The sequence below is a fragment of the Protopterus annectens genome, chromosome 8.part0, assembly GCF_019279795.1.
Source record: "Protopterus annectens isolate FY-2018-M chromosome 8.part0, PAN1.0, whole genome shotgun sequence".
Lineage (NCBI taxonomy): Eukaryota > Metazoa > Chordata > Ceratodontiformes > Protopteridae > Protopterus > Protopterus annectens.
This window is the reverse complement of record NC_056741.1, coordinates 1,948,263,677-1,948,407,855: the sequence shown is the minus strand read 5'-3', so window position 1 is coordinate 1,948,407,855 and position 144,179 is coordinate 1,948,263,677.

The following is a 144,179-nucleotide window of genomic DNA, read 5'->3' as shown; positions in this document are numbered from 1 at the left end:
GTTAAAATACATAACAGTTCACTAAAAAGCCTTTACATAATATCTTACATATCAATGTTTGTATATAAAACAATTTTTTTCATATATATATATATATATATATATATATATATATATGTGTGTGTGTATATATATATATATATATATATATATATATATATATATATATATATATATATATATATATATAAAACACTTCCATTTAGTGTTTATTTCATGGACTCCACTTTTTTATACAGCAAGGGCTTGATTGATATTAATTCATTTAACCCTGGGGTTTGGCTTGCTTGTAGCTTAATTTGTCACCTTATTTCTCTTTCTTCTATGTGGCTTCTATAATTCCCACCCCTAGGATTTTGTAACACTCTTTCCAAAATACCAAATCTAAATTCAGTACCATTCGGGCAGATTGTAGAATGCCTTTACAGGGCATTATTCATATTCTTAGATATTTGATATGTGTGTTTATATATCCTGTCCCTCAATCATCTCTCTGTTTTACCTACATAAAAACTGGGACAGGATTTACACATATCCAAATACACCACTCCTATAGTCTGGCAGTTTCCCTACTCAAATCCAACCGTAGTTCTTAATGAGTTAGTAATAGTAATGTTCTCTTCTGTACATATATACTTACATTGGGAGCAATTCTCACATCTTGTAATACCATACCTTCCCTTATTTTTTGGAACAATTTCAAAGGCCTTTTTTAAGTTGGGACCTATCTTATACACAAAATTTGGTTTTGGTCCCCCAATAGCCCATAACTTTGGGTTGTTTCTTAATATAGCCCAGTTTTTGTTAACTATTTTTTCCACCTCATATGTTTTACATCCATACAGGACAACCATAGCTTTTTCAAATCTTTTATTTTCTTCCTCACTTATATTTTTACTTTTTAAGTCCCTTGGCATAGGGAAGAAAGCACTCAATCCTATAGTGTGTGTTGAAATTGTTCAATAAAGACGCACTTTTTAATTGTTTCCTCTTGGGAACATGATGATGTTTAGTTATTTGGTATGCCAGAGTGTACACTGCCATACCGATCTGGACATCCTGTGCTGATCTATACTGTGAAGGGATGTGCCGGTCTCTTTCCTACCTTTCAGTGTCCGTGGACACTGTTATTATTATTTCCATTTGTATCCGCAGGCACTGTTTCTGGTTTTCAAAGTGCCATAATAGCACTTTCTGAGTGCAGGCGGCATGTTAACTGTGTGAATACTGCTGGGACATGCTCCCTGCACTCATTCATGTCTCATGTCCGTGTAGTAGTACAGCAGCGTGCCTTCATGAATATGCAAGGCACGCTGCTCTGCTATATGGATATGAACCTCTCCGTGTAATAATTGTGCTACTCTTGCACAGAGTTTGAATCCCAGGGTATATCTTTCCAGAGGCAAAACAGAATAAACAGTCTGTACAAAATACAAGTAAACAGACCATTAAGAAATGGCAGGGGGTTCCAAAAAGTCTCAAACCTCCCAAAACCAAGGATAGTGTCTCTTAAAAGAGATCTTGTAACCCTGTCTCAGCCTGGCCCAGTTTGTCTTCCAGAAACACTGAGTCCCCATTTTTTTTCATTGGCAACAGATTGTTTCAGACAAATGGGATCCAAATCATTTAAGGTTACAGCCATGAGGAGGAAATTCTTTCCAGGAAGGGGTCATTAATTATCCTCCAGATCAGACTTTTGTTTCCACTAGTTCTTCACCACATGCTGTTCCAAGGAGTGATGGAACAAGTTCCTCCATCCCAGGTGGAGAAGGGTTTTTATTAGTGCCAAAGAAAGAAAATGCTTGGAGACCCATTCTGGATCTTTCCTAAAACTGAGTGTCACTTCATAACCTATTAACTCTTCCTCTTTCAAGTTTCTGAGCAACACTTGACTTAAAGATGCTCATCACATTCTTATTCCTCCAGACGTTTCTTAAGGTTTTGTGCCTGAATCACATTTAGTTGTTGCCTTACCCTCTGAACACTCTTCATGCAGTGGCATCCTCCTCTCCATTTGACTGCATGGATGATAGTGCCTTAATTCCTTTTAGGTGCCTGTTTACTGAGGACTTGCAACAGGTGGTAATGGAGGGCAAGCCTGCTACTGTTAAATCATATATTAACAAATAGAAAACGTTCTCGTTGGTGCCAACAAAACCACCACTCATTCAGGGTGGTTCTGGCTCTACAATATTACTGTCCTATGGCCTTTCCTTCACCTGTATAAAGACTCGTATATTGGCCATTTCAGCATGTCTTCCCATCGAACTTCCTCTTTCAAAGCATCCTCATTTCAAAAGTCTCTTCAAATGGCTTTTGCATAAGAGGCCTCCAAGAAAACCAGTAGCCCATCTTTGGGATCGCTTTTGTTAGAGAAGCTAACACTTGCACCATTTGAAGCAACTAAGCTGGGAGAAAGAGTTTTATTGATTGCTCCAACATCTGCAAGAAGGATAAGTGAGTTGCAAGCTCTTATGGTGAGTCATCCCCATCTCATTTTCCATAGGAACAGGATTGTTTTGAGAACTAATCCTTTTATGCCTAAAGTGGTATGCATTTACTTTAAACCAAACTATTCATTTTCCTCTTTTCTTTCCTTTCCTGAACCTAAAAATGAGTGAGGATACTCCATACCTTGGATGTCCACAGACAACTCTATCTTGACAGAATTAAATCTTTCAAATCCGTTCATTTCTTGAAATCAAGAAGGGACAACCTGTGTCAAAATACCATATTTATTTCAAAATGGTTCTCTAAGGCTATTACCTTTTTGTTATACTTGCCATAACTATCCCAGGCCAGGTCAAGACCTTTGCTTCATCTACTTTTTTTTGGAAAGAGTTGGATTCTAAAAGCTGCCACTTGGTCATTTGTACCTTTACAAAACTAAGTTTGATTTCTTCTCTGTCTAGATCAAGTTTTCCTAGCCCCATTCTCAAGGGGCTTCTGAACTGTTCTTCCATCCCCCAAATGTAGTTAAGTAAATCTAGCCTTATTGCAAAGGCTACTGCAGTTGTGATTACTATGATTATGCTATAGTTGTGTAACTTAACCATGGATGTTTGATCACTGCTGCAGTAGCTGCTCCCTCCATCCTCCTCATATAGTGTTTTTATGCCAGAATCTGGACAATTTTTTGCTCCTACCATTGACTTTTCAGGGCTCAGGCTTTTCCCAAACTTGTCTTTTAATCAGCTCCCCTCAAGCTGCATGACAGTTTTGGTTGCATTTTGTAATCTTTGACAACAGCAAGTTTTATCCCAGCACCCTTGAATCATGTTTACATTTAATGGTCATGAAGTAGACCCCTGTATCTGCATTACCACATTATTCCTTAAAGGTTTTATAGCTATGGATGTTGTCCCAAACATTAATGGTGTGGTTTCAGTGCAGCCTTTACTATTTATGAACACATAAACTTAAAACGGGACTCAAATTATGAATTCTGAGCTCCAGTTGATATTGTAACACTCAGTTCTAAAATAAATTTGAGGTGGGTAGTACATGTTACATGTGTGATGTACAATTATAAATGTATGTTCTCCAAAGCTTCTTCAGAGCTGATTACAACCTCCTGAGGGTGGTATAAACAGCTTCACAGCCCCCTCCCCCACTGTAGGAACTAAAACCAATGTTCAAATCTACACCAAAGTACTATTGGAGCATTTATATAGATGCATGGAATCAGGAATACCTGACAGGACAAAATCATCCTCCACAAGGAAGAGTAAACCTGTGTGGTGGACATCTGCAATAAACTATATAACAAAAAGAAAAAAATTGCTGTCCAGGACCAAGAAGGAGCAGGTACCCAATTGGAAACGAGCCTGAGCAAGCAAATAAGAGCACTAGTGAAATCCTCTAAAGCCAACTTCAAGTCCAAATTGGCCACATCTATTAGAGGCAATCATAAGGCTTTCTTCACGTATGTCCGCAATTTCAAGGGAAGCACACAGATCTGTTTAGAACTGGTGGTCAAGGACACCACATACACAAATGCTGTAGATATAGCCAATCTACCAGCTGACAGATTCAGTGAAAACTTCTCCCCTCTGCCCCCCATCAGTAAATCAGGATATCCCCAGTACCTGCCCCCCACCCCTTATCTCTAGGGAACAGGTCATCACTGCCCTCTCAAAGGCAAAAATACAGCCTCCATGGGACCCGATAACATGCATCCTACATGAACTCAGGCATGAACTTGCAGCACCATTAGGCACCCTATTCAACCAAAGCCTGAGTACCGGCTTTGTCCCAGCCTAGTGGAGGACAGCCACTGTCATCCCTTTACACAAAGGTAGAGTGTCCACTGATCCAGGAAATTATTGACCCATCAGCCTAACTAGCCTGATCTGCAAAACCATGGAACAGATATGGACTTCATTAACAGGGACATTGGCAACCTCCAAACACTCGACCCCACACAGTTTGGCTTTGTCAGTGGGAGGTCATGTCTGTTAAATCTGGTCGACTTCTTTGAGACAGTCACCAAAGCATTGGACGAGGGGAAGACAGTGCACACCACCTACCTTGACCTGGCCAAAGCCTTCGACACTATTCCCCACTCTGGCATAGTAGACAAACTCTCTCAACTAGGCATCAATCCATATGTTACGAGATGGGTAGCAAACTGGCTCACTGATAGAGCCCACCTAATCAAAATAGGGGAAGCCACCACAAGCAGTAGACCCGTAACAGGTGGCGTACCCCAGGGATTGGCCTTGGGGCCTCTGTTATTCAGGATATACTTCTCTGAGGTGCAGGCCAACACCAGTTGGCTATGGCTGACCAAGTCTGCAGATGACTGCAAGCTAGGTGCAGTCATCAATTCCCCAAGTGATATGGACGTCCTCCAAGAGGGTCTCACCCAAACAAATGACTGGTGCTAGAAACATGGCCTCAATCTGAATGCCATAAAATGCATCATCATCCCCTTTGGGGAGAGTGACGTCCCCACATATCACATTAATAATAATGTCCTAAGTAAACAATCAGTAGTGGGGGATTTGGGCACCCAGGTTGATAGCAACCTGACTTTTGACTACCATGTTGCTTCAATTGTACAGAAAGCTTTCTACATTGCCCACCTTATAAGTAAGGATATCTCATCCATGGACAAAGAGGTCATAAGAGCCCTGTATTCTTCCCTTATAAGGTCAATGATTGAGTACAATGGCCTCTTTGGCATGTACTCGCAAAGCACATGCAGCAGCTGGAGAGACCACAGAGGTTCCTCACCAGGAGAATCCAGGGCCTCAAACACCTACCCTCCACAGGCTAAAAGCCCTGTCCCTCTACTCAGTTTTATACAGACTCCTCAGAGGTGATCTCTGTCTGGCATACAAAGCAATCTCAGACCCTGCCTTGATGGGACTGCTGCATATTCGCAAGTCAAGTTCCACTCAAGCAACCCGTACTCGCGACCTCACCCTGGTCTGTGATATCAATAGGACTTGTTGGCAGGACAGATTTGTTCCCAGAGACTCCCCCATCTGTGGAATAGACTCCCTCTCCACATCAAGCAGAGTACCTCATTATCCCTTTTTAAGCACAACTTGGGTAACTGGATGGAAAACAGAAAATACACTCCTGGGATTCCACCTGTGTCCCAGCTGGACAGGGGCTCTGGGTGCTGACTTGTCTAAACATGGTCTAAACTCTTGGCTAGGCTTATAAGGGCCTCAGGGCCAATAGCCTAGTAACCTCCTATGATTCTATGTATCTGTACAGTAGATGCACAGCAAAAAATTCACTATATACATGCAAAGTTTTGTAGTGCTGTGTGTACATTTAAAGCTGTATGGTGAAACCTTGTGTACTACTTATGCAAAAGTAGCAGTAGTCTAGACAGTCAATTTGGAATTACTCATGTACCTCCATGCTGCACTGTCTATGGCCTCTAAAAACAGGAAAGTTTTGACCAAGGTCTTCGGGAGCCTTTCAAAAGAGGAAAACCCTTGATTGTGTTCAGTCATCATCTGCATTAGCAGACACCTCCACCCTATCATATTCTGCCCTGATCTGCCATGGTGGTGGTCCTGCTCTATCTGGCTGTAAAGTTGACAGTTTATAGAAGGCATGTAACTTACAATAAATGCATTTTTCAAGTGGATACTTTGTATAGTCTGTTCATACTGTATTCTGATTTTATTGTAATGTCCTGCTACAAGGTAGGTCCAGGATCACTATACAATGGCAGATGGCATAAGGGGAAACATGACAGGATTCATCAGTGTAGATAATTGTCGCTCACCCAGTCAGGATAAAACAAATGAACAGTTGTGGGTTCAGTTCATGCAGCTTTATTACACACAAACACATCTGGATTGAGGCTTGGTAACTTAAACGTATTAACAGACTGACTACTACACTCATAAATGTTAACACTCTCGCTATTCTCTCAAAATGGCACTGCTGCCTGCAGGTGCTCACTATTTATATGCGCATGCCTACACTTGGAAATGCTTCTTAAAGTTACACAAACATGCTTTGTTCTATAATAATGAAATACTTAATGAATGCAGTTTGTAAAATAAGGAGCCACGACTTTGAAATTCGGTGTGCAGCCATGACATTACATGCGGTGGATTGACTTAATCCTGCTATTTAGATGTCAAGTGAATTTTGAAAATATACCAGGACAGAATAAATATGAGCGTGGTGTAAGTCTCACTCCACACACACATGCTGCTAACTTGTGCATGAGAGCCTGGTCACACTGAACTGTGTAATGGCCATGAACATAAAAGGACCCCTTTTAGATCTGAGACAATTGAGAAACTAGCAGACATTGGGTTATATTGAATGCCACACTGTGTTCATCCCATAAACTGCTAATGTTTGAGATTGAGTAAGGATTAAAAATAATGCACCATTGGATTTCATACAAACTGGATACATCAGTCCCCATGAACTGCTGTACTTTTTCACTGAACTCCTGCTTTTGCTGTGGTCAGCCATACCTACAATCATTGCAGTAATAGATGTCAAAGGGCATAAAAGCTGTGATAGCACGTGAACTGAAATGTTACATCATCTTGTAGGTCATAGCCATGAACAATGCAATGAACAGTAAAATGTGCACAGGTTAAATCTGGTTACAACTGTTAAGAGAACGGTTTTCTTACAAATGGGCAATATTTGTCTTGCCAAAATTCACATTGTGCATTTACTCTGCTCTCCACTATAATGCTCCTGTCAGGGCAGGCTGAGAAGTGGAGAGAAGCAGTCTCAACATTATTGGTCAGGAAAGACTGATACAGCAGCAGGTGGTAACACTGCAGAAACACACTTGTCTGGATGCTCACTAGTTTAGTCTTAGGCCAGACTTACAGAAACATCAAGATGCACTTCAACTTGATACAGTGAGGTAAGGAAGGATGGAAAGGTGATATGGCGCCACTAATTGCATTACAGTAGGATAAGCTATGCATACCTTACGCATCCCCCCTCACACACACACACATCAAATCACACTGCAGCTCCACTACTGTGGACCATAATTGTCAGCAGCTTTAACTGGATCCTAATGCTCCTCTCATCCTGAAAGATTTATTTCCCTACTACTATGAAATCCTACTTCAGGAAGAGGGTTGTGTAATGATGCTGTACTTGTGATGCATGCTCAGCTCTAGGATTTGTGCTTGCAGGGTTGCCATGGTCATCGATTCAGACTTTAGGTACAGAGCACCTCTCACATGAACTTATGACCTTATATATCAAAAGGCATTTCAACTCTCAAGGCATAAAGGTAATCTTACACTTACAAAAGTGATATGCTCAGTAGTTTACCTTCATAATCTAAATGTTTAAGTATATGAAACCAGGATTATTTCTTCTAGGAAGACTAAATTCTGAAGTTCATGATTGATGGTTTCTTTACCTTTTCTCTAAAGTAAACTCCTGAAGTGTGATACAGGTACTTGGGTGTATATCACAGGCAATCAGTGGAATAGCAGGCAAGGCACGTGAGCATTGCTGTTGTGACCTTTGTGACACCTGCCTCCTACATTACATTTCCCCCACCCTTTAAGCTACAAATATGGTTTACATGATAAAATATTCAAAGAAGGGTTAAATTATACATAGATATTTGGAAGGCTAGGCTACAGAACTTTTTGAAAAATGGGATAGCAGTCTGAAAATGATGTAGCAGATCTAGGAAAGAATGATGGAACAGTGATTTAACTGTTACGAATAACATAACTCACCCTTGCTATCAGGTTACTCATCCTTCAGTGAATGGGTAAACTGTAACAATTCAGTCTAGCCTGTTGAGGGCACTTGTACATCTGACCTCTTTAGTCATCGCATCCTTGAATGAAAGAGCAGCAGTGGTCAGCCAATGCAGCCTCCCAAGTATGATAGGAGGATCTCTTCCCTCCCAACCCCCACTGCAGGGATAATGGTAACTTACTGAACTTTGTCAAGCATTTACTTTTTCACTTCACTATAAATGGTATACGCCCACCCCAAAAAAAATGAAACAAGGCAGCTGGTCAGCATTAAGAGAGAGATCATGATTTAAAAAGAACTCAGTCTTAATACTAGTTCAGTTAGTAAATGCTTTTTTTTCCTGTACATCATAACTAGTCTAAACCACTTATATGTCTTCATCCATTTTGCATTTGTATGCAGAGACCAAAACCACCATAACATCGTGTATTCATTTACTGAAAAGTAACATAGCTATTTTAACAGCTAACAATGGAGTCATCTTGCTTTTGTCTAATTTTTGCCATGTAAGCTAATCATGTAGGTACAACATACAGAGCTTATACCTTAACACATCCTAGTGAATAAAGTAACCTGAAAATTCTCAATGTGCAAATACATTTTTTTATGTTAAATAGTTTCAAACTTCACTTTTTTCCCTTACAAATGTAACCTCTGACTTCATTGCTTTTACATTAAAGATGGAAGCTGTCCTTCTCAAGCACGCAAGATGATATTCATTCTGGATTTCCTGTAAATGGGGATACTGATCTGCTGCAATCTTATGGCAATCAGCTGCTTGAAGATATTAATGCTTCTGAAATTAAGATGGCAATTGCTGGGTACAGAAACCACCAGAGTAAATTGAAATTTTGACTGTTAAATAGTTTTGTGATTGCTGTAAAGTCTTTCCTGTTTACATACATGACTGCATTTTGTTGGTTCAATAGTGTCATTTTTAAGGGGGGTTTAAGAGACTTTAAAGCGTAAGTGACTGAATTCAAATAATTGAAAGACCTTTTTGAATTCCAATTAGAAACCTCATAGATACCATTGCCAAACTAAACATTTTTGAAAATATTTTGCAAGGGGCAAACCCCCCTGCATCCTCATGTGAGGAGCTTTAGTCCCACCCCTTAAATATGCCATAGTCACAACTATGTCCAAGTGAAAATGCCATACTAAGAATCTGTCAACACCTCAAGCAACACCAGCAGTTATGCATGGGTTACATCAGTCACCAGATAGACCTTATTCATATATCTATACATATTGGTTCATAGGTGATTACTAGACTATTGGTTTGAGACCTGTTAAATCTAGCCAAGTTTATCACAAGTTTACCAAAATATTGTTCCTGTTAATACTGCAAGGAATTTTATGGTTACACTATAGGCTTGTAAACATCAAGTGATCACCAGCTGCCCCTGTCCTTTATGGAAATATGTGCTAATCCAGGGGTAAATTTGTGATTTTCTTTCCATTGGTCCAAGTTATATTTGAACAGGATTAGGGTTGAGCTTGGCTTCCACATGGATAGGAATCCTGTTCCAGAGAGAGGGTAATGCTTGAAGAAAGACATAACTGTTCCTGAGTGTTTCTGTTCACAGACAAGCTGTAGGTCCTTAGAATTGTTAGTTCTGATGCTATTTGTTTTGTGGATTTGCAACAAATCCATCAGTATGTGATAAGAGGTTGCCCTGTAGACAAGGCATAGATCACGATGTAGCAGTCTTGAGACAGGGCTTTCAGACGGTCTAGATAGGACTTGTTTACCCCCCATTTTTTGTGAGTAACAACCTGGTCTTTCAAGCTGTTTAAAGTACCTGGTTAAGTACATGCCAAAGGATGGCCTCTGCTCTGAGAGCAGTGTACAGTAGAACAATGACCATGGACCTGGATGCCATGCCCTTACAAACTGTGCAACATATAATAATTTTATCACCACTGTAGATATATGGTGGTCAAAGGTCAAGTTTCTGTCAACATGCATTCCCAGATCCCTTAACTGCAATGTAGCAACTCCAGAAATAAAGCAGGTTGTGCAAAACAAACTCCAAACAGAAACGGCAGCCAAAAAACAACCCACTAACTGCCTGCTCACAGTAAAAATCAGCTGGACAAGACGAGCAATGGTAAAATCCAAAACAGCTTTAATAAACAAGCCAAGTGTTGAGCGCTTTCACTCGCATACAGAACCCGTTCTGATGAAGCTCGCTGTTTGCGAGTGAAAGCGCTCAACACTTGGCTTGTTTATTAAAGCTGTTTTGGATTTTACCATTGCTCGTCTTGTCCAGCTGATTTTTACTGTGAGCAGGCAGTTAGCGGGTTGTTTTTTGGCTGCCGTTTCTGTTTGGAGTTAACTGCAATGTAGTAATTTCCATGGATGGCAGCCTTTCCAAAGGGTACTCTTTTTTTTTTTCACCTCAGATTTCTCCGTGCCTCTGACACCAGTTGTAAAGCTCTCTTGAAGGGTGCCTGTCTTTAGGGGAATCATTGACCATGCCTAGTTTCCAGTTGTCAGCAGACATGATCAGCACCAGGCTCTTGATGTTTGCCTTGACTTTAGAGACGTGGATGCCAAAAAGGAGAGTCTGCTAGTGGCTGGCCTCTTTGTGGAGGTGGATCCCCCTATCCTAAGCTTTTGTGCTCTGTCAGTGAGCCATCTGGCTATCCTTCAGGTGACATGTGTTTATGCCTAATTTTGTAACTTTATAATTCCCAAGTGAGGAATTAGTGTTGATTACCATGGTCAGATCAAGGTAGGCAGTGTGCACCATTTTGCCCTCATCCACAGATTTAGTGACCTTCTCAAAGAAACCAACCAAGTTAAGTAGGCATGATCTGCCTTTGACAATGTCATTTATCATATCCACGATTCTTTCTGTTGCCTTGCATATGAGACTAGACTTGTGGGTCTGTGGAACACCCCCCCCACACACACACACACACACACACACACACACACACACACACACCCCTTGTGTAGAAGGATAACTGTTGCAATTCTCAGTTTGATTGGCATGAAGCCTGTCTGGAGGCTATGCTTTACAGAACAAGGTGTAGCTGTGCCACATTCAGTGATATGAATTTTCAGTCAAATGGACATTCAATAAAATTGTAATTTAACCAATGATATGACACTCCTAGATATAGTTTGAATGATTAAGGCTTTGCTAAAAATTAAACTAAATTCTGGAACTGAAATAGTGGTGGAAAGACTTGTAGTAAGGTCTAAGTATCAATCCACCACACTGACTAGTGAGGAAATGTGTGGAAGCACACATTTCAGAGCATGTTGAGATGTGTTTCAAATATCTCAACTTTTCAGGACCTTGTATCTGTGTAATGTTTTGAATCCTACGACTGCATTTTCCATTTGTAAGTTAAAATTTTACAGTTTAATGAATTTTAGCCTGTCAGGTATATTGTTTATTGAAGTTTGACTTAATGCCTAGTTCAACATTTTTTGCAAAGTTGAAAATATTGTACCTCCTTGTTTGTTTAACTACCACACTTTTCTTGCAGAGATATTCAGAAAAAAACTATAGTTGAACTGACAAGTTATTAATGACATGTTTTCTGCTTCCATTTCTTACAAGCTGATACAAGATACTTTTTCTAGGTTCCTATCACGTAGTCAAACTTTTAAAAGTTCGAACCTCATATGGTTGAGACCATAATTTCGAATTTGTAAAAGTTTGAGTGTTTGAATGGAAATCTCCATAAGCAGAGGTTTCCATTTTGTTCAATGGGGTACGATCTCGGAGTTGGTATATTTAAGTAGCGGTGGGTGTGGGGGGTGCAGGGGTGCTTGCCCCCCTGCTTAAAACAGTTTATTTTGTTTTCCGTTTTTTTTATCCATAGTCTAAGTTTTGTAACTTAGAACATAATGGTTCAAACATTGTGTTCAAAGTTATAAGACATTGGCTATGTGATATAGACCCACTTTTTCTTGTTGTGACCAGACATCCTGAGCATAGACAGACTTATCAGATGATGCATTCTTGATGGCAGCAAAAGGGATATTTCTTTGGCTAGGTTGATTAGATCTATTTGACACAGCAGTGCTTTCATGCTGTGGTAGAGATAAATTGGAGTTGCTAGGGAGGCTGTGAATTCATTCAAGAATTTTCAGATATGCCACTGTTTCTCAGGTGTAGCTTTTGCTTGAGGAATGAGAAAAACACAGGTTGATATCCTAGAACATTCTAAAACTGTTGTGGCCTGTCAAGAACTTTAAGTATCTGTCCTGTCCTGGGCTAGGATTGCCTTCATACTCTGACCTTAGTCACTGATGTTGAAAGGATTAGAATTATTTTTGTAATTATTTGTATGTCAGTGTCATCAGCTGTCCAAATAACATCCTGAGCAAATGGTTCACTTAAGACTTTAAACTTTACATTTTCAATATATTTCTCAGTTCTGAGGCTTGCAGGCCTTCTCATAATTACCCTTGACAAAGCAAGTCTTTAAGCACCATTTTCTTCATTGTAAACATACTTTAGAGCATGATGCCCAGTTTCTGTAACTGTAGCAATAAGCATTTCCAGTTTAGTCATGGAGTCTGAGCTTGGCCAGAAATGTAACACTTCCTGCTCCTGATCTAAAATAAAACATTGATTTGAAACTGTGGACTAAAATTCATATCTCTGAAAGTCAAAGTGCTAGAGGTGTATATATACATTGTTACTGTATTGCTTTAACTGTCTTGACTTTATCAAAGACATGTTTGAGTGGTTTTCTATGTATTGTACTGTATTATTGACAGGGACATGATAGGAGATGGTGTTTTATTCTGACATTTCACAGTTACTTTGTACATTCTCTGCTTTTATGGTGATGGGTAGTTGTGCATTAAGGCACAGACTTCTAGTCTTAATGACCTCTGTAAATTCTCGGCAAGGTCAATTTTATTTCTGGAACCCCATCACTTTCTTGTATCTCTTATATGAAGGGGAGGTATTCCCTGTAGGTCATTAAAAATGCCCCTAATTTGTAGTATCTACAAATATCTGTCCACGAGGAGGTGAACCTAGAGATTTTGAGAAATTGTCTTCGATTTCAGTATCTGTAAATGAAGTATTTGGTTTAAGTGAAATCATTTATGAAAATGGACTGCTTTTCCTTCTGTGTGCTCCTTCAATGACATTCACAGTGAAGAAGCAATAATTCTAAGTATAGGTTGCTGTCTGGAGAAGGGACACATGCAGCTCCTTGTTTTTCTTTGCAGTTTCCTGGATTATGCTAATGTATTCCCTGCTAAATGTCTTAGAATCAAAAACTGATGGGTAGATGTGTGGAGGGGAAAAGCCTGATTTAACACCCAGCAAAGAGTTACCAGTCAAAAGAAACTCTGGATCCAACATAAAATCCCAGGTGCTGTCAATGTACAATGATGGTGTTTTACAACTTGTCTAATATGTTGGTCATTGAAGAGACTTTTAATACATTGACTGGGTGGATTGCCTTGAACAGGACCCTTTTCAACCCCTGCTCAGGTCATAAAGCATATTTACAATGACAAAGTAGGATGAATTAATATCATAACTTTACAATAAAAAGATACAGGGTGTGATTAATAGGAATATACTGTCCATAACTGTGTATTTAACGATAAGCTGAGCTTGAGAAGGACAAACATAATGTAGAGAAATGCACAAAGGTTCAGGACTCATGAAGTATAAAAATCTTTGGTATGACAAATGGCAGAATCCCTAAATGTAGTACAGTACCCATTGCATAGAATCACATGTCGTAATGAACCACTAGGGTGCCATTGTTTTAGGGAGCTGTCAGTAGAAATGCCCTCATATTTAACACAAAAAGTCTTATCCTTTTTTATTTTACTGTCTTCAGAGGCTTTCTTTTGTCAAACCTAACGTAAACATTAATATGGTAAAATACAATACTTGGCAACAAAAGACAGAAGATCTTTTATTAAATCCATTTGGGAACTCGGAATGGGTGGCCACGGTAGTGCAGCAGTTAGCATTGTTGCCTCACAACAAGAGGTTCTCTGGTTCGATCCTCAGCTGGGGTGCCTTCTGTGTGGAGTCTGAATGTCCTCCCTGTGTTCGTGTGGGTTTCCTCCCACATCCCAAAGACATGCTGTAGGTGGATTGAACACTCTAAATTGGCCCTAGGTGTGAGTGAGTGTGTGTGTGCCTTCCATGGAAGGCTGGGCACCGGGCTGGTAACTCAACACCGTAAAACCCTACTGCCAATCATGAGCGGACAGGTGATCCACTGTGGCGACCCCTAACCGGGAAAAGCCAAAAGAAGAAGAATAACTTAGGAACTCGGAATACATTTATACATTTTTGAGTAGTGTTAGCCACTATCCAGATGATTTATACTAACAATCACCAAGAACCTGCAGTGCTGAGAAGAGTTCAAATGGCCAGAGATTAACAGTGCTACATGTATACAAATAGCTGGTACTTCCACATTGGCAATTTTCCAAGGTAGTTGCATAACCAGCCCTATTAGGAAGAATGGCACAGATGAAAATCTGTCGGGTTAAAAAGGGAATAGATGATGGGTAAACCTACCCAATTACTGTTTCCAAATAAGGTACATTTGCACAAAAAAAATGCTTTGTTATTCGATGAAAACTACACTTGCTGTATTTTCTAAACTGGCTTACTCCCAGGTAATTTGACGGATAAAATCAAAATCACTTTTCCATTTTTAAAGGTAAAGGTGAATAACTTTAAAGTAAAATAAGATATTAAGGTACATTTTGATTGCAAAAGTTGTTCAGCATGAGAATCTCTATGTTGCGTTTCATGTGTACAAGTTTATGACTAAAAAGACAATGACAAATTATGTCCTTATGACAAAATCCAAACTGCCAGAGTGAAAAGTGGAATACCTGAGATCAGGGGTTAAATACGTATAGTATCCTGTACTGTAGGAATGCCTTGTGATCCGTGCCTTTACCACTTGTCTACTTCTATAACACAAGAGTTTCTTTTATATCTATCACATATTCCATATATCTTTGCAGGCTAGAAACCATGTAGAATAGAAGTGACTTTTGTTTAAACACTCATGCATTTTTATTTTTTCGGGGGTACAAAAATATGCCTTTAAATATTTGAAAAAAAAATTATAAAGAAGGAATGAGTATCCATAAAATTTACATCATATGTGTACTGATAATGAAATTGACATAGAATACCACAAACATAGGATTTCTCTTGTGTATACATTTCCATGTAATTTCTAGACTAAGTCTACAAAATAAAGGCATAGCAAAAATGTATCCAAACTTGAAAGAAAAAGAATGGAGTGAATTACTTGCACTCTATGCCTGCAGATGAATACCTCAGGATAATTCTAAAAGCAGACCATTTGTAATAGTATGTAGATAAATGTGTACATAGTTACAGTATTTCTTCAAAGAAGTTAAATTGAATTGGCTTTCCTATAATCACTGGGTACCTTTATCTCACAGAATAAGAGTATCTAAAACATTCATATGTTATACAATATGCACAAGTCTATCAAACTATGAAACAATTGTAAAGAATATTACCAAAGAAACAAATGCTAAATTAGCAAACAAGTTGCATTAAAAGAAGGTGTGGCAGAGTAATGGATGAGACTGGGCCGGATCCATATTTCATCTTTATTAAAAAGAAACCCTAGCAATATGCAATTTAAAATGTAAACCTAAAGTGATATTCTAAGGATTGTTTTGGAAATATATAAGATAATGGAACTAATGTAGATGGCCAGCTGTAGTTTCTCATTTAATTCTGTAATGATCTATTTTGAAAAAGTACACTTTGGAACTATGTCTAACACAAATATCCAGGTATTTTTAAGCAAATGAGAAGTTCTAAAATTATACCTCTGAAAGAAGAGTAGCAAACAAAGAAATTTACAGGATCCCATGTAGTATGCACAGTGGTGCAGCTGTTAGCATTGTCGCTTCACAGCAGGAGGTTCCCCCAGTTCGATTCTCAACTGGGGTACCTTATGTGTGGAGTCTGCCTGTCCTCCCTGCATGGGTTTCCTTCAAGGGTTCCAGTTTCCTCCTACAGTCTAAAGACATGCAACAGGTGGACCAAACAATCTAAATTGTCCCTAGGTGTGAGTGGTATGGATGAACTACAGCAGCAGGGCCAGCCACCCAGTGGTGTAAACCTTGGCTCTAGATTGTCACTGTTGAAGTGACATCCCAACCCCATGCGCAAAAATGGGAAAAGGGGTTGAGGATGGATGGATGGATGTAGTATGAAACAAATTATTGTACCAGATTTAAAGAGAATGCTTGAAGATAACTAAATCACAGGTTCCCCCAAATCTATCAGAAATATAAAATAATTACATTTTTTGGATTTTCATGACTTTAATGCATTTTCTAAATTTGATTCTTGCCCCAAGCTATGCGTATTATTATATCAGTGTTTATATCAATGCTGTCAGATGTCATTTTTGCCTTTGTTTTTGTTAAATGGGTTGGTAGGCTGATCCCACTGAACATTTCTCAGCCTTAGTTTGGTCTGGTAGCAAATGTACATGCAAATGTCATAACTGAAAGTTACAAAGCAAGATTCAGATCAAGTGAATTTGTAAATTAAGATAGCTATAATCAAACATGAAGAACTATGTCAAGTAGAGGATAAATTACTAAGTGTAAGTAACCGTTAAGAAGATTTCAGTGTTATTCATTACATCAGCCTGCCTTTGTTGGCCTTCTGAGGCATGGCGCGGAGTCAGATGTATGATGCAAGTGCAAACTAAAGGCCTATAAACATAAATTGATATATTTTCTTAGGTAAACAAAGAAGCAGGAGTGAAGAGGATGACACTCATCTATGTCAAAAAATGGATTAATTAAAGTAGCAAAATGATTAGTTATCAGGGTGTCTAAACCGATATGGAAGGGGTTTCCAAACACTGGGCCTTTTGTTTTCCAGATTAGCTGAGAATTTAGGGAAAATCTTAGTTCCATGGTGTTGGAAGAACAGTTTAGACAACTGGTTAAGGAAGAAACCAGCTAGCAGAGTTTGAGCAATAATGGCCTAATAAGAAATTAAAGTTTGAGGAGAAAAAGCCACTAAGCAATTTACAAAGTAAAGTGATGTTAACTTTTAGGGCACGACAATATAAACCTGAAGAGCCTGTTTTGAAGAGCTTTTAGTATAAGATGTTGAAAAGGAACATTTAGATGGAGAACTTGTTCAATGTGGAAACAATATTGAAATTAGTGGCCCTTGTCTGACAAGTCTGATGCCTATAGAGTCTTTAGCAGATGCTTATCTGTATGTTAATATTGCATGCAGATCAGTAATGTAACCAGTGACAGTACAGTTTGATCTAGGTGGCTTACCATGTATTTGAAGATTTGCAGGTTCCCCACCAAAAGTCTCTATGCACAGTTACTCTGTGGAGTGTTGTAACCAAAGTATCCAACAATATGAATTTCATACTGTGAGAGGTTAACATATTTTTCTAATACCAAACAATTTCTAAACCTTCAGTAATTGATTTGTAATGTTCCCTGCTTACTCCATGTGATTTGATGACTTCTTAAACATATTTATATTTGGGACATCTGAAGGGACAGAGGTAAGGTACAGCAGAAAAAAGTATTTCACCTAAAATGCCATTTAGCTGAAACACCTGATATCCTTAAAGGGCAATTTGCATATATCCCATGTTGCCTCTGATACAAGAGGTTTAAGGTATCACACAGTGGAAAGTCTAGCTTTGCTAGATTTTTCTTCTTGTGTTTAACCAGTCGGCTTTCCTGTGTGACCTTTTAACTTATTGCTTTAGTTTGTTAGTTGGGATATTTTGTAGACACCCTTATGATTATGGATATCAGCTGGGTATGACAACCCTGTGTTTCCAAGAAGTCAAACATTCCTCTTATGCTGTGCTGAGGATGCTATAAGAAGGCAGAAGCATTCATGTCTATAGCTAGGGAGGTTTGGGTTTATTGGCTTGACTATCCATAAATTGACTTTGAAGAAAAAGTCATAGGCATTCAAAGTTGCTATTTAGCAGAAACACCTGATATCCTTAAAAAGTCATTTGTATATATCCTGTGTTGCCTCTGATACAAGAGGTTTAAAACATCACTTCCTTACTGAAAATGGCTGTTAATAGTCAGGAGCTTTTTATAAATCAGCAAAGGTGGCTATTGGTTTGATATTTTCCATTTCTCTTTATACAGTATGGTTATAGTTTACATCTGTGATCATACCATAACTAAATCCACACAGTGATCAGCTGGCTTCTAATCATTATCAATCCCATTTTTTTTAGGTTTATTGCAAACGTTGCAGAAAGTTTAAGATAACGGCTCATAATCTGACCTCAACACATGTAGTAGTTGTATATGAAAATCAAAATAAAAATTTTTTGAAAAAAAAATATGTTGCAGCTCTATCAGTAAACTGAATTAATTGAACATGCTGAGGAAAAACAGCACTGACACCACCACATCAAGCAATGCACCATGCTTCTCAGATGCGTAATGCGAAAGTGAAGACTGCTACAAAGGTCACGCCCATTTCTACAAGGTGTTATTCACTCCCAGGTCTTTTCCAAAACCACTGTCTCTATGAAATATGTGATATATGAATTATATAATATTTAGACTGATTTACAATTTTCACAGGATAAAAAATTAAAAGAAAATCCTAGCCAAGCTAGACTTTTCACTGTGTGACTCCTTAAACTTCTTGTAAAAGAGGATAATGGGATATATGCAAATGACCCCTTAAGGACATCACGTTTCAGATCTATGGCAGTTCTGAATGCCCATGAGTTTTTTCTTTTTAAGTCTTTCAATGGAAGAGGTTTAAGGAATCACACAGTGAAAACTCTAGCTTGGCTAGGATTTTCTTGTAATTTTTTTAATAATTTGTTTGGCTGTGTGTTCTGTTTACTCTTTTATTTCATTTTCACAGGCTGGTAGAATTGCTGTAGTTAAAAGGAAGGCACAGTAAGCCCTTTTCAGACCCACACAATAACTTCAATTTGGTTTGGAAAGAATGATGTCTGACAGATATCATTGAGAGAAGGATCATCAAGAATGTTGATGTCTTTTCTGAGACTTACAGACATACCTATTCTTAATGTCAAAATTACTTACTTCTAATTTACTTGCCTTTACTCTGTACCAGAGAAAACCAAGCAACAAATTCTGGGTGATCCAGTAGGATCATAGGAAGGTACTAGGCTATTGGCCCTGAGGCTCTTATAAGCTTAGCCCATGCATAGACAAATCAGCACCCAATGCCCCTGTCCAGCATGGACACAGGTGGAATCCCAGGGATGTATTTTCTATTTCCCATCCAGTTATCCAGATTGCACTAAAAAAGGGGTAAAGAGGTACTCTGCTTGACATGAAGAGAGAGTCTATTTCATAGATGGGTAGTCTCTGGGACACAAATCTGTCCTGCCAGCAAGTCCTATTGATGTCGCAGACCAGGTTGAGTCCACATGTGTGGATTATTCGAGTGGAGCTTGACTTGCGGATATGCAGCAGTCCCATCAAGGCGGGTTCTGAGATTGCCTTGTATGCCAGGCAGAGATCACCTCTGAGGAGTCTGTATGAAACAGATTAGAGGGATAGGGCTTTTAGCCTATCAGTGTATGGTAGAATTTTGAGGCCCTGGATTCTCCTGGTGAGGAACATCTGTGGTCTCTCCAGCTGCTGCATGTGCTTTGCGAGGTACATGCTGAATGGGGCATTGTAGTCAATAATAGGCCATATAGGAGAAGAATGCAGGGATGTTATGACCTCCTTGTCCCTGGATGAGATACCCTTACTTATGAGGTGGGCCATGTAGAAAGCTTTTGGTACAACGAAAGCAATATGGTGGTCAAAAGTCAGGCTATCAAGCTGGGTGCCCAAATCCCTCACGACTGACTGTGTGCTTAGAACGTTATTAATGTGATAATTTGTAGGGACATCTCTCTCCCCAAAGGGGATGATGATGCATTTTTTGTATTCAGTTTGAGGCCATGTTACTGGCACCAGTTTGTGAGACCCTCTTGAAGGATGTCCACGTCTCTAGGGGAATAGATGACAGCTCCCATCTTGCAGTCATCTGCAAACTTGGTCATTCATAGCCCACTGTTTTTGGCCTGTACCTTATGAAAGTATATCCCAAATAACAGAGGCCTCAAGACCGAACCCTGGGGTATGCCACTCAATACGGGTCTACTGCTTGAGGTGGCTTCCCCAAGTTTGACTAGGTGGGTTCTATCAGTGAACCAGTTGGCTACCCATTTAGTAACATACGGATTGATGCCTAGTTGAGAGACTTTATCTATTTGAAATGAAGTAGTATAAATGCATTTCAAAGCTGCCCTGGCCGTGGTTACTGTTCCCTTAAAAATCAAAATATATAAAGTACAAAATAAATAGGTCTTATGCTCATTCAAAAACTTGCTTATCAGGTGCAAGAGGTATAGTTTGCCTCATATATTACAAAATAATTATGCAGAATGTGACAGTTCACAATTTCTATCTGTGCAGTGGGTACATTTTATCCAATATGTAGGAAAATACATTTAGCTGATTAAAAACTGGTTATCCAAAAAATAATCCATCTGCTTAACACTTGTGCAGTTTTGGGAAAACAGTCAGGCTGAGAGTATCGCACCAGGAAAATATATAAGTGTAGGTTTTGTATACCTGTAGTTAGCTAGTTATAAATAACTATTAATACAAAGCATTCGCTTAGTGAAATCTAACGTCTGAGAGTGTGACCTAGTAAAGCAATATGGAACTCTAGTTTGTAAATCTAATTTACAAAGAGTCTGGCAAACTGTCTTAACACTACCTTTGCTGTGATAGTAATGTTAATGCAGTATTTTGATCCATGTGTTTTCTTCTTGTAATAATGATTGCTAAATTATATTAAATTAGGATTCCAATATGAGCTAAGACTAAAGTGATTATTTTGCCCCCAAATGACAATTTAAAATTTTTCCACACTATTTTTGCAACATGAAAGAAAAGATTTCATATAATACTACACAAAGTTTTGTTCTACTATAACTGACTTCTCATTGTATTAACTGTTAAATGAACTGCATGTAGACAAAGTGTATTCTCTAAGTTTGTATATTATGATAAGCATTTCATGGGGTACATATTACGATTTCAAACTTTTAGAAGTTTGAATGTCATTTGGTTGACACTATATGATCGAACTTTTAAAAGTTTGAACATTTCAACGGAGATCTCCGTACAGTGCTGAATGAGAAGATTGTAGTGCTATCTCTGAGTTTGTACATTTAAAGAGCAGGGGGATGCAGGGGGGCTTTCCCCCCTGCTTAAAATGGTCAGGTAGGTTTTTTCTGTTTATTTTTTTTTTCGCTTTTCAAACTTTTAAAAGTTCTATCATATAGCTTCGGCCATATGACATTCGAAATTTTAAAATTTCGATAACGTAATATACACCCACATTTCATGTACTGGACCATTTCTGTCTGTCTTGAAACAAATAACTGCTTTATAATCCCAACTCATTCTTTATTAAGAATATATATATATATATATATATATATATATATATATATATATATATATATGTATGTATGTGTATTTGTTTTTTTGCCTTCAATATACTTATTTAAGGATTCATCCCATGATGCACTTAAACACCATTTCGCCAAGCAATCATCTGTCAATGCTGAATATTGATTTGCAACTGGAACCACACTGCAGCATTACTGTTTAAAGATTTTGTGCTCCTATATAATTAATGGGGAGCAACACACACAATTTTGATACTGAAAAAACATCACACGACTTTTACAAGCATTGTCAGAAGAGCTAAGAAACAACTGAATATAAGTTTACAAGTTCAAAAAAATATCATGGGGAAGCAAAATACAGGCTGAGCTGGCAACACTGGCTCACGCATCCTAGGGAGAGAGGTGGTGAAGCAGATTTACTCTCATGTGCAGTAGTGGGCATGCACTTCCAAAGAATGCCTAGAGCAAGCTGCTGAGGGGGTGGACCTAGGAGAGTCTGTAGATTGGTCCACTGCCTGACACTTGACTTTTACCTATTAGATAGTTTGGTAGCCTCTAGCACTGATGGAGGATTCAGTGGCTCAAGTGAGTGCAGGAAGAGGAATCATTAGGCTGATCCTGCAAATTTGAAAAATAAATAACTTCATTATGGGCAGTAGTGCTTTTATTAGAAAACATCAACTCATCCACAGCTAGGCTACCAACCTCAAATTTCACAGGTGAGGACAATAACCAGAGATATGTTGAACAGAACCACTACAGAAATTTTAACCCATTAAACCCCACTGCACTACAAGGTAAAAAAATGAACTTTTATACTTTGACTAACCTGCATTCAGATGTTAGTTATATTCAGATTTACTCATGATTTCTGCAGATTTACTCTTCAGATTTTACTAGTGAGTAAACATCACCATGAGAAAATTTTAGTGCTTCTTACTCCTGGATGTGAAGTAGTTTACTTCATTTGGTCTTAAACCTGTGAGTTACAGATTCGTATTGCATCCGAACCGGCAACTTTTACTAGCCTTTGGTCCGAGCATCAAACTCCTCCCCTTACCCATAATACACCTCCACTGCCTTCCATCCCCAGATCTCATTTGATGCGAATAGCTTCTGTATAGTGTCTCTTGAGCTCCAACTTAGTCAAGTGGGTAAAACTTTTCTGAATATCTTTTTATAGTGTTAGTATAGGTTCCCCTTTCTCCTCCCCTCAGTTGGTGCATCGAGTTTTAGAGTATTAGGGTAGTTAGAGTAGTTTCTATCATTCTGTGAACTTTTTTTGCTTCCCCTTCCTCCTCAGTGTTTCTGTGTATGAGTGTGGTTAGTGGGTGTGTGTGTGTATCAGTAGAAAGAAACTACTCCTTTTTTCTTAAGGTGTCTTTCTCTGTTAGTATGGCTGACAAGCTTATCTTCAAATGTTGCACTGAGTGTGGCTATAAATTATCCCCTGCGGATGGCCACACTCTGTGTGTTATGTGCTTGGGTGTGACCCATCTGAGTGCGGACTGCAGTATATGTGCGGGCTTCAACCCCTGCGCCATTAAGGATAGGAAGGCCAAGTTCCCCCTTCAGAGTCTGCTTCCTTGTCTCCGGCTTGTGGCCACCTCTCCTTCCTGTCTTCCCCTGGCTTCTCCTACCTCCCAGGCTGGGACTCAACCTCCTGTTCAAAAGCCTGTGGAAGGGGAGAGAAGAAGGGGCAGAGAGAAGGAGAGAGAGTTGAAGGCAAGAGAAAAGCGAAAGAGGTCTCTGGACCTCCCTTCACCCGTAAAAACGTTACGGATCCATGACTCCCCTCGGCTCTGATCTCCAAGGTTCTCCCCGCTGCCAGAGGAGTCACGTTCAGCTTCTAGGGCCTCGGTGCCCCTACCTGCCATATCGGACTCCATTGCATCATCAAGGTCTACCCGGTCTTTGTCAGAGGTTGATCTGGGTAAAATGATGAGGAGGTTTATCCGTACTCAGATCCAGATAGGGGTCTTGCCAGCCCCCCTCCCTCTGGAGGAGGGAGTTTGCTTCCTTTTTTCCAGCCGATATCTCCTTCTCCGATCCAACCTTTGGGTTTGGAGTATTCGGATCCATGGGTGGCTTTGGTCAGGGGATCGGCGCCGAAGGTACCTGCTTCCTCTATGCCTACAGCTGCCTGGAGCGTTTCGATCTGACCAGTTCAGATCAGAGCTGCTCTCGGAACCAAGCTTGGGTGTCAGATCCGAGGGAGTGGAACTTTTTTCATCAGCTCTGCCTTTGTCGAGCCAAGTTCCCTCCCTCTGAGCTCCGCCCACTTCAGTCCTGGCTCCGATTTTCTTATCAGACCCAGGGAGACCAGCCTCCTTATTGGTTTCTTAGGAGGTTTGCACTCCCTTGGCATTCGATGTGGTAGAAAGGGTACTCTCCACTGGATCGAGACCCCTGACTGCCCCCTCTGACTCCACCCAGACCCCCTCGGCTCTGTCTATGGTTGCCATCATTTTACCACAGGGACAGCCCATGCTCGAGGAGCCCCAGACAGTTCCCCCTGAGGAAGAAGTGGCTTGCAAGGTCCCCCCAGAGAGCCCCACAGGAGAGGTACCTCACAAGCATACATGCAAGAGGAGGCACTTGGACTCCCCTGAGTCCCTCACTGAGGACACGGACTTGGATGATGGAGAAGGTTCCCCAAGGTCACCTCACAAGGATGTCTCCTTTGGAGACATCATGGACATCCTGCACTAACGGGGAGGTTGGTCTGCCCCCAAACCTTCTTCTGATGAGTCCGTGTTCCTGGAGGCTTTCAGCACGGGCCCATCTACTTCCTGAGCATCCCCTCCTGTGGATCCTTTGGTGGATCTGGTTACCTGGCAGGCATGGAAGGAACCGGACACCATGGAACCTATCCCAAAAAGACCTGATAAGATTTTAAGCTCCCCCATAGACAGACCAGCATGGAACAAGGGCTCCCCCATAGATGCTATGGTGGTAGCAGCAGCCATGAAGAAGGAACTTGCTCAGGAGAGTTCCTCGGTTCATCCTCCTGACTGAGAGTCACGGATGATGTACCGCCTAGGGAAGCGGGTTTATGCTTCAGCTACCTTTTTGATTAGGGTGCTGAACTGCCTGGCCCATGTCACCAGACTCCAAAGTGACCTGGTAAAGGAGCTGGAGGAGTCTTCCCCCAAGTCCATGTTACAGGAGGACAAGGCTTCATTCTCCGGGAGGATGGCCACTTCAAAAGCAGTCTCCAACATGTCCATGTAACTCCTTTTGCATGCTACATAAGGAATGGCTAGGGTAGCTGGGTCCGGCATGTCCATGAGGTGCAACGCCTGACTCAGGATATGTGATTTTTCGGAACTCTTCAAGGTGTCCTTTGCCAATGCCCCTTATGATGGCTCTACTCTCTTTGGTAAGACCATCAGAGACACTAGTCCAGAGTGAGAAGGATGGGAAGACACTGTCTGCAGCCGGCATCTGTTTTTTGAACCCTCAAAGGTCCTTTTCCCAGAATCAGAAAAGGCAAAAGAAGATGTGGTTGCGGAAGTCTCAGTATTCCTGGGACACTCAGGGCTCTTCTTCCCCTAGAGGCAGAGGGGGACAGAATGGACGCCGGCCCAGAGACAGAGGGGGTCTGAAGAATTTTGGGTCTCAAGAACCTTTCTCGGACAGACCCGGGCAGCAACCCTGAGGGGTTGCCTGACAGCTCTACTCTAGAGGCAGTCGGGGGACGATTGTTCTTGCACCTAGCATTATGGGAGTCCATAACATCAGACCGCTGAGTACTTCAGATCATATCCAGAGGGTACTCTATCCCCTTCATGAGTTCCCCAAATCTCCCAGACACCTCCTGGATGTACCACCCACACAAAGGGAGGCAGCAGCACAGGAAATTTCCAAGCTGCTAGAAAAACGAGCCATTGAAACTGCCCCTCCAGATCAGTCCGGATCAGGCTTCTATTCCAGACTCTTTTTGGTACCAAAGAAAATGGGGGACTTAAGGCCCATTCTGGACCTCTCTTCCGTGAACCTGTCAGTTGCCAAAGAGAAGTTCCGGATGGTCACATTACAGTCCATCATGCCGTATGTGCAAGTGACCGACTGGATGTGCTCGTTAGATCTCCAGGATGCTTACTATCATATAAAAATGCACAGAAGCTCCAGGAGGTTCCTCTGTTTCTGGCTAGGAGTCAATCATTACCAATTTTGAGCCCTACCCTTTGGGCTCAACACAGCCCCCAGAGTGTTTACCAAAGTGATGGTGGTGGTAGCAGCTCACCTGAGGCTTCAGGGGATTCAGGTCTATCCATACCAGGACGAATGGCTCCTCACTGCTCCCACCAGGTGTCTACTCTCCCAAATCAGGGATTATTTCCTGTCTCTTACCCTGCGTTTGGACATCACAATCAATGCATCCAAATCTCTCCTAGATCCTGTACAGGTGATAGACTACATTGGTTCCAGGATTGATACTCTTCAGTGCAAAATCTTCCTGACCTCAGAGAGAGAGCTCAAACCCTGGGGATGCATGTCTTCCTGATCTACCATTTTCATCTCCCAATGGGGGAATCGGTGTTGAGGGCCTTAGGCTTGATGGCAGTGACTATAACTCTTCTCCCGTGTGTCTGGTTACACATGAGAATTCTACAGTGGACTCTAGAAGTACAATGGTCCCTGTTGGAACTGCCTTTGGTACATCCAATTCAACTCAGTCGAGTCTGTCGGTCACCCCTCATATGGTGTATATGCTCTCCGGACATTTTGGAGGGATGACCCTTTGTTCCAGCCCCGGCCCAAGCCACAGATGCCTCCCAACTCGGGTGAGGGGGCATTGTTCGGGTAGGACAGTCCAACGTCTGTGGTCCCCCATAGAGACTAGCTTGCACATAAATTTCCTAGAGATGAGGGCAGTCCTTCTAGCGTTGCAGGCCCTTCATGCCTTTCTTCCTCTGGGAACAATTGCAATTCAGTCAGACAACATGTCAGTAGTCTGTTATATCAACAAACAGGGAGGGACTAGATCTTACCCCCTTTGTCACAAGGCCATGAGAGTGTGGGAATGGGCGAACTCCACCAGTCGCTTTCTCATCGCAACGCACATTCCGGGATGGTCCAACATCCTAGCGGACAGGCTAAGTCAGACCATTCTGATGCCTTACGAGTGGTCTCTGGCAGTAGCGGAATGGATCTTCAGCGAATGGGGTCAGCCTTGCTGCGATCTCGTCGCATCTCCTTCCAATGCAAAGTGCAGTGAGTTTTTCACTCTGAACCCCCTGCCGGGAGAGTACCCCAGAGATGCTGTAGTTCATGCTTGGCCTCCTGGTCTTCTGTATGCTTATCCACCAGTACCTCTTATTCTGAGGTTTCTACAGAAAGCTCGTTGACTGGGGAGCAAAGTGATTCTCATTGCCCCGTTCTGGCCTCGCCAGGTATGGTTTCCCTTCCTATGGTCTCTCACCTTCTGGCTCTGCCTTGGATCCTAGATCCCATTCAGGATCTGATTTCACACCCTTCTGGGGTGCCACATCCAAATCTGGACAGTCTGAAGTCACAGCTTGGCTGCTCCAGTTCCTGTTATTGCTAGGACTCCTGGACTATCCTTCTCTGTTAGATCTATTCTGGTGGCTGCTCATAAGTCTTTGACCAGGAAGGTTTATCACAGCAAGTGGAAATGTTTTTCCTTTTGGGCCTCTCAAAGGAGTTTAGACCCATTTCACAGCTCCTATTTCTGCCATTCTTGATTTTCTAGCTGATATTTTTCAACACGGAGCTAGTTCTTCTACTGTCAAGGTTCAGTTGGCTGCCATCTTTCATTTTCATGTGGGCGATAATTCTGCATCCTTAGCCTCTTCCAAACTGTGTGAAGCCTTTATTAAAGGCACCTTTTTGTTATGCCCCCCCGGTCAAAGATCCTGTTCCCCCATGGGACCTTACTATGGTTCTTCAAGTTTTGGTCGCTCCACCTTTCGAGCCTGCCGCAACTGCAGAGCTGAAATTTTTATCTTGGAAAACAGCTTTTCTGGTGGCTATTAACTCTGCCAAAAGGGTTTCAGAATTACAGGCCTTGTCCATCAAAGTTCCTTATATGACTTTTCACAAAGATAGGGATTCCGTTCAAACCAGTCCATCCTTTTTTCTTAAGGTCCCATCACCAGTCAATATCAATCACACCATCAATTTGCCTGTCTTTTTTCCCAATTTTACTGACAAGATGGAATACAAACTCCACCTGCTGGATGTTCATAGACAGTTACAATTCTATTTACACAGTGCAAAAAATTTCCATAAATCTGATCAATTGTTTGTATTCTTCATCTGATCAATTGTTTGTATCCTCCTATAAACCCTTTTTGGGGAAAACCTATCTCCAAGGTCACTATTGCTAGATGGATCTCTTCATGCATCCTTCAGGTCTATAAAGACAGAGGCATGTCTCCTCCAGGTCAGGTGAAAGCTCATTCCACTAGGTCCATGGCTACTTCTGCGGCTTTTTGGTCTAGAGTGCCTTTGGATGATATTTGTTCTTCAGCTACTTGGTCCTCATCTTATACGTTTATTTCTCATTACAAATTGGACTTGATTTTCAGAAGGAGAGCATCCTTTGGTTCCGCAGTGCTCCGGAATATCCTTCCATGACAGCCTCCCAGGAGTTTTGTAGCTGACCAGATGAAATAAACTACTTCAGATAAAGAAGTTATGCACTCACCATCTGAGTAGTTGTGCTTTATTTGTCTTCAACTGTCCCTCCCTCCTTCCCCCGGACCTTGGCATATGATCAGCCTACGGGCTGCAGTATAGGTCAAGTAATTTTTCAGGTCGGGTTATCAGTATAAGGTTCAGCAAACACGATCTGGGGATGGAAGGCAGTGTAGGTGTATTATGGGTAAGGGGAGGAGTTTGGAGCTCGGAGCAGATGCTAGTAAAAGTTGTCGGCTCGGATCTGATACGGATCCATAACTCACAGGTTGAAGACAAATGAAGTACAGCTACTAAGATGGAACGTTATGGTGAGTACATAACTTTGTTTTATGTGTTATGTATCACTTGGGATTCCATTCACAGTGCTGGACAGAATTAAATAAGGGAATATTATTTTAGCAGGGCATCTTGAATAGGTCAACAAAATTATCTTTGTAAACTCCTATTAAATATTTGAAATAAAATGTCTAAGGAAAAGAAGAAAATTGAGTAATTTTTAGTATTTCCTTGAGCTTGATGAAAATCAAATATAGTATCATTTTATGCAGATTACATTTAGAAGAGCATATGTATGGTAGGCTGATGTTGTGAATATTTAACAAAGCAAGACCTTTTTAAAGAAAAAGGTAGATTTTTACTTATTTGGAGTTCTCTGTTTTATTATATGACAATGCCTTTTATTCACTATAATTAACCTGCTGCCAGTTTATTTGAGGCATATAGAAATAAAACAACATTCACCTTATAAAATGTGGAAGAGAAGCTTTCCTGGTACTTATCAGCTTGTCTTAAACCATTACAGTACAAGCATTGGAACAGCATACCCAAGACATGTTTGGTTTTGGAAGTTGAAAAAAATGCATAGTTAATTTAATGTAATTAAAATTAATGATACTGTGAAATGGAAAACTATTATTCAAAAATAGAAATGCTGACTGAACATACCAGATACCAAAATCGTAATAAAGCCATTACCTCGAGTTTACTAGCCATGTTCGGTTCAGCTATTAAGATAGACAAATTTCAGACACAATTTTTGTTCATGTCACTAAAACTGTAAATCCAAGTGAACCAGGCTACATGGTGCTCTAAGTGGCAAGACATCTTGTGATACAGTAACATACCACAAATAACTTTAACAAGGAAATGTACTTCCTTTAATAAACAGTTACAAGACTTGTTACTGTCACAATGCTGGAGACTCACAAATGCCAAATAAATGATGCTGTAAATAATTTAAAATTAAGAAAAATGCTAACAGGAAACTCAGCAATTAAAATCCATTCATTTTATAACAATAACACAAAATAAAATACTTTCTATATAATTATAAAACAGAATCCAAAGTTCACAAACGCCAAATAACTGCAGAAGTAAAAGCTTACCCAGAGATAGCGCTGTACCTAACTTACATACTGTGCAAGAGTTGTTGTATACAGAGCTATACACACACACAGTACTTTAGCAAGGAGGGATGAATATGAAGGAAGGAGGTTCCAGCATACAATGGCATTATTAAAAAAGCAAAGTGTAAATTATTTTCATTTGTGCAATGCCATTGCCTAAGAACAACATATCATGTTGTACTTGTGGGTAGTTCAGTTTACCTTTTATGGGGCAGCTGTGCTTTGATTACTTGGGCTTATGAATTACCCACTGTCTGAAAAGACATAGTTATCTATCCAGTGTAAGTCACATCCCACTACTATAGTGAACCCATAAACAGCTTCCAGCATCCACAGAGTTTACTAGACAAGCAAGGGATGGAAGTAGAATACTAGGCCTTTCTTTTGTAACACACACACACACACACACACACACACACACACACACACAGACACACACATTCATATAGGCACCCAGGGCAATTTAGAGTCATTAATTCACCAATTGCATGTTTTGGGTGTGAGAGGAAAGTAGAGCACCTCTAGAAAACCTACGCAAATACAGGGTATTGCAATTCTGCAGATAAGGCATATCAGCTGACAACTAAACCAGAGAATCTATTGCTGTCAGATTACAGTGCTACTGATTGCAAATGTGAATTCAAAGGAGCGATCTGTGTTTTAATATGTTATATAGTGTGCTATTCCTAGAATGTGTGGTTTAACTCTGATTTGAAGACTATATGATGGTCTAAATAATACTCTGCAAACCTTTACAATTCTGGTAGGCATTGTCATACTTTCTTTGTAGATTAAACAACCATAGTCTGCCAGAAAAATAACATTAACAAAGTTTCTGTGTTTGTGTTAATGAACTATAAAATGTGTATATGTATGTATGTGCGTGTATGGTTTACTATCACATTGTCGATCGCACTATGTGATTACTGCATTGTCAAACCTGACAATAGCGAACATTCGCTATAGCAAGGTTTGACAATGTAGTGCAGATCGCACTATAGTGGGGATTGGGAAATGTAACCTTTCCTCTGTGTATTGTGATCTCGGAGTTTGTATATATAAGTAGGGGGTGCAGCCCCCAACATGCAAAAAGAACTTCAAGAAAATGTATATAGTGATTATGAGCTACTAACAGTTACTAAAATAATCAGTATTATTCAAAAAGATTTCACTCTGATATGAATAATTTTCTCTATATATCTCAGTATATTATTTTCAAACAATTACATTAAAATCCTTAGCTTCATGGCAGCTGGCATTTCCTCATCTGAAAATCCAGTAATTACTTGTAAGTAACTGCTTCAGTCCCTTGCATTTCAACATAGTTTGCAGAACTGCTTAGTTGTCAAACACTGATGTCAGCAAGTGACAAAATAATTTCCAGAATGTAAATGTTCCTTCAGCTACTCTCAGTTCCTATGGCTCACAAATGATGTTCCTGTTTTAGTGGATAAAATAAGCATACAACTTACTGTTCTGTGTAAAAGATTCCTGAAACCCAGCTTAGGAGAAGAGAAAACAAAAGCAGCCAACAGAAAACAATGACACAGCAGCGCCTACACTGAGTCACAGGTAGAAAGCCTGAGTTTAGCATATTCTAATGTTTCAGTACAATTCTCAGTGTCCAAGTCAATGAAGAAATTTCAAAACCATACAACCACAACCGTTGGTGCTCGGAGTCAAAACACCTTCATCAAAGACTCTGGATATGTTTTTAGGCAAAAATAAAAAAATACATGGATTTCACTTCAGAATCTTACAAAACGTACACAAATTTTAACATTTTTTTTCTTTGACATGGCAGGCGATTCATAGTAGCATTAGCCAAAGTAATGCTCCAGAGAATGGTAATGTTATATTCCAATGGATCAGCTCATCAGAAAATGATCATTTACTTAATTGATCTCATTCAGTCACACTAATTATTTGTATACTGTCTTGCCTGCCATGTTTGCACTGCTACTAAATCTTAATGTTCCCATACTGTTGCAGTGGACTCTTTAGGCAGCCACTTTTGCTATTTCTATTTGTTTTTTGAGGCAGCTACTTTGCTGTGATTAATACCTTGACTATGAGCTCATTCCAATGACTGCTTCAGCCCCTGCATTGGAGACATCCATCCAAACAACGTGTGGCCCATTCACGTCTAGAATGCTGCGTGGTACCTTCTGTACATGGTTGTAGTCACCTTCATGGATTGACCTTCACTGTACCTTTTGTGCTTTACTTTAAAAGGATATCTTCTACAGTCTCAGTAGGAAAGAAAATATCCTGCAAATACCAAGATGCAGTTCTGTTGCTCATAAGCTTTCTCTGCAGATTCAAGCACCTTACTTTAATAAAACCCTTTTGGTAACATGGCCGCTTTTCAAAAAGCAATATCTGAATCTGTGGTGGTGTTTTCATGCTTGTATCACAAATGGAAACTTTTTTTTAAATAATGTTGAATTTTAAAAAGCTGCCATCAATCACCCCAGTGATTTTGCTTAAATCAATATGTGTGTGTGTGTGTGTGTGTGTGTGTGTGTGTGTGTATATATATATATATATATATATATATATATATATATATATATATATATATATATATATATATGCCGGCTACAGCACACACTACATCAAACAAGGAAATACATTTCTTTACCTGATGTACTACTCAAAACTATACCACACATTCAACTCAGATTTGTCTGAATCCTGATTGTGTAATGAGAAGGGCATTTTTAAGGAAAGCTGCATGTTCGGGTTAGGGGCTAGGTTAGGGTGAACATGCATTATTAAGGTGCTCCCTGCTCCACCTTCATAATATATGTTAACTCTAACTGTAACATGCAGCTTACCTTAAAAAAGCCCTTCTCATAACACTATCACTACACAAAGCCGCTTGGATGCTTTCTTCTCACACACAAATACACACACTCTCCCTCACACTCTAAATCTACTCTTTACCTAACCCTAAAACACTCACACACATACACACACTAAATACATTGCCTTACCCTAACCCTAAAACACAGAGTCATGCAGAAGCTATGCCTAAACACTTACCTTTGTCGACCAATAGGAATTCTCCCATATCAGTATTCACGGAAATGACCCAGCACTCAGTAAAACCACCATGATAGCTTCGCACATGTGTTTCACCCAACTCGAATACATCCATATGCATGCGTCTGTGTTTGTATGGTTGTATGACAATCCATTAAAATGCATCAGCATTGAAAATCAACTGATTGATGCTAGCATTTCAAAAACCCACCTAATTGAAACCCAAAAAAACCTCAATTGCAAAAGGAAAATAAGTGCATACCTTTAGTGATCCTTAAACCCAAACACTACCACAACATATAAAACATACTAATGCATGCTGACCTTGGTCCTAACTATGCCCCTGGCCATAACTACAACCCTATACCTAATCTTAGAAAAAACTTTTCTGTAATACTAGCATTACACAAGGTACTCACGCACATAACATATACCTCAGGACATATGAACAATATTAAATACATCTCCTTCCTTAGCCCTGACTCTAACCTGGTAACACTTGCGCACACTTCCAGCCCATCACAATCACCATCAGATATATAGAACACTAAATGTATTTATCTCCTTCCCTTGCTCTTATTCTAATCTTAGCCTGCTAGTACTCACACACGCACTCTCAGCCCTAATGCAGAAAGCCTGGATATATCTGAATCCTTCAGAATTAGAGAATAAAATTACCTTTACTGCACCTTCCACATTCTGACACTGATTCCACTCAAACACAACTCCAGTCACTCAGAATAATATCTGGCAAAATGTACACACACTACACTAGAACATATACACACTCCATATTTGATCATATTCCCACTAACACCAACTAACTGTCGTTATTTTATGGTTACCTTTTGATCAGTTATTCAAAACACTAGGAATCCATAGTAACACACCATGTTGGTACCATGTATGCCTAAATTTCTTATGCTGACTCACTAAATATTTTTTATTCATGCCTATTGATGCTATATTCAGCCAATAAATAACAAAAATTGGCATGAGTATGGATGTTTAGTGAGCCAGCACTAGAAATTTAGGCATACTTGGTATCAGGTAGATGGAGAATAAAACCTCCTTATATACTTAACAGAAGTCAACTGTATACCTGTGCCTTTTCAAGACCAGGATAGATTCATGTGGCAGAAGTAAATAAAAATGAGAGTCCATAGAAGTCTGAAGCACTTAAGCACATTGCTGAAAGGAGAGGCAAACAGTGGCTAGAGTAGTCTCTTTTATTAATCATATCAGCCATTGAAACTTGTGGGAACTGAAATCTATGACTGCCTAACCACAAAACCTCTGGTAAAAGACTATCTGACAACACTATAAATTGCCTAACCAGAAAGGTGTTGGTAAAAGAATCTGTTTCCATTAGTAAAAAAGCAGACAAATTGAATATTTAATGATATTTCTGATATATGACATTTCTTGTACTGTAAAGTCAAGAAATGAGTTTTATGATGACAGGCAAAGCCATGAGTGATAAAATGTAGTCCCTAATCTCTCAGTAAAAGATATTTCCTGCATCATATTCTGGATACACACGTACTCCATATTTATCACAACTCTGTACATGTCACCAACTGTATATCACCACTCTGCACACATCGTTAGTTACTGTAACTCAAAGAACAAAAAACTGAGGGGTAATACCAAATATATGAGTAAATTAATGTAAATTATGTATGGGTAGAGAGTATATTTAAAGAAAGAACTGAAATAGTAAGTTAGTATATTAAGTTTTTAGTTGTGTGCTTGTTAACTGGTGTAATTTGTCACATGACGTAGGGAGCGTGTATAAAATGTGCTTGAAGTCTTTTTGAATAGATAAAGAAGAAAGTGCTTACTGTTTAAATCAATTTTGAATGATGATTTATTTAGGTCTTATACGGTAGCATTGTCACCTCACAGTAAGACGTTGTCCCGTTGGATTCTCAGCTAGAGTGTCTTCTGTGTGGAGACGTGCGTGAATGGGCGTACCTTCGAGGTAGGTTGTGCATCAGGGCTGGTAACTCGGCACGTAAAAATCTACTGCCAATCATTAGCAGACCGGAGTTCCGCTGTGGCGACCCCTAACCGGGAAAAGCCGAAAGACAACAACATCCGTGTTTTTGTGACCATATTTAATTTTACATAGCTAGAGATATATATATATATATATATATATATATATATATATATATATATATATATAGAAAGATATATAAATAGAGATGGATATGGATGTGATGACAATTTTGTCAATGCACATAAGCATCAGCACTTCCATAATCTCAACAACATATATCTATCTATATATATATATATATATATATATATATATATATATATATATATATATATACCAAAATTAAACAAAGTACCGAAAATGTTTATAAAGTCAACCACAAAATGGCAACTTCATAAATGTCAACATGCAACTACTCATGCCAAACAACAACTTAAAAAAATAAAATAAAACCTGCAACCCCCCCCCCACAGCCCCCCGCTAATTATATATACTAACTCTGAGATAGCACAGTCTCTGGGAGACAACATATTTCATTACTGCGAGAAATGTGCGCTTTCACACATCTGTCAGCTGTCTGTGTAGTCAACCATATTTTGTCCACTAAACCGATGTCAACCAATGATGGATTCAGCGTATTTAATGGACCCCATATATCTATGCATATATATATATATATATATATATATATATATATATATGGTTTACTATGGCAACATTGAAACTGCCTTGGTCCACTGGCACATGGTCGAAAGGCAGTTTCCCAGCTAGTCAGAATGTCGACTCAAAATTGATCGAGTTACACTACAGCGAATGGGTAGTGTAGGTCGATCATTTTGGTTCAACATTGTGCAGGGAGGTCACGCTTCAGTGAGGAACAGTGAATTAGCCCATTTCCTCACTGTAGTGTGATCTCAGAGTTGGTATATTTAATGTACAGGGAGAGTGGGGTGCAGGGGGGCATAGCCCCCTTGCAAAATACTGGAAGTAACGTACCATTGACTGTAGAGCTCAACAGTACATTAATGTGCATAGCAGGAAGTGAGTGACATCACCTCCTGCTATGTTGAATACATCGAACCATAGTGGTCAATATATTCAGTTTCGCTTTGAGTTTACATTCAAAATTTCGTATTCAGCATTTTGAGTCGACCTTTGTTATTGGTTGACCGAAGCTTATTCGAACTTTCAATAGTAAACTGTATGTATGTATGTATGTATATATATATATATATATATATATATATATATATATATATATATATATATATATATATACATACATATATATATATATATATTTATGTCAACTTCTAAATTTTGAACTTTCACAACTTCGAATTTCTTATGGTCGAGACTATAAGATCAAAGTTTTGAAACTTTGAAATTTAAATTAAAAAATAATTTTTTTTTTTACATTTTTGCAGGGGGCAAACCCCCCTGCACCCCCCACACCCCCTGCTAATTAAATAATTAAGTATACCAACTCTGAGATTACACTACAGCGAGGAAAACAGTAAACATACCGTTCTGCACTGTATGGTGTTCTCAATTTAAACAGTTCGAAGTTTCAAAACTTTTAAATTATGGTCTCGACCATAAGAGATTCAAAATTGTAAAAGTTTGAAATTTAGAAGTAGACCTGCATGTACATACATACATACATACATACAGACACACACACACACACATTATATATATATATATATATATATATATATATATATATATATATATATATATATATATATATATATATAAAATTTATATAAAATTTATAAATTTGTCACTTCTATGAAAGAAACTTTCATCAGAACTGATAGTGACATAACTGAAAACCATTTGTCAAATGTATTTTCTGACAATTACAGAAAGAATTTTGCATCCCCATATCCCTGCAAGTTAATAAATATTAATCTGAAGACCACTCATCAGTGGAGAAATAGCCTCACTGTTCCACTGTTCATTAATGTTACTCTAACATGCACACACATTCCTTCACTGACTTCAAATTAACAAAAGCACAAGTCCATTAATCTAACACACACACACACACACACTTTTGATAAAACCTCTTGCACAAAAACACACAAATGCTACCTTCATCCAGTTTCATACTGCATAAAAACAGATATTTACTAATATACTACTCATGTATACACATGGTTTCAGCCAGCAATATCACAAATGCACCCTTATAACCACCATTTGTACACTAATACACTCAGACTGAGAGCAACCTCTTCAATAGACCTCATTTTGAATAAATGCCTATAAGCCATGTAGGATATGAATACTGGAATGGTGTGCTATATGCGATGTGGATATTTTTCTGTTAGAGAATGTAAGGGAAAAAAGACTGCAAACAAAAAACTTGTAGGGTAAAACTATAATAAGGAACTTAGGAAGCAAAAGTTGTTCTGGAGTGACAGTGTTGTATAAAAAGCAGTGAAAATATTAGCCATAATATTGGTAATGATGGGAAGTTTAACTGTTTTGAATGCGAGGTGGAGAGAACGTGATTGTAAAATGGTAGCATTATAGGCATATATAACTAAGGAAAGAGAGACAGGGAAATTTAATAAAGCTTACATGAAAGCACACTGGTGTGAACAATTTTAGATTCAATAAACTCTGTGTAGTGGCATGCAATCACACTCACGCACACAAAATTACAGAACATTTTGTGCAATACAAATTTTGGCTCAAGTAGCTGAATTTTATGCAAATTAACCAGGTGGAGCAATCCAACAACCCAGAATGCATCTCTGTAGACTCCATGTCTGTGTTAGTAGTGTACGTGGAAATTTTCCACGCAGAAGAGTCTACAGGGAAAGAAGGGGATGTAAAAGTCCATAAATATGGACAAAATTCCCCAGAAAAGGTAAGCTGCCATACATAAATGTTCAATTCATACACTGTGGATGTCTGAAAACAGCAGGGATTATGTCATATTAATCTTTTTTTAAATTCTCATGTTTGTGCTGTGCACCACAGTGCACAAACATGTTTAACATAAAAATCTATGTAAATGAGCAGTATAATGTACTTTAGACAAAAGTACTGTAAGACCTTGCCTCGGGTCTGCACAATTGTGCTGTCATGCTGTTAACCAACTTACACGGCTATGAACCATGTAGTTTCTAGGCTGTCAGCATGAATATTATGCAAATGAGGGGTAAATGCTGTAGATATGTTGAATCACTAAAGTGAGCAACCGTTTAGGGATATCCACTTTGTGTAGGCTCTTACACACTTTTTATATTCACAGTCAATGTGGATGACATCCGGGGGTATGTCATGTCAGGTTTAGGAGTTTTTTGTGCTTAGTGCACATTAGCTCAGCTTGCCACTGTGGCAAATGATTAGGCTGTAGCTTAGCTTGCTTGTGTCATCAGACCACTCACATTCCAGTCATGAGCTAGACAGCTCTAAATGGAAACAGAGTTTATGCAATTAATATACAGTTATGCATTGGTATACTGCATGACGTTGTGCACAGCGCAGCATGCACACTAACGTAAGGCCTTTAAATCATGTCAGTTATATTCTCAGCAGGTGAACTGCATAATAATTAGCCAATCCCGCATGGTGGACCTACTCCAGAACTGTATAATGTATGCATACACCCTACATAGTGATTCTCCCTCAATACTTCTGAACCATTGGAGTAGAGACTGAGATAATGCTAGGGGCTGCTGCAGCTATTCTACTTCTATATGTGCCAGGCTGAAGTCATTGCTGCTGGTGCTGCTGACAATAAGCCTAGTCCACAAAGGAGAAGAGTGTTTAAGCCCAGGCTAACCTTCCAGAAGCTACATGAGCTGGAGATTGTAGAGCAATACAAGGTGGATAGGGACATGTTACAAGAACACAGTGAGCTCTGCTGCCCTCGACTCAAAGCCAGAGCTAACAGAGGGGAACCCATCCCAGCTGAAACTAATGTGTTTGTAGCCTTTAGGGTACTAGCTACAGGTACTTTTCAATGATCAACTGGGGACATGATGGGGGTGTCACAGGCATACTCCACCAATTCCTGGATGCTATGCTCCCACATGCCAGTGAGCAGATATGTTTTCCCCTTTCCCCTGAGGTGAGGGCCAGCAATATGCAACAGTTCTACCATGTAGCACACTACCCTAAAGTACTGGATGCCATAGATTGCACTCATGTACACATCAAGGCACCACCTGGTGAGAATGATAGAATCTATGTTAACCACAAGGGATTCCACTCCAACTGCCAAGTCATGTGCAATGCCCAGAGGATTATCAGGAATGTGTGTGCTGGCAACCCTGCCAGTTATCATGACTCCCATATCTGGCACACATCACAGCTTTACCAGATGTTTGCTAGGGGGGATATCCTATGGGACCATTTACTGCTGGATGCTGGCTATGCCCTGGAACCGTGGATGATAACACCCATCAAAAATGCACACAAACCCAAAGAAAAACACCATAATGAGGCACATGCATAAACTAGGAACACCATAGAGTGTGTGTTTGGGCTTCTGAAGTCACAGTTCCGGTGCTTAGACACATCTGTGAAGCCTTGCAGTATACTCCATGGACATGTGCACAAATTTTCACAGTATGTGGTATGCTGCACAATCTGATCCTGTGGAAACAGCTGCAGCAAGATCAGCAAAGGGAAGGGATACACAGCCCCCATTAGTGCCTAGGTCAGCACAGTCACAGGAAGACTCAGAGGAGGAATCCCCTACTGATGTCCCTGTAGGCAAATAGGCATGCTCTGAATGGCCTAGTTTTGGCTAAGAGGCAATGCATAGTACATTCACTGGCAATCTAGGGACTAATACCTTTTTCCTACTCACATACGTATATTAAAACTGATGCTAGGCAACTCACACATCCTGTACCTATCCAGGTATTGGTTGTGTAATTCTTGCATCAGACAGTCAGCCCTGAACTAAACTTGTGTCAACTGCTGCAAATACCCCTCTGGAGCACCAGATGTACTGCCACTATGGGAGCGTGATTGGGCATGGCCATGTTGACCCTCAACAGATGTAGTTGCTGACCTATGCCCACAAGGCTGACGCTCAACTCTAATCAGACATTCCATCACAGAAAATGTGCATTCCATGACAGTCATCTGTTTCCACTGTCAGTCAACTGATCCAGGGTATCAGCAACACGATGGAGGCAGTCATGGATGTCAGACTGTGCTGCATCCATAACCCTGAGCATTCATCATGAGTTCCTTTCCAAATGTGCCTGTGCCTCCATGATGGCCCTAAACATACGCCAAGTGACATGTGATGAGACACCTGCAACAGGTAGTGGAATAACAGCAGACCTTGTATGAGCACCCCTCTCAATCCACCTGTGTTGAACCTCACCAAACGTTTGGCTATGGCCAGTGTCGACAGTAACTGAAGCCACAGTAGCCACACTTCCCTGTTTAATGCCCCCACACTCTGACTGTCCAATATCTGTGGCCTCAGAGGACTGGGTATGCATAGACATACTGTCTATGTATGGTGATAATGAGGGTGGACAACGGCTGTAGACCTTTGTGTCAGATTCAGCCTCTACAACCCCCAGCTGTGCCTCAATTTGGCCACCATCATCATCAGATTCTGAAGAGACACTGACTTCAGGTGGTGTAGGGGACACAGACCAACCTCCATGGTCACCTGTGATAAAAAGGAAAAAGCAACACATTGCCAGAGATGGCCTGCATCGGTCTCCCTTGGGCTTCAGGCTCCTGGAAAAGGTTCTTGCCTCCCCCATAGTGCCTTTTTTAGGCAATGCCATGAGGCCAAAACTTCCAACATGAAACTTTCATTAAAATGAAATTAAAGGTCGTGCTGCTAAACGCTAGGATTCTAAACATGAAACTCCACTCATTGTAAGCATTCTTAAGCTGACATTTGTGCAGTCACAGAAACCTGGTTCAAAGCTGTGGAAAGCACCCCAGCCATACCAAGTTACTCATCTTATCATTCATTCAGACCCCAGACCATGGTCAGTAAAACAAAAGGAGGTGGAATTGCAATATATATAAAAGACATACACACCTCTAGGTTGGTCAAACAGTATAATGCACAGGAAATACTCCAAATGCAGTTAACAATTGACAAGACCCCTATTCAAATCATAGCTAGCTAAAGGCCTCCAACTCTTACTAAAGATGCCCACTCCACCTATCTGGACCTCTTCAAACCTATCAAGATTCAGCCCTTTACCCTGATCCTGGGCAACTTTAAGTATCCAACCATAGACTGGAAGAAAACACAAATGCCCAGAGATTCCTTGATTTTGTCAATGCAAATGCCTTGGACTAGTTGGCTGACACCCTCACAAGATGTGAAAATATCTTGGACTTGGTACTAATCGACATGAGTAACCACTGCAGCATCCCTACAATGTCATCAGTCCTGGTAAGATCCGACCACAAAGCAGTCATTTTTGAAGTCACTGTCTCCCCCAACTTTCCCCACCACCAGCTAGGGTCAAACAAAAAAATTCTCCAAAGCTGATTACAGCCTCCTGAGGGAATGTATAAACAGCTTCACAGCCCGCTCCTCCTCCATAGGAACTGGCACATATGTCCAAACCTACACCAAAGTACTATGTGAGCATTTATATAGCTGCATGGAATCAGGAATACCAGACAGGACAAAATCCTCCTCCTCAAGGAAGAGTAAACCTGTGTGGTGGACATCTACAATAACTAAACTATAAAAGGAAAAAAAATGCTGTCCAGGACCAAGAAGGAGCAGATGTCTAACTGGAAGTAATCTCTCCTTAGCCTGAACAAGCACTCCTCCAAAGCAATCTTTGAGTTCAAACTGGCCACATCTACTAATGACAGTCATAATGCTTTCTTCACATATGTCCGCAATCTCAAGGGAAACACCGAGATCTTTTCAGAAATGGTGGTTAAGGACACCACATACACAAACCCTGTAGATATAGCCAACCTGCTGGCAGACAGGTTCAGTGAAAACTTCACTCCTCTGTCCCCCCATCAGTAAAACAGGACATCGTCAGTACCTCCCCCCTCCCCTTATCTCTAGGGAGCAAGTCATCACTGCCCTCCCAAAGGAAAAAATACAGCCTCTATGAGACATAACATCCCAGGCTGCATCCTACATGAACTCGGGCAGGAACTTGCAGCACCATTAGGCACCCTATTCAATCAAAGCCTGAGTACAGACTTTGTCCCAGCCGAGTGGAGGACAGCTACTGTCATCCCTTTGAACAAAGGTGGAGCGTTCACTGATCCAGGAAATTATAGACCCATCAGCCTAACTAGCCTGATCTGCAAAGCCATGGAGTGGATTATCATGGACCTCATTAACAAGGACATTGGCAACCTCCAGACACTTGATCCCACATAGTTTGGTTTTGTCAAGGGGAGGTCATGCCTGTTATTTGGTCGACTTCTTTGAGACAGTCACCAAGGCCACAGACGAGGGGAAGACAGTGCACACCACCTGCCTTGACCTCGCCAAGGGTTTGATACTATTCCCCACTCAGGTATAATAGATAAACTCTCTCAACTAGGCATCAATCCATATGTTACCAGATTGGTAGCAAACTGGCTCACTGATAGAACCCACGTAGTCAAAATAGGGGAAGCCACCTCAAGTAGTAGACCCCTAACAAGTGGTGTAGCCCAGGGATCAGTCTTCGGGCCCCTGCTGTTTGAGATATACTTCTCAGAAGTGGAGGCCAAATCTAGTGGGCTATGGCTGACTTAGTTTGTAGATGACCGCAAGCTGGGTGCTGTCATTAGTTCCCCTAGTGATGTGGACATCCTCCAAGATGGTCTCACCCAAACAATGCCAGAAACATGGCCTCAAACTGAATGCCAAAAAATGCATCATCATCCCTTTTGGGAAGAATGATGTCCCCACAAATTATTTCATTGATAATAAGGCACTAAACATGCAATCAGTTGTGAGGAACTTGGGCACCCAGGTTGATAGCAAACTGACTTTTGACCATCATATTGCTTCCATTGTATGGAAAGCTTCCTACTTGGCTCACCTCATTAGTAAGGGTATCTCATCCATGGATAAGGTGGTCATAACATTGCTGTATTCTTCCTTTATAAGACCCAGTATTGAGTACAATGCCCCTTTTGGCATGTACCTCACAAAGCACATGCAGCAGCTGGAGAGACCACAGAGGTTCCTCACCCAGAGAATCCAGGGCGTCAAACATCTACCCTACATGGATAGGCTAAAAGCTCTTTCCCTCTACTCAGTCTCCTACAGACTCCTCAGAGGTGACCTCTGTCTAGCATACAAAGCTTTCTCAGTCCCCGCCCTGATGGGACTGCTGCATATCTGCAAGTCAAGCTCCACTCGAGTAACCTGCATGCGTGACCACAACCTGGTCTGTGACATCAATAGGACTTGTTGGTGAGACAGATTTGTGTCCCAGAGACTCCCTTTTTTGTAGAATAGACTCCCTCTCCACATAAACCAGAGTCCCTCATTAAACCTTTTTAAGTGCAACCTGGATAACTAGATAGGGAACAGAAAATACACTCCTGGGATTCCACCTGTGTCCCTGCTTGACAGTGGCATAGGGTGCTGACTTGTTGGAACATGGGCTAAATTCTTGACTAGGTTTGTAAGGGCCTCAGGGCCAATAGCCTAGTAACTGCCTATGATCTTATGATCCTATAATACCTGCACAACTATGTTCTGCACTACTATGATACAATATATGTTAAGCTGTATACACTGCTGTCACTATTACAGACTTTTATACCTCTCAACCTCAGAGAGTAGGACATGTGGCCATTGTTTTATAACCGCAATTTGTAATGATTTGGAAATAGTCAGAAAACAACAGTCTTATGAAAAAAATATATATGATGTAAACTGAGCATTCTGCAGAAATCTGTACAGATGACATTTATGGCAATCATTAATGTCCTGACAATAGATTGCAAGTCAATCACCATGATGATACTTATGAGGCAGAGGTATGTCTAAACTGTGGAATTCAGAAAATATCTGTACAGTTGACAAGTATGCAGACAGTACATCAATCCAGCCAGCAGGTCTGGGATGACAATTTAGCTAATACATTGAAATATATCTACGTTTCTGACATAATAGTATTCTGCTTACCAGTAACAGGAGTATAGCCTTTTCCAATTCCTGATGGTCCTGAAAAAGTTGAGGGAGGGGTAATAGCAACAGCACCGCATGTTAAAGTATAGCAGGGGTAATATGCCCAATAATCTCATATCTACAGTAACTGCAATGTTAAAAGGTATGTGGGTGACAATCTCCAGATGAGCTTAAAACTGCAGCTAACTTACTCACCCCCCCCCCCAAAAAAAAAACTCATACCTATGTAAAACTATATACATCATGACAGGATGAATGCAACACTATTCTACTGCTGATCTAACTAAGCATACCTGTTACATTAATTGTATCAGGAATGGTTTTAGTTATATATTAAAGTAGAGAATATTAATTAGTACTTTTAACAAACTATTTAGTACGTCATCAGTTTAGTACATTATTTTAAAAGCAAAGTAGTTTAGTGAATGAAATGAAATGTTATGAGTTAATTGACATTGAAGTAATTTATTATGCAAATGATATTACCACATGACATTTTGAATGTATTTAAACTTTGTATTTATTATTTTTTGTTATCTGAAGAAGTTGAGTCAGTGAACCTGATGAAAAGCGCTTCATAAACTTTTCACTTGTTTTATCCTTTTTGAGTCGTTTTTTGGCTGCTACGTTGAGTAGTTTTCAGTATTTGTTATTTCCAGAGTTAGTTTTGTTATGGCATCCGAAGAAACTGAGATTCTAGAGGATATATTAATGCAGTCAACTCAAACTGAAGCAGGAAACTTTACCCTGCTTCTGGGACTAATGACCAAATGACTAGACGACCTTGCAGCACAAGTGGAAATATCACAACCACAGCCAGTTACGGTGAACAAAGAACCAAACGGGACTGTGAAAGTAAATGGAACTAGTGTTACTAGTCCATGAACACCAGCTCTTACTACTATTGTTAATGAACAGACAACAAGCCATTCAAATCAACTTAATCCATTATTACCAACAGAAGGGTGTGGACTAAATGTGGTAAATAATGGTCCTATTGCAAAATTTCTTAATACAAATTCATCCTTGGGGCTTATTGGTACACCAGCGATTTCTGTCTGGTTAAAAGACACATCGGTTCTGTTTAAACCAGGTACAGAAATCCAAACAGTTTTATCGGCTGGAGGAAGTGAGAATTTATTGGTGAACAGGTTAAAACTACTTGACATTTATACTTTTTTAAAACATAAGAAACTTCAATTAGATATCAGTTATTTTAATGAATGTTGTAATACTAACATAGTCCCAAAGGGACTTAGATCTTGGCAATTTCCTACAGGCCTTGAGTCTGGGTACACTTTTCATAAAGAATTACTACAAATATTTAATAGGCAAGGCATTGAATTGATGGAGCTCATGAGTAAACATAAATGTAACCTTGAAACACTAGCTAAGGAGATCGAGCAATTAAATGTGGACATAAAAAACATCCTGATTACCCACGCTATTACTACGATCACAACAGGATTTTCACGAGCATAAGTCAACAAACAGAAAAACTGAAAAATTTCAAAATAAAGAAATTGGAAAGAGATCGCACAGATTATGCCAGAGGTACTGCTTATCCTAACCCACCCCCATCGCAGACGTGGAATGCAGTAAGTAATTTGCATACAACGTCATCTAATCACAATAACAGAAGTCAAGCTTTGAACAAGGAGGATTCTACTTCTACGCCATCCACCAGCAGTAACGACACTGAAATTAGTGCCAACAAACAAGGAAAAGTAACAGAGATAAAGAATTTTCATACATCAATCAAGACACTAATACGTATGCTTCGGTAGTACAATCAAACCGACAAAAGTTTCACTCTGTGAAGAACAAGAAGTACAGTTCGGCAACAAACAGCCAACTCAACCCTTACAATACATGAGGGAAAGCGAAGCAGAAAAGGTAGAAGTTCTTGATGCCAGATTATCCTGTTCCTTTTGCAAAGTTGTATTTAACAAATCAGGTGACTTTAAACTTTATAATTATTCAAACATTGAGATTAATGAAGACGTTGAACTATTCTCAAAAGGTTACACATTTGTACCAACACCACGCCTTGACATAGCGAGACTGTTATTAGATTTTAAAAGTTTTGTGAGAAAACTGAATCTGGTGGTTGTATGTGGAAGTGATAAAACTACTATCAGTGAATTATACATTCCCAGCATGTTCAACCCATCACTACATCCATCTATTTTTGTATTTGATAAGATATGTGAACTAGATATCAGAACAATACTGAAGGATAGGAATTACAACAATAAGAATTTAACTAAAGAATATTCATTGTTAAATGAAATAAGAAACCAACCTGTTAGATGTATTAAACCAGACAAAGGAGGTGGTTTGGTTATGATGAATAGTACCAATTATGTAATTAAGATGAATAAAGTTTTAAGTACCAAAGCATATACAAAAGGCAGTAGAAATGAATTAAATACAGCATATCGAAATATCAATACATACTTTAATGACTTGTTTATAGAAGGAATAATAAACATACATACTTTGAATTATTTAACTATATCCTTTCCAAAGATCCCATGTATCTTTGGAGTGCCAAATGTTCACAAAAATATAGCTGATCCACCTATGGGAGCACTAGTAGATGCTAGGCAGTCTGTCACCTATGCTAGTGCTAAAGTAGTGGAAAAAACTTTGAAAAAATATGTCAACTATGAAAAACAGATTAGCCGTGACTCTTGGTCATTTTTATCAGACATTGACAATTTGTTTTTTAATAGAGAATATAATTTTTTAACAATTGATGTTTGTGATCTATACAGTTCTATACCCCACGAGGAAGAGATTCAAGCAGTTTTAGTAATGATGAGGAAATATAAAGCTCCCCAGACAGATATTAGATTATTAGAAGAACTTATTTCTATAATACTGTACAATAATTACATTATATTTGAACAGGAGATTTATTTACAGCAAATAGGTGTGGCAATAGGCTCACAGATGGGAGCCAGTTATGCAAACTTAGTGTTAGCCCATTGGGAACATGAAACTATCTTCTCAAACGTTAATATATTGAATTATATTCATTATTACACACACTTTTTGGACGACATTTTCATTGTCCTAAAGGGCAATAAAACTATAGCTAAAAACCTAGTAGAACAACTTAACAGCAGTAGTACCTTTTTGAGGTTTACGAACAATTTTAACACTGATGAAATAGCATACTTAGATGTTCTCCTTAGGAAGGATAGAGATGGTTATAGAACATCTATCTTCAGCAAAGAAACGTATTCTAACTCGTTTCTTCACTTTACCAGTTCACATCCCTACTGCCAAAAAAGATCGGTAGTTAAAGGCCAATTAGTGAGGGCAGCTAAGATGGTGACTGTTGATGTGGAATTTCATAAAGAATGTGAACAATTAACACAGATGTTTACACAAAGGGGGTACCCAGTAACACTTCTTTTCGATCTAGTATCTGAAGTTACTGATAAAAGATCAAAGGGAATATATAAACCAATTTTGAAACAAAAATGTATAAAACCTCAATTAACACCTATAGTACAAGAAAACATAGAGCAAATAGACTATGTCCACCTAGAAGGAGAATGAGTTTTGTGTTTACTTACAGTCCAGAAATAGTGGAAATAAAAAAGTTATTTTGAAAAAATTGAATATTTTATTAAATAAGTATATAGCTAGTAAAATAGGAATAAAACCAGAATTTGTGTACAGAAGAGGATATAACTTAAAAAATTTGATTGAAACATCAAACACAAACTTCACACGGACACTAGGGATGTTAAAATGTGAATCATGTAATTACTGTGGCTCTATAGCAACGGGAGAAAAATTTACTATTAGGAACAAAGAATACAGAATTAAGAAGAGATTCACATGCAATACAAAAATGGTGGTCTGTTTAGCTCAATGTGACTCCTGTCCAGCTTTCTACATCAGAAAAACCGATAGAAAACTAAAGGAAAGAATATATGAACATCTTTATAGTATAAGAAAAAATAAGATTGAGAACGCTCTAGCTAAACACATAAAATATAACTTTACCCATAGCTTTAAATTTAGGGCAATAGACCAGATTATATCAGATTATAGAGGAGGACCTACCATCTTTTTATTAGAACAACTAGAGCTGTTATGGCAATTAAGGTTAGATGCCCATCATTCCCCTGGACTTAATGAAACTTGTTCAATTTTGCCGTACTTGAAACTTAGAAGTTTGATTAGATAGTTGTAAAAATTGTTTTATCTGTGTGTGTGTGTGTGTGTGTGTGTGTGTGTGTGTGTGTGTGTGTGTGTGTGTGTGTGTGTGTATATATATATATATATATATATATATATATATATAACATTACTTTTTTTAAGGAATTCTTTAAAAAAGTATAAGATATGTTGACATAAAGTAAACTGTTTTCTGAAATTAATTGTATCAGGAATGGTTTTAGTTATATATTAAAGCAGAGAATATTAATTAGTACTTACTGTTTAGTATGTCTTATCAGTTTAGTACATTATTTTAAAAGCAAGGTAGTTTAGTGAATGAAATGAAATGTTATGAGTTAATTGGCATTGAAGTAATTTATTATGCAAATGATATTACCACATGACATTTTCAGTGTATTTAAACTTTTTATTTATTATTTTTTGTTATCTGAGGAAGTTGGGTCAGTGAACCTGACGAAAACGCTTCATAAACTTTTTACTTGTTTTATCCTTTTTGAGTCGCTCTTTGGCTGCTATATTGTGATTTTCAGTAGTTTTCAGTATTTATTTCCAAACATGGAAAAACAGTTACCCATGTTTAAGCGATACTTAGCATCATGCAGCTTTTTTAAATATATCAGTAATTGAATTTAAAGTATATGGATGTTTCAGTGACCTAACATAGTTTCTCAGCAGTATATATAAAAGGTATCGCTACCCAGGACCTGCTACTTTATAGGTTATCACTCAACCTATCTTGTCACAAGAGGAGCGAAGGGAACTCATGTATTTTCATATATAATGCGAAGGTACTAGTATAAGCATATCACGGCTTTACTTCACTGGTTTCTTCGGTGCCCAGCATCACGCAGCTAAATCAATAAGCATCCATTTTTCATTTTTAGATGTTTGGTGCAGTCTGATGCATGGGTGCACAGAGCTAGGCATAACTAAATAAAGCACCACCGTGTGCAAACATGCACATAAAAAGAAAAAAAAAACATTCAAGCTAGTGAAATAATTGAACACACAGCTCCAGAATTTTTTTTATACTCCTTTTGGTCAGGTTAATGGGTTCACAGGTATGTGAGTGTGCCATTGGTGTTACATGGATTCATCATCTGTGGTGTTCTGCAAGGTTTCACACTGTGAAACCTCCCTTAGGCTCTCTACACCATTAAAATGCATGGCGCACTGCAGAGGGCAGATCAAGGCGAATGTACACAGATATATTCCAGGTTAATGGGTTCACAGGTATGTGAGTGTGCCATTGGTGTTACATGGATTCATCATCTGTGGTGGTCTGCAAGGTTTCACACTGTGAAACCTCCCTTAGGCTCTCTACACCATTAAAATGCATGGCGCACTGCAGAGGGCAGATCATGGCGAATGTACACAGATATATTCCATGTAGGCTTTACACAGAATCTACACAGATTTTATTGAATGCTTCAGAGAGTCTATTTCATCATACATTGGACTATGCGGTGGTTAATATGAAAATTATAATTGCAGGAGACTTTAATTGTGATTTAAGGGGAAGACAAAGGGCCAGATTCGTTAACACCTACACTAAGTGTACACAATCTGTATTCAAGTAAATTCCTACCACTTTTTTGTGCTTTTATTCACTCAGAAAGATTAGGTTACATTAAGTATACATGTAGTCTGCACTGTGAGGTAACCTTTTGTGAAATCTCCTCAGTATTTAAGACTACAAGAAAATCAGTGGGAAAACTAAAATTATGAGGAAGAAGAGGTGAGTTATACTTGTGTTGTCTTTTCACTCAGAACGGTGTACACTTAGTGTATACATAGTGTAGAGATAAATGGATCCCAGGGATAGAAAGGGAAAGATATAAAATATAGAGGAAATGATAACATGTGGTATATTAGTTGTGTGGAACAGAAGAATAAATGAGAAATTACGGGATGAAATTGGAGAGTGATAAAGTATTGCAGCTATGAAAGGATCATATAACCATGAAAGTCTTCTATAAAAAATGGTCTGAATGCTGGATTAAAATTAAAAAGAGCATAATTTTTGTCCCAGTGGTAGGATGATGTAAAAAAGGGAAGAGAAATTGTAGTATGGGAACATTCTTAGAACAATAGAAGAAAGTATTCTTATATGGAAAAATAAATATATTCAAAAAAATTAAAGAAAAAATAAGGCAGTACTGTTTAAGCAGAGATATTACTTACAAGAGAGAAGAGTGGAAGTATCTGCATATTTGGATAAAATAGTAAAGGAGGATATTAGTATAGTGAGAAAAATGAAAATGTAAAAAAAAACCAAAAAGCAAATTATGAGTATTGTTACAGCATGTGGGAATATATATATATATATATATATATATATATATATATATATATATATATATATATATATATAAAAGTATAAGGATGAAAAATAAGAGAATGGAAATTAATTTCCAGGGCAAAGTAAGGAAAACTTTGAAAAATAAATTACTGGTAGAGAATTGGATGAATACTTAGGAGGGTAAATGTTGATTCAATATTAGGCCAACATAGTATAGGCTATGGAATGTACAAGACATTAATGGATTGGCAAACGCAATATTTTGTAAACGTACTGAATGAAATAGCTGGGTAACTACAGCAGAGCTAGTAAGGGAGATGGCTAGAAAGGTGCTTGGTATCACATCTAGACAGAGGAAGGACGACAAGGAGACATGGTGGTGGAATGAGGAAGTACAGAAGAGTATACAGAGAAAGAGGTTGGCAAAGAAGAAGTGGGATTGTCAGAGAGATGAAGAAAGTAGACAGGAGTATAAGGAGATGAGGTGCATGGCAAAGAGAGGTGGCGAAGGCTAAGGATAAGGCATATGAAGAGTTGTATGAAAGGTTGGACACTATGGAGGGAGAAAAGGACCTGTTGGCTAGACAGAGGGACCGAGCTAGGAAAGATGTGCAGCAGGTAAAGGTGATAAAGGATAATGAGGGAAACATACTCACAAGCGAGGAGAGTGTGTTGAGGAGTTGGAAAGAGTATTCTGAGGGGTTGATGAATGAAGAGAATGAGAGGGAGAGAAGGTTGGATGATGTAGGGATAGTGAATCATGAAGTACAATGGATTAGCAAGGAGGAAGTAAGGATAGCTATGAAGAGAATGAAGAATGGAAAGGCTGTTGGCCCAGATGACACCTGTGGAAGCATGGAGGTGTTTAGGTGAAATGGCAGTGGAGTTTTTAACCAGATTGTTTAATGAAATCTTGGAAAGTGAGAGGATGCCTGAGCAATGGAGAAAAAGTGTTTTGGTTCCGATTTTTAAGAATAAGGGTGATGTGCAGAGCTGTAGTAACTATAGAGGGATTAAATTGATCAGTCACAGCATGAAGTTATGGGAAAGAGTAATGGAAGCAAGGTTAAGAAGGGATGTGATGATTAATGATCAGCAGTATGGTTTCATGCCAGGAAAGAGCACTACAGATGCGATCTTTGCTCTGAGAGTGTTGATGGAGATGTACAGAGAATGTCGGAAGGAGTTGCATTGTGTTTTTGTAGACTTAGAGAAAGCATACGACAGGGTGCCTAGAGAGGAGTTGTGGTATTGTATGAGGAAGTCAGGAGTGTCAGAAAGGTATGTAAGAGTGGTACAGGATATGTACGAGGGTAGTGTGACAGCGGTGAGGTCTACGGTGGGAGTGAAGATGCATTTAAGGTGGAGGTGGGGTTACATCAAGGATCAGCTCTGAGCCCTTTCTTATTTGCAATGGTGATGGACAGGTTGACAGATGAGATCAGACAGGAGTCCCCGTGGACTATGATGTTTGCAGATGCCATTGTGATATGTAGCGAGAGTAGGGAACAGGTGGAGGAGACCCTGGAGAGATGGAGATATGCTCTAGAGAGAAGAGGAATGAAGGTCAGCAGGACTAAGACAGAATATATGTGTGTAAATGAGAGGGAGGATAGAAGAATGGTGAGGATGCAAGGAGTAGGGGTGGTGAAGGTGGATGAGTTTAAATACTTGGGGTCCATAGTTCAGAGAAACAGTGAGTGTGGAAGAGAGGGGAAGAAGAGAGTACAGGCAGGATGGAGTGGGTGGAGAAGTGTGTCAGGAGTGAATTGTGACAGACGAGTACCTGTAAGAGTGAAAGGGGAGGTCTACAAGAGGGTAGTGAGACCAGCTATGTTATATGGGTTGGAGACAGTGGCATTGACAAAAAGGCAGGAGTTTGAGCTGGATGTGGCAGAATTAAAGATGTTAAGATTTATACTGGGTGTGACGATGGTGGACAGGATTAGGAATAAGTATATTAGGGGGTCAGCCCAGGTTCGAAGGTTTGGAGACAAAGCCAGAGAGGCACAATTACGTTGGTTTGGACATGTGCTGAGGAGGGATGCTGAGTATATTGGGAAAAAGATGCTAAGGATGAAGCTACCAGGTAACAGGAAAAGAGGAAGGCCTAAGATAAGGTTTATGGATGTGGTGAGAGAGGACATGCAGGTGGTTGGTGTGACAGAGCAAGATGCAGAAGACAAGAAGAAATGGAAACAGGTGATCTGCTGTCATGACCCCTAACGGGAACAGCCGAAAGAAGATGATGATGATGACTGAATGGTTGAAGGAAGAGTTTGTTTATGAAGAGTTATGTACCGGAATATTAAAAATGTGAAAGAAAGATAAGAATGAAATAAAAGATTGGAAACTCATCACACTAACACCGATTATAACATCTTTACAGGAATAATATGAGAAGAATGGAGAGGAGTATGAAGGATATTATGGAAGAAAGAATACATGTTATAAAAGGATGCGAAGAATTGCTATTTTTGTGAGAAATTGTAGGTGATATAAGAAAAACGAAGGATATGAAACATATGCTATGTGATATTAGCAAGGCATTTGATACAGTAGGACATGGTGCTTTATGGGACATTATGGAGAAGTATGGAATAGGAGAATAGGCAGCAGAATTAGGAGAGTGTATGTCCACATGAGCGTAATAGAGTGAGAGAGTGTTAGTGAATGGGTGACCGAATAAAGAAATATGTATGATGATTTGTTTAAGTTCCACGAAGAATACAGATAATGTGGTCCTGCTAAAAATCTGTTACCACCTATGCAGCACTACAGAGAGTGCAGTTTGAGAATTCAGAAATTTAGGGAGCTCCCTCCAAAATTCACTCAACAGGTTGCCACAACCAGAACTCATATATCATACTGAGGAATCCAGGTTAGTGATTTAATTACAAGAGTTACAACTGTACCTAAACTGTTTGCCCTACCATTTTGTTTAAGGTAGTGAGATTTGATTTGATTACTGCTGATTACATACCTTGTTCCGATTCAGTAAATTTTCTTACCTCTTTCTGAGCTTTCTACTCATGTGTTTTCTGCTTTAGCTGTGGTGTATTGAGTTAAATTGTTTTTAGCCATGTATGTTGAGCAGTTCAATAAAATGGTTTGGTATTGATGGTAGGCAGAACTATGGTATCAGTACAGAGTTTGGTGCTGGTGTGTACTCTTCGAGCTTTCATTTCTTATTAGGCTGAAGGGAATGGTGGTGTCAGATTCAGATCTGACCATGGATTTGGCAGCTGAGGTCTGAGTGGTGCTACATACTGAATTATAATGTCCTGCTTCTTTATTTTACAATTTACATGTTTAATGATTGAAAAATAATATTACTTGTTTTACTCATTAGAGAGCTTTCCAATTTGCTAATCTCTGTCTAAAATGTATGCATACCTCTTAGGTAGGATTGCCTATCACCTTAACTTTTACTCTCAGATTTAGTCCTTATATTTATGGATTTTTGTTTTCATTGTTAGATCTGTTTAAGCCAGGGAGTCATTTACATAATGATTTCTGTGTTAATCCCTTTACAGATGTACTACTCTCCTTATCCATGAATGCATTTCCAAAAGAATATATGAAATATTTCATGAGCTGTATAATAGTTTTGGGCAAACCTGATACATTCATTTTGAGATATTGTAATGGAAAAAGTCAAGTTGTCTGTTCTTTTTCTTTGCTTTCCTCAGTTATTCAGCTATCTGCTTTAAGAATCTCCAGTAATATTTGATATCTCCCTTTCCATTATAAACAAGGATTCATATAATATCAATACCTTGTTTCCATATAAATACCTTACTAAGATTTGTTCAACATGTTATGTTTTTAATATTAAAGAATTGTATTCCTTTATATTATCATATACTTTTCTAAACATTAGTATATAACTTTTGTTTGTCATTATCATTATGTACTGTAACTATTTATTCACTGTACATTTGCTTGTTATTTATTTTGTTAGGAGCATTTCCCAAGTGGACATTGTGCACTGACAAATAAATAAATAAATAGTAACTGTGAGTTAATGTACATAAGTATTGGTTTATAAGTGAGATAACTTTAAGTATAGGCATAATTTGAATCTTACCACTGAGCCTCACGGATGTGTTGTGCAGTAGTTATTTGATTCAATAATTAATTTTATACTTAAAAGTATTTTAATGTCACATTTTTTATGCAAAAAAGAAATTTAAGGCACAGAAACACATACACGTAACACTCAAGGCCCATGCTTTTAGCCCGGAGGTCACAAAGATCCCATTCTGCCTAAGCAAAGAGTCACTGTTTTGGTGGAACTTTCTGCCATTTTGCATTCTTTGTCACACTAAACCTGTTACATTTTCTTACAGCTTATTTCCATCCTTCGAGTGGTACTAGAAGGGCACAATACACTTACACAATCCCCCAAATACATATACATTCAGTCACAAAAACAGAGGACACAAAACATTCACACACACACTCTAAAGATATTGTTGAAAGCAAAATAAAAAACAATTTCAAAATGGAGCTTATTGTGATTAGCTTGCACATATGTGAAGATTCTATTGTTTTTTGATGTGAAGAGGATTATTTGACATGCAGTGAAGGCATGCTTGGCACCTAGAGTCTCAGCCATGGTACCTAGTAAAATAACGTGTTCTCTCTCTTACTATTTGTTGAGGACATGAACTTTCTGCTGTGGTACTTGGAGAATTTTTTCTGTCTTACTGTTTGTATAGGACATGAAGATTTCTTCATTTTTGTAGCTGACTCAGAGCTTTCACTGTAGGCTGCATTTCATTTAGGAGCCCCTTCATTTCTGTGAGGTTTAATGGCATCTTTCCACACACATTCAGAGGTCTACTTCACTACTGATTAGAAGCTTCCCCCACTTTTCTGTGATATACTAGAACACCACTCTCCAACTCACATAAATCATATCCCTGAATTTTACAGCAGATGCCATCTTATAAGGGAAACATCAGTCTTACATGTTTATCTGCCAATATCAGGCATTAGTGTGAATGAATAGACGCTAAAAATCCTTAACAAATGTTTAGGCACTTAAGCAGTCTCAACATGTATAACCCCTCACATGTGTGTTAAGGCTCAACAAGTTCCTCAGCATCCATGAGCACTATAAACCCCATAAAATGTCTAGGTTATTTATTTATTGACATTTGTTTACCAGGAAAGTCCAAGAGTGTAGGTATCCATTTTCAGCGGAGGCTCGGGAAAAAAGCTCCAAAGTATTACAAAAACATTTTAAAAAATATTTTTTACAGTGTTCAAAAATAATACAAAAACGTCTACAGTTTAATTATATCAAATTAGACATAATGAAAAAATTTTGTTTAAGAATAGATACAATGTATATGACAATGGTTTAATATTTAGAGAAATTAAAGGTAAGTTAGTGTAGTACAAACAGGAATTGCAATATGAACTGGGAAGAAAGGGTTATGTTGTATTTAGACAAAGTCAGGGGGAGAAATTGAAGTAAGGAAGTGAGTGAAGAAGGGCGAGTAAGATGTGTAAGATAAGAATAATTACTTGTTCATATTTAAAGTTATAGTTTATTCTGGGGTTGCTCAATAACAGAGAGTTTTTGGTTAGAAAGTCTTTCAGACTGAATGGATATAATTAAGAAGTTCCAGGCCTTAGCAGCATGGTATGAGTACAGACCATGCCAAGCAGATTTGATAGGTTTGTGGACTGAGATGAGTTTTGGGTCATGGGATCATAATGACCAAGTGGGAACATAACTGTGTAGAATGGTATTTAGTGCTGGATAAGCCAACAGATGCTGGATCATTTTATAGGTGATAAGAAGCTGTGGTTATGTTAGTTGATGGTGTAGTTCTAACCAATTTAGGCTCTTTAGTGCTATACAGTGGTGGGTTCTGAAAGGGGTTTTTGCTTAAAATTTAGACTCTTTATTATAACATTGTTCAAGTTTTGCTTTGTGTGATGCCTGGAGGTTAGTAAGGATTGGAGCACCATAAAGTAGTGAGGAGAGGAGGTAAGTAGAGGCAAGTGTAGTTTTAGTTGCATTGGTGAAAAGGTTTTTGGCTCTGTAAAGCATCCTTAGATTATGCAGATTTTTTGTGCAATTTTTTATATGCAGGTCAAATTTAAGATTATCATCCACAATCATCCATAATAATTTGCTATGAGAAGTGACTTAAATTGTTGTATTGTTAAGAGAGAAGACTTTAAAATTTTTCATAAGAGAGGGAGTTGGGGAAATTTTTTTTTTACGGGGGGTTGAGCATGATTTGTGAGTTGCAAAACCACATTTCAGTAGCTGTTATGTCATGCATATGAGTGTGGAGCCATCTGCACATTGTATTAAGTCTAGAAATAAGGAACAGACTAGTTTTTCATTATCTCTATCTTTCTTGACTATATCTGTAAAGGTTAGAAGTGTAGTGTTTGCACTATGGGAGAGATGGAAGCCATGTTGTATGGGAGACAGGAGTTCTTCCTGCAAGAGATAGTTTAGCAGTTGAGTTTGAATACATTTTTCAAGTATTTTGCAAAGGGAGGATAAGATTACTAAAGATATAATGTTAATGATGTCTGCTGAATTTCCTCCTTTATGTAGTGGGATAATGTGTGATTTTTTTTCCAGAGAGAGGGAATATGGGATTCCTAGATTGACTTATGTATAAGGATTTAGACAGGATAAGCAATGCTACTGGCTGCAATTTTAAGATGCTCACTTGGAAAGTCATCAGCTGAAGTAGAGCATGATCTGAGATTAAGAGTAGTTTTATACAGGATATAGGCATAGGTTTAAAGGTGAAAGTGGATATGGTGGAATTTGGCTGTTGGGCAGGATTGGGATTAAATGCAGGGGAATCCTTTGTTAGGAATGTTACACTAACTATGAAATAAGAATTGAATTCTATTGCAGTTGTGAGTTATTGAGACAGTGGTTAAGGCTGAAGTTTTGGCTGGGAGGTAAGATTTCTTTATTGGCTGACCAGAATTTTTGGGTCTATATCACGTCGTCGAACGCTGAAAAAAGCAAACGATGATTGAGCGACCCTATTTCACTGAAAGCTGAAAATATCGACAGCTCAGAACAGCGATTTCTTTCCGAGGGAAATAAATCGCTGTTCCAACAAAAAAAAAAAAGTAAACAGTTAAAACACATACACACCTACCTTAACCCTACTTCTAACCCAAAATAAAAAAGTAAACAGTTTAAAACATATATCCACCTAACTTAACCCTACTTCTAACCCTCCCCTCAAATAAATAAACATATATACACTTAACTAAGCCCTACTTCTAACCCTAAGGTGTACGCTAAATATATTACTAGATATGCACTAACCTTAACCCGCACCCTAACCCTAAGGTCAGTAACTATTGCACATTTATGTTCGGGAGCCATACCAGATAAGGGAATCTCTGAGACCGCACTCCGAGACCACACTACAGTGCAAAACACGGCAAACTAACAAAGCAGCCAAGTGACTTCTTTCCCAGGGAAAGAATTTGCTGAAAAGCTGCTTTGCTAATTTGCCTGATCGCTATTTTCAGTTTGGTAAAAATGCATTCAATAGAATGCGTTTTTGATAACGTGATAGGGACCCAAATTTTTTAGAGTTGTGTTTACTATTGTTCTGAATGTCAGAGTATAGTGTTTTGTTTTTATTTCTTTGCTTTTTAGTATGGTTGTAGAGCATTCTGAAGTTTTCAAGATATTTTGGTGTTTTAAATGTTTGTCATTCTTTTCACATTTTTTGTCCAGCCTGTATTAGTATTCTACTCTTTTTGGATAGCCATAATGCATTATTTGTTTTTAGTCTCCTCCTTCTAGGAAGTGCAAGGCTGTTTAGGATATTTAGGAAAATTGTATTCAACTCTTTTACATTTATTTAACTCTTTTGGAGGATTTTTAGGATGCTCCAGTTAAATAGATGACGGGTAGTAGTGAACATTTCTGGGTTAAACTTGGGCACGTTGAGTGTTTTATAAACACGATCTTTAAGTAGATGTATGAGGTGTCTGACTGAATAGATAGGGAGATCATTACTAAACACAAACCAAAACAAAGCATGTGCCCAAAAAGAGAGCCAAAGCTCCAACCTTAAAACAAAGATGCAATGGACACCAGGAGGACCAGCAGAGTAGACGGCCACCACAAAAGTTTATTCGGGCAATGTCAAAAAGCACCTAAAACAGTTAAAAATAAAAACTTTTTCACTGCATTTTTCGTTCAATGTGGAACTTCATCAGAAAAATACATAAAACCTTCTCATCACTTCCCATCATGCCATATTTATACTACAAATCATTAACATACCCATTAATCCACCCTCATTAATTAAGTTAATGTTACAAATCCTCTGTAAAACCACTGTTACAAAAAAAATTAAAAATACATAAAATATTACACTTTTCTATAAAAAAAAATATATATATATATATATATATATATATATATATATATATATATATATATATATATACTGCAATTTTATGTAGAAACAATGACCATTGTGCAAACAGCCAAATAACTAAATAAAGCTCTAAGGACCACTATGAAATGGAATTCAAATACTGGTGACCAATTTTCCAAAGATAATATTCCCTATCTCCATGTGAAGCCCAAGACCAAAACTTTACATAAAAAAATAATATGTATGTCCTAATCATCTGAAGGAGAATTGTATTTAAAAAACGAACTCACTACAACTAGTAAAAGAAAGTAACATATGGAGCCTTTGGTGTATAACCCTAAATGGGAAAAAAACATATACACTGATCCCTGTGACTACCTATTCTATCATTTCATATTTAAGATTGTTACTAAGAGAGTCTGACATTGTACCTGTGGTGGTGAATTTTTTAGGGCTTGTTACTAGGATCCACTCTAATAAGGAATTTGATGTGTTGCAATAACGTGTGGGGCTATTAATTAATTGTGTGAAACTGCATAAGTTCATACTAGATTCATAGGTAAGTACTATTCATAGGTAAGTACTAGACTAGCTATCCTTGTGGACCATTTTAAACCTAGTTAATTTCCTTTAGTGAGAATCAAGCCTTGCATCTCTTGTCTGTGAAGTAAACACCTTAACCGTTATACCAGCTCTCAACCACAAGATATCCAAATGTCAGAACCAAACCTTGTACCTTCTCTCTAAGGTGAACACTTTGACTGTTGTGCCCCGCCCAGATGTAGGGGACTTAGAGTTTATATCTAACCAATTTATATTGATATCACCTAGTAGTATTTTTAATTCTGGAATTGTTATAGATACCCAATGTAGGATATATTCCAGTCTAGATGTACTATGGCCATGAAGGATGTAAAGGACAGTAATACAAACTTGATAATATTTATTTTCAGGAAAGTAATAAGAATCTTGGCTGAACTGAATTTTGGCATTGGTTTGTAGGGGGAAATGTGGTGGTAGTTGGGAAATATTAAAGCAAAACCTCTACCTTTCTTCTTTATTTGGTCATTACAGCTATTATAGCCTGCAGTTATAATTTTAGAGTAATTTTTGTTGGGTTTAAGCCAAGTTTAAGTTATAGCAAGAATATCAGGCTTATGTTGGGTAATCCATGCATGTAGTTCAAATATTTCTTATGCTTCTAATATTTATTGTGGCAAAGGTTAGATTACCAAGGTAAGGAGGGCTGATCATTGTGGGGAAAGAGTATTGGGTGGAAGGGAATTGTCTTGATGTTGGTTGTGATAGAAGGGGGGTGGGGCAGGATTAGAGTGAATGTCTCCTCCTAGAAAGATTTTAGTATATCAGGGTATTTCTGATTCTTGTTTTTTGGAAAGTATTTTTCCACTTTAATTTTGATTTGGGGTAAAGGTGAGGGCCATCATTAAAAAGGTTTGGTGCAATATGTGGAAACTTTAGGGAGGAAGTATGAATAGGTGTTTGGGACAGAGTTGGAGAGATCTTGAAAGCTATTGAGTCATGGTAGGGTGACATATGGCTCAGTAAGAGAAGAATAGAAGCTAAGCTGAGGAGTGGTATAATTAAGTAAAGAGGTTTGTATTTTCTTGATGACAGGTAGTAGGGAAGTAGAAATCAAGAAGGAAGCAAAAAGTTGCAGGGCTGTAGGATATTTAATGGTGGTGGGGTCTGAAAGCTGGAAGAAAATAGGAAGGAAGTATTTTCTATGAAGAAAGAGAGTAAGGTTGTCTTGGTATCTTAACTTATGTTTCTGAAATGTAAGCTATAGATGTTTGAAAGGATAGAGTATGAGGATGTGAAGGTGTAGTTTGAGGATGTGACAGTTTAGCAAGATGATGTCAAGGTGCAGTATGAGGATGCAGTGGTGCAGTATGAGGATGTGGAGGTGCAGTATGAGGATGCAGAGGTGCAGTATGAGGATGCAGAGGTGCAGTATGAGGATGCGGAGGTGCAGTATGAGGATGCAGTGGTGCAGTATGAGGATGCAGAGGTGCAGTATGAGGATGCAGAGGTGCAGTATGAGGATGCGGAGGTGCAGTATGAGGATGCGGAGGTGCAGTATGAAGATGCAGAGGTGCAGTATGAAGATGCAGAGTATGAGGATGTAGAGACACAGTATGAGGATGTAGATGATACAGAAAGTGGTGAGCAGTGAAGATCCTCTTAGTATGTACTGCCACAATGAATTAATCAGTATGCAGAGACACTGTAAGTAACTTAGCACATATATGCATGTTAAGACCATCAGTACATAATGCTACTGTAAGCCGCTCACTACATAAGCACTGTAGGTCACTCATTATGCAGTGGTATTCTACATCATTCAGCATATAGTGGCCTTTCAAATACTTAAGCCCATCAGCAGAAACTGGCATAAAAAACTTGACAGTATGTGTTGTAACTTGTTACTACAAGCTGTTCAGCATATACTGGCACTATAAGCCCCTCAGTAGCTGTAGCAGTTGACTGTTAAGCTACTCGGCATGTACACTTTAACCCCTCAACATGTAAATACAGTCTGAACCCCTAAATATGTATTGGGATTCTGAGGCTCTCATTATGCGCAGTCATTGTAAATCACTAAGCATATTGTGCACAACTGCATTCACTAATGACACATACAGACTTTTTTTCACACATACTCATTTTATAACACTAAACTGAATCATAACTATCAGTTTTCAGGACTGCCATCTGACCTGCTAGCACCACCAGCCTTGCACCACCTCAAGTATTCAGATTTGTTAGAAAACACAGAAATTAAATAAATTATGTATCCAAATGTTTATGCCATTTATCTTAATATTATAACAAAAAGTGAGACATAACCTCTTTTCATCTAGGCATAGAGAGTTACAATAAGTTATCTTCCCACACTGGAATTAGTGCTAGTCAGTGAATACTTCCAGTTGGAATAAAATAACATAATCTAATAATCCATGATAGGAATATATTTTATAAATTGGTCTGTGATATAGCACAGAGGACTAAAGCTCTGAACTGTTTATGAGGTGCTTCCTGTGCCAGAGAACAGGGTTTGATTCTATTCACTTTAATTTGCTTAGTGTGTAACTCTGAGCAGCTCACTTAACCAGGCAGTGCTTCTGGGTCCAGTGGTTTACCTGGTCAACAAACAGGAAAAAAAAAACAAAGATTCATTTTCAAAATGTGAAGCCAATGGGACAAAACAATCTATACAGGAGGCACTAAACTACAATATGACCCACACCCTGACATAGATTATGACAGTTACTCTATGGCTGTTAAACTCTGTAATCCAAATCTGCTGCTTTCATTCATACACTTTCAGTGTAAAATGGTAAACATAAGTCTAACCAGAACTGTCACTTGTTGACAATGTATGTCACACTCTGTTAACTCAGATCCCAGAATTGTCTAGCTACTCATTACTAAAATGTAGTCAAGGTAGATAGAAGAGTGAAGATTGTACCATATTATAACTGATAGCAGACCATGACAGGCCTTGGCTGTGGCAATTTGGATTTAATTGCGTTTTCTGTGAGGACTGATAGCTGCAACTGTTCATCAACTATTGTGATGAATATCCTGATGGGAATTACTTGGACTAGAATGTGGTGTCAGCAAGTCAAAAAATAAATTGATTCATCATTAGATGTGCCATTTTAGAATCTAGGATTTATTCATGTCTGATAAGGTTTGGTCTCAAGGTCAAAGCTCAGTAAAACAGGAATTCTTCATCCTAATAAGGTTAGGTCTCAAAGACAAAGCACAGTAGTATAAGAATTCATCCCTCAGTACTCATAATTTAAGCAGTTAAACAAAGAATGCATGTTCTGATGCAACATCTTCAAAAATATACTTTTCATGTTTATCCCAAGGAGAAAAAATGTAAGCAAGAAACTGAATTTCCGTAAAATTTCAGTTATAATAAAAGGAATATAAAAGGAATGAAAGACATGGGAGGGTCAATCAGAAAAAAATATGGCATCATATAACGTGCACTATCTATAATATCACTTCTATACCTGGTGGACATGGCTTAGTGCCAAATTAAAATCCATACAAATTGCACCTGAGCACTATCAAAATAACTGCACTGCTTTTGTAGATCTTGACAACATTGATCTGTCCAGAATTCAGACTAAATTATGTCTCTGGATTGCCTTAATAAACTTATCTCCACTTGAGGAAATCAGATCTGTCAGCTTCTTAGCTATATCCATGTTAATCAGCTAAATATCTAATCAACATGCAAATACATTTAACAGGACCTAAAAAGAGAACATGTATTCCTCTAATGCTTGGAAAATGTGTATCTAAAATGCAAGAAACTCTTTAGAAGATGTAAAATGTTTTACTTTTGAAGTTATGCACAATTTTAATTTTAAATAAAGCACCGTGAAGTGAAATTATGTATAATTTAGAGATCTGCTTTTTTTTGTTTGTTTGGGGTTTTTTTTGTACGGAGATCTTTTCTTAAACAGTACTTGTGAAATGTGTCACCCTACAGCTTCTAAAAGAAATAAGGAACCTGTAGGACATCTGATTTTCTCACATGCTGGTGTCTGATTGAGGCCAAATACTCTGCCATTGGCCCTTCTATAAAACACATAGTTGAACCCAAGATCTCACATTATGCAGGATTTAACAAACCTGAAGAAAACATATTTGGCTTCAAAGAGTGACAACAGATTCCCAGCAGTGTTTACTACTATTACCAGCCTTTGCAATTCCTTCATGAACATAATAGACTAATGTATAGATTTATTAACCAGGTAGTTGGACTTGTCCTGAGCAATCACTCATTATACATTCTAGCGGCGGTGCCATGGAAATCATAATAATTTTTAATGCATAGTCAATGAGGATGGTCAGGTGAGTTTAACTAGGGAGTATGGATAGGAGAATATAATCAAACAACAGGTACAGGGGATATATAATCAGAGTATGTACAGTGGGCAATAATCAAATAATATGTACAGGAGACTTTATCATGGAGGGCTCCCTATTGAAAGTGTAAGACTACAAGCCCTGACGCAGAAAAATAAAGAGATGTTCCAACAAATTACAGCAAATGTCAAATTATGTTGTTACTACTTTAAAACTTTTTTGTGGGTACTTACCTCCTGTCCCCTCAAACATTGGGAACCATATCCTCTACACCCTTGCTATTTATATATACTAATTCTAAAAATTACCACAGTTCCAGACTTAGTATGTGTTCCCCTAAATCACACTTATATTTCCATACTTCTGAAGATTACAGTTACAGTTATCAGAATTTTAATGAACACCCATTATGGATGATGAACAGGAAAATATCACTTTAGTTATTCCCAAGATAATGTAATCATGGAGCATGGACACCAGAATGCAACCACTGCATTGCTACAGTACAGTGTAAGCAATATAACATGTGCAGGAGAATATAATCAGAGTATGTACAGTGTCAAATGTGCATGCAAACATTACATTTCTCAAACAGTTCAGGCTACATCTTGGCACATGCACCACAGAGTGGCACCATTTAAATGCTTTCATTTCAGATCTTTATACAAGCCTGGTCACATGACTTGCACTCCAGCTTACTAAATATGAGAAGAAGCAGTACTCTCATTCTACGTGTATGTCATACACAGGAGAATATTGTTTCAGTAAGTGTACAGGAGAAATATTGTTGGGTATGATTACAGATTATGTACAGCAGTACAACAATCAAGGAGGATGCACAAAATAATATTATCACAGAATGTGAATGTAGATATAATTAAGCAGTGTTTAAGGAGAATATAAACACAAAATGCACAGCAGAGTTTGTAATTATGGAGTATATACAGGAGAATATAATCACAAAATAAATAGTGCATGATTTAACCAAGGAGCATGTAGGGAGAATATCATCACAAAATGTGTAATCAAGATGATTGTAAGAATATAATCACATAATGTGTTGCAGAATGTACAATTCCAAAGTACTTATAGGAAAAATAATCAAGAAATATGTACAGAATAATATAATCACAGATTGTATACAGCATGAGATAGTCAAAAACATGTATAGAACAATATAATTTTGCAGTATGCAAGGAAGACTACAGTCCCAGAATATGTAGAGGAGGATATGATCATGAAGTATGTACAGAACAATATAATTATATGGTATGATCAGAAAGACTATAAATGTAGGAATACCTCAGGAGAATATAGTGAGAGAATATGTAGAGGTGAATATAATTGTGAACTGTGTAAGGAGGAATATAATTGCAGCATGCATAGAGGAGGATAGAATCTTAATCAGAGTATGTAAAGAGGAGATTCCACTCAAGGGGTAGATATAAGTCTTTCATAGACCCCACATTAGGTAAACTTATTGCCCTTCCCCTATTTTTTTCTAAACATCAGGTAATTAACCAGCAGTTTTCTTTTGTTATTAATCTAATTTCTTTTTTTTCTTTAACAGCACCCAAATAAGCAGTAGATTTGGTCAAGCCACCACAATCTCACTTTTCTTATTTATTTTTTTCTCAGCTTATTTTATGTACTAAACTATTTTTGCTGCCAGTACCCTACATAGTAAGTGTGTAAACTTTCTCATTAATCCCCTGCTTTATATAATTAACTTTATATAGTAAAGTAGAAACAGTAACAATTACACACACTTAACTTCTTTTGGCCCAGTTCACTGATTGATTGTTTTCTATCCCACAACATTCTGTGCAAGTAGAATCCATTCCATTCCTTTCACCCCCACTCTGCTCAGGATCACTCTCCTCACCTACCTCCTATTCCCACTCACCCCACTTACTCTAAACTTAAATCTCCATATCTCCATCCAAATCAAAGCTCAACCAGTTTCTGGATAATCTCACAACCCTTATTGTTCCCACTTTTTCATGTAACTGGCCATAATACAGCTACTTCTTCACAATCTGTTAACTATCTAACTATTATCATTATTATGTCTATCTCCCTTTCACCTGGACCTCCTCAGTACTCCTTCATAATTTGTAACTATCTTCACCCTTTAATTACTTCACTGTCACCTACCAAATATATATTTACAGCTGATTCCTTTTGAAAGTAACTAGACTCTTATAAGCTTGATATTAGCTAATATTTTACTGTATTCCTGTTTTAACTGTCATCATTACTATTCTATGTAAGCAGCACATTGGCACAGCAGATAGCTTTGTCACCTCACAGCAAGATGTTCCCTGGTTTGATTCTTGGCTGGGATGACTTCTGTGTGGAGTCTGCATGTCCTCCCTGTGTTTGCATGCATTTTCTCTAAGTTCTCGAGTTTCCTCCGACATTCCAAAGACATACAGTCAGTAGATTGGACACTCTAAATTGGCCATAGGTGTGAGTTTGTGTACAAGTGTGGTGTGGAAGAACTACTACAGCAAGGCTAGCCACCCAGGGGTGTAAAACATTGCTCTAGATGATTGTCACTGTTGAAGTGACACCCTGAGTCCATGTACAAAAATGGGAAAAGGGGTGATGGATGGATGGATTACTATTCTATGTATGTTCATTTATTATGTAAATCTTATATAGCTGCCTTCAACTCATTATGTAAACTGAAGAATTTCTCCCTAGACCTCTGCTGAAAATGGGCCTTGTGCCCAGTCAGACTATCCCGATAAAACTTTCTCTACCACTGAATAATGGATGTTAGACAATCACCTAGCACTCAATGCCTCAAAAACCAAACTAATGTTATTTACCTCTACAAAAACAGCCATTATTGACAAAAATTAATTCTCCATCAAAAGCCAAAACAATACATCTCTCGAATTAGTATCTGAGGCTAAATTACTAGATGTCCACATTGATGACCAGCTCAAATTCAACTCTCACCTACAAATAAATATAACAAAAAAAACACCAGAAACTTGGCATGCCTTACTGCCACAATCACTACCTTACTCCTTCTACTAAGTTCATTCTCTCTACCACATATCTCATCCCTTCTCTTCTTTATGATTCTGCACATCTAGCAAACCTACAATCCTCTCTTAATGCAAAACTCTCCTCTTGCTATTACAAAATTGTGATGTTTGCCACAAGCCAAAAGTCTTCTACCCATCACTGTGTAGCCCTTCATAATTTAAATTGGTTAGAGCTGCTCAATTATTTCTTCTATATTCAACACATTCATGCCCACAAACTCATTTTCATCCTCTCCCTCTGTCCCTCCCTATCCTCAACCTCCAAAATGCACCTCCCTTAAGACTCTTAAGATCTAACAATCAAAACCTAGTAGAAATGCATAAACCTACCCATCCCTCCGGCAAAAATCTCCTACCCTTCATCCTCACATGTCACTGGAACTCCCTACCTCCATCCATCCATACCACTGCAAACCTCTCTTCCTTTAAAAGTTCACTCCACTCACACCTTATATCTCAATGGGAATGCTCCTGCTCCCACCTCTCTTAATCTCTTCTCCTCTCCATCTCAGTCTTCTCTGATTCCATGCATGGTTTTAGCAAGAACCAATCCATGTGTAAACAATTACTCTAGATTTACAATGCTGACACTTTTCATCTCAGAAATTGTCTCTGTTAAATGAAATATTTTATCTGTAATTAGTATAACCAAAACTTTGATTGTCATTTTTGCTTTAGAAATTGTATGTTTAAATGCAATGTTTGTACTAGTACTTTTGTACTTACTGTAACAAAAGCTTTGATTGTAATTTTTGTTTGTAATTATTGTTTTGTTTTTGGAGCTTTTCTCCCCAGGACTCCATTGAAAATGGGTTCTTCTAGGCCTAATGGATTATCCTGGTAAACCAACTGCAAATAAATAAATAAATAAGAACATGTGATCACAGAAAACATACAGAAGAATACAATTATGGAATGGACAGGATTTCTGCTCCTTTTCACCACAATCCTGGAGAAGGTGGATACTGAAAATACATGAATGAATCAATGTTTGCAATGGACTGGTCTTCTGTCCAGAATTGATTGTCTTCATTATGGCTATTGCTTGTCAAAGTAGGCTCCAGCAGTCTTACAGCCCTGAAATGGATAAAACAGGTATAAGAGAATGAATGAATGTTTACAGAAGCAAATGAGAGCTAAGGACAACTGTCATCCTTAATATAATTCAAACATTAAGAAATTTACAGGACATCAGATACAGATTTGAAGATCATATTTACAGGACTGCAATGACATATAATATGAAATTTGCACAGTTACTGAAAGTAAAAAAAATACCATAGTTAATTCATAGAGCAAATGTTACAAGTATTTTATATTGTATTTACTGTAAAATACATTCTTATCTTTGTATCACAGTATTGTATATTCTGTGTGAATCCTTCATGCAAACTACTTTTAACCATTATTAATTTTGATCTGCAGTAATGTCCTCTTTATAGAGTTATCTATCAAAATGTTGTGCCATTAGCTCAATTTATGGCTTGAAAAGTTAGGGTTCTCAATTCACCAGCTACCTAGTTTACAAATAGAGTGAGCCAGCCAGTGAAAGATAGCAAGAGAAAAAGAAATCTTGAAACCTAGTTTAGCATGTTTTATGGGTCAGTACCAAAACTACAAACTGACTACATCCATGGATTTTCATAACAGACCAAATGTCTCCATGTGATAGTATATATGCTGTATTATTATAAGAATAACTGCCATCTCTTCGTGTACTATCTGTAACAACATAGGCTTATGAAAGGGAAAAATGGTTCTTAAAAAAGAAAAAATGTAAGGCACTCATCTTAATAGCAGTTGCATAGTTAAATAATTATCCACAACTGTGCCTGAGTATATCAGGATTTATTCATGGTTGCTGTGCTTTTATCACAAAGGCAAACCTCAGTGATTAAACAAAGCCAATACTGGGTCAATCCTCTTATACCCATAAACAAGATTGGATTATTAAAAACGATACCATGCGCTGGGTCCAATGGTTGGATGAAGAATGTTATGGTATAAAACTCCACAGTTTAAAAACTGTCCACAATCACAAATTTTACACAAAAATGAATATGCAGAAATAATGAGAATCAAGTAGTTTAATACTCCAAAACTGTTAGCGCTTTCACCCGTAGGCTTCCTCAGACAGTACAATACTACATACTCCATTCACATTTTAAATACAAGGATGTCTCTATCGATTGGTTAAAAAATATCATGTGCATGAGTGGAATAAAAACCTTTTTCTATTTAAAAACATAAAACATCTATTAAAACAAGAAAAGCGTTAAACCTCATATAGACTTACACACATAGTACTTATAAAATGTATATTATTTAAAACAATTTTATAAATGCAATCACTATCCTAATAAAACATATATTACTTAAAAACATTTTATACAAATGCAATCACTGTCCTAATGCTAATAGAACTAATAATGTTATTAACATTAAGGTCTATAGCACCTCTTCTTCCTCAAGAAGGCTGCTATATGTGCCTTATCATTCAATCCGGGGGGCCTATCAGCCCTACACCTAATTATCCAGCTCATTTCCCTTTCTAGGGTGTAATTAATAAGGTCACCACCCCTAGCATTGGAAAAAACCTCTTGTATAATACAGAACAAAAATGTATGCTGTGGGCCTGTGGACTTAACATGCCTGGCTAGTGCATTAGTATCACTACCTATCCTTATCTGATACATATGCTCTCTAATCCTCTCTTTAAAAGTCCTATTCGTTTTACCAATGTAAAACGAAGTGCAAGCAGAGCACCTAGCCAGATAAACAATGTTAGAACTCATACAGTTAGTATTTGTACGAAACTTGAATTCAAAATGAGTGACTGGATGGACAAAGGACATTCTTGTATCTATCAATACACATTGATTACAATGTCCACACGGATTAGTGTTCGTTCCCATTATAGTACTAGCACCTAGAGGAAGGTACAGAGTCTTATTACATAGCATGCTTTTTATATTGGGCTTATTTTTGTAAGTCACCATGAGTTTCGGACCTACCACTTCCCTGACTGCTGGATCAAGAGTCAGTATCTCCCAGCGTTTCTCTAGAAAATTTCTAATCGCCCCTGCATCCTGGGTGTAAAACAGTGGAGATCTTAATGAATAGGGAGAGGTCGTGCGACCAGATTGTTCTACTTCACATGCCGTAATTGGTTCAGAAAAATAGGGTCTTGCTACAGTAGATCGAAGCATGCTGACCTCTAACTCCATCCTGTTAAAGGTATGGTCATCATACCCTCTGTTCACAAACATCCCTCTCATCCTGAGTTCCTCTGTATAGCCCATCTCACTGGGGTTCAACCTAGCTGCCCTCATGATTTGTCCCTTCAAGAGCATTCCTATAGCAATTGGATTATTGCTTTATACAATATTATTTAAGAAAGAAATTATTTTCCTTTCTTAAATGTTTTTTATAACAGCACTTCAGTCTTCTTTTGTGTTCTTCCTTGTTTTCTGATGTACTGCACATGCCTATGGGACTTGCATTCCTAAACTTGCACAGTACATCAGTGCAGTGCAAGAGAAACAACTGAGATAATAGAATCTCCATTACTTTTTTTTTTAATATTGAAAGAGTTGTGATTTTACGATGGACAGTGGAGAAATGCAAGGAAAATCAGGTATTTTTCTATTTGTTTAGTTTTGCAAAACATACATAATTGTTCTTGTATTTTGCTGTTCCTCAGTATATGACAATAGAAAGTCTGGCCACTCAATAGTACTTCAGCGGCTGGACTTTATTCTATTGGTATATTCTCCATATACAATGGGCACAGTGGTTGGACTGTCCAATCAGAGTGCTCATTTCTGAATAGCAATGAGCAGTCCTTGTGTAATCTATTTTACAATCTAATTATTTGTTTTGTAATAGTTGTATGACCAAACCTCAATCATGGAGTCAAATATTTATGAATATTTATGATTTGACTGAAAAACTTCCAATGTTCACATATACATTTTATTTGATAACTGTTAATAAAATTATGAAAGCCAATATTTTAAGCATAATTAAGTGATAGTTGAGTTAAGTGTCTGTGTGTTTGTATGTGTGGGTGTGTTTGTATGTTATGTCCAAGATTATGTGTTTAGCGGTAATGGTACAGAAAGGGTTTTCCCCCCCTCCCATAATGCTAAAACTGTTCCAATGAAGGTTAACTGGAGTTAGTGGTAGAGTTTACAGCAGTAGCTAGGGTGGGGCAAGGGGCAAAATATTGGTGGGGGAGTGGCAATCAGCTGATCCCAATTGCTCTTTAATGACATTTTAAAAGCTGGTATTGCATTTACAATCAAACCTGAGTGCTGTCATGTGCCTTGTGTGGTCTAAACTAGCACCTGCTAGCTGCATGGTGGCACACAGTTTGCTACAGTTTAAAAGTAAAACAGCATTTTTTTTAAGTAAAACCTGAGTGTTGTAGCACTCCATGCAGTCAGGATATAAACTGTAGCAACTGTTTGCTACAGTTTAAAAATATTTTTTTAAACTAAAGCTTGAACACTGTAGCGCTCCTTGCAGTCAGGCAGGGTATAAGCTGTAGCAAATGTTAGCAAACAGTTTACAATAGTTTGAAAGAAGTTTTTTTTTTTGTTGTTCTTAAATAAAAAAAAATAAATTAAAGGAGGGTTGGGGCAGGGCACATCAACAAGGCCTCAACAGCTGGGGCAGATGCTGGGGGTGTCATGCGTCTGATTACCTTGTTGGTGTGTCAGTAGAAAAAATGTTTTCACTTGAAGAGTTGGGAGAGAGGAGAGTTAGTTCATGGTACTGACCTAGGCCACTGATTGACCAGCTATGCTTCTGGTTAACTGGTTGGAAGAGGTTAGTTTCTGCCTCTTTTGGTCTTTTTAGGTTTGATATTTTAAATGTTGAATGTACTGTGATCAATCTTTAGGTATTTGTATCATTTAAATGTATTACATTATTGTATACTGAAGAAGTTACATTGGCATAAGCTTTGCACAAAAATATCATTTCAGCTTTGAAGTGATACTGGAGAAATGCTGCATATCATTCCTGCTAATTAGTTAACGGAAAAGGTTTTAGTAGAACCTCTACCATGATGAACGTATTGCTTGGGTATGTAAAATGTTATCAGATATAAAGCTACTATATAATAAAAACACTTCTGTTGACATAGTTAAGTGCTTAAAACCAAAAAAAGCATCTGACCTACCTAGGAAAGGCAGGAATATTACCAACATTGCAACGTGCAACAGTGACAATGAATAATCGTAGGGGTAAAGTAAAACACACATATAGTACAGGCACCATAAACCATTGCAATTTTCTGCATACACAAATGAGCAATTTTTTTATATAAAATTTAAAAATAACACACACATTTTTCCATAAGTGCTTGTGCTTACCTTACACCCCCAGTACAGTGGCCATACCTCTATATCCCATGACTAAATACACTAACTCTGAGGTGATGTTACCTCAGAGTAATGTGAATAGACACCCCTTATACAGAGGCTGTATCTCTACACCCAATGATGAAGTATAATAACTCTGAGGTTGCATTATCTACTAGAAAACTGTATTGAATACTACTCTGTATATATTAACTAGATGATGTGTCTTCTTCATCTTACTGTATGTATACTATTGTATTATCTAATTATTGTTCCAGACAGCAAATCCCAAATATACAGAAACAGGCACAGAAATAAAAAAATCCAAAATATGCTTTATTTTTATTTTTTATTTCTGTGCCTGTTTCCGTATATTTTGGATTTGCTGTCTGGAATAATTGTTTTGGAATTTGCTCACATTTGGCCTTGGGATTTTTCTTCTATCTAATTATTGTATTTTGCTTATATTTCTGTGGAGCTTTTCTCCCCGGGCCTCCACTGAAAATGGGCTTCTGGCCCACTTTGACTTTGAATGTAAATAAATAAACAATGTGAATAAGCACCCTCAATGTATGGGCTGTATCGCCACACCCCATTACTAAGTATACAAACTCTGAGGTTATAATACCTTAGAGTAATCTTGATGACTGGATGGGAAATAGGAAATTCACCCCGGGGATCACCTCTGTGGCTCTGCTCGACAGTGGCACAGGAAAATAATGTTCTTGGGTGGCAAAAGCCAGGTTACCTTTTTGGCTGGGCTTGTATAGGCCCCAGGACCAATAGCCTAGTACCTACCTATGAACAGCACCCCCAATGTAGGGGCTGTACCTCCACACCCCATTACTAAGTATTCTAATTCTGAGATTATAATATCTCAGAGTTAGTATGTAGTAATGGGGTATAAATACCCATTACTAAGTTGAGATATTATAACCTCAGAGTTAGTATACTTAGTAATGGGGTGTGGAGGTACAGCCCCATTGCTAAGTATACTAACTCTGAGATTACAATACCTCAGAGTAATGTGAATAAGCACCCCCAATGTAGGGACTGTACCTCCACACCCCCATTACTAAGTATACTAACTCTGAGGTTGTATTACCTATGAATAACGTGAACATGCACCCCAATGTAGGGGCTGTACCTCCATACTTCACTACTAAGTGTACTAACTCTGAGGTTGCATTTCCTCAGAGTATTGTGAATATGTACCCCAATGTAGGGTCTGTACCTCCACACCCCCATTACTAAGTATACTAACTCTGAGGTTATATTACCTAAGTATAATGTGAATGGTTCATCTCCCAGGCCCATGCTTACACTTATCAAGGGTATCAAAACTTGTCAGAGATTTGGAATGCATGACTAGGCTTAAAAAGGCCCTTGTGGCAGTTAGCCTAGTAAACACCTATGAACCTATATGCACCCCAGTGTAGGGGCTGTACCTCCACGCTCCGCTACTAAGTATACTAACTCTGAGGTTGCATTACCTCAGAGTATTGAACTCTGTACCCCAATGTAGAGTCTGTACCTCCACATTCCCATTACTAAGTATACTAACTCTGAGGTTATATTATCTCAAAGTAATGTGAATATACAGCTGTACCTCCACAACCCACATCTAAGTACACTAACTCTGAGGTTGCATTACCTCAAAGTATTGTGAATATGTTCCCCAATGTAGGGGCTGTACCTCCACACCCCACAACTAAGTACACTAACTCTGAGGTTGCATTACATCAGAGTAATGTCAACACTTCATTTTGCTACAAACATAATTATTTCCCCATTTCATAAATAGCACAACCTCTAAGTTAGTAAACTAATGGGACTGAGAGGGGAACTGCCTTCCATATTAAACGGTACAGTGAGACATGGCACTTCTGCAACAATGTTTTGAACTGTTAATGTTTGGAATTTTAGTCATTTATTTGTTTACTTATTTAGTTAGTTAGTTATTGGCAATTGTTTACTGGTAAAGTCTGAGTGGGTTGGAAATGCCTTTTCAGCTAAGGCGCTGAGTGAAAATTTTTAAAATGCACCAGTCAGTATAAAAGTATACACTGCAAAAAATATGCATACAGATATACAGTACAGCTGAACGCATTTGCATATAAGCTACTTAAACAAGATTATACATTGTATAATGCTTGTTCATAAGGAAAGGAACATAATGGAATATTCCACAAAATTGTGTTATAGTAGCAGTTTCAGGAGACTTATTGTTGATTGCATTATTAAAGCATTTCACACAAATATTTCATTTATAATATTTCTGCATTCAGGTATGAGTTTTTCAAACTGTGAATAAGAATTTATTACTTCAGAATCAGATTTTAAAGCAGTCAGCTATATACTAATTGTGATTCTGTTATGTGTACTATTCTGGAATTATAAAACACTTCTGTATACAAATAAAGAAATGTACATCTTGCATATATCAGAAAAATCAGAATATTGATTTTTTTTTAAATAAATTTTATTGAAAGCATTTCTTAAAGATACAATTATTAACAAAAAACAAATCATATTTTATGACGAGACAGATAAAAACAAAAACATTGAGATAAAAAATCAAAATTAAGACAATAAACTATTTACACAGATGTTCACTTTTTAAGTAAGTTAAAACAAGTGAATAAAAACTGAATATTATATTTCTATTATTGATTTTCTTATAATTCAGCTATATTCTTCCATTGATTATATACTGCTGTATTCCTAGAAGAGAATACTGATTTTTAATGCCCGTCCTATTTGGATAAGATTAGACATGGGTTACAGAGTACATGGGGGGGGGGTTGGGCATGTGGCACATACTGCTCTATACAAAGAGTCATTATGATATACAGAATAATTATTAAGATGTTGATGAATAAACACGTTAATGAAAAAATAACATCTACATTTAGGAAGAGGGTCAGAAGTAAGAGTAACGCTATCTCCAAAGTACATTTCATTAATAACTGATAGAACTGGGCACATTAATACAGTCCCTAGTTATTGTACAACTGAGCTGAACTTACTTGCAGGTAAATTAGGCAGCCTGATTCATGGCTTCTAGCCAGACCTACTGAGATACAATAATGGTGAACCACAGTCAAATATCCTGTATTGCAGGGTTTATTCACTGCCAACCATTATGTAGCATTAGAACTTGAAAATACAGAATCCAGCTGGCTTCCTGTTATTATTCACTGTCCTAATGTGACTTCTCATCATGTCAAAGACATGATAAAACATTTGTAATTTCTGACAGTACAGTGACAGGAAAGGGGTTTATAACACAATACTCTTGCTTATTATGTACATTAGGTTTGTTAGGACAGAAAAGACAATCCAAAGGCTAATAGTTTCTGTAACAAAACCAGGAAAAGTAGAGTATTCTTTAAGTACATATTCAGCTTGTGCCATGGACATAGGTGATAACTGTGCTATCATGATACCGAAAAGTATTCTAACCGCACCCATCCAAGAGGATAAGGCAGGCAGACTGCAGTTATGCACAAAATGTGTATGAATTTTTACAATTAATGCAATAAAGCAGAAGGAGCCTTGTTGTGATGGTCAACTTTGTACCATTCAGATCAGTCTTAAATGAATTCAGACATCAACAGTACAAATAATAGTTAACAATATGCATGCTACTCCCTAAACTTAAAAAAAATTATGAGGTTTTCCTACAATGAGCTACAAGTCCTTGAAGGAGAAGGTTAAATACAAAGTATTAAGTCTACTGTCTTATTTGGGATCTGCTAGTAATGTCATGCAAGGATTCAGTTCATGGAGCTTCATTTGTAAATAGGAACTGTTGATGTTTATCACATTGATTACCTCTGCTGTAGCCTTAGCTATATGGGTTCTATCCTGTTAAGGATATAACATCTGGTCAACTTCCAAAGATTCAATGCACCCAAACTGCCAATCAGCTTGAGGAAGTAGACTAAAAGATAGATTTAGGTGCTAGATCCTTCCATCAAAGACTGCTCCTCTGTGGGCTTTAGTATTGATGGTTGGATTGTGCTGATCCTGTGCTGGGGAATAATTTCCCTTTGGCAAAAATCGTTTCAAATATTTTAAAAATGTCTGTTTTATTGTACTTTCTTCTTCAGGAAAGTTATTTTAAAGCTAGAAGTTTTGTGTTTTTATGGACTGTCACAGGATTTATCTATACTTTTTAAAGAGAGCACATTTTTACTGACAGTTTTAAAGCGTTGCTTAAAGAAATTGAAAAATATTTTTTTCCTCTGGAGAAATTGTGCTTATTTTACTTTTCAGGATGCAAAGTATTTTAAAGGACTTTACCATGTTTTCTGAAATAAGTGACTTTTAAAGATTTTTAAATTATACAAGCTCTTGCTGATTATTTTCCATGGGAAAGGCACCATTTTCAGCTTGACCATGGAACAAACTACCAGTCTAATGAACAGTCCTACTTCCAGCCAGAAAAGGAAAAGTTAAGCCAGTGATGGTGAACCTATGACATGCGTGTCAGGTGACACAACTCATCGTTTTGGGTGGCACACCAGCAGTCACCAACACAAGTTACCAAAACTGAATGAACAAAAATACAAGAAATATGTGACTCTGCACTTATTTATTAAAACTCAACAACAAAAAGACATTAATTGATGTTAATCAAATCAAATGCAATGTGTTCCATATTTTTTCAGTTCAGTTCAAAATTACTATTAAAAGTAGGTGAAGTATTTTAAGCCCAGTTAGTGTGCATATTATCTTTATTGTAAGACACTGATTTTTCTTTTACTTTTATAATACATAGCAGCACACTTGATGACTGTATTTTTTTAAATAAATGAATATGTAAAGAATTGTTTCTCTTTTGTTCGGTGGGAGGGGTGACACTCCAGCAGAGTCAAGTTATGCATTTTCCAAATTTTTGACACACCAGAAAGCCCAAAGGTTACATGCATCACTGAGTTAAGCAAATAACTTTTGCAACCACAGCAGGTTAGCAATTTGCCTTAACTGTAGGTGGGTGACTCTTTTGGCCATAGCTTGTTCCTCAGACCATTCATCTTTTACTCTGGATCCCTCTCGTGTAGCACCTATAGCTGTTATGGACTAGGAGTTAGCCACGTCCTTTGCAGCTGTTGAGGTTCTCCTCAGTGACAATGGAGAGCCTCTTTTGTTGGTCATGGGAGAGGGAAAAGGGGAGACTTCACTGTTTGTTCAGAATGCTGTGCACATCCCTGGGGGAAGCTGCTGCTGCTGCCATTAATAATAGTGTTGGCACCATTTTCCTGTCAAAAAGAAACAGAAAACTAAACATGTATCTACTCCCCTGAAATTTCCTTAGACAGGAGTAGTTTACTCAGTCTGGCTAGGATTTAATTCAGACTATTGATCCTTCTTATAAGATGGTTACTGGTAAAATAAAGAGAACACTTCTTTGCCTGAAGAAACTCAAGAGTCTGAATCTGGACTGGAAATGAAGGGATAGATGCAGGGTTTTCTCCTCAGGTTTCTGATTCAGACTAAGAGAGCTCAGTTTCAGATTCTCACGGGGTTTCTCTTTTCTGTGACTATTTTCAGAATGTGCCAGTATTTTCAGTGGAAGAACACTGAGGTTTCTCATTTCCTCAGTAAATACTATGAGCTGTTACAGATGGAATTTCCAGAACCTTCATTCCTCCAGTTCTGTCATCTCTACAGGATGTAGTGTATTACTGCCTGCAATTTTCCTGATAGTCAGCCTGCTGCCTAAAAGGCAGATGGAGTCTAACAACTGTCTGAAACGTCAGTGGTCCCCAAACTTTTAAGTTATTACAGGCAGTACTGCAGTCATGGTACATCAGCAAGCAAGGGTGAACCAGGTTGTATCCCTTTTTTGTCTTTATATACTCATCCCAAACCTGATCCAGCTGTTATGGATTTAGTTAATCCTACTGCTACTAAATATTTGGTTAATTTCAATCCTACTCTTTCTTAAAGGAAGGGAAGATTATTGATAAAGATGGGGAAAAATTGTATTCTTCTGTAACTTTCATTTTCAAAATTTTGAATTGTCATGCTTGTATGTTAAAAGTTTGTTCTGACTAATTGTGAAAGTATGAGGATGTTTGTCACAGTTTCTTCTTGTGAGAAAGTGTAACTGAAATAATTTAGTTGCTTCCAGTTCTGATGCAAGCCATTGTTTACAGTGTATGACTCAGATGATACTTCTGGGGCTATGGCCACTGGTATTGTTTTTAGAGTTTTGCTGACTGTGTTCTCAGAGCCACCCAGATGTAAAAGTGAGTTTTAAATTTCTCGTTTAGGCAGAGATTTAGTTTTGGTTCCACTGCTGCAATAGTCATCAGAGTGTGATAGAAAAGCTTGTGCTTTGAGAATCTCTATGATTTTTGCAGACCTTCTTTTTCAAATTTTCAGTATTATCTAATCCTTCATCCAGTAAAAAAACAAAATGAACAGCATCAAAATGTGGGAAAACAGGCATTTAAGAAAAATAAAAGGGCGGGGGTTTCCAAAAATAATTCAGGAATGTAACTCCAAACAAAGTACAGTCCAACAAGTCACAATGAAGCCAGTGTTTTAGCATGGGAACTTGTGACCCCCTCCCAACCTGGTAGTCCCTTTTCCCCTTTTATCCAGAAGAGTCAGAGTCCTGCACTTTTCGGTTTGGCAACACAGAATTTCAGTTTTCAAACAAATGAAAGCTTCACCAAGAAGGAATCATTCATCCAGGTTACAATTATTAGTGGGAGGAAATCCTTCCTTTCCAGGTGGTAACTCCTCAACCCACCAGACCAGACTCTTCTGTTTTACTCCTGTCCGTCAGCACATGCTGTCTCAGGGGTAGTGATAGAACCAGCTCTACTCACTATTCCCAGGCTAGGAAAGGTTTTTATTCAATGTTGTAATGCCAAAGAAAGAAAGAAGATACTTGGAGACCAGTTCTGGATTTTTTTGTTTCCTAAACCTGGTTGTGATTGTGACTAAAGTTAAAAATACTGTCACTTCACAACCTGTTGCCTCTTCTTCCTCATTTCACGTTTTCTGGTAGCAGTAGATTTAAGGTAAACTTTATACATACTGTAAGCTGTGTGCATTGGGATCACATTATCAGTTCTTTTGGTTGGAGCACTGCTTGTTCTCTTTTGTCTTTTCAAATCTCATTTGCTAGAGTTTGTCAGAAAGTACTTTTTTATGGGCCAACTATATTGAAAACTTGGGATATATTCATCACAATCTCATTCTGTACCAGGCATCCCACCTCTGTCAGAGCGGGGCCCTCTTTCCAAGATTTGTGTGATACATCTGTAAGGAAATTCTTCAGGTAGACCCTGAAAATAGATGCATGCTCTTTTCTTGAACTTGGGAGAAATAATTCCTGTATGCTTCTGCTTTTAGGCATCTGTTTACTGAACTCCAATACGCGGAAAGAACACAAATGAAGGCAAAACTATTGAATACTACTCTGTATATATTAACTAGATGATGTGTCTTCTTCATCTTACTGTATGTATACTATTGTACTATCTAATTATTGTTCCAGACAGCAAATCCCAAATATACAGAAACAGGCACAGAAATAAAAAATCCAAAATATGCTTTATTTTTATTTTTTATTTCTGTGCCTTTTTCCGTATATTTTGGATTTGCTGTCTGGAATAATTGTTTTGGAGTTTGCTCACATTTGGCCTTGGGATTTTTCTTCTATCTAATTATTGTATTTTGCTTATATTTCTGTGGAGCTTTTCTCCCCGGGCCTCCACTGAAAATGGGCTTCTGGCCCACTTTGACTTTCCCGGTAAACAAATGTAAATAAATAAACAATGTGAATAAGCACCCCCAATGTATGGGCTGTACCGCCACACCCCATTACTAAGTATACAAACTCTGAGGTTATAATACCTCAGAGTAATCTTGATGACTGGATGGGAAATAGGAAATTCACCCCGGGGATCACCTCTGTGGCTCTGCTCGACAGTGGCACAGGAAAATAATGTTCTTGGGTGGAAAAAGCCAGGTTACCTTTTTGGCTGGGCTTGTATAGGCCCCAGGACTGATAGCCTAGTGCCTACCTATGAACCTATGAACAGCACCCCCAATGTAGGGGCTGTACCTCCACACCCCATTACTAAGTATTCTAATTCTGAGATTATAATATCTCAGAGTTAGTATACTTAGTAATTGGGGTGTGGAGGTACACCCCCATTACTAAGTATACTAACTCTGAGATTACAATACCTCAGAGTAATGTGAATAAGCACCCCCAATGTAGGGACTGTACCTCCACACCCCCATTACTAAGTATACTGACTCTGAGGTTATATTACCTATGAATAACGTGAACATGCACCCCAATGTAGGGGCTGTACCTCCATACTTCACTACTAAGTGTACTAACTCTGAGGTTGCATTTCCTCAGAGTATTGTGAATATGTACCCCAATGTAGGGTCTGTACCTCCACACCCCCATTACTAAGTATACTAACTCTGAGGTTATATTACCTAAGTATAATGTGAATGGTTCATCTCCCAGGCCCATGCTTACATTTATCAAGGGTATCAAAACTTGTCAGAGATTTGGGATGCATGACTAGGCTTAAAAAGGCCCTTGTGGCAGTTAGCCTAGTCAACACCTATGAACCTATATGCACCCCAGTGTAGGGGCTGTACCTCCACGCTCCACTACTAAGTATACTAACTCTGAGGTTGCATTACCTCAGAGTATTGCGAATACGTACCCCAATGTAGAGTCTGTACCTCCACATTCCCATTACTAAGTATACTAACTCTGAGGTTATATTACCTCAAAGTAATGTGAATATACAGCTGTACCTCCACAACCCACATCTAAGTACACTAACTCTGAGGTTGCATTACTTCAAAGTATTGTGAATATGTTCCCCAATGTAGGGGCTGTACCTCCACACCCCACGACTAAGTACACTAACTCTGAGGTTGCATTACATCAGAGTAATGTCAACACTTCATTTTGCTACAAACATAATTATTCCCCCATTTCATAAATAGCACAACCTCTAAGTCAGTAAACTAATGGGACTGAGAGGGGAACTGCCTTCCATATTAGATGGTACAGTGAGACATGGCACTTCTGCAGCAATGTTTTGAACTGTTAATGTTTGGAATTTTAGTCATTTATTTGTTTACTTATTTAGTTAGTTAGTTATTGGCAATTGTTTACTGGTAAAGTCTGAGTGGGTTGGAAATGCCTTTTCAGCTAAGGCGCTGAGTGAAAATTTTTAAAATGTACCAGTCAGTATAAAAGTATACACTGCAAAAAAATGTGCATACAGATATACAGTACAGCTGAACACATTTGCATATAAGCTACTTAAACAAGATTATACATTGTATAATGCTTGTTCATAAGGAAAGGAACATAATGGAATATTCCACAAAATTGTGTTATAGTAGCAGTTTCAGGAGACTTATTGTTGATTGCATTATTAAAGCATTTCACACAAATATTTCATTTATAATATTTCTGCATTCAGGTATGAGTTTTTCAAACTGTGAATAAGAATGTATTACTTCAGAATCAAATTTTAAAGCAGTCAGCTATATACTAATTGTGATTCTGTTATGTGTACTATTCTGGAATTATAAAACACTTCTGTCTACAAATAAAGAAATGTACATCTTGCATATATCAGAAAAATCAGAATACTGATTTTTTTTTAAATAAATTTTATTGAAAGCATTTCTTAAAGATACAATTATTAACAAAAAATGAATCATATTTTATGATGAGATAGGTAAAAACAAAAACATTGAGATAAAAGATCAAAATTAAGACAATAAACTATGTACACAGATGTTCACTTTTTAAGTAAGTTAAAACAAGTGAATAAAAACTGAATATTATATTTCTATTATTGATTTTCTAATAAGTCAGCTATATTCTTCCATTGATTATATACTGCCGTATTCCTAGAAGAGAATACTGATTTTTAATGCCCGCCCTATTTGGATAAGATTAGAGATGGGTTACAGAGTACATGGGGGGTTGGGCATGTGGCACATACTACTCTATACAAAGAGTCATTATGATATACAGAATAATTATTAAGATGTTGATGAATAAACAAGTTAATGAAAAAATAACATCTACATTTAGGAAGAGGGTCAGAAGTAAGAGTAACGCTGTCTCCAAAGTACATTTCATTAATAACTGATAGAACTGGGCACATTAATACAGTCCCTAGGTATTGTACAACTGAGCTGAACTTACTTGCAGGTAAATTAGGCAGCCTGATTCATGGCTTCTAGCCAGACCTACTGAGATACAATAATGGTGAACCACAGTCAAATATCCTGTATTGCAGGGTTTATTCACTGCCAACCATTATGTAGCATTAGAACTTGAAAATACAGAATCCAGCTGGCTTCCTGTTATTATTCACTGTCCTAATGTGACTCTCACATCATGTCAAAGACATGATAAAACATTTGTAATTTTTGACAGTACAGTGACAGGAAAGGGGTTTATAACACAATACTCTTGCTTATTATGTACATTAGGTTTGTTAGGACAGAAAAGACAATCCAAAGGCTAATAGTTTCTGTAACAAAACCAGGAAAAGTAAAGTATTCTTTAAGTACATATTCAGCTTGTGCCATGGACATAGGTGATAACTGTGCTATCATGATCCCGAAAAGTATTCTAACCGCACCCATCCAAGAGGATAAGGCAGACAGACTGCAGTTATGCACAAAATGTGTATGAATGTTTACAATTAATGCAATAAAGCAGAAGGAGCCTTATTGTGATGGTCAACTTTGTACCATTCAGATCAGTCTGTTAAATGAATTCAGACATCAACAGTACAAATAATAGTTAACAATATGCATGCTACTCCCTAAACTTAAAAAAATTATGAAGTTTTCCTACAATGAGCTACAAGTCCTTGAAGGAGAAGGTTAAATACAAAGTATTAAGTCTACTGTCTTATTTGGGATCTGCTAGTAATGTCATGCAAGGATTCAGTTCATGGAGCTTCATTTGTAAATAGGAACTGTTGATGTTTATCACATTGATTACCTCTGCTGTAGCCTTAGCTATATGGGTTCTATCCTGTTAAGGATATAACATCTGGTCAACTTCCAAAGATTCAATGCACCCAAACTGCCAATCAGCTTGAGGAAAGTAGACTAAAAAGATAGATTTAGGTGCTAAGTCCTTCCATCAAAGACTGCTCCTCTGTGGGCTTTTTAGTATTGATGGTTGGATTGTGCTGATCCTGTGCTGGGGTGATAATTTCCCTTTGGCAAAAATCGTTTCAAATATTTTAAAAAATGTCTGTTTTATTGTACTTTCTTCTTCAGGAAAGTTATTTTAAAGCTAGAAGTTTTGTGTTTTTATGGACTGTCACAGGATTTATCTATACTTTTTAAAGAGAGCACACATTTTTACTGACAGTTTAAACGTTGCTTAAAGAAATTGAAAAATATTTTTTTTCCTCTGGAGAAATTGTGCTTATTTTACTTTTTCAGGATGCAAAGTATTTTAAAGGACTTTACCATGTTTTCTGTGAAATAAGTGACTTTTAAAGATTTTTAAATTATACAAGCTCTTGCTGATTATTTTCCATGGGAAAGGGGCACCATTTTCAGCTTGACCATGGAACAAACTACCAGTCTAATGAACAGTCCTACTTCCAGCCAGAAAAAGGAAAAGTTAAGCCAGTGATGGTGAACCTATGACATGCGTGTCAAAGGTGACACAACTCATCGTTTTGGGTGGCACACCAGCAGTCACCAACACAAGTTACCAAAGAAACTGAATGAACAAAAATACAAGAAATATGTGACTCTGCACTTATTTATTAAAACTCAGCAACAAAAAAGACATTAATTGATGTTAATCAAATCAAATGCAATGTGTTCCATATTTTTTCAGTTCAATTCAAAATTACTATTAAAAGTAGGTGAAGTATTTTAAGCCCAGTTAGTGTGCATATTATCTTTATTGTAAGACACTGATTTTTCTTTTACTTTTATAATACATAGCAGCACACTTGATGACTGTATTTTTTTAAATAAATGAATATGTAAAGAATTGTTTCTCTTTTGTTCAGTGGGAGGGGTGACACTCCAGCAGAGTCAAGTTATGCATTTTCCAATTTTTTGACACACCAAGCCCAAAAGGTTCGCCATCACTGAGTTAAGCAAACAACTTTTTCAACCACAGCAGGTTAGCAATTTGCCTTAACTGTAGGTGGGTGACTCTTTTGGCCATAGCTTGTTCCTCAGACCATTCATCTTTTACTCCGGATCCCTCTCATGCAGCACTTATAGCTGTTATGGACTAGGAGTTAGCCACGTCCTTTGCAGCTGTTGAGGTTCTCCTCAGTGACAATGGAGAGCCTCTCTTGTTGGTCATGGGAGAGGGAAAAGCCAAGACTTCACTGTTTGTTCAGAATGCTGTGCACATCCCTGGGGGAAGCTGCTGCTGCTGCCATTAATAATAGTGTTGGCACCATTTTCCTGTCAAAAAGAAACAGAAAACTAAACATGTATCTACCCCCCTGAAATTTCCTTAGACAGGAGTAGTTTACTCAGTCTGGCTAGGATTTAATTCAGACTATTGATCCTTCTTGTAAGATGGTTACTGGTAAAATAAAGAGAACATGTCTTTGCCTGAAGAAACTCAAGAGTTTGAATCTGGACTGGAAATGAAGGGATAGATGCAGGGTTTTCTCCTCAGGTTTCTGATTCAGACTAAGAGGAGAGCTCAGTTTCAGATTCTCCCTGCAGGGGTTTCTCTTTCTCTGACTATTTTCAGAATGTGCCAGTATTTTCAGTGGAAGAACACTGGGGTTTCTCATTTCCTCAGTAAATACTATGAGCTGTTACAGATGGAATTTCCAGAACCTTCACCCATTCCTCCAGTTCTGTCATCTCTACAGGATGTGTGTATTACTGCCTGCAATTTTCCTGATAGTCAGCCTGCTGCCCCTAAAAAGGCAGATGAGTCTAACAACTGTCTGAAACGTCAGTGGTCCCCCAAACTTTAAGTTGTTACAGGCAGTACTGCAGTCATGTGGTACATCAGCAAGCAAGGGTGAACCAGGTTGTATCCCTTTTTTGTCTTTATATACTCATCCCAAACCTGACCCAGCTGTTATGGATTTAGTTAATCCTACTGCTACTAAATATTTGGTTAATTTCAATCCTACTCTTTCTTAAAGGAAAGGAAGATTGATAAAGATGGGGGAAAATTGTATTCTTCTGCAACTTTCATTTTCAGAATTTTGAATTGTCATGCTTCTATGTTAAAGTTTATTCTGACTAATTGTGAAAGTATGAGGGATGTTTTGTCACAGTTTCTTCTTGTGAGGAAAAGTGTAACTGAAATAATTTAGTTGCTTCCAATTCACAGGTCACAAGCCATTGTTTACAGTGTGTATGACTCAGATGATACTTCTTCCAGGGCTATGGCCACTGGTATTGTTTTGTGGAGTTTTGCTGACTGTGTTCTCAGAGCCACCCAGATGTAAAAAGTGAAGTTTTAAATTCTCGTTTAGGCAGAGATTTAGTTTTTGGTTCCACTGCTGCAATAGTCATCAGAGTGTGATGAAAAGCTTGTGCTGATATAGAGAATCTCTATGATTTTGCAGACCTTCTTTTTCAAATTTTCCGAAGTATTATCTAATCCTCCATCCAGTTCCAGTAAAAAAAAACAAAAAACAAAATGAACAGCATCACCAAAATGTGGGAAAACAGGCATTTAAGAAAAATAAAATGGCGGGGGTTCCAAAAATAATTCAGGAATGCTCCAAACCAAGTACAGTCCAACAAGTCACAATGATGTTTTAGGGGAGCTTGTGACCCCCCTCCCAGCCTGGTAGTCCCTTTTCCCATCCAGAAAGTCAGAGTCTGCACTTTTCGGTTTGGCAACACATAATTTCAGACAAATGGCTTCTGAAGATCATTCATCCAGGTTACAATTAGTATTGGGAGGAAATCCTTCCTTTCCAGGTGGTAACTCCTCAACCACCAGACCAGACTCTTCTGTTTCTCCCTGTCCGTCAACACATGCTGTCTCAGGGAGTGATAGAACCAGCTCCTACTTCCCAGGCTAGGAAAGGTTTTTATTCAAAGATATTTGTAATGCCAAAGAAAGAAAGAAGATACTTGGAGACCAGTTCTGGATTTTTTTGTTTCCTAAACCTGGTTGTGATTGTGACCAAGTTAAAAATACTGTCACTTCACAACCTGTTGCCTCTTCTTCCTCATTTACGTTTTCTGGTAGCAGTAGATTTAAAAAGGTTTACTACATCCCTATGCATCCAAACTTTATATGTTTCTTAAAGCTGTGTGCATTGGGATCACATTATCAGTTCTCACACTTACCCTTTACATTATCCACTGCACCAGGAAAGTTCACAAAGTCTCCATTTATAGCTCATTGCAGGCTAAAGCATATCCACATTTTTCCATGTTTAGATGCCTTTTTAGAATCTTTCAAACAGGATTGCATTTCTGGGGTGTCCACTAGACATCTCAGTTCAAAGAGCTTTTCCTCTACAGGAAAAAAATAGATCTATATAAAGATCTATTTCTAAGGTTTTCCACTCAGACTTTAGTCACTGTGAGTGAATATCTCAGGATTGTGAGTCTCATGGCATCTATGATTCTTAAGATACCCCTGGCAAGACACCACATGAGAAAAATAAATGGTATCTGAAATCTCTTTGGTTGGAGCACCAGCATTCTTTGTCTTTTCAAATCTCATTGCTGAGGTTTGTCAGAAGAGAAATTACTTGAAGACAGCTAATTTCCCTAAACTCAGGTCTTACCTTCTCCCTCCTTGTAACAAAGCAGTCAGTCACCACAGATGCCTCGGGGGAGCAGTTTCAGGAGGAATAAAAGTGCAAGGTGTGGGGGACATCAAGGGCAGATGCAAGTGCATAAATGCAAAATAAATGCATGCCCTGATCGAGGCACTCTACTCTCTGAATCATCATCTGTCCCCCAAACTTCTTTAACTTGTTACAGATAATATAGCAGTCATATGGTACACCAACAAGCAAAGGTGAACCAGGTTGTACTCCTTTTATAGACTAGCTATGTTAGCTTGGGATATAGCTTCACATCACAATCTCATTCTGTAGGCATCCCACCCTCTGTCAGAGCAAAACTGTGTCACAGACAAAGTAGTGCAGAACAGAGACAGTCACTCATAAATGGAAACTGGATCAAAGGGGGCCTCTTTCAAGATTTGATACATCTGTGGGAAATTCTTCAGGTAGACCTTTTTCCTTCTCACTAGAAACAAGATCCAGTTCCATGACTACATGGAAGAAGACCTGGAAAATAGATGCATGCTCTTTTTCTTGAACAGGAATGGTCCTGTATGCTTCTGCACCCTTTCTGTTGATATCCAGGGTACTTCTGAAGAACATGAAGGAATCATCCAAGTTTATTATGGTGACTCCCTTCTGGCCCAGGCAACTGTGATTCTCCCTTCTTTTGGAAATGGCCAGGGGCAATTACCCCAAGCTTCTTCACAGAATGGATCTTCTCACACAATATCAGGTGTGTTTGATACACCCCAACCCCAATCAACTTCAAATGACTAGCTAAATGACAGGGCCTAAATTCCTTTTAGGCATCTGTTTACTGAGGATGTGCAGCAGGTACAAATGAAGGCAAAACAAGGCCTGCTACTTGAAAATCATATATTACAAAGCAAAAGGTTTTCTTGGTTCCAACAATATAACCAGTACCCATTGTGGGCTAGTTGTTCTCTGTTTTAACAATATTTGTGTAAGTTACTATCTAATGGCTTTTCTTACACCTCCATCAAGGTTCATTTATTGGCCATTTCAGCATGTCTGCCAGTGGATCTCCACTTTCACTGCATTCTCATGTCAAAATGTTTTTTGAAAGGGGTTTTGCATAAGAGGACTCCAAGAAAAACAGTGGCATCTCCTTGGGAATGTTAATTTTGTTTTAGAGATGCTAACACTTGCTCCATTTGAACAGCTAATCTGGCTGACTTGAGGTTGCTATGATCTCTAAAAGAAGAGTATCTGACCTGCAACCTCGTTTCCTTCAGAGACAGGTTTTCATTGAGAACTAATTCTTCTTTTATGCCTAAAGTGGTATCCAAGTTTACTTTAAGCCAAACTATCCAGCTCCCCATTTTTCCTGAGGGAGAAAGCCTACTCCATACCATGGATATCCAGAAATAACTTACATACTATCTTGATAGAGCTAAATCTTTCAAATCTTTGGGTCAGTTGTTCATTTCTTGTGAAGGTTAAAAGCGGGGCCAACCTGTGTCAAAACAGAATATTTAGAAATGGTTGTCTCAGTTATTACCTTTTCCAAGACAAAACTATTCCAGGCAGGGTCAAGACCCACACTACCAGGGCCATGGCTTCATCTATGGCTTTTTGGAAAGTATTACATTCTAAAAGTGTTGTAGAAGTAGCAAGTTTATTCAATATGCATGAGTTTACAAGGCATTACAAGCTTTATATCTTGTTTGTTGTTCCTAGTATTGTCCTTTCAGAGCTCATCCCCCTCTCTCTTCACATGAAATTTCTGAAGGGCTTAGTGCCCAAACCTGTTTTTTCAGACAGTCAGCTGAAGCTGACTGAGGGTTTGGGTGTGTGGAAGGTTCTTGTAGCTTGGAAGCTAGCCAGCCATTATATCCTTAGCAGAATACAACCCATATACCTAAGACTACTGCAGCAGTGATCAATTGAACATCTACTTTTATGGTAAGTTTACTTACACTAATGCACTTTTTCAGCCCACAGTAGCTTTGTGACAGTTAAGGTGCTCTGTAAGCTTGGTGCACTGTACAGAGTATACTTCTAGTTTACAGATGAATATGGGGGATTGTTATTTTGGGAATTCTACTACTGTTGTGCTATAGTTCACCATTTCTGACTGACCCTTAGCACAAGGATGACAAAGTGAGAAATGTCTTATAGAGCCAAACTGATCTACAAATGGCCATTGTCTGAGCACCACTACTAAACCTGACTGCACAGAAACTGTCATCTCTACATTTGTGGTGAGTGGAAAATGTTTTAGGATTACTAAGGGTAGAGGGAAGTGCCACCATCAATGTGGAGGATGGGGCAAGACTAATTTTAATGTATGCACTGGCTTCTGCAATGGTCATTCTTTTTTCTAGAGATCCCTTCTCTTGTGACACTGATTTTAATGAGTGTTGGGAGAGGAAGCAAACTAATGTAATATTTGACATCTTTTCTTGATATTTTAATGACAGAGTTGTGAAACAATAATAGTATGAAAATGCAGGGTAAGCCAGTGTATTGGAGAGCCTGATCCTCAAACAGGTTAATAAAGTAATGCAGTTATTTAAAAGAGCTGTAGATGAAGGTTTGTGTTTCAAGAATGGGTGGATTTTAAGAAGAATTTCAATTTTCTGTAAAGGCCATGGTTATGATATAAAAAGGTGGGTCCGTATTAAATTATTGAATGTTTCAAAGTTTGAATGTCATATGGTCATCACCATATGATCGAACTTTGAAAAGTTCGAGGGTGAAAGACAATGGCTCTATACCCGCAGAATGGGAAAATTTCCCTTTTCTGCACTGAAGTGTGGTCTCGGAGTTGGTATATTTAAGTAGGAGGGGTGTGGGGGTGCAGAGCATTAAGGTAAGTGTTTTTTTTTTTTTTTTTACATTTTTATTATATATTCAAAGATTCAAGTTTCGCCCATATGTTGTTGAACATATGAGGTTCGAATTTTTGAAGCTTCGAATATATAATATAGACCCAAAAAAGGTTAAAACAAGCAGTGAGAGGCTATTTAAAAAGTATGAGGATGCCAGAATGCTTAAATCAGGGACTTATTTTATTAAGGTTCATGGAGGGATACAAAAGGTCATGTAGTAAAGTATACAATTTACTTATTCAACATATTTATGGTAAAGAAATGGAGAAGTTCTGAGCAAGATGGGAGGATAGAGAGAGAGAAGGCAAATTTAAGTGGAAAAGATTGTGGAGAGCACATCAAAAGTAGCAACAGAATATCTATTTTGCCAAAGGTGTGGGATGATCATATGAGATGGATGCATAGATGGTGTAGAACACCAGTGAGATGTGGTGATCTGATCATATACATATGTTCTGAGGATGTGCTGTTATAGCAACAAGTTGAAAAGATAGTATAAAAGAGTGAAGAGCAATTTTTAGAAGGGAGAAACCTAGAAATTGGCAGTTTTGTTTGCTTGGCATAGAAGAGGAAGAGAAATGGTGGATGTTGTTGGAGGGGATGATACTGTTTTGGGGGTATGGTTTAGTAGTTATAAAACAAAGGTGTGGAAGGGATAAGGGATATGGAGGAAAGAAGAGATAAGAGAAAATAATCTCAGTCCTTATTACATGCATTCAAGTGCACAGGAAAGTAGGACAGGGAAGTTAAAACTACATACGAGGTGGTATAGAGGAAGATCCTATTACCAGTTAGAAAATACTATAAGCTACAATAAGTGAGCAGATCAGCAGCATGTAACTGTGAATGCTATTTTTTATTACCTATTAGAAACAGGTTAGTTATAATTTGCTAGATAGCACTGTATAGTTGTTGAATATATATCTATGTTTTGATATATTTTTATTACAATGTTGAAAATTACATGGTTTATATTGGTGATGTGTGTTGAATTACAAGTAAAAAGCATTAAGAAACAACTGCCATCCCTACATTCCATGTTCCTTATCTCCATCAGCATTATAGAGCTATAAATAAATTCCTTCCTTACTGGGCTTTACACATGGATCAGGGTCTGCTAACCATCTGACAGTCTGTGATGCAAATGTTATCCCCAAACCTAAGGCAGTGGACTCTAGTTATAATATTGTCATTTTATAATCAAATGCAGACCAACTCCTCAATATGTATTTCCTCTTCCTCTCAAGCATTCAGTGGAAAAGCTCTTGTTTCTGAAAGGAAAAAGGATTCCAGTAGGTATTATGCAAATGTTTGTTGTATGCTTGGCATGATTTCTTATTTCCCTCTCATCAGTCATGATCTCCCAATTATCCATTCGTTATCCTTGATTCTATCAGTTTGACTGTTGTTTGCCGCCCCCACCCAGCCCTACCACTTTGCGCTTTACCTGCTGTAACTACCAGGAGGATGCCCTCACTCCCAGAAAGTGTTTATTTGTTCTGTCTGTCAGTATTCTTAAATTATTCGCCTAACCATGTTTTTTCTATTTATTTTGTAAATCCCTTAGTATGATCTCTGTGCTGTGCCTTCCTCTATGTTAGTTTTCATGTTTTATATCATTCTTTTATTTTTTTTTTATATTTAATATATATATATATATATATATATATATATATATATATATATATATATATATATATATATATATCTCCATGATTTTTTTAATTATAACTCATTTAGCATTTTAGCAGGATTTATAAATGGTCACTGTACTGCATAGTAAAATAAGTTCAGGACCTGTTATTTGTGAGTTAATAAGCTGGAGTTTGTTTAAATGGCATGAATTCCTGACCTACATATTAGTATGCCAGCTACACCAGCAATGCACTGAGCAGAACTGGGAATCTGTACCAGATGTTGTGTGTAGATACAATGCAGGGCAGCTGGTGCACCAAAGAATAGGTGGTGCTGTGGGTGCCAGTACAACAGCACAACAGAAATAGTTATGATCAGCAGAACCAGACTGATGATAACCATGCATGGAAGGGCCAATTCAAAGAACAACATCCAGTTAAATACATGAACTAAAGTTAGATAAATGTACAGCACTATGAAAACTAAAGTATGAATACCAGACAAAGCAAGTGTGCACATCAGAATAGCCAGTGTGCCCAACAGAGGTATGGTGACCAGGGCACCAGGGTAAGAATATAGCATAATGCAAGGGTTCACAGCAGACAGACTTGTGCATGTTTTTACTCTGTTATACCCTATATTGTTGGGAAGCAGTAAAAAACAGCGAGGGTACACAGCAAGACAAGCTTATCCACAAGATCTCAAGAGTCGCAGACACCAAGACAAAGTACATGCCCACCCTAATGCAAACAATGTGTGCATGCTGTCCGCCCACATATACAACATGGTGCTGGGTGCCTAGACAGAGGATAGAAGCACTCTAGTTTACATATTATGCACTTATTCATTATCTGCCGCCAGAAATATCACAACAACTGTCAGAACATACTCCTGCAGTGAGAGGGTACATGGCATGAACTTAATACTACCCAGAACTGACACAGTGACAGGAGGTGTGAGCATAACCCTCACGTAAGAGGTATCAGCCACTGCACATTGAGCATAACCCTCACATAAGAGGTATCAGCCACGTCCCATTAGCATAACCCTCACGTAAGAGGTATTAGCCACTGTACATTGAGCATAACCCTCACGTAAGAGGTATCAGCCACTGCACATTAGCATAATCCTCACGTAAGAGGTATCAGCCACTGCACATTGAGCATAAGCCTCACGTAAGAGGTATCAGCCACTGCACATTGAGCATAACCCTCACGTAAGAGGTATCAGCCACTGCACATTGAGCATAACCCTCATGTAAGAGGTATCAGCCACTGCACATTAGCAGGCACAGATGAGGAAGAGCTCAAGGCTTTAAAACTGTCCTGTATACAACAGAGACATTAACTGCCTCTTCTCTGATAAACATTCTCAACTAGAGTGATTTTTCTGATATTTCTGGTAGATATGAGGCAGTGGCTCTTGATAATAGGATTTAAAGACCCAAACTCTCCAAGAAACATTCTAAGAATTGGAGTTCAGAGCTCATTAATTAAATATGTGAATTGTTAGCATGTCCAAACATTTAAGCTACACTGTTATCTACAGTGGTGCCCAATCGTTTTCTGATTTATGGAAAGAACTGAGTACTAACTTTAGTTCATGCATTTAAATGAATGTTCTACGAATTGGCTTTCCAGCCATGATTATAATCAGGTATTGATTATCAGATAGGAACCTGTTTTTTTCAGCTGCAGTAAAGAGAATTTTATTTTTAGTCAGGGTCTTATTAACATTTTTCAAGATCTTCCTGCTGAGATAGTTTGGAAAAGGAGGTTGGGAAAATCTGCAAACAACTTTGTTAAAAGGGAATACCAATGAATTTTTTTGTTTCCAACAGCAATATGTCATTTTCAAAAAAATTGTATTAAACTGTTGTTCTCTTAATGAGGTGAAATCCTGGCTTACAGCAATTAATTTGCTGCTAAAGACCCATGGCCTGGCTAGGGTGAGTAATTTCCACTGCAGATCAAGAGGATTTCCTCTTGGCTTTATTGAACTTTATAGACTTTTTATCTTTTTGTGTGCGGGGGGGGGGGCTCTATCCATGCCGTGTGGGTTTTAATTTAACAACAGTCAATGAATACAATGTCTGTACTATACACAATAACAATATTATAAAAGCAATAGCTGAATTTTGGGTCAATAATGCAGATTCTTAAATAATTTTTCCTAGTATATAGGCATCCTTTAAATATTATAGTACCAGCTGTCTGCTTCAGTTAACTTGCAAGTAAAAATAGTTACAAAAAAGATGATGTATTAGATAAACTGCCAGTTTTTTGAGAAAATGGCTGCTAATTTTGACCTGAACACTTTCATTCAAGATCTTACAGTTCATTATTTAAAAAAAACAATAATACATGTTATTTAACAGTCAATAGAAAAAAGGTTTATAAGGCTGGATATCATGGAAGATTTAGCATGATATTTTGTCCTCTAGGCCTAGATCTAGTTTTATTCAGGAGATTAAGACTTTTAATGGCACTATTACTGACTTTTTGGATACTCTGCAATGTTTCTCTGACTATTTTATGATATTTATATACAACTTGCCTTTTTCCATTTGAAGTTTTGAAGGCATTTATTCAAAAAAATTAGTCTGCAAAATTGTTGGTTTCAAATACCTTATTAGAACTTTTTTTTTTCTCGCCTAATAAAAAAGCTCCTGGACCAGATGTTCTTCTCTTTCTCTCTCTCTCTCTCTCTCTCTCTCTCTCTCTCTTTCTCTCTGAGCATTTTACACAAATTGTGATTTCTTATTTGCCAAAAACGTAAAATAATGTAACTTAATTTAGTTGTAAACCCTTTTTCTAAGTCTAAACTGATAATTCTGTTTCATGTTTATCAGTTTTTTAATACGTATCTGGTTATAGACCTATAGCTCTTTTGAATTCTGATTAGAACATATTATCACAATTAGCAAATACAAGTATTTTAAATCCCATTCATCCAGATTGATTAGGTTTTACTCCCAGAAAAAAGTGTACTGCAAATCATATTCTTCAAGCTTTACAATAGAAGTAGTATAAATAATCAGTTGTCTAAAGTTGCCTTTTGTTCAGTAGATGTGCAAAAGGTATTTGGTACCATGAACAGGAATTATTTGTTCCAAGTACTTTCCCATTTAGGACTCCATGTTTCATTGTTAAATTTTCAACCAAAATGGTACTTACATATTAATAAGTTTGTGTCTACCACATCATAGTTGCCCTTTGTCACCTATTTTATTTCTGTTAGCAATTAACCCTATAGTTAATGTTATTCTGTTTAATCCAGAAATGTATCTAATTAATGCTAATAGGTTTAAAATAAAAGGTATCACCTATGTTGATTTAATGTTCACCATTTCTTTTGTGATCTGTTTTACTCATTTTCATGTGTTAAAAAGTTAAAGGAAATAACCAGTTATAGTATAAGTTCATCTAAATCAAGCGTTATACTCTTGGGTAATATGGGTCCTGTCCCTTTTAATATTCCTGTGGTATTAAGTTTTTGAGATGGATTCGCATAGTCAATTCTGACCATATTACGACGTTACAAAAGGAGAATATGTACCAAGTTAAATTATCTCCATTAACTGGTTTGATTTAAAACTTTCATTTGCAGATAACTTACTTCTTTAAGTAAAAAATCTATCCAATTTGAGCCCCTTTTATAGAAAATTTAACCATACCACCTCCTTATATCTGATATAGTAAAGCAAAAATAATCAAATTTAAGTTTATTTAGATAAATTCCCCTTGAACTCCATAGAAGGTTTCTGACTAAGGCATAAAAAATTGGCTGTAATTTAAATGATCCAGTAACAACAATGTCTGCCAAACTGTGGATGAGTTACTCTACCTGATATTTCAACTTAGCTCTTAGATTAGTTTCTTTAATAGTGTATGGCATCTGATTTTATCAGGATAGTTTGAGTCATTAAATAAGCCTGGACCTATGTTTCTACAAATGAGGGCTGTACAATATTTAATTAAGAAGAGCTGCCCTTTGATATCTATGTTCCATTTTCATGGCATTGTTATCTTTATTGGCATGGTTGCCACATTCATGGAAGTGGCGTCAGAATCATAGTGATCTTGTGAAAGAATACTTTTCATCAGTTTTTATTTTCTTAATATTCTTAAACTACAGGTTGGTGTTTCATATGAAGCTCTTCTAGCTATAGTGACACTTGGAAGGATAAGGAGTATTTCTCTGCTTTCTCAGAAAGAGAATTTTGAGGTTTAGGCATAATATAAGAATAAGAAACACTTTTAGCTGAAATACTTCAATTTAAAAGGCCAACAACTTCTGAACATCTAAATAGGAATTAACTTTGCTGGAATCTTGAATTACCCATTTCATTATATACAGATGGTTATGAAATTTTGGAAGAATAATTTTCATTATTACAAATCCATTCATCATAGGGTAATTCAACAAAATAATCTTATATGGAGTACATTTGTATCAATATAGTATGAGGTAGGCTTATGGTGAAAAAAAGGTATTTTAGTATTGGTAGTGGACAAACAGGGCCATAGTTTCATGACTGGTGGTCATATCTAAGAATTTATCAATGGTAGGAAAAAAGGAAGCATTTTTTAAATCAGATTACACACTGGAAAATTAAAAACAAAGCAAAATAAAATAAAGGTGAGAGGTATCAGTAGCGACATAGCAACAAGCAGTGGGTAACAGTCACACATTACAAAGTTTAGTATGTACCATACTAGCATTGCTTAGGATTTCATACCATTCACAATGCATGCACACATGTGCACGCGTGTGTGTGCACACACACACACACAGAAAAAATTAGGAAACCACTGTACAGTATCACCCACAGTGTGACTCAAATGTGAACCAAATGCCAATGATGTTTCGTACTCTGCAAGTTTATAATGGATTTGCATATTATTTAGACAAATCGGGTATCATAGCACAAATGTTTATGAACCTCATTATTTTGCTTTCATGTACCAGTGCATTTTTGTTCAACAGGTGGCATGAGAGCCTTATGTTCATGGATTCGCATGGCTAATGGACAACAGGTAAGTATGCACAAATGAGCAGAAAATGCATAAATGTGAATCTTGAGCATATACACTTACACATTTTCACATCTTGCTATAACATTTGTTTTTTGTTTTTTTTTTCTTTTCTTTTTTTGGCATCCTGTGAGATGATTTGGCTTTTAGCACCTCAGGGCATAGAACCGCTGTGTGATATGTGAGGCACATGAAGATATTTCTTTACCTCCTTACATGCACTTTAGGAATTGTCTACCTGGTCATTATGATGAACCCTTCAAGAAGGTTGATGCCTGGTTTGACCTGGGTCAGAAGCTGTCTACAACTACAGGCATTCTATGGTCTGACAAGCAATGCAGACACTGTAATGATAACTCTAGACACTTCAAGACTGAGCAGTTGCAGGAGAGGAAGCAGTGATGCAAATACAGTGACTGAAGGAATGACACTTTTAGTGATTTCTTCCCACTTAATGCATACCACTCAGTCAGGGAGTCTTGCCACGAGTACTTTAATCTGTTAACTCATCAACAGTCACGTCAAAATCAGGTGGGCTGCCACAGAAGGCTGGAAAGGCTGGCTGCAAGACAGGCTATGTAGGACTGTTAGCTACTTTAAAGAGGACTACATTTCCATGATATATAACACTTATGGGAACTTTCCCATTTTGTCTTTACTATACAGGTCCATCTTTTGAGGAAGGAGAGAAGAAAGAAGAGGCCAGTGATTTATAGACATGCAGATTAGCTGGCAGTGAGATCTTTCCTCATTGCAGCTAATGTGTTGCAAATCACTGTTTTTTGCATTTGCTCTAAAGGACCCTTTAGGCCACAGCACTTACAACACATGGCTGGTTCATTTCCTGGCCCATATCTAGACATCATAACTTTGAGCAAAACTCCAGTTCAGTCACCAAAAGGCTCTAGTCCAGGAAAACTAAGAACATTTGTAGGGAAACATCCATTGTTTTCACTTATCTAAAATCCATAGGAGAAGTGACCTTTATCTTTATACAGATGAGAGGAAATGAGAAAAATAAAACTTGCCTGTTTTTTTCTCTAGTCAAGGGACTAACTATCCATGCAACATCTTACTTCTGTCTTCTATAGAGAGGCATTTGCATCCTTTATACTTACGAATAATTGTCCACATTCAGTTGCAATCCACTAAATTTTTTTCATCCACAATTCTTGCAACTCTGAGCTTTCATTACAAGGCTTCCTACTCACATCTCTAATGGTTCTTGGTATTTGAATTTGGAGTGCTTGTTTTGTCTTTGCACCAGCTGGATGGTCAAGTATTTTTTTCTAATTGCTCCCTGCTCATGACATATTATAGTAACTTTTTTCCATACATGTAATGTTTTACTCCCTCTTTGATCTCATGGCATCTCAGCAAAGGACCAAGTAATGGTTGTATTATTTTTAAACTTATTGCTCTTTCTCTATTACTCAGCAATCTCAGTGTGAGAATAACAAATTAGAGGTATGTGGGGGTGAAGTTACCTGCATGGGAGGGGCAAGGGTGAAATAATTTATTTGAATTTAGGTTAGATATGTGTCTGATCAAAACTATTTCAAGTTGGAGTATTGCTGCAGAAATCCATTGTATACTCAAGGAAATATTGTCATGTAACTGCATACAACAAAATGTGTTTTCAGGTGCAAGGATTTGAGATGACGTAGTTGAACCAAACTGTAACACCGTCTCTGAATCTGTCTTCCAGTAACTCTACTGGCCTGCAGCACACATCAGCACTCCCTCTCTTCACATATTGGTAACTGTTACTTTGTATCAGTCTCTGGCTTTATGTGCCATTAGCTATGCTACATTAAGTCTTTCTAGGTAGCCCACCCTGAATTCAGTTATCAGTAATTAAGCTTCTCTATAAAAGCCTCTGGTTTCATATGTGACTATGAGCAACTGTAATACTCTGTAGCATTTCCTAACTACTCTGCAGCCTTCCTTCACTTCCTGTGTCAATAACAGCCGCATTATGACTGAGGGGGAAGTCTGAAGTAAGCATTTTGCTGAGCATATAGCATCCAATAAATGTTCTCAATTTAGAGACTGTATTGCTATGATAAAGAATATGTACATATCTTATAATATTAATTGTATTATTTACATTTATATACACACACATACACACACACACACACACACACACACATATATATATATATGTGTGTGTGTGTGTGTGTGTGTGTGTGTGTGTGTGTGTGTGTGTGTGTGTGTGTGTGTATGTATATATATATATATATATATATATATATATATATATATATATATATATATAAATAAAAGTCTATAAATATGTTTTGTTAATTTCTCATGTGATCCTATTCACACAGACTTTGCTTGCAAATGAGTTCTGATGAAGCCTGTGTTGTGTACAGGTGAAAGCGCTTAACCGTTGTTTGTGTATGTTCAGTTTTTAAATACATTGTGGAGTTTAACTATTAGAGGACTGCTGCTTTCATTTGTTGGCAGTTACCTTGGTTTCACATTTTAAGGAGTTATCGGTTTCTCAAGATTCACATAGCCTGTGGCGTTAGCTGTTGCTGTTTAGTTTTTGGTTACTTGTTGCTGCGAACGCTGTTTTGGGGTATTTGCTTGCAAATGGTTCATTGAGATCCATGCACTACCCCAGAAAACAAATATAAATAAAGAAATAATCAATAAATAAAAATGTAACTTTTTCCAAACTGTTGTGTTGGGGAATTGATTATATTTAGGTTGTTAGTGCAGGTAGAAAAGCTCCCTACACCTGGGGATATGGAAGACTGTACCCTAGAGAAATACTAAATGTCTACATTTTATCCAGGTTCTGATATTGTTTTTGCCATTGCTTTGCCTGGGGGAATTCTGGATCAGTGAAATAATCATCAGTATTCAGGTAAGTGTGTAGTGTTCCCTGGCTTCATGTCATGTGTCAGTAACTGGCATCTGCATTACATTGTAGCACTCCCTGGTTTTGTGTGTCAGTAACTGCTGATACCTGCATTAAATTGTAGCACTCTCTGGCTTCATGTGTCAGTAATTGGTATCTACATTACATTCTAGCACTCCCCAGCATCATGTGTCAGTAATTGGCATCTACATTACTTTGCAGCACTCCCTGGCTTCATGTGTCAGTAACTGATATCTACATTACATTCTAGCACTCTCCAGCTTCATGTGCCGTAACTGGCACCTACATTACATTATAGGACTCTCTGGCTTCACGTGTCAGTAACTGGTATCTACATTACATTTTAGCATTACCCGGCTACATGGGGTAGTAAACTGGCATCTACATTACTTTGCAGTGCTTCCTGGCTTCATGTATCAGTAACTAGTACCTACATTACATTGTAGCACTCCCTGCCTTCATGTGTCAGTAACTGGTATCTACATTACATTGTAGGACCCTCTCACTTCACATGTCAGTAACTGGTATCTACATTACATTTTAGCATTCCCTGGCTACATATGTTAGTAAACTGACATCTACATACATTACTTTGTAGTACTCTATGACTTCATGTGACAGTAACTGGTATCTACATTAGTTTGTAGTATTCTCTGGCTTCATGTATTAGTAACTGCTTTGCTTTGCAGCAGTCCTTAGTATTCCCTGATTTCACGTATCAGTTTCCCTGTTACTTTTGCAGCACTCTTTAGCTCATGTATATGTTTTACATTGTAGCACTTTAGTTACAGATGTTGCTATTGATAAATGCTACAAGAATACAAAATGTGAGTAACATGCAGCCAAAGCACAACAAGTGGGTATATATTAATGGGAGATTATTGGGGGAGGGGTTTATAATAAGCTTAGACAAGAGTTTTTATTTCAACTGAGTAATGAAGGAAGCTGATTTTATTTTACTAATACTGACCTGTAGATTTTTTTCTTTGGAGGCAGTTGTATAATTTGTGAAAGTCTTTCAGCACATTTAAATACATGGAGTATAAAAGACAGTGGACAGTGTCTGAGCAGGTTTAGTAACTATAAAATTGTCTGCATTCAAAGGGTAGTTAAATTTGTGACATCAGTTGTCATAAGAAAAAGTGAATTGCAGAGGATTTCTTGTAGAAGGTTTTCCATGAGGTTGTATAACTGATCTAATCCAAGCTCAACAGCTTGGTTATTTTATCAATCACCACCTTTCTAAGATTGTGAAACGATAGAATCAGTGGAGGTGACATTAGTTAATATATATGTTCACTTTACAATCTCGAAATACTGAAATCATGAATTTCAGTATCTTGAGACGAAAGTGTTGAAAGTTCAATACACTGAAACTTCAAAAAACCAAACACCACAATACTGAAACTTCATAATATCAAATTTTCAGTATGTGATGCTCTGTTTTAACACACCCTCCACCATGCAAACAAATACACATACACCTTCCTCCCAACACTACAACAAATCAACACAACACACACACACACACACACACACACACACACACACACACACACAGATACGCACACACAAACGAAACCCACCTAATCTATGTATAAGCAGGGGGGGGCAAGCCAGCCTGCACCCCCCATGTGGGGGCTGTGCCCCCCACACCCGCACTACTTATATATACAAACTCCAAGGTCACACTAACAAGAATAAGACATCAAACCCACTGCTATGCACTTTACACTTCAGTTGCATAAACACATATTACATATGTACAAATATCACCACTTTCAAGATTTACACACTTACACTCTTACCTACCTACCCTAACCTACACCTAAAAGTTCCCAACACACTTAAATAATACCAAATTCCTGCCCAAAACCCTTAAACAAAAAACACTTACCTAAATCTCCGAGCATAACCTCTTGACTACAACCCAGTGTAACTGTATTTAGTTCACTAAAACACCATACTGATAAATAAGTACCTCTCCTGGTTTACACCCACATGTAGTATGGTAATCCACTACTGATAGATTATTGCTGTCTCCTTTTACTGGTCTGCCTCATGCTCTTTCACCTGCCCTCTCTGTTCACCCTTCGCTTCACTTGTGCTCACTTCGCTCCCCTACCCTACCCCTATTCCCACCCACACCCACATTCATTACCATTATAACTAACCTAACCAAACCCCTTACTGCACACAGCCAATCCACACTAACCATCTTAATTAGTCAGCCCCTCCCATTCACCCACCTTCAATATCATCTAAACCAATAGCTACCCTCTGCTAAATCTCTCTAACCCACCCAATCTCCTACACCCAGCTCTTCTGCACCTCCTCTAGTCACCACCATGTACTTCTATTACTCCTTAATTACCAACACCCTACTACTCCAACTACTATTCCTCTCCTATAGCTCCACCTCCTTTCACAGTTGCCAAGTCAAAAAATATTATTCCCCAACACTCCCTCTTTCCTCCACTCAATATCCTTCTGACACATATACTGTCATCAGCCCACAACTCTACACCAATTCCACATCACTCCACATACCTTTCAAACACATACAGACTACCTACTCAAACCCTGCTAATTCCAGATATCAAAGACCGTTTAACAAACTTAGACACCTACTATTACACTCCTTAGCACATATTAAAATCCTTACTGACATCCATCCAAAACCAGGTCCCAGCTATACCCCCTAATCTGGCTAACAAGTGCCTCCACCAACCTCCCTAACTAATTCTAGTCACCACACCACCCACTCCCACCCCTCCCCCAAAATCATCCAATACTGACCTGCTGTTTACCAAATTCAATCTCCGGAGCATCATAAAAAAAGCTAGTGAATTCCAGGCAACCCTAACCAGTTATTCACCAAACATAGCTGTCATTACAGAATCCTGGTTAAAGCCCCACATTAAATAAATCGAAGTAACCACAACTGGATATAATATCATTAGGCATGATAGATTAAAAAGGAAAGGTGGAGGAGTCACCATAATGTTTAAGACACCATCAAATTTGAACAACTACACTGCTCTCGTCCTGACCTGCTCAATGCTGAATTCTAACTACTCACATCATAATCAACCCAAACAAAACAATAATTATCATAGCCACCTATCTTCTTCCTGGCAGTAACCTTCCCACCATTGAAAGCCTTCTTTCTTGGGCATCTAATAGCTTCAGCCAAGAAACTATTATTCTTGGAGATTTCAATCTTGACTGGCACTCCTGCTCTTCCAATATCCCCTCAAACTTCCTACACCTCTTTAATTTCAGCCAAACCGTTACCTGTCCAACTCACATTAACAAGTGATCTAATAAACAGTCTACACTCGACTGGATATTGACTAACAAAGCTCACTTATGTTACCTATCTGGTTGCCTTCCAGACTCCCTCAGCGACCATTCTCTAACCTTTCTATACAGAAAATCAGGGGTGGCCCGTGCTACTGGACTGCAGGACTGCAGCCCCTCCGCTGTAAATGAAAAGAAAAAAAGAAATAAAAATGATTAGCGAGTCCCAGAAATAGGGGCATGTGTGCTGGGTGATTTCCTGGAACCCTGCACATGTGTGCGGGAATCCGGACTGCTGTTTAACCAGTCCAGATGAGGAAGAGAATGCATCAAACTACAGATGCCCAGAAGTCTATGCAGTTACAACTGCATAGACTGGAAGGGGGTCAGACTGCAATGTCTGCAGGCTGGATAGCTGCTCTCATGGGAAAGAAGGGGAGGGACTTGTATTTCAAATGAACACTGCTGCAGGAAGGAGGACTTAAGCTGGACTTTGTATCTGCTGCAGGAAGGACTTTGCACTCACAGGTATCTCTGTGTGTGTGTGTGTGTGTGTGTGTGTGTGTGTGTGTGTGTGTGTGTGTGTGTGTGTGTGTGTGTGTGTGTGTGTGTGTGTAATGCCCCAGTTAAATATACCTGGTGGCTAGAGAGAAAAACTCAGAAAATATACCTGGTGGCTAGAGAGAGTAACTCAGGCTCAAACCCTGTACCTTGGATGCAGGTAGCAAGAGCCTGAATATTCTACCCACCACCACTTGTGAAAACTATTCAGATTTTTGCCTCATATTTTTGTTCTGTTCCTCATAAAATCTGTGGTTTTCTGGATTTTTGAATTCACGAAATAATGACATGCATTTGAATTTCAGACTTCATATTCTTCAGAAAGCACATGGTAATGCAAAACCTTTCATTCTAGCAATTTTCTAACTTTATAAGATCAATATTTGAAATCTGTCCCTATGTTTGTGGTTGTATTCCCCCATTATTGGCTTTGTCCAGGCTAAGAGGTTGAGAGCTATGGTGAGAACTGAATTCACTGAATATGTTTGGGGGCTGTATTCCCCATTATTGGCTTTGTCCAGGTGTTTTGTTCTAAGTGGTTGAAAGCTACAGTGAGAACTGAATTCACTAAATGATAGCCATTTAAGTTTCAGTCTTCCTGTCTTTCAAACAGCTGATTTGGCATAGTGATATGTTGTTCTGACTGTAGTGCACAGGGTCCTGTGTTCAAGACTTGGTAGTGAAATGAACAGTGATAACACATTTTATTCTAGCAACTTTCCAAGATTATACAAGCAGTGTTTAAAATGTGTCTCTGGTTTTTGGACTTTTGTCCTCCCAATAAATGTTGGCTTTTTCCAGATTTCTTGCACTGCAAACTTGAGAGATACAGTTGAGTGTCGAGTGGATTTTACAAGGAGCTGAGAGCTTCAGGAGAAGAGAAGTTTAGTGCTGCTTATGCTGCATCTGCTTGCATTGTTAATAGCATAACAGGCTGAATACTTGCTTTTGATGCAGAAGGCTGCGGGTTCTACTCTCACAGTATGTAGATGCATTGCTGATACTGTACTGCATTGTACTTTTAAAGGGTGTGGATGCTGCAGCCCTGAGAATGTCCTCTTTGGTAGAGATACCTAGTAACTATGAACTTATTATCAGTTTGCCATCCATTCCCTATTGTAATATTACTAGCTTATCATTTTTAATGTAACATAGGCAATTTATTCCTCAAGGGCAACAGGCACTTTATTTGTAGATGAAACAATGAAATATAAACTTGTTTGCTAGCAGCAACCTCTTCATTAGTTACAGATTTTTTTAATGTGGAATTATTTAGATGACATTTTACTTCTGCAGAGATTGTGCATATTTACTGATACTGGTGAATTGTAGAAGTTTGAGTAGACGTTTAAGACGGAAATGTTCTGAATTGGGCAGTTTTGTCATTATTAGTGCATGCATTTTGTTTCATTGTTTACTGGAAAAATGTTCAAAACAAATTTAAAATGCCCTCTATCAGCTGTATTGTATTATACAAGAAATATAATTTAATACAATCAGGAAGGTGTATCAAAGAACACATGTATGTTTCATGTGCAAGGGGCCTATGATTTGAAAACAGCCCATAGTTAATCTTTATCTGCCACTGGCCAGATGTACTTTCTTTGAATGTGGGTTTCAATGCTGTTTTAATGAATATGAGTTCCAAGGGCAGTGAACTTTTAATGCTAAGTCTATTTTCATTGTGAGACTGCATTGCTTTGTTTAGTAGATGTCTATTAGTGTTTGTACTGTAAAATGTAAAATAAATCTTTTTAATGAAACCCAAATCATTGTAGAAGTAAATGGGGTGAAATAGCTAATTAATGGGACATTGGAGTGGCTGCAGGGGGAGGCCCAATTTGACCATGATTTTGTGAGGGGGGAAGGGGGGCAAACTCAAAGACAGCCCCAGCTGAACTATACCTTTCAACTGTCCAGATTTTCACAGAATGAATAGATTTTTGCTTCTTATTTTTTGTTTTGCTCCTCATAAAATTTGTGGTTTTCTGGCAAATCATTTAGGAATGAAGTCACTAAATAATGATAGACTTTGAGTTTCAGATTTAATACCATTCAGATAAATGCATGCTAAAGCAAGACCTGTTATTCTAGCAACTGTCTAAGTTTATACAAGAGCACTTTTTAGTACTGTTTGTATGTTCCCCCAATATATTTGGCCTTGTCCAGATTTCTTGCATTAAGAGTTTAAGAGGTACAAGCAAATAAATCACTTTATAGAATTAGGTATATCAAAACATATTTAAATGTCCCTGATTTTGGCTCAAAATGTTTCTCTCCCCATAATAATCCCTCCACAAAATTTTGGAAGAAAATGTGGAGGGTTGACAGTTAATAAATAGCTGTAATGATCAGAGTTATAGATTACTTTTATTTCAGAAATGCATGTAGATTCTCCTATTTTGTCAGGTTCCTATTATATAATCAAAGATCCAATCCTTCAAATGCATCTTGATCAAACTTGAAAACATGAAACAGCAAAATAGCGAAATGGCATATAAGCAATTTCTTTCCCTGGGAAAGAAATCACTTGACCGCCTCCGTTACTTTGCCATTTTCTCACTGTAGTGCGATCTCGGAGTTGGTATATTTAAGTAGAGGGGTGTGTTTTTTTTTTTTTTTTTTTGTGGAACAGCAATTTTTTTCCCTGGGAACAAAATCTCTTTTCCGAGTGCTCAGGATTGTAAGCTTTCTCTTACATAGGGTCAATAAATCAGCATTCACTTTTTTAAGCATTCGCTGATTTAATATAGACCCTATTTTGTCAGCTGCTCAACTTAACAGTACTAATATTAAAAAAGTGTCCCTTCTTTGACAGGTTCCCAGCTGTATTGTGTCTATTTTATATTTTTACATCACATTTTTGGTCTGTTTTTCATAAAATTGTGGTTTTCTGGCAAATTAGTAGCAAATCATTAAAGATTGAAGTTGGAAAATAATGGCAGACATTTGAGTTTCAGACTTCATACCCTTCAGAAAATCAGAAAATCCATACTAATGCAAGACCTACCATTCTATTATCTTTCTAAGTTTATAAGAGCAATATTTAAAAATTGTCCTTATTTTTGGGCCATTGTCCCACTTCTATTTATGGCTTTGTCCAAATTTCTTGCTCTGAGGTTGAGAGGTATGACAAATGTATCAGGGCTATCACCGTCAGAGACATTTCAAATTGTGACATACTTGTTGCACCCCACTACCCCATGTAATGACTCTGGATGTGCCCAAGCAAGGCAAGGAGCAGTTATGCAGTGTAAGTGTGCAGAGTTTCCCCCCATCCAAGGTAGACATAAGTACTACAGTGGCTTTTCATTTCTCCTTGATTTTGCAAAATGTTCTGGTTTTCTGTCATATTTTTATACTGTTGATTTATGCTTCTTATTGTTCAGAAAATACATGTTGTTGCAGTGCCTGTTGCTCTGTGTTTAAGTAGCAATGCTTTAATGACCATCAGGTAAACTTGTCTGAGATTGTAAGATGCAAGTAAGCTTTAATAGGCATACTGTTATTAAAAGCCATTTTGTTGTTGACATTCAGAGAATATTTACATAACTAGATAACATATAAGCCTTAGGTATTGAAATGCATATGACACTATTTGTAATAAAGGACAGGATTATAGTATTTTCAGAAGGTCATTACATTTGTTGGAGACTTGCAGTCATTTTTGCAGGTCTTACCCGTAAACTAAACAGAATGCTAATCTTTCATGTGTGGTCCATAACCTGTGCAGTAATCCTTTAAGCAATTTATCTTGAGCTTGTTTCTTGTTTGCTGTTCATTTTTTACTTTGATCATGCTTCCCCATGAAACAAGAAGATAGTTGTTGTCAGGCAGCAGGTCTTTTTTGGATAAGAAGCATTTTTACAAGTGGGAATATCACAGAGATTGCTACTTTCAGCATGTTGCTTGGCACTTTTATAAAGCTGAATATAAATTACAATTAGAACTGCAGTGCAAGGAGAAGTGGTTTGAGTTGAGTGCTGCTTGTTTTTTTATACTTGATTTTGACTGGCATTCCAGTTGTTTGTCTTTTAGCTTTTTACCCAGTAAGGGGTCGCCACAGCGAAACTCCGGTCCGCTAATGATTGGCAGTAGACTTTTATGAAACGCCAAGGTGCCAGCTCAATGCCCAACCTTCAACGAAGGCACGCCCATTTATGTACGCATGTCTTTCGAATGCTACCCAACCGCGGAGAGGACATGCAGACTACACACAGAAGGCACTCCCGAGCCAAGCCGAGAATCGAACGGGAGAACCTCTTGTTGTGTGGTAACAACGCTACCGCCGTACCACTGTGCATACACTTTGACTGGCATTCCAGTAATGTATTTAAAATCTAATTTATTTTTTTCATGCCTCACAACCTTTTTGTTTCCATCTAGATATTAAGTAAGTTGTCATGTAGCCAATGCATTGAAATATTTTTTTTTTCTCCACTTCATTTTGTCTTTATTAGACTCCCATAATGATGGTTTGGCACCCAGGGCAGTGTATTTAATTAAAGTCCCAGTTTTTATGGTTTTGAGCATGGCGCCACCCCTTTCTTGTTGGCCACACACCCCCATTAACCCCACCCATTTGCCTGTCTCCTGCAGCCCCCCTTTGATTTGAAGTCACCAGCCCCCACTGCAGAAAACGTGTACACTCTCTTAAAGCAACATTACTTACAAATACACATGCAGCATGAAGAATTTCTCCCCCGATACTTTTAACCTGCTACTTAAACATTGTGACTGGACACCACTTAAAAACCTTCAACTAGACTAGGCTGTTCAGCATTTCAAAAACACCTTCCTTAATATACTCGATAACCTTGCTCCCAATAGGAAAATACACACAAAAGCCAAGCACCTACCTTGGTTAACCTCCACCACCAAACTACTACTTAAAGAAAGAGGGCATGGACAACTTACCATTCCACCAAAAATAATGTAGACCTCTTAACATATCAACAGTTACGGAATCTAGCTAAGAAACAAATAAAAAAAGACAAATAAACCTACTTCCTAACTTGCCAACAAAAGTATGTAAATAACCCCCAGAAATTCTGGCAAACCAACTATCTCTTCAGTCCTGGACATTCCCCAACCCCTGTCCCCCCACCCCAAATAACAACAACCCTATTGCAACTTGCTTCAACTGTCACTTTATAAACACTATAACCTCCCTGCTAGGCAACCAGCCAATACAACCGCTTACTCATCCCATTCCCCATCCTGAAAACCCCAACCCTTTCTCACTAACTTCCATTCAGACTAGTTACATAAAAACTCTCCTTACCAAGCTGAAACCCTGCTGTCTAGCAGCTGAAAAACTTCCTAATACATTTTTAAAACTCACTGCACCTTCTATAGCCTACCCCATATCCATCCTGATTAACCATTCTATTGCAGAAAAGTACGTCCCACTGCTCTGGAAAACATCACACATCATTCCCCTTCACAAAGGCAGTTCCTCTAAAGAGGTAACTAATTACCGTCCCATAGCCATCCTCTCCCCCCTTGCAAAAATCCTTAAGTGCATCCACAATCAACTCCTTAACTAACTCCTTACTAATAACCTGTTATCCATCTCCCAACACAGTTTTAGACCAAAACATAGTACTAGCACTGCCCTAATAACTTTCACCAACACCATTCAACACCTCCTAAACAAAGGCCAGCTTGTCTCTTCTGTCTTTCCTGACATGTCAAAAGTCTTTGACACCATCTCTCACCAACTGCTACTCAACAAGCTCTCCTTCTATGGCCTCAGTACATCTTCTCTGTCCTGGTTCTATAGCTATCTATCCAATCGACAACAAGCCACCAAATAAATGGGAGAATAATCTTTCCCCGTTATTCCCCATTTCTGTCGGTGTCCCCCAAGGTTCCATTCTAGGCTCTCTCCTCTTTAGCATATTTACCAACAACCTCAGCTCTGCAACCTCCATTGTCCAGTACGCCGATGACACTTCACTCATCTGCTCAGCCTCCTCATCCCAAGATCTTCAAATCAAAATGCAAACTTCATTTCAAGACATAGAAAAACACATCAGTAATCACCAACTCATACTAAACCTAGACAAAACTAAGATAATAATCTTCAGAAACAAGAGATCCAGACCGCACCAACACCCTCTCTCTATTTTCTCCTCATATGGCACCAAGATAGACCCCACAAACCAGGCCAAACTACTAGGCATCATAATAGATGAAGATCTAAAATTTGATAAGCATATTTCTCTGACAATTAAAAAAGTTCATAGCAAACTCGGCACCCTTTACAGTGCTAAACCTTTCCAACTGAAAGAGCCAGGTTGGCCACTGCTAGGTCCCATCTCCTTTCTACTCTCCTCAGCAGCTCTCATTTATTTGCAAACATATGTAAGTCTAACCTCAATAACCTAGAATCCTGTTACAACAAAATTGCTAAGTTTGATACTAATCATCCATACAGTGCTCACCACTGCACTTCTCTCTCCCAACTAAACTGGCTAGAACTCCCTAACCTTCTATCTCTTAATTAACTCAACATGGCCCACAAAATAATCCATCAACCTAACAACTGCCCTGCTCTCTCTAAACTAGTACAGCCTAGGTTTCATCTCAGGTCCTCAGATCATCTGACAAACTAAAGCTAAAGGTAACACTCTCACATAACTATCACAGTGACACCCTCTACTCATTCAAAGTTGCCAAACTCTGGAATAGTCTTCCTCAGCCCATAGCAAAAAACCTACACTATCACAAATTCAAACAACTTCTGAAAAACTACCTAGCTAGTCAATGGCTTTGCTCCTGCCATACTCCAGACTAATCTACTCCTTCACCCATTATTTCCTACTGCATCTAATATCCCACCTTCAGACTAAACTATTCTGCTCATTCTTGTCAACTACTTTAAAGTTCCAGTTAAACTTTCACAGTGCCATAATTTTACACTGTTATGTTATGTTGATGTTCTGTAAAAACTTTATATTTTATTTACTAGTATGTTTACTGTTACAGCCAGAATTGTACTCTGTATGTACAATTGTATTTTAAATTTGAGTATATTTACCGTTACTGTCTTGGAGCTTTTCTCCCCAGGCATCCGCTGAAAATGGGCTCCCAGCCCAGTCGGACACTACCTGGTTAACAAATGTAATAAATACATAAATTCATTAACCACACATCGGCAGCCAACTCTATATCCCAGACCACACTGCAACTTAAAGACACAGCAAACCACAACTAAAACAGCACACAACCAGGGATTCAACAATTTCACGTTCGTTGAAATGTAGTTTCGAATAACTGCACTTTCAACATTGTTGTCTCAAGATACTGAAATTCACTATTTCAGTATTTCAAGATTGTAAAGAATATATATATATATATATATATATATATATATATATATATATAAAAATATATATACATATATATATATATTTTTTATAGCTCCAATTGTTATTTATATATATATATATATATATATATATATATATATATATATATATATATATATATATATATACATATTTTCTATAGCTACAATTGTACTGTGGCTAGTTCAGAGCTTATATTATTCTGAAGTAAGAATATTGCGCTGGGTGAAGTATTCCTGTAGCTTTGCAAAACAGCTATTTCAGGTACCTTAGTTGGAGGTGATTATAAGAAGATTATCCTGTAATCATCTAAAAATTATGGTTAGATTTTCATATGAAGGTATTAGCTTTCCAGGAAGATGCAACAGTGCTGGAGGACAGAATTTTTTTTTTTTGATATTATAATATACTGTAAAGACTTCTGCTGGTATATGCAAGTTTTGAACCATCACTGTTTCAATCTATCAAACGTATAATTATTGACACCATTTCCTGAACTGCTTGTTCTGGTTAGAGTCACAACTGTAGCAAGCCAGAGATGCTGCAGCAAGTCTCCAGCAAATCCTGTGGTATATGTAAGTATTCCCAGGCAAGCTGTAAAGTATAATCCTTTCTCTGTGCCCAAGGTCTATCATGGGGTCTCATCATGGTAAAATATGCTTGGTACACCTCCCATGTGAAGTGCTCAGGGACAGCTTTTGTGGTGCCGAAAACTACCTCAACTGTCTCTTATCAAAATGAAGGTAAAGTGGATGTACTCTGAGGTACTCCTGTGTTGCTGATACCTTCACTTTATAATGAAGAGTGAACTCAGCTGCCCTACAAAGGAGCTTCATTTCTGCCACTTGTATCTGTAGTTTTTGTTCATTACCAAAAGCTCATGATCATAGGTGAGGATGGAAATGTACATTTACTGCTGAACTGAAAGATTCATCCTGTAGTTCAGCTCTTGATTCATCATCACAGTCTAATCCAAGGTTTGCAGTATAGCCACTTCTATAGCAATCCATTGGTAAGTGCCTGGATCCTCTTTACCATCACTTGTGAATAGGTGTCCACAGTGTTTAAACTCCTCCCTAACTATTGTACCCCATTACTCCATGAGAAGGTATAATATGAGCAGGCAAAACCAGCCATACACACTTAATACTATTAGATTTTAATATTAGTCAGTAAACATGGAATATAGATCTTCCCAAGATATCATAATCATGTTATGACTACTTACTCATATCAGAAACCTCTAGAATCTGTTACCGCACTAGTACAAAAGCAAAGATCTGTTTCCCTGCTTATACACCGTTCTGTCATGCATGAACTATTCACCAATTGATCACTAGTTTTATTCAGCTCACTAAATACAATTTACACAATTGAGTCACATTAATTACTAGTAGATGTCATCCTGCAAAGAAGTGGTTTAACTTCTCTGAACTCTAAACTTTCCTAGCCATGACAGAGCTTACATTGTAGTTATAAGTAATTAAGAGCTATGCCTGAATAATTTTCTAAGCAAATAATCTGTATTTGTCACAAAATGCAAAGCTAGCAGATCTAATAATGGACAAGTGCCTAGTCTGAATAAAAAAGAAATTATTCCAGTAGCAGCTTTGCTAATCTGATGCTTACCAAAGATTGAAGATTCATTGAAATCAAAAAGATGGAGGAAAGGGAGAGTCATTTGGTGTTAACTGGCTGCTGAATGCATATGTTATACTATGCCTCTTCATTTATTCATCTTGACTATGTGAGTTCTTAGGAGTACACATAATGATGTCACACTAGGCTCATGATGTTAGATGGATAGCTACGTTTGGTACTAAATGTTGTTTTTCCATGTTCCACTGAGTTGTGACACTTATGAAGTGATATTTCTTCCATCTGTGAATTCTTCCTATGCAAGTAGCACTCTGCAGTATCACTGCCATGTGCAACAGAGGTCTGAATTGTTTTCTGACTTTTGTTATACAATTTGATGCAAAAGGTCAAATTTTGTTATTAACACTAAAATAGTTAATTTTAAATGTTTCCATATAAAAAAGTTTTAAATCTGAAATGTTGCTCACGCAGTTAATAATTTTTTATGTTCTCACACTTCTGCTGAATCACTAATCTACATTCCTGATACTCTTCATTTGTGTTTTCAAAACTCTTCACTCCAACCTCCACCATCTACAGTCACATGGTAACTTGTCTAAAAACTGAGAACTCTGGATTTAACAACCTGAGCTGCATCTCACTATAAGTAAAAGTACAGAGAAACCAGACGGTGTCCACTATGTAATGTCCTTTCACATCACAGGTGAGGAATCTAATTAGAGGTATTTAACACTTTTATCCTTAAAGAGGATTAAAGATGCAAGCTGTCAATCCTGGGAGAAACATTTTAGATGTATTGCAAACCAAAGAAAAATCTTCTATATATTTTTCAGTAGAAATCAGTTCAAGAGTCTATATATTTACATAACTGAGTTGAAACATATAGCAAATGACTGTAAAATTGATTATATATTTCAATGATAAGAACTAGAGTTGCATATGGCACCAAAAATAATAAATTCTGAGTCAGGATTTAAAAAAGCAAACTTGACACTTGAAAAAGCATTACACAATTGTAGAAAGTGAACTTTCAAGTGTAAAGCTTAAAATAATGGCTGAGGAAATGGATGTGTACAAAATAAAAAAAGAGTAAAATGAGTAAAAGGCAAGTACATTATTTCAAACATAGTGCTTAATAAATGAACCCGTACAATCACCATAGATAGCTATGGATATGGAAAAATTACATTGCAGAGCCCTTAGTCATATATTTAAGCTATGTTAAGGTCATAATCAGTTTGCAAAAATTTGAACATTGAAAATATCTATGCAGGATGATTTTCATGTAATATGGTCAAAGGAGAAATATAAATCATTAACAGCTGTGAGTAATGCCGATTCCGAATACAAATGCAACACAGACCTAAAGGCAGCAGAAGTGGTGATTTTTTTTGTCAGAAAAAGTTGTGATTAAAGGCAATAATATTCCATTTAAATTTTATTCTGTTGTAGAATGCAACATACTGTGAGAAATTACTTTTCAAATACTGAATTTGCATATGACAAGTACAGAAAATGCAAGTTAATGTTACAGGAAGTTTCTTTGAAAAAGTAATTAGAGTATAACATGATACATTCTGAGCAATTACAGAATGATTTGCAGATTTGTGCAGGCAGCATTGTGAATATTCTGGCTGTAAACTTAATGATACCAGTGTTACTTGAAATAAGACTATGATAAGTAGTTTGAAAAACAACATAAATGCTCATCAGATTTATTACGAATGTGCAGCCACAGAGGGGTTAACAGTTTCAGAGGCAATGACAATAGTCACCCTTCTCCAAGAAAATTTATAGATTCTTCCAGAACTGATAGACACTGATATTGTTAGCAAGTATACTAACATGCTACATTTTTGAGTATTTTATCAAGGATCATTAAACAGAATGCTCAAGGTACTAATAATGTATTGCAGTGTTCTTTTAATCTATCTACTGTCTTAGCCTATTTACCATGAGAGTGCTGGATTAAGATTTTACCTGAAGTACTTTTAGTCATAATGCACCGGTAGTAATTAGAATTAAATTTAAATGAAGTTAAAGTACATGGTGGCTATGGGTGTATCCATTAAACAAATGGAACTGACTGAGAGGGTGACTAGCATGATTCAATGGTGAAGCAAGAAAAGCTTAGGAATTATATAGACCCTCAAGACTTACTTTAAAAACCCTTCCCACTTCGAACATTTAAAGAAGTTTTTGTGATTATGCTTAATGTTAAGTTTTTCTCTGTGTTAGATACTAATCAGAGATTTTAGCAAATTAGGCTAGTTGCAGTGGCACTAGACTTATTTTAAAGAGCAGAAACTGAGATAATTAAGGAAGAGTACAAAATTTAACTGGCAGTCTTCTCTTAAGTGGTTCTCATAATCAGAAACATAACTTGTGACTTTATCAAGTTGCTGGACAGAGTGAGATTGAAAGGTGTGAAACTAAAACCAAGTAAGTGTCATATACCTATATCTCCTGTTAAATATATAGAATATATCTTGACTTCTGAAGGTCTCGGACCAGACTTTGAAACTGATACCATAGAAAATATGCAAAAAAGATAACTTATTTGTCAGGTGATTTCCTTGATATGATGCAATATCTTTCCACGTTCATTTCAAAATTGTGAGATATAATAGCACCACACAGAAAGATTTGAGAGCATGATATTGTATGGTTCTGGGTTGAGGAAATAAAATGAAGTTTCAAGATGTGAAAAAAAGCTGGTTTCTGAGGCTTCAACTCGAAGCTTCAATATACCTCATAAGCAGCTACACTTCAAGCCATAATAGCCAGTGAGGGCTTGGAGCTATATTATTGCTTGAAGATAGATTATACCAGAAGGATATTGGTTAGACTGTTGCTCAGACATACTATAATCGGAGAGAAATGTTGTCCATAACCTTTAGCTGTCAAAAATACTATGTATATCTGTTGAATCGGTTAAAGTCAGGCCATAAGCCATTACAGAGCATTTTTTAAAACATCTTTTATAGGGTACCAACAGAATTTCAAAGAATATTGTTGACATTACAGAAGTATAACCCACAAGTCCAATATAAACCAAGCAAATCAGTGCATACCCTTGGTACTTAGCAGAGCTTCCTTGCAAGGGTGTAAAGAAGATTTTCTAGAGAAATATTTGAAACCATGAGGATTATTTCATAATTGCCTATATCAGCTAAGAAAATAGAAGAGTTAGGTATCTGTACAAGAGAAGACAGAGAAATGCAATTGCTATGAGACACTTCACAAAAGGTTGGACAAATCATGTTAAGTCGGTGCATTCAGACATAAGTACATACACTGCATACTTTGAGCTTTCATAGGTTTAAAAGTGACAAGTTTATCTTACTTACTCAGCTTCTTGATGGTGTTATACATGATTCATGAGCATAAGTAAATAAATAAATGCACCTAGGAATAACTGTGCAAGAAAAAGCATATGATGTTCTTTATTGACATAAGATGTCAGAGCAGATTGAGCAAATGATCCCAAATGTGAAATCTATACTTTACAAAATCAGAACAAAATAGAAGACATGCTATTGCATGAATTACTGGATCTTCCCTGAATGAAACTGGGACTAGATTTTTTTTCAATATAAAAGTGTCTGTTACCTTCTCCATGCTGAATGCCATTCAAAAAACCCAGAGGTAGTGCAGTTGTGTGAAATTACCAGTCATAGTGTCATCATGAAACTGAAATCCAACTCTGCTAAGTGCGGTATACCGGATGAAGATGGTGGTCATTAGATAATGGTCTGCAATTTCTAAATAAAGAATGTTGCACGTTTGTAAAACTATAGATATTTAAGTATATTGCCTCATGTTCTCCTAAAGCAATAGGCTAACAGAGCATATGGTTCAGGCTGCAAAGAATTTGAGGAAGTGTGCCATTTCTAAAATCTTAGATTGATGTTTTTTTGATTTTGAAGTATAGAGCTCACATTTCTGTCAACCACAGGTCTTTCATGAGCCCAACCACTGATGGGAAATGAATGAAAGCTAAGCTACCAATGTCATATTCTGTTTTAGTTCTAGAAAATCAAAGTAAGGTGACATAATCAAAAATTCTGCTATGACAGATCAACACAAAACCTCTCATAGCTCCAGGCAGGAGGATCTGTATGGATTTTCTAAATGATGCACAGTAAAGCAATTTACTTGCCCCAGTAATCTGCCAAGCAGAACTGAGGCCATTCAATGTACAGGGTTTAGACATGGAGATACACTGGCTTTCTAGAATCTCCCCTGTTCAGTTTTTCTAACGCATAAGTACTACCTCAGAGTACAGAGACAGCTAAAGTGCCACCACAGTATCAATGTAAAAGTGTTTCTCAAACCGGCACTGAAACTCTGGAAAGTAAGGTAGCTGTTAAATGATTCTGTCACTAACATGATGCTGCAGCAAGCTGCTAGTCATGTAATGCTTTGTTGAAAGATTAGCCTACTTCAAATCAGTACTTAAGGTTAGGATAACTGGTGAAGGAACCAATCAGTTTCAATGGCTGCTCATAGTGTTTATAGATCTCATTCCTTTTCTTCAAGCAGTGTCAGAGGTTCAAATTTCAGTTTTTTTGTTTTAACTGTCATTAGAAAGCCTGACCAGTTGGCATAATGATTAAGGTCTTTGCCTCCCATGCACAAGGTACAAGGTTCAATCCTGACCTCCGACCAATGCCTGTTTGGAGTTTATATGTTCTCCCTGTGTCTCCGTGGGGTTCCTCCCATGTCTGAAAAACATGCTGAGTATTTCCATCTCAAACTCACCAATGAATGGAGCTGTGGGCAGCAGCACAGACTCTACATGGTGCCCTATGGGGGAAGAGTTGTAAAGACCAACCACTTTGGGCATCTACTGTGGTGTGCAATATCCTCAAGATAGGAGAACACGAATCACAGACTGCTTGCTGTGGCAGGGCTAGCCACTCGATGGTGTAAAATATGGCTTTAGGTGATTTGGTCATGTTGACTAATGCCGCCAAAATGGGCATGAGTACTTACTGGTGATAAGTGAGTTGAGGACTCAGCCTACTCCAACCTACGCCAGTGACATATGCTAACACTGGGAGGAGTATATGTGCCCCTATTAGCCAGTATGTGCATGTTATAAAGCCCAGCAACCCTGGGTCAATAAGCTACTGGCCGGCCAGTGTCTAGTTGCCCAGTCTGGGTTCCCTGGCATAGCTCTGTTGAGCGAAAGCTGGATGTAAAACCAATCAACCTGCTAAAGATGAATTAAGAATTCCTACACTTAATGTAGGTTCACTGACAGGGCGCAGCTTGTTAGTAGATGACATGATGATACGGAGGAGGCTGGACATCCTATGTATACAAGAGACAAGATGGAAGGGCAGTGCAGCAAAGCCACTTGGCTTGGGATCCAGACTCTACTACTCAGGAGGGAGACAGGCTAGAAATGGTGTAGGAACTGTGGTGAGAGAGAGGCTTCAGAAGGCAGTGAAGGATATCATCAGAATTAATGATAGATTCATGGCAATCAAACTCCAGTGTAATGATAGGGCACTATTCATAATCTCAACCTATGCCCCACAACAGGGTTGTGATAGTGAGGAAAAGAGTGCATTCAGACAGCAGGTGCAGGACCTACAAGATAAAGCAGGACAACATGAATTGGTGTTGATAACGGATGACTTGAATTCACATATCGGGACAGACAGAACAGGATATGAGGACTGCCTAGGTCCATATGGGTAGGGCAACAGGAATAAAGAAGAAGTCATTCTAGATTTCTGTCTGGCAAATGGCTTAATAGTAGCCAACACATGGTTCAGAAAGAGAGACAGTCAAGATCACATACAACAGTAGCCAACATGCAACTCAGGTAGACTTCCTCCTAGAGACACTGGGGTAGAATCCAGGATTACAAAGTCATCCCCAGTGAAACAGCCAGCCCACAGCATAAACAACTAGTTGCCACACTCAGCTGCAAGCAGTAGTCAGAGAAGGTTCTAAAGTAAACAGAGACCAGGCTGAAGACCTGGTAGTTGACTGGAGAGAAAGTACAGCAGTTCAAGGAATTACTCAGGGCTGTAGCACCACAAGAAGAGGAGGAAATAGGTGGAGTTGAAGAAGAGTGGCAGTGCCTAAGAGCAGCATGTGTTAGGACTACAGAAAAGATATGTGGCCGAGCCAGGTATGAAAATAAGGTACATAAGGAAAGCTGGTGGTGGAATGCAGAAGTCTAGGAAGTCATCAAAAGAAAGAAGGAGTACAGGAAGAAATGGGAGATAGAAAAGACTAACCAAACTTGGAAGGACTACTGGTTGGCTAACAAAGAAGCTAAGAAAGAATTTGCAATAGAAACAAGTAGGGCATCGGAGGCACTCTACCAGCTTCTGGAAAGGGACTCAGTAAGTGGCACAAAGAAACTATATCAGGTTGCAAGGCAAAGACAGAAAGATAAAGAACATAGTCAGACACCCTTCATTAGGAATGCCAGCAACAACCTGCTCACCAGTCCACAGGACATCAAAGGCAGATGGAAGGAGTATTTCCAGCAGCTTCTGAATGAAGAAAACCCCATAAAAGCTGTTTTTCCCCAGAAAGAGCCTATAATGAAAGAAGAAGAGGAGCCCACCCTAGAAGAAGTAAGAACAGCACTAGGTCCCAAGAAAGCTGATCTGGGCAGTACTGTGGTGGTTTGAAGTCCCAGAAACATTGGTAGAATTAGTGCAGGCTATGTACAAGGATCCAATGATTCAAGTACAAACAGTGTTTGGCCTCACAGAGGGCTTCCAAGTGGGAGTGGGTGTACACCAGGTTTCAGGTCTGAGCCCACCGCTGTTCTTACTGGCGATGGACTACATTAGCAAACAGGTTGGAAGGGACATAACGAAGTTGCTGCATGCAGACAATATGGCATTACAGGCAGACTTTGAGCAAGAACTTCAGCAAAGGATAGGAGAATGGAATGCAAAGCTAAAGGCTCATGGGATGCAACTAAGCACAGATAAGACAGTAGTAATGGCAGCAAATTGGGAAAATCAGAAGAAGCTGAGAACAGAGATAGAAGGGAAGATAGTGGAACAGGTAAACAGCTTCCAGTATCTGGGAGAGGTGGTTGAAGAAAAGGGAAGCCTGAATGAAGAGGCCAAAGCTAGAATCAGAGGGGCTGCAGCCAACTGGCATAGAAAGTCAGGTGTAGTCTATGACAGAAGAATGCCAAAGAATCTGAAAAGTAAGGTGTACAACACAGTGCTGCGACCAGTACTACTGTATGGTATAGAAACCTGGGCAGTAAAGGCTGAACAGTTGAAGAAGCTAGAGGTGATGGAAATGAAGTGCCTAAGAAGGGAGGTAGGATGCACATTGTGAGACAGGTGTAGAAATGAGGACATAAGAGCAGAAACCAAAGTAGCTCCAAAATGCAGAAAAGATCAAAGAGAACAGATTACGGTGGTTTGGACACATGCAGATAAGCAGAAGACAATCTGGTGAGGAAGATTTAGGACAGACAGGAATAAGGTAAGAGGAAGTGAGGACGTCCAGCAAAGAGGTGGATGTATTGTGTGAAAGAAGATCTGCGACAGTCAGGCATGAATGTTGAAGAAGGCAGGAGCATGGCACTGAATCAAGAGAGTTGGCGACAGTTAACACATTACACAATACCTCTACCCCATGTAGAAAAATGGGGAAAAGGGGGCTGATGATGATAGAACAATGCAATACTTCAAGGGTGATTAGTGGAAATATATCCTAATTCCAAAACTGTGGTATTTGAGTAGTTACCCTTCTCTGAGACACAGTGGTCTCATCCTTAGTGTATATAAGTGAGAAAGGTGTAGAAGGATTAGTCCCCACATTGGGTGTATGAGGTGAATCCCTCTACAGAAATACTTTAAAGATGTAACAGTTCATTTGAGAAGTTGCTATATTTTACTTGAATAGTACTTTAATTTTTTAAGTGTTGGGACTCTCAGAAGTGGGTCTTGCACTTTAATATGGACCCATATTGATATAAACCACATGGCATGCATAGTGTTGCTATAGCTAGTTGCAATCAATGCATTTAACTTTAAACCCATATATATTTATCGCATGGTGATTTTAAAGTCAGAATTGTATCATATGTGATCATAAGCATAATAAAGTGATAATACTATAGCTGTGTCTTTAAGTGGTAATTACCAGTAAGTGGGTCTGTGTACCACAAGGCTTCTCTTACCAACTGCTGTTTAATAAAGCTGGTACTGAATGGACAGCATTTACTTAATGCTTCAGCATTCATATCCCAACTATGTATGTCCATATACAGCAACAAATTATAGATTGCAAAGGAGGCAGATGAGAAGGCTTTTAATCAACATTCAGTGGAACAGACCAAATAAACCATTTCCTCTGGCATACTGGTGCAATAGTTAATGAAAACACTAAATATAGTTAGGATCTTAAAACACCCATCCCTACAAAGGGTACTTTAGGAGTGATGTGTAAAGGAGATGAAATTAGCAACCAGAATTTAAATCAGTAACAATTGACCAGACTGAAAGTGTTTTTCACTTACTGCTTACACGTCATAATGATACAATGCGAAAAGACAGAGCAGTTGATGTGCAACTGGAATGCAAATTAATTTCTTCAGATTGCCTGTGGTTTCTAACATATTTCTTACCAATTTTATCATGAACAGAACTGAACAATTACTTCCCTCATACTGTGATGACACAGCTGGCCCATAGCTTGGATTTAGCTTTAATTTAATGAGAAGTAGGAAAACCTGCAGTCTGCTAAGGGAAATTCAATTTCTATGACTCACCTAAATTTGCAGCTGCAGTGCTTATTGGTTTTGGACTGCAGACTTACTCACTGCCATGGTAATCACAGTCATATCAATAAAACTTCTATCAACAGCAGCTTACTTATAAAACCACTGAAGACACAGCCTTTAGGAATTAAAACACATGGTATTATTCTTTTTAAACAAATGTGGTTTTAGTTATTGTCAATGTGTGCAAATGTGGCTTATGCAAATAGGGATTCTGTCATGCCTCACTCCTCAATATCCAAACTAAAACAGAGAAAAAAAAATTGCATTCAGATTCCAGACTGATTGGAGTTACATCATCTGCTCAAGGACATAGGACTGTGTGAGGAAGAAGGTGCCTTTAAGCACAAGAAATATAGACAAAGCAAAAAAATAATGGGGGGAGGGAGTCAAATGCCAAAAAATAGGGACACAAATACTGCTTGTATAAAATTATAAGTTGCTAGAAAAAAAAGTTTTGTGTTAGCATGCATGGGCAGTTTACAGTAGCCAGTCAAACATCATGTCTTAAGTGGAAGGGGACTGAAGTATCCATAGAAAATTCACAGCAGCAATGAAGAAACATATTTACAGACAGTGACTGAGTCAGGATTGAACCCCAAACCCTGGAAATGGGAGACAGAGATTTTAACCTTGGAGGCACCTAGCTGTCAACTGTCCATATTTTCACAGAATGTCTGAAACATAAATGTCATTATTTAGTGAATTCAGTTTTCACTGTATGGTTTCATGCCAGGAAAGAGCACTACATATGCAATGTTTGCTCTGAGAGTGTTGATGGAGAAGTACAGAGAAGGTCAGAAGGAGTTGCATTGTGTCTTTGTGGATTTAGAGAAAGCATATGACAGGGTGCCTAGAGAGGAGTTGTGGTATTGTATGAGGAAGTTGGGAGTGTCAGAGAAGTATGTAAGAGTGGTACAGGATATGTACGAGGGTAGTGTGACAGCGGTGAGGTCTGCGGTGGGAGTGATGGATGCGTTTAAGGTGGAGGTGGGATTACATCAAGGATCAGCTCTGAGCCCTTTCTTATTTGCAGTGGTGATGGACAGGTTGACAGACGAGATCAGACAGGAGTCCCCATGGACTATGATGTTTGCAGATGACATTGTGATCTGTAGTGAGAGTAGGGAACATGTGGAGGAGACCCTGGAGAGGTGGAGATATGCTCTAGAGAGAAGAGGAATGAAGGTCAGCAGGACTAAGGCAGAATATATGTGTGTGAATGAGAGGGAGGATAGAGGAATGGTGAGGATGCAGGGAGTAGAGGTGGCGAAGGTGGATTAGTTTAAGTACTTGGGATCAACAGTTCAGAGTAATGGTGAGTGTGGAAGAGAGGTGAAGAAGAGAGTACAGGCAGGATGGATTGGATGGAGAAGAGTGTCAGGAGTAATTTGTGACAGACGAGTACCAGTAAGAGTGAAAGGGAAGGTCTACAAGAGGGTAGTGAGGCCAGCTATGTTATATGGGTTGGAGACAGTGGCACTGACAAAAAGGCAGGTGTCAGAGCTTTACGTGGCAGAGTTGAAGATGTTAAGATTTGCACTGGGTGTGACAAGGATGGACAAGATTAGGAATAAGTATATTAGAGGGTCAGCCCAGGTTGGAAGGTTTGGAGACAAAGCCAGAGAGGCAAGATTACATTGGTTTGGACATGTGCTGAGGAGGGATGCAGAGTATATTGGGAAAAAGATGCTAAGGATGAAGCTTCCAGGTAACAGGAAAAGAGGAAGGCCTAAGATAAGGTTTATGGATGTGGTGAGAGAGGACATGCAGGTGGATGGTGTGAGAGAGCAAGATATAGAGGACAGGAAGAAATGGAAACAGTTGATTTGCTGTGGCGACCCCTAACGGGAGCAGCTGAAAGAAGAAGTCTTCACTGATTTGCCAGAAAAGATTTATGAGCAAAAGACCAATAATATGAGGTAAACATATAGACATTCTGTGAAAATCTGGACAGTTCAATAACAATGTTTTCTGTACGATATTTAGCTCTTCCAGGGTTTATGTTTTCAGTAGCTGAACATAGACCATAGAGAGGGACAAGTAGTGTGTTCTGTAGGGACTGTTCCCAGGGTCAACCCTTATTAATGTATTTGACTCAGGCTACACACAAGACATGGAAAACTAGATCATTCAACTTGTAGATGACACTGAAATTGTGAGGGAGGGGTGATACCTGAAAAAGCAAATGTGAGAAAGTGATGTGCGAGATGGGAGACTTGGTCTAAGATATGCTAGCTTCACTTCAGCCTTTCTATCTGTAATATGCTCCACATGGGGAATACAGCTGAGAAGTACTTTACACAGCTGATAGTCAGGCTGAAAGCCCCGAAACAGCCCAGCAATTGACACAAAGAATTAAGGCTGTGAGCTGTAGTTCTGTGGAACAGGGCTGGAGTCCCCTTAGTTCTCATCTGCCCACTGCATGACCTTGAGTAAGTCACTTAACTAGACAATGCTTTGGAGCAAATGGGAATTTGGGTTAGGCTCCTCAATGGTCTCCTGAGCAAATGGGAATTTGGGTTAGGCTCCTCAATGGTCTCCTGAATTATGAACTTAGTAATAGGTTCATAGGTAGGTACTAGGCTATCAGCTCAAGGGCCTACGTAAGCCTAGTCAACAAGGTTCCCTGGCTTACGCCATCCAAGAAAGTTATTTTCCTGTGCCACTGTTGAGCAGAGACACAGAAGTGATTCCCAGGGTGTATTTCCTATTTCCCATCCACTCATCAAGATTTTTCTTGAAGAGTGCTAATGATGAACTTTGCTTGACAAAGATGGGTAGCCTGTTCCAGAGTATGGGAAGTCTCTGGTTCAGGAATCTATCCCTCCAGCATGCCCTATTTATTGTGGTGACAAGGTTTAGGTCCCTAGAGCAAGTAGCTTGGAGGGATTGGGATTTCTTTAGGTGTAGCATGTCCAACAGCCCTGGGTTTGACATAGCTTTATATGTATAGGCAGAGATCACCTCGGAGTACGCGATATGCTATGGAGTAAAGCTGGATTTTTTTGAAGCGGTCAGTGTAGGGCATTTGTTTGAGACCCGTAATCCTCTTTATGAGGTACTTCTGTGGCCTTTCCAGCTGCTGCAGATGTCTTGTGAGGTACATTCCAAAAAGGGCGTTGTAGTCTATAATGAGTCTAATGAGTGTCGAGTACAGGGGAACAATGGCCGCTTTTTTCCTGGATGAGAACCCTTTTATGATGAATTGTGCCATGTAGAAGAACTCCCTGACTACTGTGGTGATGTGACTATCAAAGGAGAGACTACTATCCACCTGGGTCCCAAGGTCTCTTATCACGCATTTGGTGTTAAGTAGATTGCTGCCTATGTTGTAGTTCATGGGTACAGAGTTTTTACCAAAGGGGATGACACTGCACTTTTTGGCATTGAGCTTGAGGCCATGGCTGTGACACCAGGCATCTGTCTCAGCGAGGCCCTTCTGTAGGATGTCCACATCATTTGGGGACTTGACTATGGCTCCTAGTTTGCAGTAATCTGTGAACTTCATTAGCCAGAGGCTTTCTGTGTTAGCCTGTACTTCAGAGAAGTAGATACCAAACAGGAGAGGTCTCAGGACGGAACCCTGTGGTACTCCACTTGTCACTGTTTTGAGGTCAGATTTGGAGTCTGCAACTTTTACAGTGTGGATTCTCTCAGTGAGCCAGTTGGCAACCCATCTTGTGACATAGGGATTTATACCTAGTTTAGTGAGTTTAGCTATAATTCCAGAATGGGGAATGGTGTCGAAACCCTTGGCAATGTCAAGATAGGCTGTGTGAACCACCTTACCCTCATCTATGGCTTTGGTGACTGCCTCAAACCTATAACAACCTATAAACACAAGAAATGGTGGATTATTTCTTAGGAAAACCTAAACCACCAAGTGCAATGTGAAAGGGTAACAATGAAGCCAAATGAAATGTTGTGGAGCATATCTAGAGGAAATAAAACCCAGAAATATAAAGGTAATTATGCATGTTTATTGGGCAGTTGTAAGGCCACAGCTGCAGGACCATGTGCTCGCTCATTTGGATACCTTACACTGAAAAGGAAATTGCAATGCTGGACAGGACACAAAGTCATCTAGGACAGTGGAGGAGACTATGAATACGAAACATAAGTAGACATCAACCTTTTTTTATTTGAAAAAAATGAGAAATGGGGATGTGATACAGGTATATGTCACTGAGAGGGAAAATGAGGAAACTGTACTTTAAGAAATGATAATGCAGACAGGAAGGGAGTGATAGCAGACTGAGGGAATGCCATTTTTATCCTTAATTTGGGGATGTACTTTTGGTGGTGCTGCGGTAGCGTTGTCGCCTCACAGTTAGACGTTGCCCATTCGATTCTCAGAGCGTCTTCTGTGTGGCGACATGCGTGAATGGGCGTTCCTTCATTGAAGGTTGTGCGTTAGGCCTGGCAAGCCAGTACGTAAAAATCTACTGCCAATCATTAGCGGGCCGGTGTTCCATTGTGGCGACCCCTAATCGGGAAAAGCCGAAACAAACAAACAATTTGGGGATGTACTTTTACAGAGATGGAGCGGCACAGAAGAAATTACATGAATAAGAAGTGAATGTCAGGGAGTCAGGATGATGAGGAAGACAATGATGCAACCATCTAGCAGATAAGAGACACTCAGACTCCTCCTTCCAGTGATATTAGTTAATAGTATGCAGTGACAAATCTGTAACAGTTGTCTACATAGGCATTACTTAAGTCCTTGGCTTACTAATCATATGGATATATATTCCTGACACCAGTCAATCCTAATTTTAAGATGAGGACTGTGATAGACCTGAAATTAAGAGATTAGATTTTACAGAATTAATTATATAATTTTGCTAACCAGATCTTATAAAATGTCAGCCAATACATACTTATGCACACAGATAGGTATATATGGATGTGCAAGTCCCTTTGTGATGACCATACTTTTTGCTTGTGGAGTCACAAAGCAGAGTAAAGCTTCCCACTTTGGAAGTGAGAGCAGGGCCTGTCACAATTACCTTTAATGGGGGAGAAGGCAGAATTTGGTTAGCTATTAGTCCTTGTCCCAGACATTGGTCTGTATGTAGCCTAACTATGTAACCCCTCCTTTTTTTGATTAGCTTTTAAGTAAAGACAGTCATGGTTTGTCACTGGTGTTGCTCCAACGACTTTGCAAACTGCATGGGAGGTGGTAAATTGCAATTTATTTATTAATAAAGGATTCAGATTTTAATTCTTAAACTGTCTCTCTTATGTTTCTGTGACAGAAAGTGTTGAAAGACACTTTCTAAGCTTCTTACATGAAACCTTAAATTTGCATATGTACACACAGGAGAAATCAAGCATATATCGATAATAACGCTGTTAAAGAGTGAATGACACCAGACATTTTGAAAATCCAAGAAGTTTCTGGCCAGCTCAATATGACTTATCATGGAAGAACAAGGGCAGTAATATGTCAGAAGGAAGAAAGAAGCTGGATTGTAGAGACATTTATCACATATATCAGGCAGACACAAAAGGTAACCTTGGCAATGTAAATATATAAACCACAGCATACACTAAAAGAAGGTTTCCTATAATGTTGGTACTAAGTCAGTGAGCACAACAAGACCCTGCTTATCTGCAAGGAAGTTTCAAGGGAACGGCACTCATAAGAGTTGTAAAACCAGACAAGTAGCAGCTACATTTTTAACTTAGGTATGTGACTTATACATGCTAAAAACAAGAGACAAGTTTAGATCTGTGAAGGAATCTACCAGCCAACGCATATCTTTAAGGTATTAAGTGTCTTCATTTGTGTACATTTGCAAAGAGTCATTGGTGAAATACAAGAACCAGCAGGTTGTTTTGCATGCTACAAACATGCTTTACTCTTTTCTGTATGTTTTCCACAGTTACAGTGATCTTGCCTTTCTGTGTGTTTTCCACAGGTACAATGACCTTGCCTAGTTAACATTATAGCTATGTGAATGTATATTATTGCCATCAAATATTTACTATATAACTTGAAAACGATTTCCAGAACTTATGAAATGTGAATTAATTGCTGTTTTTCCCCTGCAGTAGTCATTCATGTCAGAGCTTCACCTTTAAAAAATGAAGTAGAATTTCTCAGCTCCAAAGATTGCCCTGTGTGGAATTTCATTGGTGAAGACCCCAGCTCAGGAGCTCTTCTGATTCATAGTGTGATAAAATTATAATGCTTTTGTTTACTGACATAATACAACTCCAGTACATTGTTTGAATGTACTCTGCATTTACAGAAAGAAAAGATGCAATCACTTCATAGCTCTCTCATTCACTGTATCGGCGCAGTACCTGCTGACTGTGCCATGATTAGCTTTAAATAGATAACAACGGTGACTGTAGTGCAAGACAGACTGATGCATGCTAACAAATAATCTCCTGCTTAGCAGCAGGGAGCTTCTTAGTATGGATCACGTCTCCTGCTGTATACGAATTTCCCTGCTCTTCTGTTAATGTGCATGTTTATACCATTGAAACTAAAGCTTACGTTAACTACTGTTAATACTGGTTTATCAGTATATTGTATATGCCTGTGTTTTTTCAACCCATATCACACCTGTAAAAGAGTAATTGGATCAGAGGGGCTGCCTAGAAAACAAATGTAATAAGTGAATTATATAAATGGGTGTGGCCTAAATCCTTTATGCAGGAAATGTTGCTTGAGTGCATGTGGGAAAAGGCAGTATAGTCTTGTTGGTGAGTAAATTACACCATTTTGATGTGATCTGCCAAATCTTAGTCCATATAAACAGTTTGTTTACTCTTCCTTCTTGATAGATGTTAGAGAATTTGTCTTTATGCTCATTTTTTCATCAAACTAGTTTGACATTCCAGGAGAATATAAAATTTAAATGGCTTGCTACAAGTTAGCACAGATAGGTTCATAGGTGTATACTAGGCTAACAACCACTAGGACCCATAAGCCTAGCCATGCAACCTAATTAAAAAAAAACAAGCAGAGGCCGGGATGAGATATGAACTCATGTCCCCTGGTTTACTAGAGCAGTGCTCTAACGCCTGAACTATAAGGCCATGTAAGAAGGTGCTACTGGGATTCAAACCTAAGCACTGTAGCCCAGCTCACTGATTACTGTTACACTGAGAGCTGTAAATTAGATTTTTGTACATTATAAAAACAGCAGATGAGTCTTCAACTCAGTAGCAGACCTAAGCTTTACCACCATACAAACCTAAATGTTGAAGAATTTATGGCTCTACAGCTGCAACAATGTTTAGCACTTTAATATTGAAGATTAACTGTAAATACCTAAAAAACTTCATCTTGTCCTAGGTTTGATTCCCCTGAGTCTCCATTTTCCTATTGTGTGACTCTGAGTGAGCAAGTCACTTAACTTGATAATGTCCCTGGTTTGCTCCTGAAAAGAGTCATTTTTGCTTAGTGAGGCTATCTAATTAATAAATGAAAGAAAACTATTTTGTAGTAGCACTTCCTGGATCAGCAGGAAGTTGCTTTGATTTCTCTATCATAACTGTATTACAACAAGCTATAATGGTAAGATGAGAATTTCTGGGAAGCCTCTTCTGCTACACTGTATTCATGACTCCAGCTGAAACACTGCTGTGTAGGTTTAGAAGGCAGTGGATATAGGATAGAGAAGGGACAGGAAAGAAAACTACAGCAAAACGGGTTATGCATGTAAGTAAATAAAAGATTATTCTGTAATAAACCTCAAAATGTAAACAATATATTAATGATCCTCCAAAAGGGCATCATAGAAACAGACAACTGGTGCCAGAGCCATGGCCTCAAGCTAAACGCCAAAAAGTGTATAGTCTTCCCCTTTGGCAAAAACAAAGTGCCCACAAATTACCACATAGGTGGTAATCCATTAATCTGGAAGAAGTAATTAGGGACCTGGGGACCCAAGTTGATAGCAATCTCTCATTTGACAACCACATGGCCAAAGTGGTTAGAAAAACATTTTATATAGCCCACCTGATCATGAAGGGATTCACATCTAGATCAGGGGAGGTCATCGTGCCTCTTTACTCATCCCTCATCAGGCCCATAATTGAGTACAATGCCCCTTTTGGGATGTACCTTACCAGACACCTGCAGCAACTGGAAAGACCCCAAAAGAACCTCACCAAGAGGATCAAAGGGCTCAAACAGATGCCATATGCTGCCCGGTTAAAGAAACTCCAGCTCTACTCAGTGGCATACCGCCTGCTCAGAGGCGATCTGTGCCTGAAATATAAAGCCATGTCCAACCCAGAATTAATGGACATGCTGCACCTCAGAAAATCCAAATCCCATCGAGCTACGCGCTTGAGAGACTTGAACCTCAGCACTGAAATAAATAGGACATGCTGGAGGGACAGATTCATAACCCAGAGGCTCCCTTCACTCTGGAATAAAATCCCAGTCCAGGTTAGGCAGAGTCCCTCATTGACTCTCTTCAAGAGGAATCTTGATGAGTGGATGGGAGATCATAGGTTTACCCCGGCTATCACTTCTGTGTCACTGTTAGACAGAGGCACAGTATACTAACCCCGAAAAAGGGCATAGCAAAATTAATTTAAAATGGGTGGCAAAAGCCAAACACACTCTGGCTAGGCTTATAAATGCCCTAGGGCAGATAGCCTAGTATGAACCTATGAGAAAAACACAAAAGTCTGTGTTACCTGATAGAAATGCACTACTGACTTAAAGAATTATTGACAGACTGGATCAGATGCCATTGCTCACTCATTCTACAAACAAAGCATCTCTGTTGGAATGACCAAGGCAAAAAAAATGAAGATAATCATTTAAGATGAAATCTGGCAGTTGGTGCAGTTCATTAAGGATATGAGCTGTTAATGAGATAGTTCCTATGGACAAGGTTTGATTCCCTGAGCCTTAATTTGCTTACTATATGACCTTTAGCAAGTCACTTAACCAGACAATGCTTTGGGACAGTCAAGAATTTGGGTCAGTTTCATTAATTATCTCCTAGACTTCATGTCTAGTAACTACCTATGAAATCATGCTATGGTAGTGTAATGCCCACAAAAATAATAGTTACCACTAATATTAATATACCATTACAACTCAATTATTATTTCTTTATTCACTTTTGTTAACTGGGTTAAACCCACTAGGCTTGCAGTCTTTTTTTTTCTGGAAGACTTGAGGCGATATTCATAGAGATGAGAAACTTTGTCTAGAATTCCCCTGTTCTACATTCTAATAGCAACCATGAAATCCTTTGCAGCTGCATAATCTATCACCAATGCAGGCAGATGGAACCACAATTTAACATTATCATTAGAAGGATGATGCATGAGGTGTCCAGGTAGCCCTCACTGCCTCAATGCAGTGATAGTACTGCTATATATACTCAGTTACCTTGTAAGAGTTGTGTTCAGATGGTGGCTTCAACTTAATTCATGCTTTGGAATAAATTTAGTCAAGTCATTGAGACAATGTGCATAGAGCCCTGGAATACAGTCAGATCAAATATAAATGAATTAGGAGCAGTTCTCTGAGGATAATGTATTAAATCAGTGAAATAAAGAATGCATTGTACCAAATGGCAACATTTCCAAAAGGACCTTCCTCGGATATTCAAAAGGGCTGTTAGCCATGTAAACACACAATAGATGTTTTGAATGTGACCATCACATGCTTAAATAAATTGTATTTTCCACAATTCTTCTCAGCTTGTGCAAAATCCTATCATTCTGTCCCATGTAGAGATGTTCAGAAAACTGAACTCCTGGGTGGGAAGCTGCAGTGTCCAGACATTGTAAAATTTGTTCATTTATTTCACCTTGTAATCTCATCTTCCAGCTACTTATTTCGGTCTGTAATCCTTTATCTCTACTGTTATGTAGGACGACAAGGTTTTCTGCTTGATGGCCTGGGTATAGTGATGTCCATCACTGTTGCTGTTTCTTGGACTGGTCTCCTAGGTTGTTCATGGCACAGGAACATGGCTACAGCTTTTATGTGGTTTGGGGGAATGGGGGATGTAGATGCCATGTTATATTTTTGTCGTAGATGGTTCCACTGTCTTTCTTAGTTCAGGAATTTTTTGAGCAGCTGTTTGGAAGATGATCAACAGCTTTTTGGACTTGCTGTCACACTATAGCCTGCCTGGATTTGAGTTGATGGATAGAACATAAACTGCTGGTTACTTTGAAACCTTTATGTCTTGGCTCAGTGGTTTTAGGTCGTTAGCTCCTCACCACTGATTATCATCTTGTTAACCTTTTTTATTCCTGGAGACATTTAAAAATTGCTATTTTTGGACAGCTGTATTCAATAATGTTTTAAGCTTTTGAATCGTCATATTTACCATATTCTTTACTTAATAATGCTTTATATCAAGCATTATAATATTAAGCATTTTTGTTGTTTAAGTATAGTTTATTTTTGATGTCTTAGTTAATTTTGGATAATGAATGCAGTTTTTGTTTTAACACTATAGTGTATGTACTTGGAGTGCTTTTTTAAATATTATACATTACATAAATTCCTTTTCATACTGCATTGTACATATTCACATAGTTTAATTTTGTGTGCTGCTTAGGAAATAAGCAGCAGAATAAAACTGAAGTTGAAAAAGCTGAAGCTGATGAAAAGAATAATCCATTCCACTGCACCTTGCTCTCCTATGAATTCCAAGTTCTTCCTAGCATTAGCACCCCCACATCATCTGACAGCAGGTCTCCACTTTCTAAGAGAGATATAGCTTGTAATTATGTTCATCTTATGGCAAGGTGGTGGAGGGTGGATGTTGGATATTGGTGGGCTGTCATATATTGCTGACTAAGGCATTTCATGTACCTTACTCACCTCTACATCTAGCAGCTGTGAAGTAAAATACATTACCTGTAATACTCTATCGAATGTAGATGCATTCTTTTCCATGCCCATACCCCTGGCTTATGTACAGTGCACTCTTTGGCATGTCATACTGGCTGTAGTGATTGATTCCTGTGCTCTAGTCTGTTATCCAACCATCTATCAGGGAGAACTCCACTTACAGAACTAAGCCACACCTTCCTCCATATAGGTGAGCCTACATTAGACACTCACTCACTCACATCCCACTCTGATTGGCTTCTCTTGTTCCAAGACCTAATGCTTGTATAAACTTCATTCAGGCTGTAGTTAGGACTCCATGCCCCTGTACACCAAAGCTCAAGTAAAATAAATGATTTACCAGTACAGTTATCTCAAGTGGAATGTCTGCATTTCTACAACCCCTTCTAACACATAAGAAAATGTATGAATAATTATGATTGCCCCAGGGCAATTTTTCAAACACTTTATTGAACATATACTCTTCAAACATTGTTGATCCAGAAAAATGTTCTACAGCCAGTCTATAAAATTCTTGTGTTATTTATTTTTTTAGGTATGTGAACATATGTATCATATGGGCAGCCACGGTGGTGCAGTGGTTAGCATTGCTGCCTCACAGCAAGAGGTTCTCTGGTTCGATCCTCAGCTGGGGTGCCTTCTGTGCAGAGTCTGCATGTCCTCCCTGTGGTCGCGTGGGTTTCCTCTGGGTGCTCCGGTTTCCTCCCACATTCCAAAGACTTTCTGCAGGTGGATTGGACACTCTAAATTGGCCCGAGGTGTGAGTGTGTGCATGTGTGTGCCTTCTGTGGAAGGTTGGGCACCGGGCTGGCAACTCGACACCGTAAAACTCCACTGCCAATCATGAGCGGACAAGGTGATCCGCTGTGGCAACCCCTAACCAGGAAAAGCCGAAAGAAGAAGAACATATGTATCATAACCTGGTGTCCCTATTTCTTTAATGAAATAAAATGTTAATATATGGAGAAGTATTCATATGCTGCATATCATATAAAGAAAATGATATAGCAGAGGATTTTTTTTGTTCACTTATTGATCGAGTAAGCCCACTGGATGCAAGTGTCCCTTTTTAGAGGTGATCCAGTAGCACTGTCTGGATAAGTGACTTGCTCAGAGTCACAAGAACAAACTGGTAAAAAGTACTAAAAACCAAACAAAAAGCTCTATGGATTCAAGACTCAAACTGTAACTGTTTTCAAACTGTTTAATAAAGCACTTTTCGTCGCTCTCAATGAAGCAACTTCTTCAGACAAAGTTTCAAAAACACAAGTGCACATATAAATAGTAAGAGGTTATGTCACATGATCCAACCTCATTAAAAATTCACATAGATGCAAAACACATAAAATAGTTCGCTACATGAACAATAATCTGTTAAAAACAATAAATTCATATTGTTCATAAACGTACCGCTTTCTAAACTGAATATTGTTATAAATTTCCCCTAAAATTTACACAAAATAGTGTCAGTATCTTATTCATCTAAATTGTGTTATATAAATATTATCTATTAAGACTCTTTAATTTAAGCAAACAACCAATATTACAAGATTCATTTAAACCTGGATTTACGAATGCATTTAATCTTATTTGCCATTCAAGCTCATGCTCTTCAAGGAGCAAGTTAATAGGACCACCTCTGATGTCACACTGTATCTGGTCTATTGGTTTAAATATAAATTTATGTCCTTTATTCGATGTTGTATGTTTAGCTAGTGCATTATCAAGTTTATTTGTCTCAATTGCATATGTGTGTTTATAAACTCTGTCGCGGAGCCTACATAAACATAAACATAACATGTTTTACTGACATAAAATGCCTTACAAGATGTGCACTTAGCAATGTAAACAACAGATTTTGAGTTACAATGTAACATATTTTAACGCATACTTTTTATCATTGATAAAAAAAGTCTTGCCCGTTTCCATGAATTTGCACATACTACATCTACCGCATGTGGACATTCCAGCAAATCTATGAGTGGTTGTTATTACATTCTTTTCAAGTAGGTTTTTAAGATTCACTCCTCTTCTAAAAACAAATTTTGGAGAGCTACCCAACTTTTCTAACAAAAGTTTGTCATGTTTAATTTATTCCCAATTTTTAAGTAAAATAATTTTTACTATTTCACTGTCTATACTGAACGTTGTAATAAAACTATACTCGTAAATATTTGCTGTGGTATTATTAACTGTCTGATGTCTGTCTACACCTGACAACAAATAGTTTTCACTAACTACCATATCTTCAAATTCTCTTATGTCTACTTCTTTGTTTAAAATGGGAGAAATAATCCCATTGTATCTTTTCAGTTGAATTTCATCAACTAATGACATAATGAAATTTAAAGGATATCCTCTTTGTTGAAACATGTCACTTAGAAAGTTACACTCATCTAGAAAATCAGCCTCTAGTGTTGTCATTTTAGCTGCCCTGATCAGTTGACCTTTTATCGACCGTTTTTGTGGAAGTGGATGGGAACTAGTAAAATGCAAAAATGAATTGCAATAGGTGTCTTTTCTGAAGATTTTTGAAGTATACCTATAATTAACTATATCTTTAATTAAATTGACATCCAAATAATCAATAGAAAGATATTGAAAATTAAATGTAAACTCAAGAAAATCTGTTGAACTATTTAAATAATCAACAAAATTTTTCGCTTGACATTCATCACCTCTAAACAAGATAAATATATCATCCAGGAACCGTGTATAATAGGTTATGTTCGCCATGTAAATCAAGTTGTTAAAAACGAATTGTTTCTCCCAATAAACCATGACGGTGTTTGCAAAACTCCCACCACATGGGGAGCCCATAGCTACACCACGTTTCTGGAGATCAAACTCATTGTGAAATGTGAAGTAGTTGTTAGTGAGTATAATGTCTAACAAGACTTCTACGAGGTAAACTTGCTCAGAGTTAGACATTAGGCAAATGAAGGTGGGAGAAATCAAGCCTGATACTCTTGACTACAAAGAGTAGCTTTTTAATACCTCAGAGCTTTAATCCTCTGCACTAACTGCCAGATTATATAAAATCAAAATGTCAAAATGTAGTTAGAATTTAGAAGATGAAGAGGAGATAAATTACTGAAATAATTGAGCTCTTGTAAGAATCCATCCATGGCCTACAAAATAACCCAATCCTGCCTGATTTTCTATATATCCACAAAACTGATAGTAAACAAACAGAAGACCAATGGACCTGATTCTGTATTGTGGTATAAATAATGCTTGTTGGCATGACAAATATCTTTCCAGTAGAATTCTGCTTTACAGAAAGGAGATGTTTGTTCTAAAGTACATCCCTTCTACCTTCATCTCTAACTCAGACAAACAGATGGGAAACCACAAACTTACCTCAGCCCTTATGGACAGGGTGAGTAACTACTTGGGTGTACCACTGGGATTGCAGTGACTGGGTTTCAAAAGGCTTAACTGGTCTACCACTTAGTAGCAGCCTATAATCCTATGAACCCATGACAATGTTGCTGGTATGACAAGGTTAATACAAAACCTGAGCTAGGAATAGCTTATGCTTACATCAGATGCCCTTGTGCATTCAGTCTACAAACAAAGCAACTCTGCTGACCTAGGGGCAGGAAGTAGAGTGGAGGGGGATGCTGACATTTGTACAGCATTATCTTTGCAGACTTCTCCATGAAGCACAGGGTAGAATTACTCTTAATCTTTCACAGAGCTGCAGCACACATCACCAAGTGCTAAACATTCTAGTGAATGAAATTAAAGTAAATTCCTTGATATCCCCCAGCAGCACTTTATTGTCTGTCTACTAATCCATGTGTATGCTTCAGCCTGAAAATTGTTTGATAGGCACTAATGCCTTATTTAGTTCTAAGTATACTGGTAAAAAGTGGGATCATAACACATTTCTTATTAAACTTAATGTAATGTCTTATACATCCTGCTTTTTTAAACTCATCTTATCCTTGGTAGATAATAGATTTATTTTATTGTTTTGCACTTCAGCAAACTGTTCCGAGTACTACTACTTTGTTTTTGCTTTATTTGTTGCTTTTACCTTTAAGTCATTGTAAAGGTCCCTGATAATTGAAATTGCCTTCTCAAGGTAGTTTAAGTTTTTCTGTAGCATTACATGCAAGCAATCTTTCTTGGTGTCATTACATGAAGTGGTTAGCAGTGCCACGTACTGACACAAATGCCCAGAAAGTAAATTTTATCTACAAAACTTCATTAGAACTGAAATCTGTAACTTGGTGTGGCTAAAGGAAAGCCATTGTGCAGAGAGAGGTTTAGAGCAGCTATTTTCCACATTAAACAGCACTACTGTCAAATCTTTTCACAATCTAACTTAGTCTAGTGCCAAAACCCAGAGACCACCCAAGGAGACCTCTATCAACCCAGTCCAAGACCTACAGTAGTCCACCCAAATACATGATCAGGCAACATGGATATGCAATTTCCAAATGTCTCTGTAGCCAGTTTGGTAGATATGGCCATCTTGAGATAATGTAGCAATTGTCTCATTTTCACAGAGCACCACTTAATCCTTAAAAAGCAAACACAGTATGCAAGAGATGCACACATACTATTTCATTGGACTAAAAAATCTTGCATACAAACAAGTTGGTCAAGAACACACACACTACATCCACCACACATAGTGTCCACCAGACACACAGACCAACCTATGCTGAGGCATTAAAAAGCAATCTTCCCAAACCTCAGAGACCACCTAAGCCTATAAACGGTAATGCCTATCCTCAGCAGGCTCTAAATCAGTCACCAAAAGCAACCCCAAACACCACATATACTTCTGCACCTAGTGCAGCCCCAAGAGCAATCCCAGAATTCAAGCCAACACATTACCCAGGACTCCTGTCATAGGGAACTCCATTTTATGACATAGATGCCCCTCTTACCAGACTGAACAAGTAGAAGATAATGATCAGCTGCTTATCTGGAGCCAGGATGTGCCAAGTTATGCACTCACTCAAGTCACTACACCACAGGTACCCAAATGATTTTCTCATGGTCCATGTGGGAGTTAACGACCTGAGACGTACTTCCCTGGACCATAAAGAGACATTGTTGATCGCTCAGGTATCTGCCTTGCATTGAGCAGCAGTCTACCTTGCCAATGATGATGTCACAATATGAACAAAAAATGATTGGCTTGAATAATTGACTTAGTTTCTGGTGTTTTTCCGGGGGGATTCAATATCTGTCAGCATGGGAGGACATGGTTAATAGACCACAATGTTTTGCAAAGGATGGTCTGAACCTGTCTTCCCTTAGCTTCTGAATATTGGCTAAAACCTTATCCACCCCCCAAGCCTTTTTTGGACAATGACAAATTGACAAGCCTACCAACATAGCAAATAAAACTCAAAGAAACCTAAAAGTTTTACTGCTCAATGCTAGGAACCTAGTGAAGAAATTCCACACCTTATAAGATCTACTCACTCTGGAGAATATAGACATCTGTGCTGTTACCAAGACATGGTTTAAATCTGGAGGAAAGTATTCCAGCAGTGCAACGTTTCAGTGCCTTCCACACATTTAGACCATCAGCTGCACATACAGTGCAAAAGGCGAAGGAGTCACTATCTATATTAGCAACAAGCCTAATTCTGTGTTGGTTAAACCGGACAATGCCCTGGAATTTATCAATGTACAAATCACCAAAGTTCCATACCATATCCTAGCAAGATATAGGTCACCCACTATGCCCCTAGAATTACATAGCTCATAAGTAGACCTACTGGAGACACTCACCATTAAACCAAATATCCCATTCATGGGAAACTTTAACTACCCCTCTATAGACTGGCAAACATACACTGCCCCATGCTTGCAGGCACAACAATTTCTAGACTTTAACATAAATACCCTTGAACAGATAGTGCACACTCCCACCAGAGGTTCAAACATAGTGAGCCTGCTACTCCCCAATATGGGAAAGCGCTGCATCCTTACTGGTGAGGTCAAACAACACAGCTGCCGCCTTCAAAATTAAAATCAACTTAGTAACCCGAGCAAACCCTGTAACAGTTAGGAACTATTCCAAAGGAAACTACTCTCTATCAGGTTTATCAAAATTCAGTGCCCCTACCAACTCCAAGTTCACGACAACCTATGTGGCATTGTACAGAGAGACCCTGTACAACCATGTAAATGGTTGTATACAGGCTGCTGTATCTAACAGAAGGAAGCCCCAAAAAACTCTAAAAACAAACCACAATGGAAGAATCCTAACCTTAATAGGGTATATAACAAAAGGAAAAAGTCATGGTTAAAATCCAGAAGAGTAACTCCAATAATAATCTGTCTAATTAAAATAAACAGGAAATGAAGAGGCCTAATTAAGCCCAACAAGGCCAATTATGAGGTCAAGATAACTTTAAAGGTTAAAGACAACCACAAGACCTTCTATAGCTATGTCCGAAACCTCAAAGATGGCACACATCAGTGGGCCAAACTGGTGGTCAATTGTGCCACCTTCACTGAGCAGATTGATATAGCAAATTTGCTGGCTGACAAACTTCACCCCACCCACTTCCCTCCATGAAATATCTACTAGTATAACCCCCAACTGTTAATAGGGAGCAGGTCCTGGCAGTGCTCACTAAGGCCAAAAACACAGCCTCAAAGGGCCCTGACAGTATACCGGGATGCCTCCTGAATAACTGGAAATATGACCTGTCAGGACACTTGAGTCACTTTTCAACTAAAGCCTCAAAACAGGCTTTGTGCCATGAGAATGGAGGAGTGCACCATTTACCCCCTTTCACAATGGTGAACCATCAACCAACCCTGGAACTACATACCTATTTAGTCTGACTTGTCTCATATGTAAAGCTATGGAATAAATTATCATGGAAATGATCAACAAAGACATGGAAACCTTTAAACATTGGACCCAGCCCAGTTTAGCTTTGTCATTGGAAGATCATGCCTACTAAATCTGATGGAATTTTTTGAGAGCATCACCAGGGCAATGGATGAGGGAAAATTGGTGCATACTGCCTACCTGGATCTGCCTAAGGCATTCAGTACAATACCCCACTTGGGTATAGTTGACAAACTCATTGAACTGGGCATAAACCCCCAAATATCATGCTGGATTACTAGCTGGCTCACATACAGGAGCCAGGAAGTCAGGATTGACTCCACTAAGACACTGGTCACCAGTGAAGTACCTCAGGCTCCATACTGGGGCTGCTCCTATTTGGCATCTACGTCTCAGAGGTAAAGGTTAATGTCAAGTACCTTTGGCTGACCAAGTTCACAGATGACTGCAAATTGGGAGCTATCATAGATTACCCTTATGACACAAACATCTTACAAGAGGGTATAGTGCATGCAAATGACTGGTGCCACAGTTATGGACTAAAACTCAATGCTAAGAAATGCATCAGATTGCCTTTTGGGAAAACTACCACCCTGGCTAATTACTCCATTAATAAGTCACCCCTAAGAGTTGACCCAGTAGTCACGGATCTGGGAACATATGTCGACATCAATCTGACCTTTGACCAACATCTGTCCAAGATAGTAAGAAAATCATTCTATGTCACCCAATTTATATGTAAGACCATGGCGTCAAGGTCCAAGGAAGTCAAAGTGCCATTGCATTTGGCCTTTATCAAACCCATAATTGAGTATAATGCCCCCTTCAGCATATACATGACCAGACATATGCAACAGATGGAATGCCCACAAAGTTTCCTTACCAGGTGAATCCTGGATACAAACACATTGTACTATACAGATTGCCTTAAAGCCCTATCTCCACTATGTCTCCTACAGGTTACTGAGAGGCGATCCATGCCTGGCATATAAGGCATCTTCAGACCCAGCTCTGATTGACATTTTGCATATCCGCAAAATGAACAGCATCAGAACCTCTACATCTAAGGATTTAAATTTTTGCTTGTGGCATGGATAAGACATGTTGGGGGGGGGGGGGGGCAGACATGTGTCGCAGAGGTTCTCCATGCTCTGGAACAGGCTCACCATCTATGTGAACCAGAGTCCATCCCTAAGCCTATTTAAGCATAACCTTGGCCAATGGATAGGAAATCAGAAATTCACCACGGGTCTGGCACCCATGCTTTTATAGACAGAGGCAGACAGTAATGCCCAGACTAACAATCCCCCTCCTCAAATAACCTCTAACCTTTCTAACTAACATTCCATTTCCTAATAAGTGCCTATGATACATAGGGACACAAATGAGTTGGATTACATGGCTAGGCTTATAAAGGCTCCAATTGGTCTGAACCTATGTGCATATTATTGACAGGAGAACCAAAAGTAATCATAACAGTGATAACCATCAATGAAGTTTAAAAACTCTGAAGACTCTGAACAGGAAAACATTTTTTTTTTATTGTGCTGACCAGGTAGATTCCATTGAAACACATTTTATATTATGTTTACCAGCATGTATTGAAACTTTGATATTAGTATAATTAATGTGGGAATGGTATGCTGTATTTTGAGTTTCTGCTCAGAAATATTTATTTCTGTAACTGTGCACAAGGAAGTGTTTTTATTTTGTGTTTATACTACACAGCATTAGAAAATAATCATTCACTCATTTTGAGTGCTGAAAGGTATTTATGATGCATTGTTTATTCCAAAATGTGCAAGAGAATGCTTTTATGGTTTATTTATTTAGTGCAGCTGTAGATGGGAATGATTTAGGCAGTGGACATTCCCTCTGCATTCCCTCCAGGCAGTATTTCAGGAAGCTATACCTTGAGACATTGTTATACTGAGTAGAAACAGACCGGCAGATACAAACAGTTCATGTTTACATGCCTTCACAGCCTCATCCTGTATAAACAGGGTGAGTCATTTACTCATAATGTATTTAGACAACGTGCGCAAAGTGATTGGTAACGTTTACTGTTAGATGGCTTTCCACTCGCCTACCTCCTACCCCTCTCATCCTTTTCCAACTGTCAACCTTACAAGGCCAAGTGTCATTCCTCTGTATACTCTGTATGGTGCTAGCAACAGGGAGGTTTGATGCCTGCAGAAATACCATCCTGTCTCTCATGTCAAGGTGTTCCACAGCTGTAGAGTGAGCATGCACTCTTATAGGATGCAGAGGTTTTGAAACTGAGCTTCACAGCACTTACATTCTGCTGTCAGTATAGCTGTGGCTAAATTGCAAGATAATTCCCATTAATATTTGTACTCATTCCAGCAACGGAGTATCTTTTTTCTGTGAAGTAGTTCATGCATGGATATTCCTGCACTCACCCGATCAAGCTTTATACATTACAACAGAACTAAACAAATGGATGTACTGCAGTTCTAACCCTAACCCACAGGAGGCAGTACTCAGAAAACTTCCTATTTTCACTTAGCTGTCTCTCACATCTATCCAGCAGTCCCACAACAGCACAAAATATCATTATGCCTCAAAACAATCCCTCTTAGAAAGGCCGTCTCTCATCTTCACTTGTTTTGCTGCAGACATTGAACTTCTAACATTCTGCATTAATGATCTGATGCATCTGCTACTCTTCAGCTGTGACAGTGCTTCTATAAAGTGCTTGTTGCTTGTCCTGATACAGAGGTTTCCTTTATGAGTTTAAGCTTAAAAATGTCTCAGTTCTCGCTTGATTTAAGCTGTAACAGTGATCATATCGCTCAACCTCTCAGCACAAGAAATCTGAACAACATCAGAAATAATGGGGGGGGGACAAAGGTCCAAACAGGGACAGATTTTAAAAATTGCTCTTAGAAACTGAGAAAGTTTCTAGAATAACAGGTTTTAAATTATTATGTATTTTATGAAGGATATGAAGCCTGAAACTCAAATATCTGTCATTATTTAGTATAATTTAATGAATTCAAACCCCAATAATTTGCCAGAAGATGACAAATTTTATGATTAACATACAAAAATATGAGACTAAAATCCAGACATTCTGGAAAGACCTGGACAGCAGAGATGTTTGCCTGTGATACTTAAATCCCCCCAAATTTCTTCAGTGTTCCTCCCAAACATAAGGTTGTATTTAGAGATAGTATGATATGCTGAGCAAGTTAGAGATGGTAAAATCCATGATCAGGATATGGGTGATTCAGAGATGCAGATAGAATGGCTATAGAACTGCCAGAATAGCATGCTATCCAGAGCATGCTAATAAAATCATAATGGTGTGGGAATGAGGAACCTGACACAAATGAGCAGCACAGATTGCCCAGGTGATGGAACCCAAAATGGTGACATGGTTCAGAAATGAATAAAATGGTGCTGCACAGAGGTGCACATTTATTTTCAAGCTGTGATTTGTGGTGTAAAACAGGACTCATGCTAAGAATGAGAGTAGCAGTAGCACGGTATTTACTGGGAGCTACCTTTGGAGTCAGTCCCCACAGTGTTGCATGTCACTGCCATCTGTGCCACCAAAGGAGTTGCAGTCAGCACCTGACATACCATTGATTCACAGACCAATGGACTGTAGACTGTTTCTGAGTGGACAGGAATACTGTAAGAGATCTAGCTGAACTGGGTCACCTATATGCATAACTGAGGGATTGCATGGTGGGCTAATTCCATTTGAGAAAAAGGCATGTGCAGCGTTAACCTTACTCTCTACAAAGATCTTCCAGTGATCTATGTTGGAAATATTAGGGGCGCCTCAGGTGTCAGCCTTGTAAATCCCAGACCATTGGCTAGATATAACAATACAGTTTATAATAAAGGAAGATCTTTATCTTCCTTATTTTCTTGGTGAGTTTTCTTTGGACCATTGCCATCAACCTGCAATTTTCACAGCAAAGTACCAAACTGAGCATCCATATTCCACAGTAGTTCTGCTTATACTAGTAAAAAGTGATGTGATAAAATCTTTCTTATCAGACACTGTAAATCTCTAATATTTTACAAAGATGTTCATGCTTAGCTGATGCATCTCGGTGTCAAAACCAAAAGTAAAAAAGTACAATACCTCATAGCAATGATGTGTATCGATGGAGCTTAACAGGTCATTTAATGTTGTTGTTGTGTCTTTCGGCTTATCCCGGTTAGGGGTCGCCACAGCGGAACTCCGGTCCGCTAATGTTTGGTAGAGGATTTTTACGTGCCGAGTTACCAGCCCTGATGCACAAACTTCAACGAAGGCATGCCCATTCACGTATGCCTCCACACAGAAGACGCTCTAGCTGAGAATCGAACAGGACAACGTCTTGCTGTGAGGCGACAACGCTACCGCAGCACCACTAACAGGTCATTTAATAATGCAACCTTGAAAAATAACACAGTAGTTCTGCATGGTAAGTCTTAACCTGATTAGCAATAAATGCAGCAAATGTAATTAGTGTAGTTTTATCAGGAAGGCGACATAGTGCTATTAGATCACCCAGTTCTTTTGTGAAGCAATAAGATGCATAAATTGCAGTTCACCAGGGCAAATCTCCTAGCTGTGAAACACTATTGTCCCAGTAAAAAAAAAATGTAAAGATATTTTTTCCATTTTTTCCTGATGATAGTAATGGGGCATGCCTGTGAATGGTTGCCCTTAGAATATTAAAAGATGTTTGTGTTACATATTTTTATTCCAGCTGTACAGGAAAATGTTTTTTTTTTTATTTAGCTCACATGTAGACAGGAATGATTTACACAACATTCATTTCCCTCAATTGTGTACTGCATTATCAGTATGTCTGGAAGAAATACCTTGAGACTTATCATCCCTATTTTTCTGTCTGCCTCTCTCTCTCTCTGCAAGATTGGCCTGATAAGCAGAACACAAATCGGTAATTAAAATATTCACAGTTACGTAACTTCAGAGGCTCATCCTGTATACAAAGCCAAATTATGGTCAAATGTGGCCCTAAGCAGGGTAACTGATAAGCCCCCCACCCCACAGCCATTCTAATGTTCTATTACATGGTTCTCTCCTCCCAACTACCATAAACACTGTTCTAAACTGTCAGTGTACACACTATTGTCTTCTTTACTTTCCAAATCATTATATTGATGTGGATTTAATTTAAAACGTATAATTTATTTATCCTTTGTTGACCAGGATAATCCCATTAGGCTAGTGGCCTGTCTTCATTGGGGGGGGGGGGGCTAAGCTGATATTTATTCCACTAGGGGAAGTTTAACCAGGACACTGGGGAATTTCCCCTACTCTTTTCAATAAGTAGTGTAGGATCTATTACGTCCACTTGATCTACCACCAACTCCAGCAGATGTAATCTCAGCTTAATGTTTCATCCAAAGGATGACATACTCAGAAGT